We start from the raw sequence: 144179 nt of genomic DNA on the forward strand, positions 1-144179 counted from the left end.
TCTAATCAGTTATTTTCAACATAAGCATTTACAAACAAAATAATAAGAATAAAAACAATTAATTAAATCCCGCAGTCTGGTCTGGTCAGTATAACACAAAATGGAAAGTTGGTTTGCAATTGCCCTTACATCCGACTGGCAGCGTGTGGAGCAGTCTTGTATAGGGTGTACCTGAGACCTCCGGTCCATGGGCAGTGCCGCTGTCTAATCCTCCCTATGGCAGAAGGGACAAAATGTCCATATCGAGAGAGATGAAGATCAAAGTATTTCTCTCTTCCCCTTTGCTTTGCATAGCACTCATCCACGTGGTAATCAATTCAACACTTACTGAGCGCCTACTGTATGCTTGACATACAATAGTGGTCCTTGTCTTCAAAAGATTTGAAGTCTAGGGGCAGAAATTTGTCAAAACTGAGGAGGGTAGAGCTTTGCAAGTCTGGGCCCGCCCACAGAAGGGGTTCCACTCAGAGTCCCTCATCTTTCTTTCACTGAGAGTACTTGCATCGTACTCTCATCCCTGGAGGTTCCACCCGCGTCCTGCCGGTGGCCTGCAGCCTGGGTGGCCTCAAGCCCCTCGACCCCTCCCGGGGCAACTCATCGTGTGCTTCGCAGCAGCCGTACCCGCGCCTGGAGCCCACTCACCCTTAGCCAAAGGCGGCGCGGCGCCTTCGAATTCTGCGGCCCCTCGGGGGCAGATGGTGGGAGGGGCAGACGCAAGGCCCTGAGAAACCTGGGAGCTGGAAGTCTCTGTCAGACTCTGAGGCGCCCCAGTCTACAGAAGCGGTTTGTCTCTCACCTAATTCAATAGATCTGGGTTTTCCCTGAGGGCACAATCTCGTGGGCCGATCACAGCCCTTCCCAGCCTCACCATGCTTTCTTTCCCTGGCTTCAGTCCAACTGGTTCCCCACCTCCGACCGGTGGCTATCCTCAATCACCTTGTCGTCGTGGGCTTCCCTCTTCGGCCCCACGAGGGGCCGCGGGAATCTACAGCACCTCTGACACATCTCGCCATCCAACCTTTGACCGGGCGCCGCGCCACCCGGCACGCACCAGGACCCTGCCATTCTGCCCGCCGCACAGACGAGCAGTAACGCCCCAACATCTGCTGAAAAAATCCTTTCCCACGGCGGAGGAGTTCCCCAGTCCCACGCGCCCGGAGCCGCCCCGACTCCACAGTCCCCCGCCTGGCGCCGTCGCCGCGCCCCCCAGCCGCAACCCCGCGCGCGCCTCCGGGTCGTCGGGTCTGTCTCCGGCGATCAAATAAAGTCGGCTGAACCCCCACGTGTGACCAGCCAGCTCTCGTTACTCCCGGGGGCGGCCTCGGCCCACGCGCTCTAGGGCAGTCAACAGCTGCCTTAATTCTCCAGCGGGGGCGTTCTCTTCTTCTTCCCAAGCGGGCGGTGGTTGGTCGTCCCCAGCAGCGACTACTACGGCCTCTTCCTCTCCACTGTGGTCCCCTACCCGGCCGCACGCTACAGTGACAGCTTCCAGCTGCCTGCCTTTTAGTCTCTCTGCTTTATGAAGAGAATTGTGGAGGAGCAACTCTTCCTTCGTGGGGTCTGCCCAGCCCCACTTCGGTCGCCCACTCCTGGTGGCCCGCACCCCTTGCAAGCCGGTTCCTCCGGGTGGGGCATGCTTGCCCGGGGCTAACTTTCCGCGAGATGCTGTCCCCGCGGACCTGTCTTGCCCGAGTCCCTTCCCCCTCTCCAAAGGCACTCTAGCTGCCCGCTTCGCGAAGCGCGTGGCGCGACCCTGGGCTGGGACCTCCGCGCCCAGGCTTTTACTCGGACTCCAGCACGTGGTGGAACGGGGGGTAGCGGCCAGTGCGCAGGCTGGGGGCGTCTCGGTGGCACCGGAGAGGGTCCTTTGGGGCCGACCGCAACATTCGGGGAGGGCGAGCCCTGCGGCCTGAGCTTGTGGACCCCGGCTGAAGGCCCGCCCACCAGCCTCCCTCCCACCGCCTCAGCCCTGGCGCGCAGGCTCACACCCCTTCCTGGGGAAGCAAATGGTCCCTTCCAGGCGGGTGGCCATGTTGCTCTAATAAAGCGGGAGGGGCGGCGGCGTGGGGGGAGCAGATGCTGCTGGCTGCGAGCGGGAGTCGGGCGCGAGCAGAGCGCAGCCGGGAGCGAGCCGCGGGGGAGGCGAGCCGGAGCCGGAGCAGCAGCTAGTGTTGGCGGAGAGCGCCCGGGCGCAGCCGGAGCCGCAGCCGCAGCCGCGATGGCCGTGGCCGTGGGGAGACCATCTGTGAGTGCTGGGGCCTCGCGTCCCTCGCCGGCTGCTCCTCCAGCGCTGGGTGGTCCCCGCTTTCGGGCGGGTGCTGGCGAGGAATACGGGGGACCCGGGCGGGGGCTCCGGACGGTGGCCGCTGCGGCTTGGCTGTGGGTGTGTGCATGAATTTGGGCGCGCGTCGGGGGCCATGGGGAGGGCGAGGAGCCCAGAGGCTCCGCTACTACGTGATGCAACAGTGTATCGCCTCATCGCCCCGATTCCAGGGATGTGGGAGAAAAAGGACCCCTCTCTTATTTTCCCGTTAAAAGGATTCTTTTAGTCACGGTGTTTCTCGGCTGCCTCCCTCTCCCGGCGCACACCTTTTCCCTCGTGACAGCCGAGAAAGGCGCCGAGTGCGGGGGTTTCCTGCCGGCTCCCCCACGCCGGGGGGCGACCAGGGCGTGGGAATTGTTAGCCGAAGAGCTGTGTGTCACACGGCTGTAGAAGCGGGTCAGAAGTAAAGGGGTGGGATTTCCGTGGTGGCTTCCCCAGTGCATTGTGAGATCCCGGACACCCTCAGGCACCACCCGGGTGACCGGGCCCTGCCCAGGATGTGGACAAAAAGCGTAGATACACACACAAACTTTTCAAAAGGCTCCCTCGTCGTGGTGGGTGGAAGTATTAAAATGCGCTGCGGCTGGAAGGCCGGGGGCGGCGGGCCGAGTAGGCGGGGACGCGAGGAAGAGGAAGGGAGGGCGTGTGCGTGGAGAATCGGGTGTCCCACCGCCCCGAGCCGGGGAGGGAGGGAGCGAGGGGGATGCTCCGGCCCCGAGCTTGCGGGCGGGGCAGGGGCCGCGCCTCCTGGGCTGCAAGACTCAGTTCGCGACTCGGCCGGGCCGAGGGGAGCCGGACTTGGAGGGTGCGGTTTCAGTCGGTGCCTGCATCCCCGGGTGAAAGGCGGAGGGAAGGGGCGGCGGCGGCCTTTCCTTTTTATTGAAAGGAGCAGAGCGGCCTGGGAAAGGCGGAGTCGGCTTTCTTGCTCTTTCCCCATTTCTTTGTCGATGTTCCAAGTCCACTTTCGCTCCACCGGCTTTGGGGGCGCCTCGAGCGAGGTTCTTCCCGCTCTCCTGCCTCCTTTTCCTTTTCTCTTCCTCCCCTTCCCATAACTGTGTAGCTGCAGGTGGTGGCTTGAGAGATTTTGTAGTTGTAGACGAAAGTCTCACGGGGATACGAGCAGCTCTGAAACCCCAGAAATGCAAGGCTGTGCTCTCGGACTCTTGGCTCTTCCTCCTGGCTCCTCCCCAGATGCACACGCCTTTTGGCCCCCAGGCCCCACCCGCCTGGGAAGTTCGCTGGATCCCTCTGCGTGTTCCAACTCGGTTTGGTGGTTCGGCTGTGGCGCTGTTTTCAAAGACGTTTTCCACAGTCAGGAAATGTGCAGTGGTCACATTGAAGTGTAACTGTGGGTCTTTTAGGATTTTAGACTCTAATATTTAATGACGTACTTTTAAGAATTCAGTTCTTTTGTATACAAAGTGTGCTCTCGATAATCAGTGGTCATAGATTGTTGTTATTGAGGGAGTTTGCATAGTCTCTCGATTAATCTCTATTTTTCTGGTGAGGAAATTGAGGTCCAGAGAGGTCAAGTTTATCTGGTTAAATCCCCCCCCCCCAATTATACTTATTTCCAGGGCACAGATTCAGATAACTTAAATAACAATATCTGTTTCAGATAATTGGAGAGCTTCTAGGAATGCAAATGTTGAGGAGGGGTGTCTTTTTCAGTAACTCCTATTGCTGGTGCATTCTTGAAGCATGGGGGAGGTGGAAGAAATAATTTGCTGCACATTTTCTATAAATTAGTTGGTTCATATATGTCAGTTAAATAGGAACAGTATGTGCATTTAAGATTTCGTTGTGTGGCCGTAATCATATCCAACACCAGGTCTGCCAAACAGATGTGAGCTTAATCCCACAGAATTCTTGTGTAAGACCTCTCTCATTCAAATAATAGAGGAGATTTTAAAAAGTGTATGTGTACTGAGGAGGTAACTGCTTCCTCTGCACATTCCCTGTTGTCACTGGAATTAAGATTAATTTACAGTTTAAAAGCAGAAAACTTTTTTTTGGACTGAGTTGTGGGTGATGAGGAGTTGACTAGAAAGTTAAAGAGTCTTTTCATACATTTTCGAGGAGTTGAACTATTTCACTTTGTTCATTCAGTTACTGTCTTAAGTGTGGTGTCTGCAATTATGTCTTCAAAACAGCCCCAGTGAATGCAGAAGATTCTCCAAACCCAGCTCCAAGGGATCGACACTGCATCCTTCACATTAGAATTCTTTGCCCCTCCTGTTCTCTTATCTATTCTATGATTTGAACAAAAGAAAGGAAGGGTGTGTTGAGGGAAAAGAATCACTCCAAAGTTAATTTGTGTGTGAATGGAGTTTCTCTAGTTACTCCTTTAGAATTAGATTTTTTTAAGTTCTTTAGGAAAACATGAGTTTATCTCCTTTCCCTACAAACTGCCTGTCCCATCCAGATTGAAGGAAGGTTCAGTCAGAATAATTTGCCCTCAATTTTAGACATTGTTGAATTTGAACATCCGCAGTGTGATATCCCAGGTAAATACAACTATTTTACTGGGCAAAAATCCTTATATGTCAAATGCAGACTATCTTATGAAGTGGTTATGTTCAGTTATAACTGTTTAAACCTCAAGGCTAAATTCAGATGTTTCTTAAGTGGATTTGTTGTTGGCTGGAAAACCAAAGCTTCAGTTTAGTGTGATAATGTTTATTTCCATTTTAATCTTGACCCCTACCTTCCCCATTTTCCCAGGGATGGTTTTGGGGCTTGGCTCTGAGAAGACCCTGAAGCACATCTGCTCTTTCCAGAGTGTAACTGATGATTAGCAAGAGCATTTCTCCCCTAGGGATGTGTCCATATTTTGGATGAGTTAGTATTTTTGCATCCAAGTCCCAGGGCAGCTATTATCTTTATTTTAAACAGAGCATGGTAATTTACTCTACCTGGGAATCAGGCTTTATGTGGCTGATCCATTCTCTCTTAAGGTGTGCTGTTCAAGTTAGAGAGTCTAGGAGCTGAAAGGAACTTTAGAGGCCATTTGGTTCAGCCTCCTCCCCAAAGCAGAAATGTTTCCTACTTGATCCCTAACAGAAGGTATGTGTTTAAACTTTTCTGGTGGTGGAGAATCTCCTATGATATCCTTCAAAAAACACATTTAATTGTTCTTTTATCTGTTTAGCCAAGAGATATGGAAAGCCAAGTTTATTTATTCGCTCGTTTAACACTATTTGAGTACCTCCTATGTGCCAGGTACTGTTCTAGGTGGTGGAGATACAGCCATAGACATGAGAGAAGGGAATTTCTGAGCCTTTATTTTCTGAGAGATTTAGTGTCCATATGTATTAAAGTGACAGACTTCAGTGGAGTTATGTAAGCCATTTAGGGACAAAGGGAATTATGTGCCTATTGCTGAGTCGACAGTTCTGATGCAGGTGAAGGATCTTATCTGATGATCATTGTAGACAGTTCCTGAAGATATGGTCTGTCTGCAGCAGGAGGAGGGTGGGGACTGCCAACAAAATGTCATTTCCCCTTGCTATAAAATTGCCGTTTCCATGACTTGAGGATGTGGTCCCTACATGAAGGGCTCTGGTTGTTATACCTGGAGAAATATTAATGGAGCTGAAAAAGGTCCAGGAGTTGGCCATCTAAATGATCAAGGGCCTGTTATCTAGGGGAGGTTTTTAAAAATTAAAACTCTTGAGGGGGCCGGCCCGGTGGTGCAAGCGCTTAAGTGCACGCGCTCCGCTGCAGCAGCCCGGGCTTCACCAGTTCGGACCCTGGGCGCACACCGACGCACCGCTTGTCAAGCCATGCTGTGGCGGAGTCCCATATAAAGTAGAGGAAGATGGGCACGGATGTTAGCCCAGGGCCAGTCTTCCTCGGCAAAAAAGAGGAGGATCGGCATGGATGTTAGCTCAGGGCTCCTCACAAAATAAATAAATAAATAAAAATTTAAACTCTTTAGTCAGTGATATAAAATATACACGTTGAGGCTCTATAAGCCATTATTAAGGAATGCAGGAAGTGTTTGAGGTGCAGTAATCCCTCCTTTTTAAATCTTTTGAAAGCTATAGATAATTATCTTTTAAAATATCTTCTTTAAAAATGATGTATGTCCATGTCACAATGAAAAATAGACCCAAGGAATTGATTAAAAGAACAAAACTACCCGTATCCCGCCATCCTGATGTAACAGCTCTTAGACTGTTGGTGTATTTTCAGCCTCTCTTTAAGGTTTACACCAGCAAGCATAACCCATCTCACATAAACTGCTGCTTAGAAACCCAGCTGTGTGCCTGGATGGACCCTGTCTGACTATTTGGACATTCATATAATGGAGGAAACAGATGCTTAGTGCTTTTACAAGGGCCACCCTCTGTCTGTGTCCAGACAAAGGAATGAATGATTTGGGTGGCCTACTTTGATTGATTGCCAGAAGACCCAGTGTTTAGACCCATGATGATGCCACAGCTAATAATGATCTTTGGGTTTTGACTCCCTGTGGAGCGGGCTACAATCAGGGTTTTCTGTGCCTGTGTTTTTTTTTATAGGATCTTAAACTTGGTTGGGGGCATAGGGGTTGCTCTTGGATTTTATTGTTTATTGAGAAGTTTCATAGCCTTAGCTAGACTTGTCTCAACTGAGGTCAGCGAAGCTGAATCATTATTTAAACAAAGACCCAGCAGATCTAAAGCTTCTATCCTTTTTCCCTAGGAGACCTACTTACAATATAATAGATACCTCCTTCGTTTTGTTGTTTTATTTATTTTTTTAAATCCAGATTGACAGAAACTCCCTTCCAACTAAACAATACGTCTCCTGACCCACTCAGGCCTGCTGGCAGCCCATCAATGCAGCTGCTGTAGCACCTAAAGAGAATACTTGGGCTAAAGTGATACCGACAGACTTCTAAAAAGAATTTGCTGGGTGATCTAAAGTCAAATTTGCATCATCTCAGGCTTGGCCTGCGGTAGAAATCACGAGTCTGTTCCTTGATGTGACCAGAGCCATGGCATTAGAGCTACTTTTCTTGGGATCCGTGCCAGTGAGTGTGAGCACCTTGGTCAAGTCAAAGGGCGCAGGAAGTCCAGTTGTGTGGACGCATTCTGTCCACCTGCTGAACTGTGACCATGTGGGACGGAGTGTGATGTGTTGATGGTGGAGGCCAGCTGAGGTGCAGAGGTAGGAAGGGCTTCATGCTCCAAAGAGAACTTGTTTGGTACCCGACAAGTGGGAACTTAGTTCCTGCCCCTTTTTTTGGCATTTTAAAAATTGTGGTAAAAATATCTATAACATAAAATGTACTTGATTGTTTTTGATAATTAAGTAACATTCCTTTGGGAAGAATTTATGATTTTCTTATTTTTTTCTTATAGAAGTGAATCACAATAATGTACATAGGTTAGAAATGGAAAAACAAAACAACCCTCAGCATCCTAACACATCCACAGGTCATTCTTGGCTTCCTAATCCATCTGTTTTATCAGATATTTCTTGTGCACTTTCTATGTGCAGGTGCTGAGGTTATGATGTTGACTACTTGAGATGTTGTCCCTGCTGCTGTCATCAAATTGCTCTGAAGGATGAGTCAGCATAGGGCTTAGCAAGGAAAGTGTGGTGGAAAAGTGTTCCAAGTCAAGGGAACAGCATGAGCACAGCTCTGGAAGTGAGGGAGAGAACCTCTTTAAAAAATCCAGTGGAGGTGGGACATCAGCATTCAGGATGGGGTAGAGTGGACAGACAGGAGGCTGGGAAGGTGGGAAGAGACCAGATCGTGCATTGCATTCTTCAAGACATATGCATATTTATTACAAAACTCTAAGTATTTTATATCCTGTCCCCCAACTTAGGATGTCTTAGATTCTTGGAATTGGTTAATAGAAGACACTGAAAATCCACAGAGTACTAACGCTTCAGGTTTCGGTAGAGTAGAGGGGAGATGAGAAAGGATCAAGGGAGTTGATTCCTTTCGTGGCCAAATTGGGTCCTCAAAGAACAGAGGAAGCAAAGACTGAGGAAGGACACAAAGAGAAGGAGGAAGGGTCCAGTGACAACACCTCCAGCAAGGTGTTCCTCTGTCTAGTCTTCTGTATGGAGCCCTTTCTCAAGATGTAGAACTAGAAATTCTGATTTTCTTAGATACTGAAGCAGCCGAGTCCTGGGGGGAGAATGGTAGGACACCTGCCACCTTGGACTGCAAGTGCCAATCGGTGTTGTCCATGAAGAAAATTAAAAACCTGTTGGATCCTATGAAAGTAGGAGAAAAGTCTGTTAAAAGCCAGGATTCTCTTAAGACTTAATGCCTTTTTCATTCATCTCATCCCTTTGTGTACTGTTTTCATGCCAATATAAATATCATGAATCTCCTTAAGGGTGCCCATTAAATTTACTCAGACCTGCTGTTGGAAGGAAAAAGGCTTGACCAAAACCTATGTGCATGGAAAGCCTGTTCAGCATCTTGATTTTTAAATTTTTTCTATTTAAATTACTGTCAAGACAGTTATCTCACTTTATCCTCACAAAATTCCTGAGAAATGATATAGACAAGGAAACTGTGCACAAAGAAGTTGTCACTTACCTAATCTGGTACAGCCAGTGAGTGAGAGAGCTAGGCTTTAGAACCAAGGGCTCTTAGACCAGCATGCATACAGACCTACCATCTTGACTGGTCAGTTAGGCTAAATTGTGCTGAGGTAACAAATTGATCCCAACTTTTGGTGGCTTACACAGCAAAGGTTTATTTCTCACTTAGGGTCCTTGTCTGTTCCATCCTCTGAGATCTCAGTATTGATCCCAGGACCCAGGCTGAGGGAGCGTCCTCTATCTGGACATTGCCTGTCTGGTGGCAAAGGAAAAAGAGACGTGCTGAACCCTGAGCTGACTTTTCCAGCTCTTAGATGGGTCACTTCAACAAGAACTTCATTGGCCAAAGTAAATGGTCACTCCTAAATTCAGCAGGATGGAGATAGATAATCTTTCTGCAAAGAGTGGCTCTGCCAGTCACTTGGCCAACCTTGAGGGCCATGGGATGGGGAAATAAATCCTCCACTAGGGAGGGGCAGGGAATATTTTGAATAATAAGAGTTCACTGTACCTTCCTCGTCAGAGCATCTACTATAGAGCCAAGGGTCTTTATTATTTTTTGAAAATCGTTTCCCTGTCTATACTGATTTTTCTCACTCTAGTTGTCCTACTCTGATTCCAGCTGGACGTGGTAGAATGACGAGAGACAGAGAAAGAGTGTGTGTGTTAAGCACCCAGAATGAACTGAAGGCAGGGTGTTGCTCTTCCTATTGTTCACTCACCATGAGCTTCCAGTAGCATCGTCACCAAGTAAGTGATGTGTGGTGACCTTCTGAAAGACCTTCTGTACTGCTCTTTGGTGGCCCCAGCTCTGGGACTGTACTCTCTGGGAAATGGTTTTGAGGCCATTAGGACTTCCAGCTGCTTGACAGAATTATTTCCCTTGGGATGCTTCCAAATCAGTCCTTTCCCAGCCCGTCTGTTCCTAAATGCAGATGCTCAGATGGCACCTTTCTTTTCCTCGCTTGGTTTTCTCTCACTGACAGGCAGTAGTATATCACATTTTAGTCAAGAATGTGGGCTCTGGAGCCAGGCTTCTGGGGTACTAGGGCATCACCTCTGCCATTTAACCACCTTTGTGACTTTAGGCAAGTGACTTACCTGTCTGCCTCACATTCCTCATCTGTTAAATAATAACAGTACCTTCCTCAAAGATTGACAGGATTGAATGAGTTAGTACACACAAAGTGCTTGAAACGTTGGTCCTCAATAAAAGGGAAAAGAATACTGAAATAATACTGGCTTTGTACTGCAGACTGGGCTCAAGCCAAAACTGCCCACCCATCCATCCCAGTAGGAAGTGAGCATTTGCCCCTTCTCCTCTCGCATCCCTGGAATGCACAGTCTTCCCTTTCTTTAGTCAGAGCACAGATCCAGTATACCGTCTTCTTGAAGCCCCCAATCACTAATCCAGGTTTGGGTGATTTTTCTGTCTTTGAGCTTCTGCAGCAGTGATCGCCTGCAGTACTTATGTGTCACCCACACAGTGTTCTGGAGCCCCCACCTTTCTTTAAGTTCCATTTTTTAAATAAAAAGGAATGATGAAATATAGTTTTGAATGTTAAAAAAAAACAAAACACCTCATTACTATAAGCAGTATATTCTGCTAGCCTTGATCATATCCATGCATTCTTAGCCTATACTGCCGGACTTAAGGGAAGGGACTGTGTTGAGCACCCCCCACTAATAAACCTTTGACTGAAAGAGTGAAAATCGATTCTTTGGATCAATTGGATAAGACTTGTGCAGGCCCACATCCTCTCAGTCCACCATTTTATTCCAGCTGGTGCAGGTGCAGGTCCTCAGGCAGGTGTAGACCTCGTATCTACAGCTTTCTGCCCAGGCTTCTCTGCTGTAGCCACATGGGTTCTGCTTAGCTATTCTGACCTGTGTGCATATCTGGATGTCCAAGGGAGTTACCATCTTATGGGACAACCTTGACTGATGAGGGATGGAAGCTGGTGGATAAATACTTCTCTCTTTTGTCCATTAAGTTGGATGATTCTGAGCACAATCTATATGGCTCTTTAGAGGGTCCCACGTGGGCCCAGCCCCAGCCCACAAGGGTGATTACCTCCGTCTGTATCCCCTCAGGATGGCTGTCCCTCCTTCCCTGTTTCACTGATCCCAATCCCCACTCCTCTTCCTCTGGATCACTTCCCCAAATAGCTGCATGTGTGCAGACCCTTGTCTTAGGCCCTTGCATTTTGGGGAAACCTAGGTGAAAACACCTTGTTTCCTGGTTTGAGGTTCTTTTATCTTATGCAAATGAAGGAGCATGAATGTTACTTTTGTAACATACCAAGTTACTCTGGACATTTAAAAAAATATTATCACAACAAACTAATCTTGTATCAAGTTTTTACTATTTATTAGAGGGCAGACTTCACACTGTTGTTAAAATTAGACTCGGAAAAGAAGAAAACAGGATATATCACTTAAACTTTTCTATAATTTTCATTTCTGGGTCCTTGGACTGGAACTCGCACATTCTCTCAGGGTAGAAGTGCCTGTTTCTGAGTGTGTAGTGCCTTGTTTGTTCTGTAACTTGTTTAACGCACCCATTTCAAGTGAATTACACATTTTATATTCTAGAAACTAGATACAGAGTTTACGGGGGGGAAATATGTTATTGGTATGTGAGCTGTGAACGTGGGCCAAAGCTTAAAACTGTTTTGAAAAAAATCAGAAAAATTATTGGGCTTACACTGTCTGCATATTGGAAAAATGAAGTAATAATTCTTGAAACAAGTTTTGATTAACTAATATTGAACAATTTCAAGAGCCCAGATTAACTTAAGTATCTGCCTGAGAGTTCTTAGGATAATTATTCAAATCATCCCTTCACTTTGTATGAGCCTAGCCAAGGGGCAGTCTCTCATAATGTAGTAAGATCCTTAGAAACTACATAAACCAAACTGATTCATTCTCCAATTTTCCCCACATTTGTCACCTTTGCTCCCACTCTTTGAGGTTTGGTCTGACTTTTTGTGTGGGTGGGCAATCGAAGACTGTTCCCCCAGCTGATAGAATGATTTCATTGTTTATCTATTACATACCTCTTTGTTTTCAAAGCCTTTTCCAATCCTTAGTCAACCTCTTTAATCACTTCTTCACTGGGAAATGCTGGGTGATCCGAAGTTGAAGCACAGTTTTACGTCTGAGGTCTCTAAAGAAGTCTTTTAGTTTTTGGTAATCAAATTTGCCTCATTCAGAAACCAAAATTCCAAGGTATTTTATGAACTTAAGGCAGAAAAATTAATTAAGATAAAATTTCAGCCATTGAAATGACTAATTAATTTGTTGCCACTAGCTGCTTTTAAGCTGTATGGAAGAGAACCTGAGTCTAAATTGGGTTTTATAACCGAATCAAAGCTCAGGGTGGTGAGAACTCTTAGGGACTTGACGTAATGGACATTTATATGGGTATGTTGGGGAGTTAGGGCTACTGCTAAATATTGTTAAATCTTCTTTCTTGAGGAACTTGTATTCTTATTGCTCAAAGGCTTTTCCTATTTCTCATTTATTAAGTCGCTTATCAAACATTGAGCTCCAGCCAGCACCATGCATGAGTGAAGATGTCAAAACCATATTTCTTCTCATTCCCCCACCAAACCAAGTTAGAACCAAAATCTATTTTTGGCAAAAGGATCTCCCTGTCACTAAGATATTCAAAATCTTGGAATGAGGCTTGGATTCAGGGATGAGTTACCAACACTTGTCACTCCTACCTCATGTCTCAAGCGCTAGCAGCCTCATTCATGGTGTATCATCAGCCAATCAGATATTTTAGAATCTTCTTTATTTCTAACCCTGTGCTCCATGTTGTTGGAAATACGTAAGATATAGCCCATGCTCTCAAGAAGCCTGCACTTTAGTTGAGGAGAAAAGGCTGATACTCAGATAATGCTCAACTTCCATGGTTGGGAGGATCTTGTCAGGCTCTTCTAACCACTGTTCAGCCCTCGCCTTTTTCTTAGACAGTAAACACTGGGAACTTTGTTTAGCCTTCAAAGAGAGTAGGGCCCATTTTATTTCCCTTTTCTTCCCTTTTTATAGTGTAATTTGAGGACAGCTGGAAAGATAACCCAACTTTCTTTCCTCCTGGGTTACCATTAGAAATTTTTTCTTTTGGTTTAAAATAAGGATAAAAAGGGCCCATCAAAGGAAATTGGAAAATTGTTATCAGAATCTGGAGGGAATATTTTCAAAATCTCTGCCAGATTAATATGTGCACTCCATTCCCTTCTCAAAGCACACTGCCCACAGCGTGGCAGATGCTTTTGACTAGTAGACTAGTATCCTATTCTAGGACACACAGGCATTTCTGTACCCACCATGCTTACTGTGTCTGTTGTTTCCAAACCTGCTTGTGCCAGTTGTAGTAATCATTATAATTGCATTATATAAATTTATGAAATATAAGTGCAAAAATAGAGTTGCTTCTAAATTAGATGCTTTGGAAAGATTTAGTAAAGGCGAAAATTTAGTAAAGGTGAAAAGTGAAAATAAAACTGTCATGAATGTAATATGGTTAAGATAATCATAAAAAGTTGGAGGAAAAAATTCAGAGTGTGATGAAATGCTTTTAAATTCTGGCTCCGCTCGAAAGAAACAAACTAGAAATCATAGGTGATGCTAGAAAAACACCTCTAATTGAAATTCCTCTGACCCATTATGATGAAAAAAACCTTGACCCTTTATCAAAATTGGTGAATGAATGTATGCTTATGTGTTTTAAGGTAAAATAAAATGTTTAGGCTGTAATTGTTGTTTTTAAAATCTCAGTCTTTAAGTGCCTTTTAAGATAAATTGTCCAACCACTGCTCCTAACAGCCTTGGATAAAGGGACTTGTAGGTGACAGAACAACCATTCCTCCCAACTTCTGCTCCCCCCTCCCCATCTTCTGACACATATGTCCTCTGGTTGAGAAGCATTGTGTATAACTATCCCCACATGGGCAGTTGGGGAAAAAAGGTTGAGAATTACTGGTTTGTCCTGGGTTGAGATACAGATGTCTCTGAGAGAGTTAACTCACTTGACATTATTTAACTTCTTTTACACCTGATGTAAATGTTGATCAGCTTTTTTTTTTTTTTTTCTGATTTCAAAGAGCTGAAAGGACACTAGAAACATTACCTGTTTCATCAGTTTCTCTTAGGTTACTCAGGAATAAAGGAAAATACGATTTTGGAAGCAAAATAATCTCATTTTGGAAAGGCAAGGTTACTTTAGTGATCTTTTACATTCTCTGAGATACGTGACGCGCACACATACATGCACACATGAGATATGGGTTACTCAAAGATGTACTCAATCTGTTTGGGAAGGAGAAACTATTGCATTAGATGTAGATGAAAATGTGGACCACAGTCGTCGTAATCAGCCTTCCTGGACTTTTGCATTCATTCAAATGCCTTGACTTTTTGATCCAAGTGGTTCATTCCAGCTGTCCTTGGATAATCTTCCATCAGCAATTTGATTTAATTTTAAATCCCAACCGTGAGAAAATTGTGTTAAAAAAACAAGTAGAAAGTTGTTTTTCATTCCAAAATAAAAGGAATGGGAGGAGAAAACTTAACAAATTGGAAGCTGAAATGTATGATATCTCCATTTCTCGAACTAAAACTGGAATCATTTTTCACGGGTTTTTTTTGTCTTTAAGTATACATTTGGAATGTTATTGCTAATTTGCTCATTGGTTTTGCCACTAAACTCATTGCACACACTGCAGTGATGTCCTAATGGAAGTTGTGCAATTCCATACATTTTTCCTGTGATTAGATTTCAATGGGTAAAAGTTGATCTTCACAATAACTTGGTGAGGTGTTTGATTAGATACTGTTCTCGACCCAATCCCTTCAGCCCCTGGTGGATGGATCAGGACTCATACTTGCCCAAGATAAACAGTGATGATCTTAAGGCCAAGTCTTCTGACTGTTAGTTATACCTTCTTCTTACCAAATGGAGATACCACCCTAGGCTGCAGAACAGGCCGGCCGATAGAACTTTCTGTGATGATGGAATAGTCTACTGCTGGATTGTCCAATATGGTAGCCACTAGCTACATGTGGCTATTGAACACTTGAAATGTGGCTGGTGCAACTATAGAATTAAATTTATCTTGTTTAATTTTAATTAATTTGCATTTTAATTTAAATAGCCATATGTGGCTAGTGGCTACCACATTGGATAGTGAAGCTTGAGGAGTCTAAAGTATTTACAATCTAATCTCTCATTTTGTTAAGAAAAACTTTTTTATTAAGGAAAATTTTAAACATAGACAAGAATAGAGATAAAAGTATAATGATTGCTTCCATCCCATCACCCAGGCCAATCTTGGGTTATCTATTTCCCTTTCTCTCTAACCTCTCTCCCCAACCCCTAGCCCCCAAATTATTTTGAAGTAAATCCCAGGCACAGTCTGATCTCATTTTGTTTTAAGAGTTAAGCTGGTGACCTGGGGGAAGAAGGGGAATGACATCAGGAGGTACTCAGGGATCTTCAAATGTATTTGTGATTAAAAAAAAAAAAACTTGAAGTATATGGATGGTAAAAGTTATAACTGACAAAGATAGTAATGAGTATATAGATGAGTGATATTCTGTATGCTTGAAATATTTCGTCACCATCATCATCATAATAAAAAGCCAAGCTTGAGCCCAGAGATGGAACGGTCACGGTGCCAGGCCTCGCTCACTTGTGCTTATATTGAACTTTGGTTTTATGGATAATTTAAACATTTAAACATTGTTCATGTGCAATATTTATCATTGAGTTTCATTGAGCACCAGCAGTGCTGTAGAGTCATAGGACCTTTAAAAGGTGGAAAGCAGCTGAGGATCATTTTTAGCCCGATCTCCTTGGAGCACTTAGTTCCAGGGAGTAGTAGCTTGCCTTGAGCTCACATTGCACGGCCCAGTGCTTTCTATCATACTGCACTTGCCACATCGACTGATTCATTGAGTTAAAACTTGCAGCACTAAGTCACTCCTACTAGTTTCTAAAAGGACAGATTCTTACGACCTCTTTTAGGGCAGAGATGTTATTTCTAAATCTACCTGAGGTATTGTAGATACTCTTGTTGGAGAGAAGTGTTTTTGTAATTAACAGTATAAAGAAGTCATTTATGAAATTTTATCTTTTAGGCTGAGAATTTGTGTCTATTACTGGTGGAGATTATTATAGGAAATGCCTGTTTGTTTTCTGTATTTCTGTTTATAAAAGAAACCCTTGTAGCAAGCACATTTTGGTCATGTGGACACATTGAAGGAAATACTGCTTGCATCAATGATATTTAAAAGTGCATTTTTCCTTCACAACATAAAGCAAGAATTGTTGCTGTGCTATTATAGTCGAATTTAGGAGCTAATAATGATTTTCTTCCTTATGGTAGAGTGCAGAATATGTATATTCTAAATTTGGAACCCTATACTTAGGATTTCAGGATTTAAGGGGAATGAATTTGTGATGGTAAAAGGATCTTATATCATCAGATATGCTCCCAGGCCTTGGCTCAGCTGTCCTATTGATGGAAAAAGAAAATATGCTTTAGAAGAGGAGCTGTTAAACATTTCAGCAACATTCTGAACAACTGCAAGCCTGCAGTTGCAGCAGGATGCCCTTCCTCTTCCATGGTCAAGTCTCCAGTAGAGTCTGCCCTTTGTGTTCCTTTGGTGTTTTGTTACCTACATTCCTGGGTGAGAGGGAAGAGCTATGTGTAATCTCATCACCTACGTTGCAGTTTAGTCCAATTTGCTTTTATTCCATGGTTAGTGGAGATAGTGAATAGTTGGTTAATACCCTACATGTTAATGTTTTCACGACTCAAGATTTATGCCATTTTTGCTAATAATACTCCTGTGAAATGAGCCTTCTTATCTCCACTTGACAAGAGATATTTGAATCCATGGTAGGGCTAAGCACAAGATGTAGAAAGCTGTTTTGTCAAATCAGTTGCTCTGTCCTTTTCATGCAGGATAGAGACAAGAAACTGTTAAGGCTTTTGAAGTGACTATGACCTGATTAGGCAAATATAGCAACTATTTTCAGCAAAGAGGGTAAAGATAAGTATGAGTAGCAGTTTTTTTAATGTATTAAGCTTATAGATTTCAAAAAGCTTTTATAATAGACCAAATTTAAATCTAGCAATAACACATCTTGAAAAAGAAAATAAAAAATTCATGTAACCTAGATCTCATTAATGCTTACACTTTATTACAGTTAGAAAATATAGCCATAACATTAATGAGAAATAGAAGTTTATCTTATGTATTCTCTTTAAAATAGTTCGTGATCAATGGTTTATCACACAGCTTTGGTAGACCTCAGTTTGGTTCTGGATTGAATTATTTATGGCATGGTAAGATAGTAAGGGAGAGAAATACATAAACCATCTTTGACCAGGGTGAGCTTCATTATTTGGCTCATTTATTTGATGGAGAAAAAGTACCAAAAGGGACAACTCTCCGATTTTCAAACTGCTGTAAATGGGCGAGCACATGCCACCTCTTGGCTCTGGCTGGTGAAAGGAGGGCCTTAGTGGTCCCATAGCTATCAATTTTTCAAGAGAAGCTGGACATTTAGAGTTTGAGGTGAAATTTCCACATCTGAAAATGTTGGCAACTAAATCAAATATTTTTAAAATACTGTGTGGGCCATATAAACATGTTTGTGGGCTGAGACTGCCAATTTGCAATCTGATTTCCTTTGTAAGTAATTCTAATTTATTTTTCTTGTATTTGGATAAAGAAACTATTAAAGTTTTGTTTTTTGGGTTGTTTTGGGGATGACTTTTAGAGTGCTTTAACATTTGAACAATTAAAGCACTTTTTGTGGAAAATGTGCTTGTTTTTAGAATATAAGTGAAGCAATTACTTGAACCCTGATTTGAAAGTATATAGCTTGTTTGAGGGCAGCATCAAAACTTTTAAATTGTTTCCTTAACAGGATATCTCCAAACAGGTTTGAGCCATCGGAGATCGAACTGGGAGAAGTAGAAACCAGGTTAACATTGTGTGGTGTGTCTGGGACCCACAGTAGAGAGCAGGACGGATTCTTGAGTGTGTGGTATCCTGTGCAAATGTCCCTCTGCAAAAACATGTGCTATATATAGTCAATGGGGTTGAATTTTTTCTTTTTGGTTGAGGTCCAATGACAGTTAATGGCTGTTCCTTACAGGCTGTGAAATTATTTATGAGCTTAGCAGTAGGATGATATAAAATGCAAGTGGATATAGGTAGAATAAGGTCTGTTACCAAATTCCAATAAACTGTTAGTGCTAGAGCCAGGGAGGACTTCAGAGGTCACCTAATCCACAGCCTTCCTTTGAGAGGAGGAAACTGAGGCCTGGGAAGTTCGGCAGAGGCTTAAATTTCTCATCAATCCTTCCCTGTCCAGCAAGAACTCAACAGTCTCCCTTCTTTTCCTCTCGTCATCTTCCTGCCTATAGAAAAATGTATCTTCCAGAAACAATTTGTGATAACTAGAGAGTCTTGGAAAAAGAAAGAAAGCAAATGTTTAGTAAACAGAATGTTTAGAAAACATCTTCCTGGAAGGTTGATTTAGCTTGTCTTTCTAAGTATTAGAAAATTTTTATTGATAAAATTTCTCTTGTTTTTGTGTGAATTTTGATAACCTTTTTTCCAAAAGCCTACTCTTCCATAATGTTTTTAAGAAGCAAAAAACGAGTTAGATCATCAACAGAAAAATGTGTGGCAAAATTACCTTTAATTCTGCAGAATTTCCTACTAGTCAGTTGAATCACATGAAGTAGTTGATTTTAGCTGTTTCTGAACTATAAAAATGGTAGTTTCATATGACTCAAGATAATAGCTTATGCCACAGGGTAACAAAGAGTATTGGGGTATCTTCCTATTCTTCTAAAGACATTCTTGGCATTTTACGTGGTCATTGACCATTGAGCCCTTCTCAGTTTATCCTGCTCAAACACTGTTGTGCTGGAGCATTTTTACTGAGAAAAGTGGAATGGAAAGCTCCCTGTGCACACGTGGACCAGTCTTCCTTTCACATGTTATGTTTGGCTTGAAAAGCCTCCCTTGCCTTGAAGAAAAGACTACCAGCTAAAGTCAGATGCTGGATTTGTTTCTAATTTTTCAGGCCAACAGAAGCAAGTTGGAATGGAAGTCTTGGTCAACAGCACAATAGTTTGATATGCTGTTATATTAATATTATACCTCGTATTGAGGATCTGAGACTCTTGAAAAAATTGCCCTGTTATTGTAATCAAATTCTAATTCTGATTTGGCAGTGGGAGTGGGAGTGGGGGACCAACGCGCCCATAGAAAGCAATGTCATAAACTTCAGACCGTTTCTTCTGCTAGTTTTCTAAATTGAATCCACTGAATATTGGCTTTGTCAACCAACTTTTGTAGAAGAGACATTTGAGCTTAACTCTGATGGGGAAAAATCTGAGAGATGATGTGACCTCTAAATCGTATTTCAGACCCCTTACCAAATAAAATAAATCCTTTGACTTTAGGCATCAAGGGAATTTATAATAAATGTATGCATGCTCATTTTTCTTAAGAAATTAGAAAAAAGAAACCCACCCCAAATCCAATCAATAGGAGAAAGCCAAACTCTACCAACTTCGTGGTTCATAAAGATCATAGTGCACCACAGCTGAATAAATACAGCTAAGGAGCCATCACAAACAGCAACTTGGAAATAGTATTTTTCTGTGCTACTTTGAACCAGAGGGTTAGTTAGAAATTCACTTCTGACATTTCAGGCCCCTTTGGACTATTAATTTAAAATTCAGGTGCTGACTCTAGTTCTTAAAAAGGATTTCATAATACTTGTGTACAAACCATAGAGCTAAAGGGCCTTTTAATTTTTATTGGGATAAAAGGTTTTTCAAAGGAAAAAGGTATTGGAAAAGCTGAATCTGTTTTCCCTCCCTCTTAATTTATTTCTGCAAAAATGCCCTCCCATACCCTACTCCCTTCAGGATAAAGGCTCACCTCCCAGATGGCATGCAGGCCCTTCCATGACTCGACACCTTTCTTTCTAGCATCCTCATTGTGTTACTTGCAGGGCCCTGTGCATAGCCTCTTCTTTCACATGTCTCTCTCTGCAAGTCACGTAAATGCCTTTCTCCTGGCCTCTCCTTCCCACCCTGTACAGCTATTCATGCTTCAAGACTCTCCAGGCCTCTTAGCTTTCCCCTCGCCCAGGCAGAGTTAGGAGACCTAGTTTTCTGAATTCCCATTTATCTTAGGCTTCTGCAATAAGCAGATATCTTGTTGTACCATATTAGTTTTCATGCTTGATTCATTTTTGTATCTTAAATACAGCATAGAGTAGTGCCCAGCACAAATTCCTCAATAAATGCTTCAAAATTAACTCTGCAGCAACAGACCCAGGTTTCTGCCTACCTAGGACTTAATTGGTAAAAATAACGGTGGCATGATATCCTGGAAGGAGATTACAGAGCAAACAATTTAATAATCTGCTCAATTTTCCCCAGGAATTCTGTTATCATTGTTTCATGGTTGAGCATGTGACAGGGGAGCTCTGGAGGGCTGAGAAGTGAACAGAAATGCAGTAAGCTGAAGATTTTAGTTTGCACTTCATGTGTTTCTTGTCTCAGCTCAGTCTTTCTCAGCACCGGGCTGCTTGGACCATTGGGGAGTTGACAGAGCGTAGTATAATTCACTCCTGTCCGTCAGAAATTATTGCGGAGTGACTGGGTGAGGCAGCCTCAGTAAAGGGTATAGTAGTGCTTTGATGCTGTAATTATTGAAATTATATGTATAGCAATGACCTGTGAAGCTATTCGGTGTGGAAATTAGTGAGCTGCTTTCAGTATTTTCATTTTCATTACTTATTACCTTTTAGAGAGCTGTCAACATGCTTGGTGAAAATTCTAGAAATAATAGTGTGAGAAGTGTTATTCATAGATATCTTTGTCCTCTGGAAGTGAGGATACAGGATTCATGGGAAGAGTATTTACATTTTAAAAAGTTTACATATGCTATCTACATATTTATCTTATATAAATTTACTTAAATGGCTAGCAGAATTGACATTGAATTGATAGAGAAAAATATTTTAAATATTGCCTGTTATGAAATTGCTTAACGTGGGCAAGACTATAGCATGGGCTTTCTGTTATCTCAGTTGAAGCTGTAACAAACCTATACTGTAGATATTATTCCCACCTTCCAATTAAAGAAAAAGAGACTTAGAAGTAACGTGCCCCAAAGCCATGCAGCTCAACAGTGGCAGGGCTGGAATTTTCACTCCTGCATGACTTGCAGCCAGTGCGTATAATACTATTTCATGCTGCGTTATTTTTTGTATTAATTATAGAGAGATTTTTTTTTCAAGCCTATCACGTAAGATATTGCTATTTAAATATTAAATTTAAAAATGGCACCACAGACATCATGCAGACCTATCTGAGAGGTATGTTGGTGAAAGATAACACTAATTATTTAAAAAATTTAAGTCGTTATATGCATTGTTCAGGAACAGAATATTGAAGTGGTTGTTTTAGCCAAATGCTTCTTAATTATGATCTTTGAATCTTGTCTGAGTGTAGCACAACATTTATGAATATGCCAAGACTTTTTTTTTTTTGTGAGGAAGGTCAGCCCTGAGCTAACATCCATGCTAATCCTCCTCTTTTTTTTTTTGCTGAGGAAGACCGGCTCTGAGCTAACATCTATTGCCAATCCTCCTCCTCTTTTTCTTCCCCAAAGCCCCAGTAGATAGTTGTATGTCATAGTTGCACATCATTCTAGTTGCTCTATGTGGGACGCGGCCTCAGCGTGGCCGGAGAAGTGGTGCGTCGGTGCACACCCGGGATCCGAACCCCGGGCCGCCAGTAGTGGAGTGCGGGCACTTAACCGTTGAGCCACCGGGCCGGCCCAGAATATGCCAAGACTTTTATGAGCTTCTTAGAAGGGTAGTATTTGCTTGGGAAAGTGGGGAAAAGAAAATCACCTTAAAATGGGTACAACTTTGGGACTATTCAGTGATACCGTGCTCATCTTAAAAGATCAGAAGGAGCCAGGGAGAAGCTGGATGTGAAATGCCAAGAGGTTGTCACAGGGCCCCTCGTCTGTCCAGCTCCACGTGGGCCTTTAAAAAATGGGCCTTTTAAAATATGGGGACATAAATTACTTTTCTAAAGTAATTCTGAAGTAGAGATAGCCAGTGGCTCCACAAGATACAACTCCTCTAGGTGGTTATGATAGCCAACTTAGCATGATTACAGTGAGGTCGGACATCTTTTCTTATGGTTCTTGGCCATTTAAATTTATTTCTCTGTGAATAACCTATTCACATCCTTGCCTTCCCCCTCCTCCACTCCCCAGATGGACTATTTCTCTCTATCTTGCTGACATTCATCCTTTTTATATGTGCAAATAATCTTCTCCCAGTCTGCTATGTATCTTTTCTTTTTGATGTCTTGTTATACAGAAGCCTTAAATGTGCCATCTTTTTGGTTTCTGTTTTGGGGACTTGCTTTAGAAAACTAGTTCGCTCTTCACTACAGTTCATTTAATTATGCTTAACAACTGTTTTGTCTTTTGCTCAGTGGTTTAGAGGGGACAAGAATGTAGCAACTGTTGAGAAACAGAGTCCATTCATCCAGTGGGAGATGTCCTGAACTAATAAATTAGAAACAAGTCAAAGAGGAGAGAGAAAGGGAAGAACTTGGAACCCAGGACATGGAAAGGAACAGAGCTCAAAAAAAGCCCATTTAGGGGCACAGGCATTTAATGCTCTGTGATTTGAAGAAACTTTTATGAGATAATTAACACCTAACTTGTAATTAGCAGTTGAGTATACTCTATGCTAGATGGAAGACAAGCCGAGGAGCCCTGAGTTAGTGATAGGGTCTTTAACTGAATTAGAAACTTGTTTTGGGGGAGAGATCCCATTTTAACACTCCTTTCAATTGGGTTATTTCCAGGTTTATAGATCAAAGTAAGTTTCTTATTGATAATGGTATGTAATAACATTGAACACTTACTCTATGGCAGTCACTGCGCTTAAGCACTTTATATGCATTATTTAGTCAATATGCAAACTTATGAGTAGGTGCCATTATTATGCCATTTTTACAGGGGAGAACACAGGCTCAAGAAGGTTAAATAACTTACCCAAAGTCACACAGCTGGTAAGCAAATCGTACCAGGATTTGAATTCAATTCTTTCGGACCTCAGAGCCATCCAAATGTGATTGTTACACATTTTTAATTCCCCCCCCCCCAAAGCCACAGTACATAGTTGTACGTCATAGTTGCACATCCTTCTAGTTGCTGTATGTGGGACGCGGCCTCAGCATGGCCGGAGAAGTGGTGCGTCGGTGCACGCCTGGGATCCAAACCCCGGCCGCCAGTAGCGGAGCACGCGCACTTAACCGCTAAGCCACGGGGTCGGCCCTGTTACACATTTTTAAGAGTAAAAAGTATTTGTGAGGATACCGAGTGATGAGTCCTTGACGTGGATGATTGTGCCTGTTCTGTTTAAAATCAGGCTCTATTGAGCATCCGTGGGCATGCCCTAAGTTAGTTGCTTTTAATGGAAGTGAGAAGTTTTTGCAGGACTTTCCCACTTGAACCCCTTAAAAAAAAATCAGAGCCGCTTCCCTCCTGGGGTCCCTGCTTTTCTGCACTGGCTTTGCTACCTTCTGCCAGGGTGACGAATGGGTGGGTCCCTCCTGCCAAGCCCTGGCCTTGCTCTCCAGCAGCGCTTCCCTCAGTCAGCTCACAGGTAGACCTATGTGTTGCTGTGGGAGGGGAGTGGATGGACCTCGAGCGCAGGTATATATGAGACCCACACGTGTGTGAGGCAGCCACACAGAGCATGCATGAGGGAAGCAGCCTGCCTGCTGATGCTCAGAGCATGACCCTCTGCCCAAGGCTCCAGCAACAGTTCAGTTCCCCAGCTCAGCAGGTATTTCATCAGACTATCCCATACATAACCTTCCACTTTAGCAAAAATGTGCCACATATCAAGCAAACAGGAGAGAAACTAAAATTTGTTTATATGGAAGAAATGCTGGGGTGAATCGCTGACATAATTTCATAGTTGTTAAAGTGGGTTAAAAATCCAGGCTTTGTTACTTACTTCCTGTGAGACCTTGGGCAAGTTTCTTTGTGTCTCTGTGACTTAATTTCCACATCTGTAAAATGAGGATAATAATATCTATCTTACAGGGTTGTGAGGATTAAACTTGACTGCATATGAAGCACTTAGAATAGTGCCTGGCATACAAATAGTACCGTATGAATGTTAGCTAGTTTTATAGATTGAAAGCAATAAGCCATGTTTCCAGAGTGGTGGTCCTGGCACTATTTCAGTGCACTTCCTGGACATCTTTATGTTCTTATCTCTGACAGTTTTGGTGACTTGATATCAGCTTTACCTCCCCTTGTAGATGAAGGCATTTTTTGTGGTCTCTAGAAAGTAAGGTTTATTTGGGCCCCAGGAATACTGCTTCTGGCTTAGGGTTTGTTCTTTTTCACCATGGCCACGTTCTTTTGATCACTCAGATGTACTCCCCTCATTTAAGCCTAAAGAGTTGGGGTCTCTTCCTTCCGGTGTTGGTGGTGTTCATAAGTTCTACTCCTAGCAGCTGAAATCTGGATTAAAACATCCTGGATGTCTTGTGTTGACTCTCCCTACTTCCTCTTCCTGTTGCCCTCTTGCTCCTTAAAATTACCCCTTGGCTATGGTACTTGTCGACTGTACAGCTCAGTAACCCATGTTGAGCACTGACACTCTGCCAAGCCCTGTGGCAGGTGCTGTGGAGGCGAAGTGAAGACCACTTCAGGTTTTTGTTGGCTGGGTTTTCATAGAGTGTTCAAGCGGGAAGGACTCTTAAAGGAATCATCTCAGCCAGCTCTTTCATTTTACAGAGAAGGAAGCCAAGACCCAGGAGAGTAAGTGACCCGCTTAAGGCACCGAGACTCAGAGCTGGAGCCAAATCCTCTGACTTTTGCTTATGCCACAAATCCAAGGACAGTAGAACTGAGGCGTTCTAGATGGGCAGTTGGTAGACAGATTCTTTGGTGGTTTCCCATTGTCCAGTGGAGAAAAGCCCAACCCCCCCTTCCAGTGACTGATCTCATGTTTAGCACCCTGGTCACTGATTAATGGTGAAAAATATCTCAATAGTTTTGGAGCTGGGCTGTAGATGGAATGAATCAAGTTTAACTTAGGTCCTCAATGCAGTTGGATATTTATGGTGAGCCATCCTTTGTAAAAAATGTGAGCCCTTGTAAAAGGCTTAGGTAACCACAACTGTGGTTACTGTTGGTGCCGCTTGTGTGTGCACCTCCAGCCTGTGGACTAAAAGAATCACTAATGTCTTACAGAACGCTATTCGAGAGCTCTCTCTACCATCCCATAGTGCTTACTGTGACAGTGTCAGTTTGGGACATTTTTGGTTAGTTGGCATACTTTATACCAAAACAAAGTACTTCCATAGCCATCCCGTGGGTTTTTGTTGCAACTTCAATCCACTTCTATTATTAATTTTTTAAGTTTTAATAACATTTACTTATTAACTTTAATTAATTACTTTAATAAGTAAATGTTTTAAAAAATAATTTTAAATAACAATAATCTTATTATGTGTTAACATAAATAACAGTTTTATGAAATATAACTACATCTTTCAAAGCAAAAGATTAGTGAGATGAGATGCATTGTTTTACATTTTTGCGAATCTTTTTAACGTCTGACTTAATAGAAGACAGCTGTGTCTTCAGCTCTACTTCTTGTTCACTCTGATCCAATATATTGTTTTGGTTGAAGTACGTGAAGAAGATCCAGCCTCACAGATATGTGGAAAAGGAGGAACTTGTACACTACTAAAAGTTTCCTGGGGAGGCCCCAGGGAACCTCTGACCACACTTTGCAAACTACTCCTTTAAAGGAACTTCTAGCCTCTGTGTCCCTATTCATTCCCCTCTAGGGAGGAGCACTCAATTTCCTGATGGAGGGTATGGAGAAGAAAGTAGGTATCTCTGTTATTTTGAAGTCAGGACTCAGTGACTGTGTGCTGAGGGTGGTGTGTAAGGTAACACTATAAAGACAGACAAGAAAATGATTTAATGCAAATTCAGGATAGTGTTTGCCTCCGTTCTTGGGCATGAGAGAGACATGCCATCATGCAGGGTCCTGGGGCTTCAAAGCTTTTGTTAATGTTCTGGTTCTTGGTCTGGGTGCTGGGTATATGAGTGTTTGATCTATTTTCTTTACATGGTAAGGATATGTTATAGACACGCATTTTTAAAGAGAGCTCTGGTTTCTAGTACTTGGGGGAAACAATGATTCTGTTCCTCATTCAATCTTTTCTGCTTTATTGGCATGGATCTCTTGAATCTTTCTAGTTCTACGGAAATATAAGTTATGACTATATCCATCACAGTCATTTTTCACTTCCTGTACTTGTGTTAACATAAGATCTAAGGCTTGTGATTCCCTTGTTGTTGTACAAATAAAGAAAATTGGAGACTCTCAAACTCAAATACGGGGCTTTAAACACGAGATTACTCAGTGTGGGAATGGTCTGGTGACAGTCGCCTCCCACTGCTCTGATCCTTCTCTGTCACGTTGATCCAGGCCCACAAAGGCTGGTTGGTTGTTTTGCTCCCTGCTAGATAATAGGCTGGTTTTCTGGTCTCAAAACGATACTAAAGTTGTGCTTCTTGGACAGGGTAACCCACTATTTGACTTGCATTTGGATCCATCCCTCTCTGCTGTGTCGTCGTCTTTGGCTTCGGTATTTTATGCTTCTATCCTGATGACTGAATACTTCTAGTAAGGTTTTATTTGAAGCCTGATAGCCACTCTCACGTGGGCTCTGGCAACTTTTCTTTTCTTACCCCTTTGTGAATGACAGAATCCTATAATTTCAGAACCAGTGATTGTTGTTATACCCCTCCTCAACAACCAACCCCTCTCCCCTCCTCTGTGTTATAGATGAGGAAACTGAAGCCCAGAGAAATGGTGGTGCCTGACATTTAAAGCAGACCCCAGCTGGAATAGGGATGGAAGGCCTGGAGGACTTGTAGCAATGGAATGTAATGGCTAAAGAAGCTCTGTATGTGTGTATCCTTATTTGTTTTGTGGTAGATAAGTCCAACTACACAATATAATATGAAATGAGGTGGAGAGAGGAAGATAGTATTCTAAAGAAAGTCTATTTGGTGGCAGAGAAATTTAGACCACATGATAAGGCTCAAGAGGAAGCAACTACCAATTTTTATTGGAAGGGGAGAAAATGGTATTAAATAATGTGACTTTAAATTTATGAAAGTTTGATTTTAGAATGCTTTGCCATTTGTTGCACTTGCAGAAATATTATTGCCTAAATCGATGACATCTGAATATGGCTTCCATAGGTCTGAGTAAACTATTTGCAAATACCTTATGGATTATTAGGAAATCAAAAAAAAAAACAGGTATTTTGTGTTGATGCCACAGAGGCTGGTGGTTTGAACATTTGTTCCAAATTGCAAGCTGCAGACAAGTCCATGTAAAGGAATGTGAGTGCAATTAAAATGCCTTCAGAGATGGGAGTCTTAGTAAATATTACATTAAGTGAAACAACATAAGTGAAATTGCCAGCTAATGCTTCGCTCAGGGTGGGCTTTCGACATAGAAATGCTAGTGTCCCTGAAGGTAAAAATATTACTAGTTTTAAAAGGTTTATTTTTTAATTTAAACTCAAGTGGATAATGGTGTTCCATCGGTAAATCAATGGACATTTGTTTTCTCCTGAGTCTATTCTCAAATACCCGGGTGATAAGCCTCTTCCCCTCTAGACAAGATGAGGAATGAATCTGGAGATGTCCTCTCATCCCAAAAGGTGCATCTTTTTTAGGATAATTAAGATGATAAAATGGCTTGCAGTTCCTTGCACATAGTAGGTAGGGGTGCAGAAAATATTTCTTTTCTTTTCTCTTCTTTTCGTTTTGTTTCGTTTCTTTAATACACATCCATCAGAGTTTATTGACATATCTAGGACAATCTTCAAAAATGCAAAGCAAATCTCTTAACCAATATGATAATGCAGCAGAATTTTTACATTAGATTTTATATCTAATTGAAATTCATAAAAAAAATTTTATTCTCTAGCCCCTACTACCAAGTCTTTTGGCAATACAATCATATGTGTGGTTGCTCCTCAGTGGTTGTGAGAAGCTAAGGAGGAAGCGATAGGAATTTCGGATGTGTTAGTCATGTGGTTTTAATCAGTCAGGACTGCTAACTGCATCCTACCTTTCTTCTCTATCTCTGATGCATTTTCTTTGCATCTGCTGTGTGAGCTTTGGTTGATTTTTCTCCTCAACTGTTTTTTATAGGGTCGCCAGAGGAAAATAAGAAAGGAGGCTTGATAATCTTTGCTTTTGGGATGACTGAGAGTAGGAGTGATTGCTGCAGGCTGCTCAACTCTAATCTATAATCTTCAGGTTAGACTTGTTCCTTCTGTGTGAGAAGTACAAATATCCACTCCAGCAGTTGGTGGTGGAAGTGCATCTCCTCTCAGATTCCCCCTCCTCTTGCTTCCTGCTTTCCCCACCGCTCTTAGGTTCCACTGTCCTTATGTGCTCCCACGTGGTGGCTTAGGGCCTGTGTGCTGTGACGGAGCTACCTCTCCTACTATTTCTGACCTCGGAAGATGGCGCCTTCTGTAGTGAAATGCACGTGTGAGACTGGAAATCCCCTGATGGCCAGCACACACATATCACTGTGTGGTTTATAAAATGTTGACCAGAAGTAGCTTTTCTAGGCTTTCTTGCCTTACTAATGTAGTGGCAGGGGCTTTGGAGGCAGCCTGCTGGCTTTGAACCACAGCTTACTTGCCGCATGACCCTGAGCGGCTCAGTCCTTGAGCTTCAGTTGTCTCAACCATAAAATGGGGATAATGATAGTGCGTAGCTCAGAGGGGATTGGGAGAGAGAAGTGAGATCAATGTAAATTACTCAGCCTGGCATAGATAGATAGATAGACAGACAGATGGGCAGACAGACAGACAGACAGATTTATAAGTTTTAACTTTAACTTCAGCAGAATAATTATTTTCCAAGAGCAAATGGCCTCCCCCTCTGGTGTTAGACCTCTAACCGGGCACAGTTGGTCGCCGCTGAGTGTTGGGAAGGGACCATACCGAAGCATGTGGCTAGAGCAGTAACGTTTCTGTCTTCTCCATTTTCCGAAGGCCCTCCGAACCTCACCTCCTGTATCAAACACACCTTGGGCATTTTAGCCCATAGTGAATGCTCCCTCCTGTATGGCAGTTTTTTGTTGGGGGAGGTGGGGGAAGGCTGTGAACTCGGTGAGAACTGAGTCTCTGTATTCATTCATCCTAAACATACAGCAATGGCTACATGTGACATTGTGGTAAGTAAAGTGTAAAGTAAGATGAATAAGACAGGGTTCCTGTCGTCAAAAAATTTACATTCTTCTCGGGGCCTGACCAGTGGAAAGCTAAGTGTACTGCTAGGTGCAGGATGTGACGCGTGGCCCAAATACAGTGAACGTTTGTAAGATAGAGAACAATGGTGTCTAAATCTAGGAACCAGGGAAGGCTTAATGACGAAGGTGGCATTTTGCCTGGAATTCGAAGGATGAGTAGCATGTGACAGGTGGAGTGGAGGCTGAAGGCATTCTCTGTGCAGAGGAGGGTGTGCTTTGAAAAGAGTCAGTTGTCCAGCTTAAGGTATGGGTGGCGGTAGACTTGGAATCTCGCAAAACTGGTTTGAATGCTGGCTGTGCCATTTAATGGAGCTTTGGTTTCCTCATCTATAAAATGGAGCCAATAATATCTACTTCACAGGGTTATGAGGATTAAATGGGAAGACTTTTTAAAGGTCCAGGTATGGTGCTTGGCACGAAAGTGCCCAGTAAAGTATTATTTATGAGACGGTTGTGGTGGAAGGAGGAAAGTATTAAGAACCTTGAAGGGTAGACCAAGCATGGCAGCCTTGGTGTATCTTGTTCGTTTTTGCTAAACCGCACTTAGCGTTGTGGTCTTTACGTAAATGTTCAGTGATTGCCTTCTGGTTGATTGATTAAGGGAAATGTTAGAGCCCTTCTTTTAGTTGTCTAGCTAAAAAAGTGATCGAGCCTCTTCCCTCTTTTCCCTACTCTGAATATTTTAACTTTCATTATTCAGGTACTCCAGGCAGCTTTGAATTGATACTTTCAAAGAATATCAATCTGCTTTTCTGTCTTGATCTCAGAATATGAGCTGAAATACGAGGTACATTTATTAATGCTCTACTCGCCATGAGGACGGAAGCTTCACTAATTTCTCTGTCCAAATATACCTGGTTTTATAGCAATTGTTCCTTGAGTGTTTGTGCATGCGAGCAGCCAGATGGCTTGTGGCTGTCACACTGTCTTCTGGATTATTAATATCTGGGCTAAAGAGTGGGTAGGAAGTTGCGCTGAGCAGGAATCCTGGGGGACAGCTGCCAAGCCCATTTCCTTACATTGGCGGTTGCAGCTGCTACAGTGCACAAAACCCACGCCCGGTAATCACCAACCAAAGTCTGTCCAGTTGGTGCAGTTGTGGCAAAAGGGGTTTAACTCTGTGTAGCCATGATTACAGTAAGAGAGAGGGTCCGACCCTCTTTATGTGGGAGGGATTTGAGGCTTGGATTTTTCTCAAATCCAAATGGCCAAAGTTGCTCTTCTTGTTTTTGCCAGTGTAAGTATCACTTATTTCCTCTTCCCTGCCTTTCATTTTCACTACGTGAATAATCATTATTCTAATGAACCATTAGGCTTTGGAAGAGTTTAATGGCAGCTACTTGGATCAGTGCCTAAGACTTTTGCTAATTCTGTTCTTTCTTTCACCTTGGGTCTCATTAAACTTTCTCAGTTTCTCCTTCCTGCAGAATGTATGAATTACAGCAAGGATCTCATGCCAAGCTATGATCTTTCAAGTTTCGATTTCAGCTTAATGCTTCCCTGTAATCATGCTATCAAAGACTGTCAGGAACATATCCTCATTTCACATATCCCATGACTCTTAATCTGTTAATCTAGGAGCATTGCGGTGGAACTGGACCCCGTCTTAGTGAGAAGTCTGGGCGGCTAACCCAACCCTTTTGTGCTTTATGAGAGCAGCATGCATGAAAATGTAACTTCTGCTGTTTGCACGTATTCTAGCATCTATTTTTGAGAGCTGATGGGATTTTATAACAGATCGTTGTATGTAGTAGAGGTTTCCCAGTGTCCTACTTGGGTGCTACTTGGTTATTCAGAAATACCATGCTAATAATGATAATGAAAATTCCTCTTTAAGAGACAATGGAGGGGACTGTGGGAACATTCTTCTGTGGCAGCATGTGAAAAGAAGGTTTGTTTTGCATTAGCTGATGGAGACAAGAAAGCCAGCATCTAAAATCATCCATCAATAGGAAACATTTGTGAGTAGAGGAAAATTGTAATATAGCCTCTTGGCTCTGCTTTCCTAAACACACCAATACGTATGAGAAAACCCGTACACCAACTTTTTCTTACAACTAGATGGATGCTTCTATGATGCGCAGTTAGCTTCTGTAAGGCAGATAGTTGTTCTGCTAGTGGGAATATTTATTTATTTTTAGGGGTTACTAATTGGTTACGTTTTTGAGAAGGAGAACAGAGTAAGGAAGAAATAAGAAAGCTTTAGCTTGATTAGAATGGCAGAAATTATAGCCATAACTAATGGAGTCAATTTATTAGGTTCTCTGCAAGATGTGCATTTTTTTTTTAAATGCTCTGAAGGAAGTTTGCATCAAATACCTTACCATTTGGATGGTTGCCCAGGCTGGTAATCTGGGTTCAAACCTTGGCTAGAAGGCAATTCTATATCCAAGATCTCCTGGTCTGCTGCTCTGGTGGGAAGATACATTCCTAAGTGCACTGGGTAGTAGGAAACAGAAAAATCTTTCATGGTGTGACTGCTCAATGATTGTTCCCACTTAACACTTGAATACCCAGTGACAGAGCCTGGGAATGTAAGTGTTCAGTTAGATCTTGCTTATATGTGTTTTCATAATGCTTCACTTTAAGGAATGTTTCTAGTAAACTGAAGTGTGAACCAGTTTTAAAGTCTTGTATCCTCTACTCTTAATTATTCTTCAGTTTTTCCAGTTCATTGACTTCCATGCCCCTAGGACCTCTTTCTTTTCCTGCTGCCTCCCTTGACAGACTCTACTTCCTTCTCTCCTCCCATCTCCATTCCTCCTCTGCAACTGTCCACATCTTATTTCACCTTATCATGACTTAGATCAGATCTGACCCCCCTACGAAAGTCTTAGTTTTTTGCTATGGCCTATGTCAGTCTCCATTGTCTGACCTTGATAACCTTTGTGCTGTGTTTCATCCTCAAACATTTTGCAGTTGTCTTCTGTTTTATCTCAGTGACTTTTCTCCCTAATAAAGCTTGAGTCCCTTAAGAACCTTTTGCATTTCTTAGAATTCTTGGTACATAGTAGGTACCTAAATATTTGCAAAATTTACTTTCTTATTGGAAGACTTCCTCCAATGGCAAAATGACTCTAGCTAGTTAGTGGTTAGCTGCCTTATCAAATTTGGTGTAAAAGAGGGTGGAAATATCTTGGTAAACTGAGAGAGATCTAGTTTACTATGCTTTTACTAATTTCTGTCTTTTTTTCACCTGCTGACGTAGTTGTGATTTAAGTTAGAGAAATGCTAATATTTACTATCATATCCAGTCCTAAAGTTACGCAGGAGAATACAGGAATATTATAATGCACACTGTAGTGGGCAGAATCCTAAGAGGGCCCCAAGATCCTAGCCGCCTGGTGTCCAGGCCCAGTATCACCCCCAGAACCTGTGAGTATGATGGGATAGTCACCCCTACGGTTAGGTTATGTTAGGGCACAGTTGACTTTAAGATATGCAGATTATCTTGGGTGGACCTGACCCAATCAGTCCTTTAAAAGGGACAGAACTCTTCCCGAAGAAGGAGATTTGAGATGTGAGAGGGACATGAGGGAATCTCTGTTGCTGGCTTTGAAGATGAGGTGGCTATATGGCTAGTAATTGTGGGTGACATTTTGGAGCTGAGCGCAGCCCCTGGCCGGTAGCCAGCCAGGAGAGGAGGACCTCAGTCCTACAGCAGCAAGGCTTTGAATTCTGTCAACAACCTAAATGAGTTTGAAAGTGGAATTTTCCCCCAGAGCTTCCAGATGAGAACTTAGCCTGGCCAGCACCTTGATTTCAGCCTTGTGATATCCTGAGTGGAGAACCCAGGCATGCCGTACCCAGACTTCTGACCTGTAGAACCAAGAGCTGATAAATAGGTGTTGTTTCAAGCCACCAAGTTTGTGGTAATTTCTTACATGGCAATAGAAAACTAAGACATGCCCCAAACTTATGTAAACGACCTCTATTCCACCCTTATAGTGTTTCATCCAGGGCTGAGATTAGGATGTAGTGGAACTCTTAGGAAGGCTTGAGAGTTTTGGCTAGGATTGTTTAGTAATATTTTCAGAGTGATGTCAAATTTTAATTTGTATGTTTATTTCCTGAGAATGTGTTTACCATGGCTTTGGTCATTTTTCATATAGTCTCTGAATTTTCAGGTGCTAGAAATGTATGGCTGCACTCAACATAGTTCTGGATCAGCCTGGCTTAGGAACTGAATATGCCTTGGGAGGAAAAAGTAGCCAAGTTGTGACTGAAACATCTGTGTTGCTTTTGTTTATGACTGCCTTCGAGCTGGTTTGGATTTTTTCTTCTTTCTCAGAGACTACCATTATGTGGTCATTACCATAACTGAAAGCCCCATCCATTTTCAGAAAGGGACAGAAATAAATGATATCTTTCAAAAAGGAAGTGGCTAATTTATGTCCGGTGATAGAAATGGTGGCACAGGGAAGGAAGTGTCCCCTCCATATTTCATTATTTGCTGATTAATGCATTCAGTGAATAGAAATACATGAACTGAGCCACAATATTTCTCAGGTAGGAAGCACTGAGGAGTTGATGTGTGAATATGAGGTGTAGAACTGTACATAAAAAGTTGAGGAAAAAAACTTTCAACTGATATGGGCCCTTAATTATCTTTGACCTCCTATTCATCACTGTTTTGAAAAGCTTGTCTGAAAGATATACCACACCGTAAAGACAGGGCAGAAGGAACAAAAATGACCCAAATGAGCAACTGTGAGACCTTTGGGTGGTTTTTCTCCTCTGCAAGATAGGTGATATGTTTGAAATGGAGTCGGATTATTTGGGATCTCACTGGAAAGCCAGAGGGTTTTGAAATGATTCGTGACCCTCCTCCATGGTTTTCTCATTACCTTTCCTAGGTGGCTAGCCCTGGGAAGGGCTTCTCATCTCTGTGATGTCGAGTGGTGTGAGAGAGCAGCTGGAGCATCTGTTTTTAATAGGATTGTGCCTTTATAAATACTTCTTGCCTATTTGTCACATTGCTTCCCTCCCACCCCTGGCTTCCTCTGAGTACTGCAAAATTTGTAAGAGTCCCTGGAATGCACATGTGGGCCTTGTCATTCCCAAACATGAGACTTTCTGCTGATCAGCACTTTGTAACGTTAGGCTGTTACAGGCTTTAGTCACTTTGACTCAAATAGAAAGACTGGTCTTTGGAAACTTAAGAAAATGTCTGTTTTGTTGTTGTTAGTTCTTGGCATCCAGTTAGATTTAACCTCTTAGAGTTTACACAGACTTTGAGGAAAGCATTCTGTCTGTAAGAAAAAAGTGCTCCCGCTTTTTACAGTTTTTAGATTGTCTCACTTTGTGGTTATTTGCTGAAAGGCTGTTTTACTAATAACCCAACACCACCCCCACCCCCCACCCTGCCTCCCCAGGATCCTGGGTTGTGAGCAGCAGCTGGGGCTCTGTTCATTTCAGATACCCATTTCTGGGGACTGCTTTTAAACAGTATTTTTCCTAATTGTTATATGAGAAATCTAATATCTGATGGGACAAAGGTGGGATTCTACTCACAGACAAACCGTCCAGACTTGGAGGAAGTGTGGACAGTTACTGTGTTATGTGCAGGTAGGATGTAGAGAAGACAGAATGGAGCTGGAGGCTTGGGTAGAAGAAATGAAGCAGCGCTGTGTTTTCAGGCTTTTGGCTAATATTAGGCTTCACTCACCCATCAATATGAATTTTTATCCTTGAAGCCGGCCCAAGTGTAACCGAGAGAAGGGGGGACCAGGCACCAGGGCATTGGGTGTCCACTGTGGCTCTGTCTCTTTCTGCCTTCACTGTGCATAGGGAAAGCCAGGCAGCCACTGTACCCATCTCCTTATCTAAGAGTGAGGAGATTGGAAAATATGATTTCTGTGAAACATCACACTGGAGACAAATTTTGGTGAAGTCTAACGGGGGTAGTGTTAGCAAAAGAGGAATATTCAAGTCGTGGGTTTCCAGGCTCAGGAAAAGAAATCCACTGGTAGACTGGATGCACTTATGTCAGTTAAGAGGGCTCATGGGAAAGGTTCAGCCAAAAAAGGTGTGGTGGGTGGTTATTACATCTGGACGCAGAGGAGAAAAGCTAACCTGGTATGGGTGGCTTCAAGAAGTCTTCACTGTTCAATTCAGAGGATAGTGGGTGGTTTAAGATGATTAAACAGTGGAGTTTTTCTTCTGCAAGAGGGTGGAACCCTATAAGTTTATGCAGACTTAACCCTTTATCAGGGTTAGCAATATGCATGCTAATTCATATTATTCTAGGGGCCTCTCTGATACCTTGAAGTAGATGTTGTTGCCATTTGGCATAACAGAAGGGGAGGAAGAACAGATTTGAATGGAGAATGGGGGGTAGGATGAGTTCCACTTAGGAGATGTTGGCTAAGAAATGCCTGTGCCATGGATGCCCAGGAGGAGGAGGGGCTGTGGGTTGTGACTAGGGAGTTGTTAGCCTATGGTTGGTCACTAAAGTCATGGGCAAGGATGAGCTCATCCAAGAAAAGTGTGTCAAATGAGCAGAGGATAGAGAATTATGTTAATTAATTCCTGCAACGGTCCTGTGAGATAGTGTATTTTAAAGCTGACAAAACAGGCTGAGAAGTTAAATGACTTCCCCTAGTTCACACAGCTAAACAATAGCAGACTAGCCCTGAGTCCTCTGGTTTCCAGCACGTTCCACTGCACTCTTCTGCTTTTTTGCTAACTCTCATCGCTTTCTATGTGACTTGGTTCTGTTATTAGAAAAAATAAGTACTCATATATTTTATCCTATCATCCACCTATTAGCTGCAATCAAAATGGCAGGTTTACCTCCTTTAAAAAGATTTTTATTATTTATTTATTATTTATTGTTACTGTTATTAGCCTTCCCTGATTTTTAAAATCTTTTATTTATTTTCTATTATAGAAGTGTGAAGGTGTTTTTGTTGGTAATAATTCAAATATTACAGAAACTTAACAATTAGAAAGTAAAATTTCCCTATAATCCTACCATCACCAAAGAAAACCCTTACACCACATTATTTTTGCAAGGATCTGGAAAAGCAAAATTTGTTCCTCTGCCTGGAGTCTTTTGGAGAGTTACTTAGAGATGGCACTTGAAATTGGGGCAGTTACTTAGTATTAATCAAGATCTTTTCTGGTCGTTTTGTGTTGTTTTCAAGGGTGGTTCCCTGGGTTTGGCAGTCAGAGCTGATGTCTCTGGCTTTGTGACTTGGGGGCTCACCCCTGGATGCTCCTTCTCCGTCCCAGCTTTTTTCACTGGGCTGCACTCAAGTTCTTTCCTCATATGGTTTTCCTCTTAACTGTTCACCTCTTCTTCCTGGCTCTTTCTATTCTGCTGCTTGTGTGAGACAATTTCCTTGGGGGTTTTCTTGGCTCCAACCTTGGGATTTCATGGTATAGATGACAAGCAGAGTAGCAAATGTTGTTCAAGTCATTCTTAAAGAATGCAATCCTCATTGGTAATGCGATGCCTCAGACATTTTATATTATGAAAATTACCCCAGCAATGCCTAGCCTTGAAAACATCCCAATGCAGGCTTCAGAGTTGTGGTTTGGGTCGATACTTTGCATTCCAGTGTTTTCCCTTTTGCATGGGAACTAAGGGCGTTTCCCATCTTCCCACAAACTTTCCTTTTTTTAAAAGAGAGTATGAAACCAGTTCAATACTCTCTAGAATATAGTTAGATAAGAGTATGTATTTACAAAAATAATCACTCTGGCACTTAGGTAAAACTTACTTCTTGGACAGTTTGTGAGGCCAGAATTTCTCCAAATACTGGGAAGTGGCCAGTGGTCAGTGAAGGATTTCATGTGAGAAAGAACATGTTCTTCTCTTTGTCTTCAGCATCTGTACTACTGAAACAGGACCTCAAAAAAGGACACGACCTAAGATGAAGAGGGCATACATACCCATTCTCTTCTCCACGGGGGCATCTTCTTTATGAGGAAATGACAGAGAGCAGAGTGTGCCCTATAGTTTCATCTCAGCTCCGTTTAAAATTGGACATTCCTTTTCTTACGAGTTTAGTCTTAATTATTTCTACCTCCTCCCATCAGGCATGGTGGTCAGAAAGACTCTTTGTTTTCATCTGAATGTATAAAACCTGCATATCACCTGTACATAGGAGCTACCTACTAAATTAATATCCAACAACGCTGCAGACTAATACATGTTTTACCTACTGTGGGCTGGTGGATTCACTACAAGAGCGACTAGTTAATCACAGGAGTTATAAGGTTGCGTAGCATCTTGTACTTTGGATAGCTTATAATTATACATTTGTGACTGTTTGATTAATACCTGTGTGGCCCACTGGACTGTATGCTCCATGAATTAGGGATGCTTTGTTTTCTCATCATCATCTCCTTAGCATTTGGCACTGTATCCAGCACATGTTGGTACTCAATAAATATTTATTGAATGAGTGAAAGCATGAATAAAGATTTATTTTTCTTCTTGAAGACAGATGATTAACTTGCACAGAAGAGTTATTTCCTACATTTTGTTTGAGGCTATAAATCCACTTTTCAAAAATCGTGTGGAAGTCTGCAGATAGAGCTAAAGGAAAAAACTTGTTTTTAAGCAGGGCAGTTGTAGAGGGTAGGTTCAAAACTTTGTTTTTTTAACTAAGTCATAATTATTATTGTTAAACAAGCAAAAAAGAAAAGTTCAGATGGAAAACACAGAGGTATGCACACAGATTTTTGTTAGGTTTGGATTTTCCCAGAATAACTGATAGAAACTCTCTGTCAAAGGTCATTTAAAAATTGAGCCATCTTGATCTGGCAAGAGAAAACATACTACCAGGAATTTTTTTGCCCTGTTTTGGCTTTTCTCAAGCAAAATGACAAATTTGGATGTACGCATCTCTGATTTCCAGATTCAAGAAACCTTAGAATTAACATTAGAACCAAAGACTTTGCCTAGAGGTCCTTTGGTTAAATTTTTACAGATGAGGAAACATCAGTCTAGGGATTAAGTACTTGGATCCATATAATTTATTATCCATAAAACGAGGACTTGAGAAGAATGTAATCACCACTTCTTGTCAATGAAAATCTCCAGCTCTCTAAATGAATGCATATAAGAAGTTATCTCCTAAATTAAAAAAGTAGTTTAAATTTTAAAGGGGTAAAATTTTTCTAAACTTAAATTATAATATCTATTTTTAAGGGTAAAAGTTAAGTCTAATTGTTTTCAAAATACATTAAAACATACATCACCTTGGTAACATTCTCACTTGCTTCTGCTGGCTGATAAGAATCAGCAGCTACAGATTACCTAACCACATCTACCGAAGCCTTCAGTTTTAAGGGTAATGAAAGGGGATATCACTTCACTTTGAGTATGGTGACTAGAATCCATCTGGGCACATCCCGTTTGTTAATTTCAAGAGGCTCTGGGCTGGATTAAAATAGAAGGAAAAGTGAAAATGGGGAATCCAGAATGGTTTCCAGCTCTGGAGGATGTTGATGCCTGCAATCAGGAATGTGACTCTCCAGCTTTCCCCCCCAGATTTGTAAATGTGTTTCCTGTTTAGGGTGGATTTTCTTCATTCTATTATCCTCATTCTCCCTTCCACTTTCTTTTTGTTCGCTCTGTTGTTTCCTTTGTGATTTTTCTTTCTTGGTTAGTTTGAGAACTTTGCTGATCAGCAGCTTCTCCTGGCATGGCTGTTTGCAATAGGAGAGCTCCTGATTTATTTCAGATTTTAAAATTACAGTTTTCTCTTCCTCTCACCTAATTTAGAGAAAGGAAACCCAGGTTTTCTGAGGACCTATTAAATGCTAGGCACTCTCATACATACCATTTCCTTAACTCCTCCCAACCATCCTGCCAACTGCTCCATGTTTATTGATGGACAAAGAGAGACTAAAGCCAGTAGGAAGCAAAGCTGGAGTTCAAACCCATGGCTGTGTGACTCCAAGACTTTCGCCATCCTGCTTCTGGTTAAGAAAGATTTGGAATTGTGGAACATATTTTAAAGCAGTGCTCAGAATGTAGGTGTTGGCACACATTCTCATATAATTTGTTTTATAATTATTTCAATAATGAAGTGAGCTATGCAGCTTCTAAAAAACTTGTTAATTATAAACTTCAGAGTAGTATACCTTCATAATAAAGTGTCTGTTTGGGCATAAATGGCATTTATCTAGAAGGCTTCTAGAAGCTGAACTTTTGTTTGCCTGGTAGATTTGGGGAGCTCCAGCCTTTCTGAAAGGTGTCCCCGTGAATTTCCCTAGTCAGAAGCTACTTTTCCTGCCTCTGTCATCCCGTAGTTAAAGTCATGGTATATATCACTTTTATCCTTCGTAGTATTAGGTTTAATTATGTCCTGTCTCTACTGCTACACCACAAACCTCTTAAGGGCAAGAAGAGTGTTTATCAATGAGTAACAAAAATAATGTACTTTTGCTCTCTTGGTGCTTTGAGCAGTGAGTATTTTTGAATGACCAAATAAATAATTGTATCCATGTGGAGATGTTCTGAAGAGAGAAAATGAGATTATCATGTTAAAGACTGGTTATTTTATTTTATGCCATGGAATTTAGTCATAAGCCATTTCAAGATGGAGTGGGCATAGAAATCATCCAAGTATAAACCCTCCCTGATAGATTAGGAAATGGAGGACTGAATCATTAAGGTCTTATAGTTACTTACTTAGTGGCTCCATGTTGGCACTTTCATCTCAAAAATGGTCAAAACTAAGGGGCTGGCCTGGTGGCATAGTGGTTAAGTGCGCATGCTCTGCTCCAGCAGCCTGTGGGTTCACAGATTCAGATCCCGGGCGCACACCGATGCACCAAGCTATGCTGTGGCGGCATCCCACATAAAGTAGAGGAAGATGGGCACCGATGTTAGCCCAGGGCCAGTCTTCCTCAGCAAAAAGAGGAGGATTGGCAACAGATGTTAGCTCAGGGCTGATCTTCCTCACAAAATAAATAAATAAGTAAAATAAAATAAAAAATGGTCAAAACTAAGCCTGATGTCATTAGCTTCATGTGCCGTCACTGCAAAAATCACAGTCTGGTGTTGGCATTGCCAGGACCAGTGAAAATATACTCAGAGCTACTTTTCCGATTCTAATTGTTGACTTCCACTTCTTATGGTTGCCAAAGAATTATGAGTTTAGAGAATATATTTTTTTCTATTTTACTATATTGGATTTTTATAGCAGCTAAAAAATCATTGTATTGTCTGGGGCCACCTGGGAACTTACGTCATCATGAGATGGCAGTGACTAAGTGTGAGGACTCTGGACTCTGGAACCTGACTTCCTGTGTTAACATTTCAGCTCCTCGACTTACTAGCTGTGTGTGACCTTGGGCAAGTTACTAAACTTCTGTGCCTCTGCTTTCTTATCTGTAAGCTGAGATTGAGTAATAATACTGCATAGAATTGTTAAGATAAACTAGTTCATTCATGTTTAGGGCTTTTCTGGAACATTGGAAATGGTCAATAAATGTTAGCTGTTATGATGATGATCATGGAATACCAAATAGCTTGACCTACCTTGATCCAATCATTATTTTCCTTTTATGCTTGAGGAGAACATTTATAGAAATTCTCCCTGAGATTTCATAATCAAGACGATGAAGGAGATAAAATTTCATTGGGATCTGGAAGGTGTGGATATGTAAACATTGGCTACAGTCCAGATAGAGGAAATAGTATGAGTAAACTCTGTTGGGGAGAAACCTGGGGTTATCCCAGGAACAGTGAGGAATTCAGTTTAACTGCAGCATAAGGTACTCCCTGGGAAGAAGTGGGAGATTCGAGGAGAATAGAGATTTGGGTTTAGCCCCTGGAGGCAGTGAGATGGCAGGCCAAGGAGTCTGGATTGAGGGCCTGTGAGTACCGAAATCCGTTTGACAGCAAAGTGGAGAGAGGAAGGATTAGAGAGTGGGATTGAGGTAAGGAGACCAGTTGGAAGGCTATTGAATTAGTAGGAATAAAGAAGAGGAGGATGTGACATTGATAACCCTTTGAAATTGATGCAGAGGGTAGGTGGGTCTCAAGCATAGTTAAGTGCCCTTAATAGAAATAGGAAACTCTGGGGCTGGCATAGTGGTTTAAGTTGAGCGTGCTCCACTTCGGTGGCCTAGGTTCAGTTCCCTGGCCACAGACCTGCACCACTCATCAGCCATGGTGTGGTGGCAACCCACATACAAAATAGAGAAAGATTGGCACAGATGTTAGCTCAGGGCCAATCTTCCTCAGTGTAAAGGAAAAAAAGAAAAAGAAATAGGGAACTCTGGAGTAGGGGTGGGTTTGGGATAGAGGAATATGATTTCAGTTTTGTGAACCTCGGTTTGAGGTACAGATGGGACAACCCAAGAGAACTGCCTCTTGGATAGAAATTCAGAACTGGAATGTAGGCAAAGTGTTCAGTATTACAGATAAAATTCTGAGAGTCATTTCCAGATATGTGATAGTGGTAAAGACTTGAGAATATATGAGATTCCCTCAGACCAGGCCTTGTAGACTCAAAAGAAACCCCACTTTCTTTGGATAGAGATAGCTAAGGCATGAAGTGGTAAACATGGTACCATAAAATGCTGGAGGGTAGGAATTCAGTTAAGCTGCTATGTGTGAGTCAGAGCTCTCATCTCATTTCCTTCAGTGCTGTCCAGTTTCTAAGCCTTTTCATGAACCAAAGGAAGAACTTCTTATTTCCCTTTTCCCCATCACATAGTGATGGGCAATAACTCGCAAGATCCCTTTAATACTAGGGAGAGAATTAGGCTCAAATTATTGAATTTAAAAATGGCATTAAAAATTTACATATTTTATATTACAAAGTTAGAAGAGACTCTGAAGACATAAATTTAAATTTAAAAAATTTCAAGACCACACTGTTTTTATAACCCTTCATTTTGTATGTGGTTTTCGGTGGGTATAAAAATACTCAGTGGGTGTGTGGGTGGTTTCTCGTGTTTTGGAAATGGTGAGAATATGAGATGCTGAGCACTGGGTTCTGGGATGAGAGCTATAATTACTAACTCTGCTTCTTTCCCAGGATTGGCTCATGGGTGGCTATCTGAATCTAAAAATCCAACAATCCAGAGTCCAGAGCAATAAACCACTCTTCCCTCCCCACCGGAAATTAAAAGAATTATTGTGGCAGAGAGGAGAGGGAATGTAGGATGATGGTTCTTCCTTGCTTTGTCTCCTTTCATGCCTTTCACTGACTGTTGAAGTCAGGGATGCGGCTGAAATGCCGGCTGCTGTGATGGCTTCTCCTAGCCTGATACACAACAGCCACCGCACAGCTGTGATAGAAAGAGTTCTAAATATAACCCAAACTCATTTCAGATTCTCTTCCCCCAAGTCTTGACGGATGTGGTAAAATACCCTAAAAGTACCTGTTGTCTGAAGCTTTGAGGTATCTGAAGAGGAAGGGGCAGGTAGTAGAATTAGGGCTGTGTGTTGGTGTTGGGAGGCCTGGCCAGCTACCAGGACTGCTGCCCACTGGGGTCCGCCCCCGAGGCTGTTTGATGAGCTGTCGACCATGCCATTCTGTTCAAGGATAAGTGCCTACTCTTGAGTCTCAAATTCACTATTGGCAGGTTTCAAGGAAGTTATTCATAGACGAGGCATCTGTTCTCTGTCCCATTGACCTCAAACCTGCAGCTGCCACCATAGTATTCAAGCAGTGTGGTGGTTTTTAGTTTTATTTCACAGAATCAGAATTTTAGAGCTGGCAAGGACCTCAGACATTATATTGTTCATAAAGCATTCCATTAAAATCTCTACATTTAGGGAGTCACATTTCTCTGCCTATATAGTGACCATAGCATAGCAATTTGGAAATGGAGTCTCAGTCCTTGATTATTAAAAGAAAAAACTCTCATCATGATGTAACCCAAATAGGAGGATAATGAAAACCAGTCTTTTTAAAAAATATTGACTAAGTGATCCTGTGCAAAGCTTTTTCTTTTTTATTAAAAAATGGAAATTTTTTTCACCAAACTTGAGTATTTTGAATATAAATTTCATTGTCAACACAGCCAGAATACCAGGAGTCTTGTTTTCAAAAAGGCTTTCAGTATCTCGTTTCTGGAATCCCAAACGATAGCTGTGGTATTGTCATTAAAAGACTATATAGCTAACCTCTGTTTTCCTGGGAAAGAAAGGTTTCACAGATTACCTCCAACACTCATGGGATGTGTTCAAAGTCGTGCAGCACCATCTTATAAAACAGCATAAATCACCCAACTTTTTAAAGATGTGATAATCACTTTACCTCAGTCTCCTTCAGTAAACTCGGAGAAGGCCCAGTGAGTGCAGAGCCTGTGCTAGGAGCTGTGTAGGGGAGAGCAGAGAAGCCCCAAGAAGCAGTACAGCTAATGGAGGAGATGGGAGCAATTCATGTGCTGAATAGTTTTAAATATGTTGCATTTATGGTGGTTACAGAATTTCCATAATTGTATCAAATATGTATCTTCCACTGTGAGCTTCTCAAAACTTTTTCATGTATCTGGAAGAGTGTTACTTATTTTTTACTCTGGGTTGAAAGTTTTTCTTGAGTGCTGGAAGCTATCAAAATTGTTGGAGTTTTTTATGTCGCTTAATGCATGTCTGAAATCACCACCTCTGGAAGCTCAATTTTCCCTGGATCAGTACACTTGTACCGGGGAATGAGATACCTTGGGAGATGGTCTTGAGAAGTCAAGGTGATTTTGTGGAAAGACCATGGCTTTGGAGTTGTTGAGTACTTTCAGTTGTGTAGAAGCCAAGGGAGGCCATGGGTACAGAGGGAATCTCCTTTTTCTGTGCATATCAGGAAGAGAGGAAGGAGAGGGCAATGTCTGTAACGTGTGGTACCCAGGTGACATAGTTCCTGGATTCTCAAACATTTCCCCTCTGAAATTCCAGAACGAAGAGCTTCGAAACTTGTCCCTTTCTGGCCATGTTGGATTTGACAGTCTCCCTGACCAGCTGGTCAACAAGTCTACTTCTCAAGGATTCTGTTTCAACATCCTGTGTGTTGGTAAGTGACTTATCACTTGCTGCCGAGCAAGGAGTCTGACCCTGAGGTGTTGGCAGGTGACTGTCAGAGGGGCACATTTCAGGGAAATAAGGGGAATGATATTTTTACTCTTTTTTTCGTGAGTAAAGCAGGGCAATAATACCCACTCTATACTGTCACACAGTTACAAAGATTGAGACTTGTATTTGGGTAAATGTTTTGTAAGCTTTGTGATGTTACTCAAACTGTTATTTTTAATTGTGTCACATAGTCAAGCAAGTGGTCAGTTTAATACTGTTATTAAAACACTTATTTTAATTTTTGGTGAGAGGAGGGACATAGACCCTAACTAGACTACAGGAAGTTGAAAGAAGGAACTGAGATGTACACACATTAGTAAGATCATTCAAACGCATTTTAAGAATTTGTTTCCAGAGCCTCTGACTACAGTGCGTTGGTAACCTCCATTAAAGTCTTTTTCAAGATATGCTACCTAAAATTACCTGAAATTACTCTACTTTAATAAACTTATAATGTTTAAAATTTTTGCTTTTAGAGCAAAATGCAATTTAAAATTCTGTTTTATATTTGAAATAAATTTTCTGCCTGAATTATCAAATTAAACCTTTGTCCTTAAATTGGAATCTAAAATTGACCTCAGTGTATTCCTGGTAGATAAATGGAAAAGGCCAAAGAGATCTGATTTATCTGCATCCTCGGTATGTTTTATTTGTATCCTTTCGATGTTATACGTTAGCCTAGGCCTCTGACCTTGATATTTTTCTGCTTCTCTCTAGCCGTATCCTTTTTAAATTAAGGGGAGGAAAGCAGAAAAGGAGGTGGGAAAAAAAGAGGAAAATAGAAATATAAATCTTCTGTTGGTTTGAAGCAGAAATGTCCCTGGAACGTTATGGATAATGGCCTTTCCTTCACCCTCCCTGTCACTCCTGATGAGTGACCTGGCTATGCAGCAGTGAAGTGGTTGGGCTGCATTGTTTTGTTGCCATTATCCTCCGGGCATATACTTCTGAGACAGACCAAAAGGAATTCTATACATACCCAAGTGGACTATCCTTCCCCTAAGCTTGGCAGAATGTACCAGACTTAATTCTCTTTTCCAAGTAAAATAAAGTGAATTTAGAAAAGGTGTGTGTTTAATGTAAGAACCACTATTTTTTTTTTTTTTTTTTGGTGAGGAAGATTAGCCCTGAGCTAACATCTGTCGCCAATCCTCCTCTTTTTGCTGAGGAAGACTGGCCCTGGGCTAACATCCGTGCCCATCTTCCTCTACTTTATATGGGACGCTGCCACAGCATGGCTTGACAAGCAGTACATCGGTGCGCGCCGGGGATCCAAACCCCGGGCCGCTGCAGCAGAGTGTGTGCACTTAACCACTATGCCACTGAGCTGGCCCCAAGAAGCACTATTTTTTAATTTGTTAGTTATTGGGTGGAGAGGCAGATATTTTCCTTTTCCTTTTCCTTTTTTTTTTTTTTTTGTTGAGGAAGATTGGCCCTGGGCTAAGTCCCTTGCCAATCTTCCTCTTTTGCTTGAGGGAGACTGTCCCTGAGCTAATATCCAAGGCAGTCTTCCTCTATTTTGTATGTGGGACGCTGCCACAGCATGACTTGATGAGCAGTGTGTAGGTCCCTGCCCAGGATCTGAACCTGTGAACCCCGGGCTGCCGAAGCAGAGTGTGCAAATTTAACCACTACACCACTGGGCCAGCCCCTGGATATTTTCCTTTTTGAAAAACTTTTTGAGGAACATATTGAATGTAGCCTCTGCACTGGGCGTTCATTAGTAGAGAGCCACAGCTGACTCCACACTAGACCAGCTTGCTCTCTGGCATTATGTCTTAAGCACTGGGTAAGAAAATGACTGGAGAGAAACTTGCCCTAAGCAGCCAGCTCTCATGCTTTTCCCTTTTCCCTACATGAAGCCATTTAAAATTCAGCAGGGGACCTCCTGAATGGCAGCTAGTTCTACCAAGTGGCATAAATGAGTTGTCTTTTCTCTTACATAAATGCTCATTACAGAGCAGGGCAATTCTTCATTAGCATAGCAATTTGTTGGCAATTTGTTGATTTTCTATTGCTAAATTGTAGGCCAATTACTATTCTGGTTTCTCTTCCCTGCTTCCCCCAGCCCTGTCTCTGAAATTAGCTTCAAGAATACGCGTGAGAGTTATGATGTGCCAGCCTCTGCAAGTCGGGTAGAGCCTTCCGAGAGATTGGGCTTGCTGGAAGGACCTGGTTTGACAGGGTGTGTGGTGTGCAGTGCGATGTGTTGGCTCATGGGCTGACCCCTTGTGTTAAATAACATAATTATGATGCTAGTTGGAATTCCTTGCAAGCCACATTCATGCTGCCCTGTTGGATTTGTAAAGCAGCTGCTATTCTGACTCTCCTGGATGGGTGATAATACCTATGATTCTGGTTCCATTCTTAAACATGTTTAAAATTAGTTTTTCAAACTAATTAAAATAATACATTTGTTAAAAAAAAATTATAACCCCCCCACCCCTTTTCTTTTCCCACATAATTTCCATGGAATCCTTCCAGAAACTTTCTACATCTTTCTGTACTTGGAAGTTATTTTTGGTGGCTTGAAACAGTGCCAATTTATTATCTTACAGTTCTGTAGAAGTCCCACATGTGTCTCACCAGGCTAAAGTCAAGGCATCCGCAGGGCTGTATTCCTTCATGGAACCTCTAGGGGAGAATCCATTTCCTTGCCTTTTCCAGCATCTAGAGGCTGTCTGCATTTCTTAGCTCTTGGACCCTTTTCTCCATCTTCAAAGCCAGCAATGTTGCATCTCTCTCTGACTGTTTTTATATTAGGAAAATTTCCACAGAGTAATTGCAGAAATCCGGTTTAAACTCAGTTAAGACTCTTCCTCAACCCCAAAACACACTAAAAAGGTAATATAGTGAATCATGTAATTAAGAACAACTGGCTCTAGGGATTCAAAGAATATTTTCACGGCTCTGTCTCTGGTTCGTGATCCTGCTTGCTCCTGCTTGGCTTCATGTTCGGGCTTTTTCTTCACAGAGGTAGTATGGCCTCCAGCAGTGTTGCCAGCTTAGCACCTCCCAGAGGAAAGAACAAGCCATTCCTGACAAGTCTCACTGAATGGTCACAGGATGTCTCTGACTGACCAGGCCTGAGTCGTATACCCGCTCAGGGTAGGAGATGGGGTTAGTCCACCCCAAAACATGAGAGGTTCCCTATAGGAAAGACAACATGATCAGAAAGGAGGTTGGGCGTAGGAGAGACACACGCTGGACAGATAGAAACTCCCTCACAGTTACATAAGTACTTTTTTTGTTTTGGTTTTACGCAAATGAGATCATGCTGTACATATTCTTCTACATTTTTTTTTTTAACTCCACAGTAAGTCCTGGCTATCCTTCCATGCCAGTATATCTAGCTGTCCAGGGTCTTCTCTATAACCCCTTGGAGCTGTTTGGTTGGAGCCAGCATTAGCTCTTTGGGAGACAGGGATGTCAGCATTAAGTATTCAGCATACTTATCCTCAGAGGGTAGAGCACATCAAATCCGTTTACCACAAATATTTTACAGCAAAATATCTGTATTAGAAAACAACTCTCCCTGTCACTTAATGGTCCATCTATTTTTAAAGCAAGAGTCTATGAAAAAGCATTCTAGTTGATCAAAATATTTTGACAGCCACTTAGAGGAGTAGGTGTCATATTTAACTTGAGTATCCATGATATTTTCTTTTCTCCTTGACATCCTACTGTCCGTTTGTATTTATTTTTACGCAGTATGCATGTGTGTAGTGTTTAGAGCATCATTACTTTATTTTCATGTGATAAATATGGAAAGGAATAGAGGATTTGAAAAAAAGAGTCATGATCCTAGTAAGGAAACTGATGATGTTTATCAAAAAGGTCTTAGAATCATAATTTTGTTTTGTGGCAAGAGCCTGTAGGTTGCAAACAGAGGAAACAAACCAGGGCAGAAACCAATCCTGGCATGAGCTTAGTCTAGTTTTAGAGGCACTGAATTAAATGTCTGGTATTAGAACTCATCTCTGTTGAGTCCTGGAAAGAAAGGTAATAAAAGAGAGGGAGATTAGTGTTCACTTAACTGGGAAGAGAATTCTTTTTTTTTTTGTGAGGAAGATCAGCCCTGAGCTATCATCTGCCAATCCTCTTCTTTTTGCTGAGGAAGACTGGCCCTGGGCTAACATCCGTGCCCATCTTCCTCCACTTTATATGGGACGCTGCCACAGCATGGCTTGACAAGCGGTGCGTCGGTGTGCGCCTGGGATCCAAACCCCGGCCCGCTGCAACGGAGCGCGCACACTTAACCGCTACGCCACTGGGCCGGCCCCAAGGAAGAGAATTCTTGATGCTAAATTGGGAACCAGAACACCCAGGAGTTAGTCCCTCATTCTCCATCTTGCTTATGACACACTAAATCACCCCCAAAGCTGCACTGTAGTTTAAATAAAGACTTCTTTTTCTTACCCATGCTCTATTTTTCCAGAGAATCTAAATTAGTATTCAGCCTTTCTTCACAATTTTAAATTTATATATCTTTCTCATTCGTTTTCCAAAATGACACTAGCTCTATGAGAAACTTCAGCATTGATCCAGCAGTATGTCAATTTTGTGCATATACAAAGATGGATAAAATACTGCAACATCCCTGCTTTTGAAGAGGAATCAATTCAATAGGGTCAAAGTAAATTAATAATACATTTGGAAAGTAGAAATTTTTTAAAATAATTTAACCATAAGTGTTTTGAGGGGATGACAGAAGAGGAAGAGAAAACAGATAAGTTTAAGATCATTTTAGCCAAGGCTATAGTGTCAACATAAACTTTTGAAAGTTTACAATCAAATCTTAAACATTTTTATTCCATCCATCTTGCTTTTCCAGGGAAAGATATGAAGTGGTTTACAGAGTGAAATCAATGAGTAAATGAATAAAGGTAAAATTAACCACAGAAAATAAAATGAAACCAGGGATTGAGTCAGAACTCAAGCCATCAGGCCAGCCTGTAGCAATTAATTCCATCAGGAATACATTTGTCTCTCAGCCGTGGTGAGAGCATGGGGGAAATCCATTCATTCAAGAGATATTTACTGAGCACATATTATGTGCCAAACACAAGGTAAAATTCTAACAATGACAGATTTATAGTATCTATAAAGCAAAAACAAAATAGTTGCTGCAAATGAAACATGGTTTCATCTGGAAAATTTTCAGAAAAGAGATGGTGGATGTCATTGAATCTCAGTCTAGATTCCTGAGCATCCCCTGATCAGTGCAGTCGATCCATGAATGCCAAGTGTCACATGCTGCTCTTTCAAGTCCCTCATGCAGGCTGGTGGTATCAGCCAAAGCATGTTTTGTTAAAGGCAATTCTATGAGGAGTTAAAACAACAGAGCCTAGGGACATAGTTTTCTGATTATCTGGCTCCATCCAAGAATAAAATCTAGAATATTTAGGGGAGGCAGACAGACCTTCTTGCACAGTTACTTGGATAATTATTCAAGTAGCCAGTCTTGGCAATCAGAGTAAAAGATGCTGAATCATAGATCAACTATTTGCTCAGTCTACACCTAACCTTCTAATTAATAATACAGTCATTCTGGGTTTTTGTTGTTGTTGTTTTTAATGTCCAACATAAAGCTTGTGGATTACAGAAGCCTGAGAATAGAATGGAAGAGGTAGGACTGCTTCCCACTGTGATGTGGGTGTCATGTTCACTGGCATTGGCAGGAGCAGGAACAACAGAAGCCACAGATAGTGCTTCAAGAGTAAATCTCTAATTACTCTAACACCTGAGTCTTCAGGCAGATGAGTTTGTAACGGAATAAAGAACAAACTCTGAAAAATCTACCAAAGTGGCACATCTCAGTATAAATTATCACCATGATCATTTTTCTTTTCAATTAACTTTTAATAAATGCCTACTCTGTGCCAGATACTCTGCTGGGGAGTTCTGAAGTGCTTCAAAGTTGGTGTTATTCATTAATTTTCTCAAAATATTGTTATGGTTGTTTGGTTGGAATTGGAACCTATGCTTAGTAGGCTTCCATTTACTCAATTAGAAAGAAGCCTTTTTGCTCTTGTGGGTCCTCAAAAGTTAGAAAATGCCCTGCTGTCTGAGGCTAGAGAGAGGCCTCAAAAACTAATGCATTGGAAAGCTCCCCTAGTTCTCTAATTCCTTTTATTCCAAAAGCTGTCATTTCTTAGTGAACTGCTTTGGTGAATCACACTGCTGCTAGAGTAGCGTGTCCAATTACAGCTCTTAAAAGCACAGAGCATAGAAATGGAAAGCAGAGCACTCCAAAATTTAGAGGAACAGTGGTTTTCCCAACCCATTGATTAACCCTCTGCTGTAAGTAGGGCCTAGAATGCTAATTGTTCGTAATTTCCACCTTAATGTAAATGATAATTAAAATTACCTTACCTTAAAAAAAAAGCATAGTGTTCCTGATTCATATGTGCTTAACTAAATCTCAACCTTGTAAAATGGGATGGTCATTTCGGCCCTGTCCAGGTAACCTAGAATTCTTGCCCTGTAACTGGAAGTCTTTGTTGCTGTTCTTAGGGAAAGAGATGAAAGTTAAATGGGTCACTTTCTATTGAGAGACCCTTTAACCCTATGAAGAGATCTATATAAGGTGGTTCTGCTGTGGTCCCTTTGTCCATGTTCTGAAAAATAGGTAAATCCTGAAAAGAAGTTTGCTGCTCTTGAGAAAGTTACACATGTAGCAGGTACTTACAATGACCCCAGAACCTTCAGTATTGAATTGCCTACCAGATTCTAAGTATCTTAAGAGTGAGAACTCGGTTTTGTTTCTGTATCCATTAAATAGTAACTTTGTTTTGCTCAAAGTTATTTTGTTGAGCCATGAATCATGGATATGAGCTTATTGAGCTCCATCACGTTAGGGAGCAGAGACTAGTGTAGATTGATGGATCTTTTTTGTAAGAATATTCAGGAAACAGTCTCAGCCACTACTCGGCCAGACTTCATGGAGATCTGGGATGACATTCGGGATATTATGGAATTCAAGCCATGCCAGTTGTCTGTATTCACCATTTTATCCCCAGCACCTATGCTTGTTACATAGTAAATCCTGAAGTATAATTAATGAATAAATTTCTGATACTAAACTCTACTGTATCTGTCTGCTCTCTTTCTTCTATATTCCCAGCTAATGATCTGTCAACAACATGTCTTCTGTTTACTTACAGCCTCTGCTGCCTCATGACTTCTGCTTATTCACTTCTCTCCATCTTTTCTTTTTCATGCCATTGCCTTGTGTGCGGATTGTATATCTCTCACTTATATTCCCAAAGAGAAAAGCTCTGATTGTGTAGACAGGGCGCTGTCCAGTATGGAGCACTCTCTCAGAGCATAATGATCAGGCTTAAATGGGTGCCTTTGGTCAGGGGGCTAGCCCTGGTCCAGTTACCGGGGTCACTAGCAAGGTCACAGGGAATAAAGTATGGTCTTGCTCATAAGAGAAATGTAATTATGGCAGACACTTAGAATATCGTTCCCATAATCATAAATTAGACTCTGGTTGGTGTTCAGTCATGTTCCAGGTCAGATTCTAAGCTATAGGAGAACACCATTTCAGGCTAGTTCATTGTTGAATTCCCAGAACTTGGCACAGAGCTTGGTATACAATAGGCACTGGAAAAATACTGGCTGAACGAAGCTGATGAAGGAGGACATTCTTTGACCTTAGCTGTATCAGAGGCCCCATGGGAAAGGTTAAAGAGTAGGGCAAAGATCCTTGAACAGCTTTTGTCCTGTAAGTGAATCATTGTAGTCCGTGGCAAACCACATAAGGCTTCTAATTAGAGAAAGCTCAGATCCAGAAAGACTCCAACCTGCTCTACTTTTGCATGATGTTGGAGAGCAGTGAGCAACACAGAACTTCTAATTAGGAGGTGGGTTTTGTCATTACACTGGGAGAGTTGCCCTAAGGCAACAAATCCTAGAACTCTTCTTTTTCCCATGGAATTGTTACCATCCTAAAAGTCATTATAGCAATCCTGTAGAAACGGAACTGTTCCTGGGAACATCATGGGATTGGGATTTGTTGAAAGGGCTGCAGCACGTTGGTGTATTTAAATTGAGCTAGAAGTCTAATTGGGAAATTTTCCAGATTTAAAAAAAAGGCATTCCTTTAGATAATATTTGTTGATTTCTACCTCCCTCTTTCCACCATCACACACTCAACCACCACTTCTACCACCACCACTGGTGACAAGGGTCTTTCTCATTGCCAACTATTTTTGACTCAACAAAGAATTAGTGTTAAGAGAAAAATGTTGTTGGTCTTATTTCAAAGGTCAAGCCAACGTTCTCCATGGCTCCACATTTGGGTCTTACCATTTGATGGGTGTAGTGGTGCCAGTACCTGCCACTCTGCTTTGCATATCTTAGGGCCCCAATAAATACTTCCTGACTTGAATTATTGATGTGAATTAATAAGGCCGTTGTTGTGGGTCATTTAATATCATTCAGTTTCATTGTCGCAGACGTCACCCTGAAACTGGGAAAACTAACAAGTGTTTGCCATCTTGACTCCAGCTGAGTAGGAAAATAAAAATGGAGATAATATAGAGAATTCTCACAGACTCATAGCCATAACTGGAAAATATTAGGTGGTTGGTTTTCTCTGTAATAGTGAAGTCAGGATGCTGTGTTGGTTGAGTGTAGGTGTTAGAACCCTGGCTTTGCCACTTAACAATGTGACTTAAGGCAAGTTACTTAAACCTTCTCTAAGCCTTAGTGCCCTATCTGTAAGAGGGAGGAAACAATAGTACCTGTTTTACAGGGGCTAGTAATAGGGTTTAAATGAGATGAGGCATTGGAAGCTCTTGCCACAGGTGTGGCGCAAAGTAAGCACTCTTTATTATTTATTACTTTATTACTTTATTATTTATTATTATTTAGTAAGCACTATTTATTACTTTAGCTGCATTTATTATTATTGCTGTTATTGTCAAGTGTTGTTTTGAAAAATGTAATTCTTTTCGACAGCATTAGATGGTATCAGATAATTCGATATAAATGGAATCAGTTTCTTTCTCCCCTAGTAACAGAAACTCAGCAATTTTTTTTTTTTGCTTGAGGAAGATTGGCCCTGAGCTAACATCTGTGCCAGTCTTCCTCTACTTTATATGTGGGATGCTGCCACAGCACAGCTGGTGAATGGTTGTAGGTCTGCACCCAGGATTTGAACTCATGAACCCTGGCCACGGAAGTGGAGTGTGCCAAACTTAACCACTATGCCACCAGGCCGGTCCCTATAGTATTTTTGTTAAAGTAATATAGTTTTACACACCAACCTTTAGGAGAGGAAGAGATACAGTTTCTGTCTTTGTAATGTACAAACTGACCACAGGCAACCTTACAGGTTCTGTTTCTCTCTCCAGAGGTAAAGAAGAGCATCTTGGTGTGTAAGTTCAAGATCTTTTCTGCTACATGGTTTCTGAAATTCATTCGGGCATTTCTAGGGAGGTGTTCCATAGATCATACATGGAAGGAAGAACTGTCTTTTTGTAGTGGGATTTCTGGTGATACTGACTTTTTAAAAAATTTTATGAATGTGATTAGGAAAAACTCCTGATGAAGTGAACTAATATCTGAGAGACATTGACACATTCTCTGATGTCTCCCTTGTGGTTGTGTAGGTGAGACAGGCATTGGCAAATCCACGTTAATGGACACTTTATTCAACACCAAATTTGAAAGTGACCCAGCTACTCACAATGAACCAGGTGTCCGGTTAAAAGCCAGAAGTTATGAGCTTCAGGAAAGCAATGTACGGCTGAAGTTAACCATCGTTGACACCGTGGGATTTGGAGACCAGATAAATAAAGATGACAGGTACGTCTTGGGATTTGTGGGGATATAAATGGATGAGGAGATAGCAGGACCCACCCCGGGGAAATACCAAGGCTAACTATTCACTAGTTCTGGGACTTGGGCTTCTATCACCTGAAAGATATGGCATTCTTGTCCTCTGAGAAATTTTCTTGGAATGTTCTTCCTTGAGGTCAGAATCAGCTCTTGTAATTGATTCATATAAGTATAAGCAGAAAATAGAGTTGTTAGAAGGAAGAGGCTAGCTTGTGGCATTTTTCCAGGAGCGTCATAGAACCAGGTTCGGGGGCTTTCCCACCAGGAAAAGCAATCTAGAGAAACACCCACCAGCCTACAGGACAGTTAGCAGAAACCCCTGCACCAGCCACCTTATACAGCTTGGCAGCTGTGATGCTAGGGAGAGGTCTCTAGAACCTCCACCAGATCTGTCCCAGGTGACCACATGCTTCTACCATCTCTTGCAAGAAGAGCCCTTTCCCTGTGTGGCCTCTGCCTGTGTTGCTCACTCCCGGCCCCCAGGTCTCGTATGGCCGCATCTGCTTGGCAGAAAATAGACCACGTTCAGAACGCTACCTGCAAGAGAGTCTGGGAATGTGGTTTCTGGTACTTTCAGCTCTGCAAAATAAGAAGGCATTAAAAAGTAAAAGCAGTTTGGCTTGAGCATCTGCCACATGCTGCTAGTCTCTGAGGCAGATTGGGACATCCGACCTAATGCTCAAATTCTTAGAAAATTTGAATGAAAACGAGAGTCAACATGTTTTGCACAAGAAGCCACAGCCCAGGATTTAGGATTCTCCGGTTGTAATCTGGATTCTGCCAGTGACAAGCTATGGGACCTTGTCAGTTTGTCTAACTTTAAGGGAATTACACTAGGTGTCCTCTGAAGGCTCTTCCCGTGCGATACTGCATAGTCCTATTTTTAGGTGGAGGTCTGAGGAAGGGCACTGTGGAAGGCTAAGCCTGGAAGAAGAGTGTGGTAATAACAGCAATTATCCTGTATTTTGATGGCTGTGGCAAAGTAATATTAGCTTCTGAAACCCCGAAGTGAAGAAAGCATTTTTATGGAAGATCAGTTGGAAAAAATCTTAATTTCCAGCCAGTACAGGATCTTAATATTGATGTTAGTGCTGTGGCATAAGGCACTGTGAGTCCTTTTGTGAATGGTCTGGGTCTTCCTGTCAGCTGCTCAGAGTTGGGGGGCATGCTGGGTACAGAATGGCCAAATTGAGTCTGAATAATGGTTGTGGTTTCAGTCAAGCCTAGTGAGGAATTCAGGTCGATTAGATTCAAGTTTCCCTCTCTATCGAGTGACGGTTTGTTACGTTAATTAGATAATATAGACAACAAACTTCTGTGTATATGTGGAAGAAAGACATGTTTAACCTGCTTAAGAAATAAAATATTTTTTCAGAATTTTGGTCCAATGGTTTGTATGTAGGTAGAAACTGCTAGCTGTAAGTCAATCTTATATATTCATTCTAAACTGGTTTACGTAATCTTGACCTAATTATAAAATAATATAGTCAGGTTTTATTTTTATTTTTATAAATCACAAATACTCAATTTATAAAGCCAAGTAAGTCTGGCTCTTTCCTCTGAGTTGCTGTATGCCCTTATTTGAGGGAAGTTGTTAATCCTTAAAACTTCCTGGTGTCCACCCGTATGTTAATCCCAGGCCTGAAATGTTGTTCACACTCCTCAAGATCACCCACCCTGTTCATCAATCTCAACTTCAAATGCCTTATGACTATTTAAATACTACATTCATTCTCAAAAGAAGTTTGAGAAAGTTAAAATAAAACTGTCCCAGGCCCAAAGATGATTCCAGAAGGGGACATGTTTGTGTAGTGACAGCTTTATGGGAATAAAACACCAGATGAGTAAGTTATGATATATTTGCTTAGGGCTCAGAAACTTCATTAATGCCAGGGTTTTTGTTTCTTGTTTTTTTCCATTTTCCTCAAAACTGTTTGTTATATGCATGTGTTTTGTAAAGAGGAACTTGAACCATTTTATCTAGAAATGTGTATTGCCTAGATATATTTTAACTGTTCCTGATATATTTGAGCACGACGGTAATGACAGAGAAATATTTAATTTATTCTCTAGCTGAGCACTGAGCTCTATTTTATCTATAGAGCAATAAATGCTCATCAGTAAACATTGTCCTGTAATAACAGGAGCAATTGTTAGATAGAGTGAGAAAGATTTTATTTTGCATCTGGTCAAAATGGACTGTCTGTACATTGTGTTGGAGTGGGGGACAGCCAAGCTGTCCTGCAGCTGAGCAGTTGCTCTTAGTTTATGGCCTCAATGCCAAGGAACGATGGAGAGATTACTGCCTGAAGGCTGTTTGTAATGCTTTGTGAAATAGATGAGGAGAAAACCCTGGCGACAAGAAAAAGAGCACAGGTGCATTGTGGGAGCCAGGGAAAGAGCCAGGGGCTCCTGGTGGTTGCGCAATCCCAGTGCACACTGAGAGCAACAAGTATGTCCACCTCTGACCCGCACAAGTTTCTCTCTGGGGTTAGAGAATGTCGTGCTTGTGCACTCCTGGATTGGAAGTCAGCAACTGGACCTTTTCAGGATCCCTTCCTGCAGGAATGAGAGCTGTCCTCCAGCCTCTTGCTGCTAAGATTCCACGTGCTGTTCCAGCTCAGAGTCATTGCCTCAGCACTGCCACTAAATTTTTGCTTTTCTCCTAAATGGCTTTCTTTCAGGCTGGTGGCTTTTCACTCGCCAGTACTGAATAGCAAGTGGCCAATACAATGCTGATCCTCATATTTGCAGCTGGAGGCCTCTTTAAGAAATTATCTGACTCATTTGGGTCAAATAATAGTTTCCAAGGAGATTCAGAAGAGAGGAAGTGTGATATTAACCTAACCTAGATACCAAATATTTTTTTTCTGAAATTTCTTGACAGCTGTTGCATAACCTCTTTAAATGGCATTTAGAACTCTGTGCCCCAGAAGGCATTGTTGACACTTGACTATAAACCCAAAGGACTGTTGTTTAAAATAGTTATTTGGAGAGCCCTTGTTTCCATCCAAAAATTGGAAGTGGGATATGCATTTTTGCATTGATATGTAACCATATGGGAAGGGATGTGCTGTTTCTCTAGACCCATGATTATTTTTACTACTTTGGGGATTAAGCAAGCTTTTCTGCCACCGATGCAAGACTTCAAGAATGTCCCAGTTTGTTTATGTGGACTTCAGACATGTCAGCATTCCTGCATCATTATCTGCCTGGGACCAGGCTAGCTAGAAGGAGGCAGGAAGAGACTCGGGTAAGGTTTCCTGTTATGTTTAACAGCATGATTAACTCCTCATGGTTTAAGGGCTTCTTTGTTTTGCTGTCTGTCCTCTTCAGTGAAGAAGGAAAGGGGTCTGGAGAAGAAGGGAAACCAAGTTTTGCTGTAGAAATGGAAATAGAATGATTTGTTTGCCCCACATTTGGGAGATGGGAGATAGCATGTCAATGGCGTATCGCTGACTATAATGATACTCAGCCCTGACAAGTGTGGATAATTGAAATCCACTGAGAGAGAATCCTCAAACTCACTAGATCTTTATCAGAGTTATAAAATGGTAGTGAAGTGGACTTTTTTGTCTTTAATTTCTGTTTTTATCACACTTTCTGGTGGGGTAGTTGAGAGATAAGGAAAACTAGCTTTCACTAACAGATAGCAAGATAGAGAAAATATATGGTAGATATTGGGTCATATATAAAATGGAGAGTCAGTCCCTGAATGATGGCATTAGCTATTTTGCAAGAATGATCAGTGGGTAGCTTGGGTGGATAGAAAATATTGTATAAATTTTTTTTTCCATCAGTTTTAGGGTCAACCTCTGTCATTTTATAGTGTTTTTTATGGCTGGAGGTATATGAAAAAAATGAGTGATGGGTAAAAAGGAATATCTCCATGCCTTAAAAGGAAATTATGTGAAAAATTAAGGGCTAGATTTGATCTGCCCTCCCCCTCCTTTCCTCTGCTGGATATGGCTACAATCCAGAGAAGTTTGAATTGGTCCAACAGTATAAATGGGTGTCCTTTCTATAAGAATGGAAACTAACAAAAGGCAAAATTGGGATTAAGCCTCCTTCTCTTTATGACTGTGACAGTAGATAAGAAGTGGAGAGGCGTAGGAGAGAGGGGCAGAGAATTGGTTTAAAGGATTTTGAAGGTGAGTACAAAACTGCTTGGCAGACTTGTTATTCAGCAAGAAACTGTGCCATCAAAGTAATTAAATCTTGAACACAGGGAATAGTGATTTTGGTAAATAGCTCTCCTGGAATACATTTCTTTTATTTGTTTATAATGTTATAGAGGGTGAAATTGTTAGGATTTCATGCTTGATTGTGTGATGGGAGGTTGGAGAGGTAGTCTCTGGGTTGAATCCCAGAGTTCTGGCTTGGCCAGTGGTGTGGATAGAGGTGCCATTCACCATGCTAAGGAACACAGGGGAGTGTGGGTTTGGGGGCAAGATGGAGTTTGATTTTGAATGCTTTTAGTTAGAAGAGCAAATGGAAATATCTGGTAAGTAGTTGGATGGATGAGTCTGAAACTTGGGTGAAAGATCTGGGCTGGAAGTAGAGATTTGTGAATCATCATCAGATAGATGGTATGTGAAACACGAGAATAAATGGTTTTCCAGGGAGACCACAAAGAGGGAAAAGAAGATTGAAAGATTGGCCAGAACTCTCTAACAAGGAAAGGCAGAGGAAGCCCAAGATGTAAGAGGAGAACAAAAGATTTCTTTGGATATATTGACTCCAGGGCAGAAAGAATTCCTCACTGGAAAAGGAGAGATGTTATACCTCCCATAATCTTCAAAGATCAGAATCAAAACCAGAGGCAAGGGGCTGGCCTGGTGGTGTGGTTAAGTTCGCGTGCTCCGCTTTGGGGGCCCGGGGTTCGCAGGTTCAGATCCCGGGCGCGGATCTACTCACTGCTCATCAAGCCGTGCTGTGGCGGTGTCCCACATATAAAGTAGAGGAAAATGGGCACGGATGTTAGCCCAGGGCCAATCTTCCTCAGCAAAAAAGAGGAAGATTAGCAACAGATGTTAGCTTAGGGCTAATCTTCCTCAAAAAAAAAAAAAAAAGCAGAGGCAAAAAGGGAAATTAATAGAAAGCAAAAACATACTGGGACCACTGTTGGGGAGTGGGTGCTGAGAAGCTAGAAATCAGGAAGTGGGGAGGCAGGAAGGAAGAGATGCTTGTGAGCTGCTTTTCCTCTCCTTGGGGCTAAGACAGTGCTGGGAAAGGACCATGATTCCCCAAATGCACGCCTCCGTGCCGGGAGACAGAAGGATTAGGCCTAACCAGGCATGAGTGGACCTCACTGGAGTGGCCTGCTCCGCTTCCTGGCAGGGCATGAGCTCAGTAGCAGAATGGTTACCAGGGAACCGGGTAATTGTAAAGTTCCTTTTTTTTTTTTTCCCCTGTCTTTAAAAAGTCAGGTTTGCTTTTCTCTTATTTGTTGTTTATTATATTATTTTTTTGTTTATTATATTACTGTGGAATAGTTATATCTTACTTTTATGTGCTAGTCCTTTACATGTATTAGCTCACTTACTTGTCATGATAGCTCTCTGATACACTGTTTTTGTCCTTGATTTACTTATGAGGGAATTGAGACACAGATAGGTTTAGTAACTTTCCCAAAGTCACACAGCTAGTAAGTTGTGGAGTTGGAGTTTGATTTTAGGAGGTTTGGCTTGAATCCATGCTTCTAATCACCATTTTATATAACTATCCTATAATAATAATGATCATTACTATTGTTATGTAATACCTGCCAATATTTTAAAATTGGACAACATAGAAGAATCTTATCACTTGCTCATCTTTTCTTTTGGAATTTATTGGGATTTCTGTTGTCATATTTAGGACTTTATTATTGCTGAGGCACATTCTACTTTTTCTTTAAACCTGAGAGAATTTGTCTGCTCAAATTGAATCAATGGATTGTGATAAATCACCAAGGAAAAATATCATCAAAAAACTTTTTTCTGATTGCTTTTGGTTTTGGTCATAAATTTGATTTTTTGTTTTGTTTTATTTTTATTTTGTTTTTGTTTGTTTTTTTTCTTTGGGCATTTGTTGTCATCCTCATTATAAAAGATTTATAGTTCCCTCTTAAGAATTTCAGTTTAATTTATGGGTCAGGGAGTTGAGTGTGGAAAGGTTTTTATTTTTGTTAAAGCTTAAATCATTCCTCAGCAAGGTAGTAAGTTTGGGGAGAATTAATTCATTGTATCCCTAGTAGACCAGTCTCATTGCTGGTCTGCTGACACTGACAGCTGAGCAGTCCCCTTGGAGACCTGAAAGGGTTCATGGCTTTTCCACAGTGACCTAATGTACTACTCATTCCCTGGAGAACATTTGGTTTATTGAATATGTATTCCTAATGTGCTACTAATGATTGTGTTTATGGTCAGTTGATACAATCATACCTAATTATCCAAAACAGATTTGAATTATGATTTGGTGAGAAGAGAGGGTTACAGAGTTTGCCTTTAAATCATAAAATTTTAGAGTTGGAAGGAATTTTTAAGATCAAAATAGTGCAGTCACTTCAGTTTGTAGATGAAGTTATAGAATGTGCACAGGGCTTTATGAGAGCACAGACTCCTCATGTCTCTGGAGGAACGAGGCAAAGGACCAGGGAAGAGCTCCCAGCAGGAGGTGAGGCTGTGTCCTGAAATTGCAGACCAGTTTCATTTTGTGCACCAATGCCCAGCAGTTGGTAGAGCCTGTCATAATCACTTTATTGGGACAAATTTTGAGGCTCAACTTTGGCCTAGCAGGGAAGAATGCCACAGTCTCTTAGCAATATCTTCATAGGTGCCATGGGGGAAGTGGCAGCATGCTCCACGTGTTTATAATCTCTGTTTCAACGGATGAATGTTAAGCCAGGAGAATAATAGGAAGAAGACTGTTCCAGGTAGGGGGGTAGATGAGAACTTGATGGGTGGGAGCTGCTACACGGGGTTGTGCATTGCTGGGACAGGAAGGGTGAGGCAGGGAGTGGGAGAGATGAGCCTGGACAGATGCCAGAAGGCCTGGGATGCTGAGGGAAGGAACTTGGGCTTTAGCTCTTAGGGAAGAGGGAACCACTGAAGACTTTCCTGGAGCACTGTGCCACACTGAACTGCGAAAGAGGTTTGAGACTAGAAACGTGTTGATTTGAAAATGTGTTTTTAAAAACGTTCTTCTGCATTCCAGCTATAAGCCGATAGTGGAATATATTGATGCCCAATTTGAGGCCTACTTGCAAGAGGAATTGAAGATCAAACGTTCTCTCTTCAACTACCACGACACTAGGGTCCACGCATGCCTCTACTTCATTGCCCCTACTGGACATTCTCTGAAGTCCCTGGACCTGGTCACCATGAAAAAGCTGGACAGTAAGGTACTCACTGCTACTCTGGGTACCATCCACCCTCCTTTCAGATCACCTTTGTCCGAAGGCCCCAGTTTATTCTCTGCTCTCAGTGTACTTTGGTTTTTTGTTTTGTTTTATTCTAAAGACTATTTTTTTAGAGCAGTTCTAGGTTCACAGCAAAATTAAGAGGGAGATACAGAGATTTCCCATATACTCCCTGCCCCCATGCATACACAGCCTCCCCCATTATCAACATCCCCCATCAGAGTGGTACGTTTGTCCCAACTGATGAACCTACTTTGATACATCATAATCACCCAGAGTCCATAGTTTACATGAGGGTTCACTCTTGGTGTTGTGCATTCTATGGATTTAGACAAATTTATAATGACATGTATCCATCATTACAGTATCATCTAGAGTAGTTGCACTGCCCTGAAAATCCTCTGTGCTCCACCTACTCATCCCTCCCCTGCTCCCCAACCCCATAACTTGTTTTTTCTCGTTTAAGAATCATAAGGTTTAGCAATTTGAGAAAAATGCTTCAAAACCTCTTTGGATGATAGGACAAAACAAAACAAATAAACAAAACCATGTAGCTTGTTACAAAGTATTTTTAGCTCTTAAATTAGTGCCAGTGTATGCTCTGCTGAGGGTTGGGGATTATGTAGTAGACACACCTAAATGGTCATAGGAAGGGTTAAGTTTAGGGGGATTGAACTATAATTCATGATTTATTTATTTTCTGAAAAACTTTCTTTAAATCTCTCTTTGCAAGGTTTTTAGAAGTTTGGCTTTAATTTGAAGTTTAGAATGAAAAAAAAAAGTGTTAATTTTTTCTTCTGTGTAATAAGGATAGTCCAGCTTCTTAGATTTTAAAGCTGAACTGCACACGTGTTCAAAAGAAGTGAAGTCTTAGTTTCAGTGTGACCTGAGCTTTCCACATTTATAACCTCTATTTCACAACATTTGAAGGAAGGGACTGATAAATTTGATAACATTTGGTGATCTACTTCACAATTAATTTGATTTTCCATTTTGAAATATATGAAAGACAATACATTCTGAAATAAAGAAGTGGTAAATGGCAACAAGAACAAGCACAAAATTAAGCTATGGTATTTTCTCTTCGATTCTAACCTCCTTTTGAGTTCAGTAAATAGTCTTATCATCTTGAGAGGGCTTTGCTGGTGTTATTTTCTATCCAAACAACACTGTTTAAAAGCTGCTTTCTCTCCAGAGGGACATAATAGTGAGAGAACGCTGAGAAGATCAGCCTGTCCCCAAGGCCTCTGTCTGAACGGCCCACAAAGGGCCTCCAGTGGCTGAAGCAGAGCCAGGCTCCTCGGGCTTCCAGCATGTGCAGATGCATTGGTTTACAGAAAATATTCTAACAGCCTGAAAGGATTCTTACAGCTGGAGTACTCCTGGGAGAGTAAACAGAAACCCTTCTTCATCTCCTTGGACTCAGCTGCAGTTAGCCATGGATGGTGGAGGGGTCCGGGCAGTGAGGCCAGCTCCCTGTGCCATCATGTCCAGCTCCCTGTGCTGTCATGTCCTTGAAAGCAGGGCTAGGAAGGGTGGAGGGGGGTGACCTCCTAACTGAATTGGTAGACCAAGCCAGGCTAATATCCAACAATAGGATTATGGGTAATAGGGTTGATTTAAACAGGAAAAGGAAATAGGCAAAACAAACACAGCTAATAAAAATCATCAGAAAACAGGTTAAACTGCTTTCCAAGAACTGATCTTGTTGTAGGGCTGGAGTGAGTGGTAGATAGCCTCTGAAAACATTACTGTCAAAGGTTTGTTTCTACAAGTGAAGAGTTAAGGCAAATATATGATAATTTCAGAAAGGACTTTCAAGCACCTGCCACCTAGGAAAAAGATTTTAAATCTAAATTGCTTGTTTAATCTATCTACTCTGATCAAATTGGCCAAGAGACTGTGAACCTCTGCCATTTGTCTGTCACTATTAACCAAATACTAAATGTGTACAGAAGATAGCCAATAAGAACAACAGAGATTTTTTTTTGTTCCTGAGGTCCTGCCCCAAACATTCCCTCACTGTCAGGGATGTTTTTCTGAGTCTGCAGCTTATGGAGGAAGCCCAGGCATGATGAGATTAGGAGTGAGGTTGAGGAATAGGAAGAATAGGTTTTTCTATCAGTGCGTCTTCTCATCTGGTTTATCAGGGATTTTTGATTTGGCTCTTGGGATAAAAGGAGAAGCAAAGAAATGCAGACCTGACCTGGAAAACCTCCCTGGAGCCTTGTTCTCCTCTGGCTAGGACTGCTCTCTTACTGAGTCCACTTCCTTGTCACCTGAGCTGGGTGGAGAGCATAGTTCCAGGTGTTGGATGTCAGTAGCAGCTTATCGAAACCTCTGTACCTACCAGGGAGTGGAAGAAAGTTAATCTTAAAAAATGAATTTTAAAAAATACATCCTGTGGACAGTGCTGGGGGACGTTGGGAGAAGAATGTTCCACCTTGGGATTTGGGGCTTGCGCTCAAGGCTCTTGTTCTGGGCTTTCTGCCGTTGTTGTCACATGCTGAGGTCTCCCTGGTCGCTGTGACCAATGCTCTGAAAATGAGCCTGGCCTTTGGCACTAGGTCTCCTTCTGGCATGAAGGAGTGATGTGATAGACACTGATTTTCAAAAGAATTAGTTGGTGTGATTTTGAAAAATTTAGAAGTAGGTGAAACCATTTTTGTGTTGGTTACTACTTAGGTTCTCCTCTCCTAGCAGTTTTCAGGTCATCAGAAGAAAGAGGGGATATTACCCTGCGTACAGCTGAATGTTCCACTATTCTAAGTAACAAAAACTTTGTTATTATACTGTTAGGAACATGCAAACATCAAGCTCCTAAAGGAGCGAAGAGAAGTCTAAAAGGAGTGGTTGGTTATTCAAAGCATTGGGTTCTTTGTTATCGCTATTTGTCATAGAGGAACACTTCCTTTTACTCAGTAACGAAGAATGAGGTAGCACAGAGGAGGAAATTACAAGTGTGCTTTCCGTGCCGAATGGGAGGAAGTAAAAGTGTTTGCAGATGGAACTAAAAGATTATCCCATATCTTCTTAATTTTGCATTTAGGTAGAAAGTTCAATTTCCAATGTTATCTGTATTTCTTAAGTGAAGTTTTATAATTTTCATTTGTTTGCTATGTTTTATTCATCTAATTATTTTTCTTATGTTGGACTTGTGTAAAAATGGATGTATTTGTTTTGTAGGTGAACATCATTCCAATAATTGCAAAAGCTGACACCATTGCCAAGAATGAATTGCACAAATTCAAGAGTAAGATCATGAGTGAACTAGTCAGCAATGGAGTCCAGATATATCAGTTCCCCACAGATGAAGAAACGGTGGCAGAGATTAATGCAACAATGAGTGTAAGTCCTCAAGTAAGAAAGGACCAACCAGTGACTTTCCTGAAAGCTTTTCTCAGTGGGAGCTTGTAGAGTGGCTGGGACTGGACTAGGACTCTGATAGCTTCAGTTGTCGTCCAGCTCTGCCACTACTGCAAGTCGTTTAGCCACCCTGCTCCTCAGCCTCTCCATCTATCAAATGAGAGGGTTAGACGAGATGATGTCAGACTTCCTTCCCGCTCTAACAGTTACGATTTCTATAGCAAATCTTGTGGGAAGGGAAGGCCAGCCCAGCACCATTTCACACAAAGCAGCCTAAAACTTGCTTCTGCCAACGTTGGCAGAAATATGTCCACCTGCCTCACTTTGGCTTCTGCGATTGGTTCTTGCCTTTCCCTCCTTTCTATTTCTTCGCTGTTTCCTGATTCATTAGATAAACTGGCAGTTGAGGGTATAATTTCCACATCACAGGGAGGAACTGGTCAGGGGATAAATGATTAAAGCTCCAGCAAATCTAGGTGCGTCTGTGATATAATCTGTCCGGGTGTGCCTCCATCCTGCCAGGTGATACCCGAATCTTTCCTTCTGCTCCTCTGTGAATCTCTTAGCCATGGCTCATCTCTGGGCCACAATGACTATATGTATCTTTTTTCATTTGGGAATATATAACTTCTGTAAAAGAGCATTCTCTGCACATAGTTGATGCCCAATGATGGTTTTTGGAATTCTTAAAATTGTAGGTTAGCGTCAGTGAAATGTAATTAGAAGCTATTAAATTTTGACCTTCCCTGAATACATGGCTAAAAATTGATTCCAAAGTGTGCTGGTGGCAGTGGAAGTCAGTCTAGATTTTTAAATTTGTGGTGAATTGAGGTATGTTCTACTCTTCTTAGAAGATCTGATCAGGAGAAGTTGGGTCTAATCAAGTCACTATTAAATGCACTAATGACACTTTTAAAAAATTAAAAGCTTTATTGAGATATAATTGATATACCTTATAATTCATTGGTTTTTAGTATATTCACAGAGTTGTGCAGCCTTTGCCAGAACCAATTTTAGAACATTTTCATCACCCCAAGAAGAAACCGTGTACCTTTTAGCTGTCAACTCTCTAACCATCCCAGCCGTAGGCAACAGCTAATCTACTTTCTTATCTCTATAGATTTGCCTATTCTGGACATTTAATAGAAAAGGAGTCATACTGAGGCTCATCCAGAGAATTAAATGACTTGGTCAAAGCCATCCAGTTAAAAGCAGCACTGAACTTTCAATGAGCCCACCTGGTCCCAGTCCTGTGTTTTTTGCCATCATAATTCAGGAGATCAGACTTATTCCACAAAACCACTTCTTGTTTCTTCAGTTTGGCATATGGATTTTTCTACATAGGGCTGTTATCATTTAGGGAGGAATGTCTTCCTTGAATTATGCCCATTATGACTAGGACTTTGGCAGAAAATGTAACTTTCCCCATTTCTGGGGCTATTATTGTATGTATTTAAAATTTAGGGATCTCATTAATGCAGAAACAGTCCAGCTCCACTCTGCCCTAGTTTGGTCACACTCTGAGCTTTGTGACCCATTCCAGCCTCAGGCTTCTATGGCCAGGGTAGTAAAGGCTCTGGAGTCTCTGGAAGAAACTGGAGACCGTGAGGGGGCGTGAAACGAAGGTTGTCATAAGGGAGAGTGACTAGACTTATTCAGATGACAGAACCAAAACTAATGGGCAAAAGAGCAGAGAGGGGTTTGGGGCCAGTATGAAAAGAATGTTTACCAGTTTGCACCATCGCAGTGCAACAAGCACGTTACTGATGTAGTGAGTTCCCATCATAAGTGGTTGGTGGACAACAGATTCTGTTTCAACCCACTTAGAAGAGAAGATACCGTGGAGGGAATTCCTATATGGGATCAAACTGGATAATATGTAAGATCTCTTCCGCCTCTAAATTCTCTGGTTGTAGGTATTGAGAGCTTCATAATAATAGCAGCACCTGACATTGTTGACATTGATGGGGCATTTACTATGCACCAGGCACTGTTCGAGGCTTTACATTTAATCCTCATAACAATCCCATGGGTGGGTGCTGTTACTCCTATCTCACATGTGAGGAACCTGCAGTCTAGCACTTAAGATTGCACAGCTCTCAGTAATGGAGGTGGATTTGAACCCAGGCAGTTGGGCTGTAGAGCCTTTATGCAGACTGCCCCCGGGTAGAGGAGTGTGCTTGATTGCAGCAGTGTCAAAAGCTTGGGCTGAGATGGCACTCGTTTATTCTGCTGTAGAACTGCAATTTGGGGTGTCAGGGTGGGATTCAGGAAGTCCTATGAATGGATATCATCTAATTTTCTCTTTATCTCCTTCCCCATCCTTTTAAGTCATTTTGCACGGTCATGAAACGAAATTTGTGTTCAACTTGGAAAGAAAATTCCCATGAACTTGCTCTCTTTCTCTTTGTCAGAGTAATTGAACCAAAGATCTTTGACAATCCCAAATTAATCTTGCTCTTTATCCAGAAATGTTCTTTTAAGCTCTTCATTGCAAACAATTCCTGGTGATGAAATCTCATGATATGTGGAAATCTGAGGAAAACAGACTTCATTGGCAGTTGCTCTGTCACTCAGTTTGAGTGGAGAAAGCAGTTTCCTTGGTTGTTACCCCAAAATCTTGGCCAGAAGGGTCCTATTGCTCCTCATCTTCAGGGAACACATTTCAGTTTCAGACTTAGAGTTTGCAAAAGAGAATGTGCTTTCTTTCCTTCCTACAGGGTGTGAGATGAACTGGAAAATTTAAGTACCTCGAGCATCAGACAAAATACCAGTTGGACAGCCTGGGCTGAGGGTTATGCCAAGCTCTCTGTGGGAGAGGATTTGTTTAAAACATTCCTGTCTTTCTCAACTTATCTGTAGTAGAAGAAAATTGGATCAAGGAACCCTAAACAATAATTCTCAGAGCAGCCATTCCACATCTTCTTATTCTTATATGCTAATGGAAAAAAGATGGAATTACTATTTTCCCCCCAGAATGTAGCCATAGCTGCCAAATAAACCAACATGGAATAGTCAGTTGTCTTGAACACCATCTCTGCTTGAGATAAGTCTGAGTGCAATGCTTGAGCCCATAATTTGGGCTACGGTGTATTTCCAACCTGAATTTTGTACAATGATCAACTGAATAAAGCAGTGCTAGTCAATAGAAATATAATGAGTCACAGAAGTAATTTAAAATTTTCTAGTGGCCACATTAAAAAAAGTGAAAAGAAACATGAAATTCATTTCAAGAACTTATTTAACTCGATATATCCAAAATATTATCATTTCAATGTGTAATCAATATAAAAATTATTGAGATATTTTCATAGTAAGTCTTTGAAATCCAATGTATGTTTTACAATTACAGCACATCTCAATTTGGATGCATACCCAAGTCACTCCTGTCATAGTCGAACGTTTTTCAACATGAAATAAGTACCAAAAAGATGATTTTCCTTTAATATTTGCATCCACATTGACAAAACTGGTTCTTCTTGTTTTAGAAGATTTGAGTTTGAAGCAGAGTGAAATGCAGTCCTACCAAAACAATAAAGTTATATTTACCGGAAAAATATTTTACACTGCTTCCATTTTTTAATTTAAATGTAAATTAATTAAAAGTAAATAAAATTAAAAATTCAGTTTCTTTATCCCACAAGTCCCATTTCAACTGTTCAGTAGCCACATATATTAGTGGCTACTGTGTTGGACAGCTGCCTCTAAAGCTTACTGTAGAGTTGCAAAGATTCATGCAGTTTCCCGTGAATTGAGCTCATATCAAATATTCAGTATTTGGTTTAGGCCAGGTAGGATACATGAAGCCACTCCCACTGAACTGCAGAGTCTCCTGCCTCTTCCACCCTCCCTGTTTTCTCTTGCCACTAAGTAGAGGCCTGCAGAGTGAGGAGAGTATAGAGGCGGGTGGAGAACCAGTCTTGGCTAGAGCTGGGCAAGGTAACTGCTCTCTGTCCTTGTGTTGCTTGGCAGGTCCATCTCCCGTTTGCAGTGGTCGGCAGCACCGAAGAGGTGAAGATCGGCAACAAGATGGCAAAGGCCAGGCAGTACCCGTGGGGTGTGGTGCAGGGTATGTGCGTATCCTGGGGACGGGATTCTCCACATTTAACCCCTGTGGGGACCGTCCACATTGCTTCCTCTTCCACCGCGTTTGGGGAGGTCCTCAACTGTGGGCAGGCAGTGGGAGCGAGTTGTATACCTGGCAGTCATGGGAGTGAGGAGGAAAGAAACCGTGGCCAGGTAGGTAGACAAGTGTCTGCAAATCCCTCGTGCCCGTGAGGCAGCCCCTCAAGGATGTTGGCTTGTGTGGGAAATTCAGTATAAAGTCCTGATAGAAAAGAATTGTTCCCTAGGAGTTTGAACCACTTTCAAACCAGTTTGCTCAGCAAAGTGTAAGAAAACTACAAAACGATTCTTGCAAACAAGAGGTTACCTGTTTCTCCATTATCTCTGGAAAAATTGTCTTCCAATTAAATGTTATCTTAGAAAATATCCGAGAATTATGAGACTATCTGACCTATATTTGGCACTGTGGGACATAACCACACTCTCTAACCTGAAGACACTTCCCGTATGTCACTTTGATGGGCAGGTACTCTCTTACCTTGTGTGTTCTGTAGGAGAATGTCCAGTGCCACAGATGAAGTAGGATGGCTACAGAAGGTTCCTTCATTGTTTAAGATACATCAGCCCTCCCTTTTCTTTGTTCTGAATAAAGGCAATAAGTCTGTGAGAAGTGAGAGGAAACTTTGAGACTCCTAGGAAAATTATAATTTTTATGAATCTTACCTATTTTTCTACAGTAAGAAAACTTTCTTCATAGTGTTATTGATAAAATTAAATGAATTGGTATATAAAAACTGCCTGGTAGAGTTGCAGACAGCATGCAGTAGTAGAAATAGGCCTGGCTATGGAGCCAGATGTCCTGGTGTTTGAATATAGACTCTGCCACCTCTATCTGGAAGATCAGCTTGCTTATCAAAGCCGTGTGTCTGCATCTGCAAAGCAAGAGTCACAGTGTCTACTGGGCAGAACTGTTATGAAGAGCACAGGCAATGTTTGTAAAGCTCCTCCACAGTGCCCGGCACTGAGCAGGCACTCGGCATCGCTCTCGTCGTCAGCGTTATGGTCAACGTTGTCAGACATCTTGTCTTCATTAGGAATGTAAGGTGCGTCCAGTAAAGGATCTTCTGATGGCTTTGACACCTCAGAGATTTCAGGAGCAATGGTAACAGCATCTTTAGATTTTCAGTGACGTCGTTGCTGATAGCCCTCCTCCCCCCTTTTTTTCCTCATCTCTTGCAGTTGAGAATGAAAACCATTGTGATTTTGTGAAACTTCGGGAGATGCTGATCCGCGTGAACATGGAAGATTTGCGAGAACAGACTCACACCCGCCATTATGAATTGTATCGGCGCTGTAAGCTCGAGGAGATGGGGTTCAAGGACACTGACCCTGACAGCAAGCCCTTCAGGTATGAGGGCACCTGGCCGTCAGGTGTTTCCCAGACAGTGGTGAGAGGGTGTGTTGCTGCATCACAGAAATGCTTGTTGGATTGAGATATCAGGTTGGAGGGACCTGCTGGGGGCAGATGAATAGTGTATATTGCCAGGCATTGCACTTTATTTGCATTATCTCAAGTAACCGATGTAGTTGATGTCATTATCATCATCCTCATTTTACAGATGAGGACACTAAGGCACTGAAAGTATAAACCTGCCCAGGGTTCTACAAGTAGGAAGTGATGGGGCTGAGTCTGAACCCCTGCTTTTAACCATTATACTCACAGAGGCACAGAACCTGGTCCAGGCATTTACAAAACGTGTCACTGCTTATTACAGTTTGTCTCGTTCATTTTTGCCAAATAGGTTTAACTTCCCCAGGCTCTTACTTTTGGAAGTGCTCTTACTAGCTTACAGTGGTTCAGTACAATTCAAACAACAAAGGAGTAGGAAAGGGGATAACTTGTAGAAAACTTATTATGTATTTTCCCACATCATTGATGGATGGAGATGAAGAGGCAAAATGTGAAGGGGAGAATATGTAGAATTAATGTAGAATTAGCGGCCTGGCGAAGGCGCAGGCCCTGTCAGAGCCCACGGGTGGGCGGGGCTTGGTGAGTGATGGAGGGAAGGTGGGGCTGCTGGGCCAGGGTCGCCACCTCTTGGTGCAGGAGAAGATTGCCTTGTCCAGACTGAGCCCACACAGTTTCTTAATGGAGATTTGAGTGGCAGTAACATGAGGTGTGTCTGGGCTCAGTGTTTTCCTCCTGTTTTGTGGCTAACCCTGTAACTCCCACTCTGGTGTCTAGGAGCCGGCGGGCCGTGGCGCCTGAGGCAGCCTGTGTACAGTGCAGGCGGATTCCTTCCCCCTGGGTAGGAGTTGCCGCTGGGGAGGGAGGCAACTTATTTTCTTTAGAGAGTTTAGTCTGGACTGGTCTCCTGGTATATTGCTACTGTGGAGTTCAGGGAGCGTGTGTGTATAAGGTGAAAACAAATGGAGACCCCAGACGAAGGGCTTCTGACCAAGAATCAACGTCTAGCCAAGTGTGCATCATTTACTCCTGCCTGGGGTGGGGAGGGGGTGCATCTTCAACCATATTAAACGTGGCTTTCTTGAGGCAAGGTATAGGACGCCTTTCTGTGTACGCAAGGTTAGCTAATTGAACCTTGAAAAGCATTGACCAAAAAATAGTCCCCACAAAATCAAGCCTCCTCCATGATTATTAAACCTGTGAAAATGGGTTTTGTGTGGGAGAGGCTATCTTTATTTTATCATAGGTTTTTTTTTTTTTTTTTTTTTTGATGCCTGGAGATGGAACAAAAGCAACTTCGGTGAAATTGAGCTCGTTCGCCCCTCTCCCTCAGTCAGATGCAGGCAGTGTTGAAGAGCACTGGGCAAAGAGTCAGGAGTCTGGGTCCAAGTCTTGACTCTGCTACTACTCAACTCCTTACCCTCTGTGGGTCTCAGTTTCTTCATCTGTAAGATGAGCAGCTGGCCCAGATCAGGGGACAGATCTAGTAAAAGAATTTTTTCTATAATGGGCCAGTGAGTAAATATTTTAGGCTCTGCGGGCCATGTGGTCTCCGTCACAACTACTTGATTCTGCCCTTGTAGTGTGAAAGCAGTCAGAGACCATAAGATAAATTAATGGGTGTGGCTGCGTTCCAATAAAACTGGTTACAAAAACAGGTGGGGGCCAGATTTAGCCCTCAGGCTGTAATTTGCTGCCCCTGGACTAGATTATAACTTGGAGCCTGAGAACTGCCTGCAAAAGTTAGGATGCCTATGGCTGTTGCTTAAGTTTGTTAGAGGTAATTTACCTCCCCAAATGTGAAGAGCCATTCAGTACAGCTCCGTTCTTTTTAGCCATGGAATCTGGAGTCTGTCCTGCATCCTCTTAGCCACCTTCCACATCTCGACCAGGGCTCCTCGGGTTCCCTGGGAACCCGGGGATGGTGAGGATTTCCTGTAGCTGCGGACATGCAGCCTCCTCTGCTGTCTCTGTTTTTGGCATTTTAATTAAAATACTTTCTGCAAGCCCAAGGCAACTGCCCACCAGGAGGAGACAGTGTTGTGTAGGTCCAGCATGGCTTCTGCAAGGCCTGGCAGAGCTGGGTCCAGCCCATTCTCTGGCCTTCCTATCTTCAGGGGGCTTCAGGGTGGTGGCAGATGTTGTTGAGGCCTCCTGACTTGTCGACAACATGCTTTATGCACGAGTCTCCTCCTCTCCATTTGCATTTGATTCCATTTCTACTGGACTGAGGTTTCCTTTTCAATGATGAAAAGGGGGGAAATATATATTATAAAACCAAGGCCTTTACTCTTTTCTCTATATAAGAAAATAAGTAGAGAAAAGTAAACCTTCTAAAAATAAAATACCTTCTATCATCTCAGTTACTGAGAACACTGGAAATAGTTTCTCCTCATAGAAATCTACTCATTCAACCGCAGGTGTCCCTCTTGGAGCAAGCAGGGTCATTTGGAACATAAAAGTTGGCTTTGAATCATATGTCTTGCCAAATAGGAAGGTGAAATGAACTTGGTATTCTTTTTCTTGGAAACCACTACTTTACAAAGGGCTCAGCCTTTCCTTTGAGGAGTTCCCCGCATCCCCAGTGCTTCTGTGAGCCTGAGCCCATGCTGGGGGAGTAGTTCTGTGAGGGGACCCTGCCTGAAGGATGGCACAACTAAGGAAAAGCAAAAGCCACGGCTGATTTGAGTGATTTCTCAGAATTTTGTCTTTAAAGTCATCATTCCTGGTTGTTCTTAGAAGATTTTTTTTTCCATATGAATTTAGGGTGAGCTTGGAGGAATAGAAATGAAGGACTTAAGGTTTTTTATATTCTCAAAGTAGAGGATCCCTGTGTGGGTGAACAGTGCAGTCCAACCTTCCCTCTGAACACCCCGTGTCCACCATTTGCCCTCGAGGCCCCACTTGTGTTTATACCAGGTGTTTATAAAGCACAGAGTGACCTCTAATGCCAGGGCTAGTAAGTTGCAGCCATCACCTGAATATTTTACACAGCATGAAACAAAACCAGGAGCTGGGCGAGCACAGTAGCAGGCTGTGTTTAAGCCTTGGAAGTACACTGTAGACAGTAAAGCTGTCTGACCCTAGTGTCCTTAAACCTGCCTAAATTCAGAGTTGTGTCTTTCTCGTCTTGTGGCAGAATATAGATATAGGTATATCTATATCTATCTACATAGATATAGATAGATCTATAGATATATCTATAGATATACCTATCCATCCATCCATCCATCTCTCTGTCTACATAGATGTCTCCAGGTGTCGACCTGCTTTTCCTCATGCCCATCTTTCCCACCTGCTGCCCTGCAGTCTTGGAGCTCATGCTTCAGCCCAACCAGAGCACCATGCCTTCCCTGGACCAGGTCCCCTCCCCACAGACCTCAGCCCCTTTCTGGCTGGCGTTTGGGGTAGAAGAGGGGAGGGGATGTAGGACACGAGTAGGGACTGATCTTATTTCCGCTTCTTTCTCCTGAGACACCACTGTCCTTTTCCCAACAGTCCCTGTCTGAACTGCTCCTTCCTCATCTCAGAATACCCCCCTCTCCTTGACTCTACCTGTCAGGTCACACAAAGTGCTCAGTTACCACTATTCTCTCAAGAGATCACAAAGTTTTCAGGCACGTGAGATCCTTTCATTCTGAGGAGCATGTAGGCCTCAGTTCACCAGCCATGTGGTGCAGTGGGTAGAGCTCCCATCTGAGCTAAGCGGCCTGGGTGCAAATCCCAGCTCTGTCACTTCTTTGTTGTGTCACCTGGACAGATCACTAAACACCTCTGTGCCAAGTTTCTCCATCTATAAAATGGGAGGTGATAATAATACCTACCTCACTGGGTTGTTGTAAGGATTAATGCATTCACCTGTGTAAATCGCTGCATACACACCAGTGATGGGTTGTACTCTGGCATGCCCTTCACTAGGCGGTTCCAGGAGACTGTAACATGGAGAGAATTGTGCTGTGTCAATTACCAGAATGAAGGATGAACTGAAATCTCTGTCTCCATTCTCCCTTCCCTTGACCTCCATGAGCAAAACCTACCTCTACCGAGGGCTAAGAGAAAATGAGAAGATAAAATCCTCATTTTCAAACCAACCTAAAACCTCATGAAAGAATTACACATTTCTCACTTAGAAAAGGGTGTTAATAACTACAATTAAAAATTAAGTTGGAAGAGCTAAAAATTGCAAAAGATGTCACCACTTGAGGTATCCGTGAGTGGATGATACAGAACCAGTTCCTTCTCGAGTGGTTCTTACTGACTGGGAGCACGAGGGAGAGTTTCCGGTGTCTCATCTACAGCTCAGTCGGCAGAGGTGCCTGGGGAATAGGATTCTGTGAAAGCTGCGGTTGTTCTAAGTTATTTCTGAGTAACTTACTGTAGTTGTGACTCCTTGGAGTAAGGTCTTACGATTTCTTTCTTATATGTTGTTATCATTTCCAACGTCAGAGTTCAAAAGCTGGTTCATATCCTAGGATACAGTGATCTAATAGTAGTATTTGTTGAGCCCATTTTCCTGTTCTGGCACAGGCTGTCAAAACTGCCACCAGACTCCTAGCTAAGGCCATCTGGCCAGGGGCAACCTTGCTCCTTAGTCTTTCTCTAGGACACGGCCTTTCCAACTTTGGGCTGCAACCTTCACTATAAAATATGTCTCGGTATGATCCAGTGTACACATTTCATGAAGTAATACCTGCTAATACCTGCTCTTATGGTTTGCATTGCACTCTGGTATTTTCTCTCCTATTAAACTTTTTCTTTTAACATATGGTTAAGACTCTCAATTGGGTCCTGACCTGTAGTTTGAAAATATATCTCCAGAAACTGGAGCATAAGCTAGGTTGTGGCTGGGACTGGATCAGGCAGAGTCATCTTGAGAGTTCTCAGTATTCTGGGTAGCATTATCCAAAGTACATTCTCTCTGTGGGTGACTTGCCATGAGTAAACCACTGCTGTCTTAAATGCTCTAAGTTAATCAACTTAAACAGGTTCTTTTACTAAGGACTTCTTAGAGCATTTAAGACAGCAGTGGTTGGCAAACTAATTACATCAAATCACCTGGGAAGCATTTAAAAAAATACAGATTATTTTGCCTCAGGCTGACATCCTACATTAGCATCTCCAGGAGTGGAGTTAGGAAACTGTTAGAAAAGTCCAATAAAACATGCCCAGGCGGTCCTGGGGTGCTGCCGGGGTTGGGACCGCTGTGCACTGAGACTCTCCTAAAGGGACGTCGCGCCCAGTGCTCCCATTTACTCCTTCAACTTGGGAACCCTCTTTTGAAGGTCTCTTGAAACCACTGATCTCTGGAACACGTAGTGTTTCTATAAAAGGTGCTCCACTGCATGTTAGAAAGAAGAGGGAGATGTATTCGTTATCCTAAAATCAACAAAAACTGAGTTTCCCCCAAAATTTCATAGCAAGGACAAGTCATCTTCTGCCTTTGGCAATTCTGACCCAGATAATGGTGACTCAGAGTTTATTAGAAGCTAACAAGCAAAATCAAATTCATGAATTATTTTATAGTTCTGTTATCAATGCCTTTCTATATCTCCATGGTATATATCTTGAATTTCAAGTTCAGATATTGCTATTAACATTAGCTAACATTAACATTGGCCAAAATTGTTTTTGTTTCATAAGATAATGTGAAAGCTAAATATACCCCTGGAAATTCAAAATACACAATTGTTCATTAACAGGTAGGTGTTGACACTCTTGAGGGCAGGAGAACTTATTTTTAATCAACCAATAAAAGTGTTGATATAGAAGTATAAACAATCCTAATTAATACATTTTCTAATTGTTTAGTCTTCTGTATGTCTACACGCACGTGTGCTCTCACCACCTGAATGTCCTTTTTCTCCTTCTAAAAGGACAAGTGTGGGGCCAGCCCCAGTGGCCTAGTACTTAAGTTCGGCACTCTCCACTTTGGTGGCCCGGGTTTGGTTCCCTGAGTGCGGACCTACACCACTCATTTATCAGTGGCCATGCTGTGGTGGCGGCTCACACACAAATATAGAGGAGGATTGGCAACAGATGTTAGCTCAGGGCGAATCTTCCTCAGCAAAAATAAATAAATAAAAATAAAAGGACAAGGGTAAATGCCAGCAGGTATCTCTGCCTGGTGCCTGGGGTCATCCTCAGGTGCTATCCAGTTTGGAGTCAGTGCTTTGGGTGAATTTGGTCCATGGGTAAAGGTGGATAATCCTGCAGACTTGTGTTACGGTAACAACTCTTGTTCTAGGAAAACTACTGAGAGGAAATAGACATAGCACCTTATAAAACATCAGCAAATATTTCTGTTTGTATGTGTGTGGGTGTGCTTTTTCTTAAGTTATGTTACCAAAGGCGATTTTTCGGTAAATACATTTGTTATGACTTAGAGATAAAGCCGAGTCTGGCATTTGATTTAAAATATTGGGCTCTAAGTTCTGTAGACAGTTAGGAGGAGGATGGGGTTTAAAATAAAAATAAAACTCCTCCCTGCTGTATAACTTGAAAAGTAGCAATTTTCTATAATATCTTTAGATATACTATTGTCTCTTTAGATGGTTCACTGAGTCTGTTTTCTAAACTGGGAACTGGAGGGAGATGAGTGGGGGGATGTCATATTTGTTGCGTCCTGACGGTATGTTGAATGCTCTACTCACGTTGCCCCCATTTAATTTCCATAATGATATCCCTAGAAGGTAAGTGCTGCTGTATCCATGTGTTAAACAGAGAGCACTGAGGCTTAGAGGCTGTGCCCTTCCCAAGATCAGTCAGTCAGTTGCTGTGGCCAGAATCCAAACCCTGATTTGCCTGACTCTAATGCCTATTGCGTTTCTCCCCCTACACCATCCTACCTCCATCTTCTAAAACTCTAAACCATATCTTATTTGCTGATCTGGAAGATACCGGCCAGCCCAGTCCAGGCTTTCCCTGTATGAGTATATGTAGGATAAAGCTTGGCCAGTAAGAGACATACCTTTAGTGTTGCCTTGCCTCACTGACTCATCTCTGGTTCTTGATGCACTTGTCTTTGTAATTGCCGCATAATGAAAAAGAAGATGGTGCCATTTTATGTGTCTTTTAATATGGTAAGTGGCAGCCTTATCTCTTTTTTGGAAGTGGATAGGTAGAAATTATATGAAGTGAAATTTCTTATTATTTATTGCAACTTCACGATACTGTCCTTGGTTTGTGGCTTTTGAATAGTCTTCAGGAGACATACGAAGCAAAAAGGAATGAATTTCTGGGAGAACTTCAGAAGAAAGAAGAAGAGATGAGACAAATGTTTGTTATGAGAGTGAAAGAGAAAGAAGCTGAACTTAAAGAGGCAGAGAAGGAGGTAAGCCATCTGTCCTCCTTCAAGGGGGAGAGACAGTGAGGTGTTTTATTAATACTTGACATTGTATAGGACTCCATGCTGTTCTAAGTACTTTCTGCATATATTTTGTCATGTGAGTGGCATACTAACCTGGTAGGGAAAGTAGGTCAGATATTCCTCTCCCCATTTTACGGATGATAAAACTGAGGGTCATACAGGTTAAGCGATTTATGCAGTCACATACCCAAGTTAATAGCAAAGCTGAAACTAAAACTAGGTCTTAGGTCTCCAGACCTGATCTCATGTTTTTTGTGGCTCTGTATTTCCTCAGTTTACAAGTCATGAAACATAATTCTGTGACTTTTATTATTATCTTGGTCTATCAGCCAACTCGCAGCTAAACAGTGGTGGGGCCTCTAGCACTATCTGATGTATGATGGTGTCCACACCCATGTCTGTGCTGTTGCTGGCCCCTCTGTGGGCATGCTCTCCCTGTCCCAGGGTCCCTCTGACTCCCTCTCACTCCCCATGCCCAGGCCAAATGAACTGCTTCCTAGAAGTTCACATGGATTTCTGCTATGGCACTCATCCCAATGAGAGAGAGAGTGTGTGTGTGAGTAATGTTTGCCTCTGATAGTAGGATGATGAGTATCTTAAGTGCCTGACCTATAGCTCAGTACATTTCCAAATGAAATTGTGTAAATAATCTCATCATCCCCATTTAATTTATCTTCATAAAGACTACTGAAATTTAGAGGTTACTTAAATAGCTAAGCATTCAACATAGTTTTGCTGCAGAGAAGGGAAAGTTGAGCCTTATTTGCTGTTGGCTTTAAGGACCAAGTGGGTGCTGGGTAAAAATCTAGAATTATCCAGTAAGAATTGTTGCCTTCCTCCCTCCCTCCCTTCCAGTTTTTGTTTCTGCATTGTGATAATTTTTTAAATTTAATTTGTCAAAGGCCAGAAATTTCAGAACATATTCTTATTGTTTGAATAGTGTAGTCACTGCATATGTCTCTAAGTAAATGTACGTTATACATTTCAAAAAAGGACCAGAAGTAAAGACCTACTCTTACCATTAGGGTGCATTTCTTATTAGGAGCATGGATAATTTTTATTTTCTTCTTTATGCTTTTTACAATGAATATGTATTTTATTATCAGAAAAACTGTACAAGGATTCTCTTTAGTCCCAAGGGGTCTAAGTTTCAAAGGAGTGTACAGCTCCAAGGGATGCTCTTTGCCATCTCAGCCTGCCTCCTCCAGGAGCACCAGGCGGTACTTCACTGATGTAATTTAAGTGCGTGTGGCAATATGAGACGTTTTGCTTTTGAACAGATCCCAATAACCTTTCACCAGTAAACTTTTCATTCCCTTCTCCAAGCCTGTCCTCCTCTTTTTCTCTCCAGCTCCACGAGAAGTTTGACCTCCTAAAGCGGACACACCAAGAAGAGAAGAAGAAAGTGGAAGACAAGAAGAAGGAGCTGGAGGAGGAAGTGAACAATTTCCAGAAGAAGAAAGCAGCAGCTCAGTTACTACAGTCTCAAGCCCAGCAGTCTGGGGCCCAGCAAACCAAGAAAGACAAGGATAAGAAAAAGTAAGCAGGTGTCACCCCCTGTACCGGGGCCCTCTAACAATTTATTCCTCTTGCATGTCTCTACTTCTCCCATTTACAGACTGGAAACTGGTCTATTACCAGAAATATAAAAGCAAGTATTTTCTTTACAGTGCAGGGAAGATGATAAAGGTTTTTAAAGTATTTCTAAAGGGTACACAAACATTAATTTATAAAACTTGACCACACGATCAAGCAATCAGGACTGGAGTAACGTGTTCTCCGGTAGCATCTCTGCACCAACACTAGGACTCTCGAGAAGACAGTTTATTTCTCTTCACTTCTCTCTGGAGACAATCCTCATGACTCTGATAAAGAGCATCCTAACATTATGATTGTTAAAATTATTTTTCTATTCTGTGTTGTAAGGCTTGATAAGCCAGTCATTGAAAGTCTTGTTCCCCAAATGAAAGATTTAGAAGAACTGCTAGTGGCCACTAGTTTTCCTCTAAATTCAACAAGATGATGAATGGTTTTATTGTGAAAATGGGATCAGAATGCCCTTGCAGTTAAGACATCCCCACCAACCCTCAGGACACACCTATACCCACACAAAAAACATTTTTAAATATGGCCTTGATTTAATGTGCCAAAGGGTCAGGTTCTGCTTTTGAGTTGTTCACTTCCTATGATCCTCCAGTAGCAGCCGCCTGAATCCAGTGGGAGATTTGGGCCTTCCTTAAAATTCTCCTGTGATTTGAAGCTCATGTCAAATCACATTAAAGATTGGAGAGTGTAGTTTTAAGACAGTTGCTCTTGGTTGACAGTAAGCACAGTGGTCAGGAAGATCCCTTTGAGGAAAACCTGTGTGGTGGCTGGATGGCGAACCCACCAATGCTGCCCTCCTTTGTCCATTGAACACGTGCTGCTCTTAAGGCAGCAATAAGGCAACTCAGCATGTGTTTCAGGACTCCTGCTCTTCATCCTTAGATGCTAAGGTTCTAGGGAAAAAACTGACAACTAAGTAAACAATAAAAATGTTGGTACTTGGGTAGGCAAAGAATTACATTCTTAAAAAATCCAGCAGATAGGATTGAGTCTGCACAGTAATTGAGACCCGTCATAGGGGAGTGAGACGATGGTGGCGTTCACTTAGTCTTGGTGAACATGCAGACTCGCCCCTGAGGAACCTTGTTATGTTGCCTGTGGTAGAAATCAAAATGCACTGCTACAGTGACATACACAGAGAGTTTTAAACTATACTTTACAAGCTTTGACTTTCCAAGCTCTGAGGCAGCAGAAAATGTGTCAAGAGAGCAAGGGAGCAAGCACATTTTCTAAGCAATAGAAAGTAGTTGGTGTAGGTGAGGTGTGATTTTAATGGGATTGATACAAACCTAAGTGATCAAAGGACACTATTTATACTGGATTGATTCTGAGTAACAACTGCCTAGATTATAATCCAGTTTAAGAAAGCCCTTTGTAGCTACATGTCTTGGGAGAGCATCGGTCACTAATGGTGACGTTCTCCATGCAGAGATTTGGTGATTACAGTGACTCTTTCAGTGAAGACAAAATGAAAGCCATTTGACATCATACCCTTGTTGATCCAGACTAACCCAAGATAAAAACAGGGTGTGTGTGTGTGTGTGTCTATATCTACAGGCATGAATGAAACAGAAAAAGCTGCTGATTCACAGCTTAGGAAACCCAAAGTCAAGTTTTTCTTACCCTGAAGTGCTAAAGTGCATAAAGGTACATGTTTTAGAACTAAAATTATTTATAGAAGACCAGCAGTGTTTCAAGGATATTCATGTATACTGCTTGTGCCTTTAAGCAATAAAAATTCCAAGAGCTGATCAATGCTGTGCCTACATTAAAAAAAGTCTTTCTAGTAACAGACTTCCCAGTGTAGGGAGGTTTTTCCTTGCCCTTTTGAACATTTTAGGTTATTTTCTTCCCAGCCTTGGGCCTTAGCAATGTATAATGCTTTTCACGTTTATGTGAAGTATGTGTGAATTCTATTTTAGCCTTATTTATACATTCTCATTTATTATGAATGAAATTAGACTTAATTTGGTGCACAGTAGTTACCAGGTTTTGTGCCTGACCGTGGCACGTAATTTTTTGGTAACTTCTTCTGGGTTCTTACCCTTTGCCACACTTTCCCATTTGAACAGTGAAAGCAACTGCCAGTGCTGTATAGTGAAGTGTAAAAGTAAAAAAAAAAATCACTCCCCTTCCTGCCAGTGGAGAGTTTTGGTTAGAGAGGACCACAGAAAGACAGTAACCAGGGTAACCAGAGCAGCACTTTGAAAATATGTGGAGATTCTTTGCGCCTCGTGGAGCTGGAGGAGATGCTGGAGTCGCCATACGTGCCACTTAGGAGCTGGCTTTGTTGTGGGAAGATGCTTATTTATGCACATGCTGTGCTTCCACCTCAGAGCTTAATTTAGTTTTTCTAATAGTTTTAAATTCTGTTTTTTCTATTCTAATGACACGCTCCCTTTTTAACGTAGGTAAGGCTTTATACTTCTCCTTGACCTGTAGTGGCATGAGAGCATATAACATTTGCTAAGTTTACAAAGTAGAACTAACCCTGGCACTGCCATTAGCTGGACCCTACCTCCTGCCATCTTTGGCCACCAAGTCACTTTCCTTGTTTGCGGCTACACCACAAACACCACAGTGGTGGGACTGCCGAGGGTAAGTTGTTCAGTGGACAGTGTTCATCTTTTCTGAAAACTTTGCACCATTGCCAGCAGGATGCATCCATCCCAAAAGCAAGTTTGAAAATCCATCATTTTAAAACTGTACTGGCATCTGATAACTACAGTTGACACAATCATCCACTCATCTTTTTTTTTTTTTTTTTTTTAAATTTGATTCTTGCTAAGGAATGAAGTTGCATGTTTTCGACTTGCCTAAAATTAGGACATGTCGACCTTGGGTTTGGCATTGCTTTGTACCTAAAAGAGGGGGAAGGCTCCTGGCATTGCTGTAGCTGTAACCATATAATGATTGTCTTTTTTTCCTTCCCAAGTAGATTAATAGCATGTCCACCATCCACTATATTCTAATTTCCAAGTTAATTGTTCAAAGACATTTATTGTATATTTATTCTCTGACTCCAGCAGCTCAGAAATGGAAGATGCAGCTCCCATTCAGTACTGATGTGATGCCCAAATCTAATAGAGAATGGTTTTGTGTTAATTGAGAAAATGAAAATTGAACAGTAAATCCTTCCACTAGAACATGTAGTGGTTTCAAGAAGTCACTCGTGAATTCTAAATTACATGCAAATGGAAACTAACCACGTGTTCTTTAATTCAGTATTAAAATTTTGCTTTTGCTTGTCACGTAGAATAGCTTACTCAAATTTTTGGTTTTAATTTCTGTCAATTCCATAATCATTGCATGAGCATTCACCATCACCGAATGCTGGTGCTGGCGCTCCTAATTTTCCTTTCTTTTTTATTTATTATTATTTCTAACTTTTTTGTTTTGTTTTTTAACTTGCAGTGCAAGCTTCACATAAAGCCTGGCAAGCCAAGGATGGTCCGCATTCACCTGCTTTTGCAGTAGTATTGTATCTCTGCCATTTGTGTCCTTTTATTTTTATTTTTTTACCCTTCCCCAGACACCAATAACTATTAACTCATTTTGCTGAATGTTGTTGGGTAGTGGAAAATCATAGAACAAGGGAATAACAGCAAATCTATGTGCAGCTGGACTTTGTTTCTGGAAAGTAAATGATTTGCCTTTTATGCCTGTTCAGAGCGGCAGCAGGAAGCATGCCTGTGACTTGTGTGTTGCTTTGGACTGAGGGAAAGAGGGTAAATTGCTACATGTACGCCTGACAGGAAAAGTCCTCACTGCCTCAGCGGCTGAACTATAAACCTGAATAGCCTGACAACAACTTGCTTTTCTTTATTATGCATCTCCATGATGGCGAAAGCCCTGAACTCACGCTGTCTCTTCTCCACACCTGCTCCCAACCAAGGTAGCTTTGTCCGTAGGCAGAATGGGGGGTAAGCTTTATATGACTTTTACACTTGCATGGATTTTTCATTATTATGATAACATTATTTGGCCTGGGTTGCGGGTCTGTTCAGACTGACCGTCTCCTCTCTTATGACTTTAAAAATGTATCTGAACCTCTGTCTCTCAAATCCTGGCCAAGTTGGGCTGTAATAGGAAAACTATGATTATGTTCACTTTTATCCGGGCAACCTTGATCCTCTCAGATAGCCATCTCAAAGGTTGGATCATACAACATTGCTTAGTAGAAGAATCTTCTACTAAGGATGATGGGCTTTCCACAACCTACTTACTACTTAGAATAAGCAGTCTTTCATAAGCACACCTATGCTCTCCATGGGCTGAGCGTGAGGGCCTAATGACTGATTCTAGGATATCAGTACTTCTAATAATGTTTTTCAATAATCATGAGGAGAAAATTTTAAGAAATACTTAACTAGAAATTTTGTTATAAACTCTGTATCACCTGTAGCACAAATTTGAGGGGACTTTGTCAATTTAAGGTAGAAACGGGAAGGAACATAACACAAACCCATGAGTCAAGAAAGTAGAAATTCAGCTTCACATCCAGTGTCCTTGCATAATCTCCTTTCGATATTTGGCAGTAAAGGGAGGAAGAAATAGAACAGTTTGTCTTTCAAATTTAGGTGTCTTGAAGGAATTTCCTCACATTTCCCTCACCATGACTTGCTCCCACCTGCTCTTCATGTCTAAGGCCTATCACCCCCTCAACGAGGACTAGGACTAACCCATACGCCAGGACACAGATTACACGCCAATTTGTATAGAAAAGGGCATATTTAATCTCTTTTCTGTACTATTTCTTTGTTAGCTTATCCTTTCATCTTCTTGAATTTTTCCCTCTACTAACGAGATCCCCCCGCTTTCTCTCTAACTCTGTGGTCTCCTGTTTCTTACTTAAAAGAATAACATTTCTCATGAACGCAGTACTTCGCCTCTGCATTTTCCTTCTGACCTTCACTAGTCAGACATTAATAGGGTAGGAGGCACTGTACCTCCCCTGACACACACACACACCTTTTTTTTTTTTTAATTTTTATTAATAAGTCTCTAGTTATTCCAGTAAAGATTTATTTTTTTCCTTCTTTTCTTCCTCAACCATACTCTTAGGGGAAAGGAGGAGTGAGTGGTCTTCCATGAACTGATTTAAGCTTACTTAGACAAAGTAAGAAATCAATTTCATTGAAGCCCATTCTAAGCTGGGATAGAAACTGCAAACTAGAAGCAGCAGTAGTGGTATAAAGACAGGTTTAGGAGCTACTGGACCAATGTTTTTGTTTTTTCAATATTAGTCTGAAGCTAGCTATGGAGCAGCCGAATATTAGATGGCATGCTGATGCTAACCGTGGGCTGAATTTGCTCATACACTGTGCACCAGACAAAAGCTTGAATACTTGTGTTGTCTGCTTGTTCCAACCACTGCTTGTGTGAGCATTTTTGTGCCTTGTAATAGAAAATACACTTTTAAATTCTAAAACTGCATTGCTTTAAAATGATCATTTTTAATGCATCACTAAAGCCTTTTTAAAGTGAGCCTAGCTGTGAAAGGCATTCAGCTGACTTTTTGATTCCAAGATCATTGATTGATTGGATTGATTTTTTTTTTTTCTTCCCATTAAATTTTTCACAGCAAAAGAAATCATATGGAGTCAGGGAATAAAAAGTCAAAAGAAACATATAGAAGCCTTTTTTTTTTTCAATGTGTTGCTTCTGAACTTTTTTCTACCCCTGCCCCCAGCACTGTTTGGTTTGTTATTGCTGCCCTTCTCTTCTTTCTGTATCTGTGCCTTTTTTCACAGTAGTCCTTGGCTCTGCACGGAATAAATGATACCCTCAAATCTAATTGGATGTGCTTTCGCCTTTGCATGTAAGTATGGTAGTAAGAAACCTTTGAGATCTTTCTGACTTTTTAAAATTAGAGAAGCAAATGGGATAAATGGATTTTTTTTTTTTTTTTTCTTTTTGGAGGGGCGTAGGGAGGTAATGGTTTGAGTAGCCTTTGTTTTAAAAAAAAAAGCTAAATATATTTTAAATGGCCACCTTTATATCTTTTTCACAAGAAACACATAAATTCAACTTTTCCTTGATATTGATATGGAAGTCAGAAATTACTAATCCCAGTCTGTGTTCTACACAGCATCGTGGGTATTACAGAGGGTCCTTGGTTCTGACTATGTAAATAAAGCTAGAATGAGAAACTATTACCTTCCACTGGAGAAAATCAAGAGGAAAATATTTTTTGTGCTAGGCTGCCTTTATGACTGCTTAATTTTTGGGTGATCTTGGTTTAATGGTGTCTCCCTCGTGCTAACTGCTAGCAGCAAATCACCTTTTTTTTTTGCCAGAGAGCTCTAGCTGGCCTTTCCCCACATCTTTTGTTCAACCATAATCACCAACTTTTTGCTTCTTCTCAACTTTGTAGATACCCATAACAGTTGTATATGTGGTAGGATGTGATGGAAAAACATTTATGAGAATTTATTGGCAATTCAGAGACTGTGTTTTCCCAGCTTAGGCTCTTTATTAATTGGTCAAGGTTTTGTCCAGAAAGAGCATCTCAACCAGGGGAACATTTAACATGACACTGGGCACAAGTTACTTATTATCTTCCTTCTCTGCTTTGTAATCTCACCAGCAATAACACTTACTCTTTATATCTTGTACACCTCAAACGAATAGACTTGGTTTCCTCACTTCCTTGGCATATCCATAAGTGTTTCACATACAAACTTGAATTAGGTTTTTCAGCTATTACCAACCCATGTCATACTGTCTCTGTGTGGTCCTACCAAAACTGTCCATTCAGATCCCTTTGCTTTGCCATTTGCAAGTGTCTGAAATTGTCAAGTCTCAGCTTCCAGAAGTCTTGGTTCCATTGATAGGATACGTATGTGATGACTCTTTAGTGGAAATTATGACCTACGATGTCTAGATTGTATGTAGGTATGAAGGGAATTTTTTAAATAAATTGAAAATGAAGCTGTGAACAGCATTAGAACTTTGTCTATTTCTTAATTTTAAAATATGCTGATATGCCTTAAACTGTAGTTGTAGATCGTTGTCATTTTGCTGTTTGAAAATAACCAGCGTGTTTCTAAAACTGTTATGTAATCTACTTTCAGTGTTAATGCAGAATTGTCATATATGTAAGCTGCATGTTAGACACTTGTCTTTTTTTAAAAACTAAAATAATTGTACTGATGTGAAGCATATCATTTTTTCAAGTATGAAAGTAATCACTTAGCAAAAAACCTGCTTGGTAATTTGGTGTCTGTTAAGGTAGGAGAGTGGTGGACAGGTAATCTATGCATATATCACTAGTGCCAAGACATAAAGTGGGGGAAAATATATTTTTACCCAAACATTGTGTGCCCTTTTGTGAGTTCTTTTTAGTCACTGTTTGCTATGCATATGTACACATGCTTATTATTACTGGATAGATGAAATACGCGTCCCATTTTCCTACCTTGTCTGGTGGACTTCAGATGCTACCATCTGGGTAGCACCAACTTCTCCAAGATACTTGCCGTGTGGTATCATGTACTTCACATACATACCATCTCTGCCACCATTTCTTCCCCATTCCTATCCCCTTCTGCCCTGATTAGTGTCCCCTGGCGCCCCTCTGTCCCTTGGCCCAGCTGAGGCATCCTCCTTTTCCCCAGCCTCTGGTGCCAACACTGCTGCTGCTGCATTGCCACCCCCCGCCCCCACCACTGTGCTCAAGGAGTCATCCCTTTAACTGACACATTGCTGTTCTCTCAGTTTGTTGTAGAGAAGCTCCTATTTTTTTTTCTTTTTTAAGCCTTTAAGAATCAAATTTGAATCTGAACCTTTCTTTTTTCTCTTCTGTAGCTTCTTCTTTATGTAACCATCCTGTTGACAAGCCCTACTCTCTCCTAATGGACATAGAGCATTAGAAGAGCAGGAGCTGTCTGTTCACACGTGTTGGGGAAGAGTTACCTCACTTCCACCATCGCCTCCTATTCTTTTAAAGTCTGGGTCAAATATTGCACTGCTGTTTGTACTTGTTGATGTCTGTTTACAAACCACTGCCCATAGTGGTTACTAAAGTGACTTATCACTACCAAAAACAGTAACACTTAATACTACTACTTAAAAGGAAATTGAGTGCAACAGAGAACTTGGGCCAAGACCCAAGGTAGCCATATGTTGGGATTCTCTTGCTTAGCTGTCATGTTCTTGAAGCTGCTGATCCAAGAACTCACGGACTGAAGAGAGTATATACCCTAATCTGAGGTGGCCACCACCTCCAGGGTCCACAAATTTGATCTCATGTTAACTCCAGACCTCTCTGTCCCATGAGCGACATTCTGAACAACCCCATCTGGACCCTCAACCATCAATCAGGTCATAAGATCTGGGCCACATTTTCCTTCCTTTTGTTACTTTTATGGGTTGCTTTTGAGTTTGGGATTTTTTTTTAACATTTGATATTGCATGAACAGAGATGGCTGCTTTTTTATTTGGAGTGTTCTACTGATACAATGTTTTTATTTTTCAGCTGACCATCTGCCTCTTGAGAGAGAGAAGTGGGCATCCTTCCTTTAAATTCAGGAACCATTGTTTTATTTGACTATTTTTCTGTTACCTGCATCCCTGAAATAAGTTGTTTTGGGTTTGGGATTCTATTTTGGAAAAAAAAATTGCCAGTTAGCTAGTTCTGTAGTACGTATTGGTTATTCAAACTTAGTTTGGTATCAAAATTATGCCAGTTTTAAGCTCAAAGGGAAATTTAAGTGAAGTTTAAGTCACAGAATTCTGTTTAAGATGCTCTCCTCATCTCCGATACAACAAAAAAAATCCCTTTGCTGTCAACTGGGGTTTTAACCTAAAAGTCTTTATGGTGTTTAAAATGTGCCAGTGGTTGGGTAGATGACCTTTCTGCCTCTGGGACTCAATATTTAAAGGTACCTTAAAATAATTTTCTGGCCCATCCCTGCCTTTTTATTTCTTGTGAAACTCTGCTTTACCTTATGTCCAGAGTTTTTATATCCTGGACCATGGGAAACAAACCCCAAACAAGTACATATCCTGTCCCAGACAACAGCATCATTGACAATGGTTCTGATTCACATTGTCTTCTCAGTTACCCAGGTGGCTTTCTCCACTATGTCTGCAAAAAAATCTGCTGGAAATAACTTAAAATACACCCACATACACACACACTTCTGCTAGCCGAGTCTGTGATTTCTAATGCTGACTTGTTTGTGATGGTCTAGATTAATTTATTAGCAGTCACCTCTTAGGGGCAGTTTTCATAGTCAAGGGACAATTTGCAAACTCATTTCTATTTTAGAGCATGAACATGCATTTTAAGTTACCTTTTAAATTTCATTACTTGTCTATAGTCTGCTTTTGCCATCATTTTCCAGCCCGATAGTGGGTAAGATCATAAAAACACTATTGGTGACATGAGTTGCATTTGGTGAAGATCCTTAGGAGTGATCCCCTCTATTTAAGAATGGTAACATATGCTTCTGTTGAAAGGTGAAATGATGAAGCAACAGTCCTTGCCTCTTGAATCATTTGATTCTAGGAAAGAGGTTAGAGCAATTGGATGAGCATGCTGACAAGAGGCTTTCTTTACTTAGAAAGACACTATTATTAAATGCAATCAAGTCAGATTCATCTGAGCCACTAAATGATCAAAATATAAGAGTTAAGGGGCCGGCCCCGTGGCTTAGCAGTTAAGTGCGCACGCTCTGCTACTGGCGGCCCGGGTTTGCATCCCAGGCGCGCACCCATGCACCACTTCTCCGGCCATGCTAAGGCCGCATCCCACATACAGCAACTAGAAGGATGTGCAACTATGACATACAACTATCTACTGGGGCTTTGGGGAAAAAAAAAAAAAGGAGGAAGACTGGCAATAGATGTTAGCTCAGAGCTGGTCTTCCTCAGCAAAGAGAGGAGGGTTAGCATGGATGTTAGCTCAGGGCTGATCTTCCTAACAAAAAAAAAAAAAATTATAAGAGTTAAGAGCCATCCCTTCCATACTACACTATAACCTGTAAGACTAAAGATCTGCTAGTGACGTGACCAGTGTTTGGGGGGGTTGATGGGTGGGTACCAACTCCTTAACTGATGCCAGAGCATGACATATCATGAGTTTTGTAAGTTCAACACAAGCATCCTATTGTGTGCAACCATGGTAATCACTAAGGACACTAACAGGATTTATTTTTAAATTATTTTTAATATTTTAACATCAACTTCGACTACCCTATCAGTCATTTTAAAAACAAATTTTGCATCAAGTTGTCAAGACATCTTTTATGCAATATTTAAACATCAAATTAGGCAGTACTATTTTAAGTAGGGAAATGTGTAGTGTACTATTGCTATTTCCTTTTTTTTGGTCCCTTTTTAGTCCTTAGGTTATAGGAAGTGTAAGAGCAATCATCTTAATGGGAAGGGGTGGAGGAACAGGCTATTGTAAGTAGGTTGGCTTCTGTTCAGTTACCCAGGGAAAGCTGATCATGGACACCACTGGTCAAGTGCACTGCCATCTATCTCTCCATTGACTTGGCATTTTACTTCAGGTGGTTCCTTTTTCTTAAACGGTGATAAAACTAGTAGGTTCTCAAGTTCTCCTGGCTGACCAACTAAGAAAGATATGAAACCATCCCAGTGCTAATTATCATCAATAAGAACAATTATTTGCTTATCCCTAGCTAGATTATGGAAAAGCAAGAATTGAGCCATCTGAACCTATTTCCATTGGTAACAGGGTTTTTCATTCGATCTATAAAAAATATTACTTGAGGGCCGGCTCCGTGGCTTAGCGGTTAAGTGCGCGCGCTCTGATGCTGGCGGCCCGGGTTCGGATCCCGGGAGCGCCCCGAGGCACCACTTCTCCGTCCAACGTGAGGCCGGGTCCCACGTACAGCAACTAGAAGGATGTGAACCTATGACATACAACTATCTACTGGGGCTTTGGGGGGAAAAAACTGAATAAATAAAATCTTTAAAAAAAAAAAATATTACTTGATTTCAGATGCAGACTGCCTTATTGCTACAAGTGTAGTCTAAGCCTAGATGGTCTACTTGAGATTGGCACAGCATGTATATAAAGGAGAGATCCCATCTTAATCAGTATGCACTGAGCTGGGGCAGATAAAATTAGGTCCTCTTCCCAATATGCTTAGCCAAACTTATTTTTCCCATCAACTGTACCTATCAAATGAAACTTCCTTCTTAGTTGTGTTAGTTATGTTTTTTGCCTATCATTGGCCCAGCTTATGGGTAAACAAACAGTGCTGGGTATTTGAAAAACTAAGTACATAATTTTCACTGTATTTATGTTTCTACACAAAACCTTTTGCTTTGCAGATGACTGTCATCTTTCTACCCCAGAACACCAGGGATGCCCTCTCCCTGGATGATTGTGAGAACATCTGGCACAGTATCTTCTCTTCTCAGTTGAAAATGTACAAACTACCTTAAGATGAAGTAACAAGTTCCCCACCATGTTGGCTGAGCATCAATGGCTGAATCACACTTTAAGTGAAAGGCCACTGTGCTGCTCTGGGCAGTAATGCTCAAGCACAACTTACTTTCTTGTTTCAGGAACTCCAGAATGAGTTAATTAGAAAGCTTGAAAATCCAAGTATGTAAAGAGTACAGAGGACACACACAGGTGTTGGTTCTAACAGAGGAGAAAAGGAATAATACCTCTTGGGGGGCAGACACTAATGTCTTAATTCCCTCAAAACTGGGAATTACTAGGCTCAGATTCTCATCAGCTTGGGTGAGTGAAGAGCTACGTTCCAGTTTCCTTCAGAACCAAAGGCACAGTGTCAGGAACATTTCTGACAAATTGGTTATATCTGATTTTTGGGAGGACTCCCCCCTCCTAGCCTTCCCTTCCCCCTCCACACTAATATAAGACATCTTTCAGAGAAAAAACATTCAGTTCTCCAGATTGCAACTTCATACCAATCTTGCCGAGTGAAGTAAACATTTAGCTTCTCCCAGTCTGATCTTCAAGAGCTAGAGCATGTACTTGCACTTTTTCTGTTGAATGCAGGATTAGAGAATAACTAATTTATGCCCATGAAGTTTACTTCCTTGCCTCTGCGGAGGCTTCATGGAACCATAGGTTTTCCGACCACCAGGAGGCACCACAGAATTATGATCCATGAAGCTCAAGTTTCCAAATCTTAGAAGAGAATAGTTTGTGATGTGATGCCAAGATTTAAGACAAGTAACTTAGGAGAAGCTAATGCGAACAGTTTCAGGTAAAACAAGATCTAATTTAACAGCAGGAACATTCTTAATGAAAAATTCCAACTGTTCAAGAATATCGTGCTTTTTCTGTCTCAATCCAGGAGTTCAGTCCCCTCAGAGCCAAAGTTCTCCAAGAGCCCATCGTAGCTCAGGTCTCTGGACAGTGGCAGACACACAGCATGCTCAGGAGGGTCTGGTCTCCAAAGTACTATCATTTAATTGAACTATGGGTTAAATAATAGTTTTGAGGCCTGAGAGCTAGCAGCCCAACCATGCCAATTCAGTTTTCCATGAAAATACTATGTTCCAAACTGATTTACCATCAATTTTTGCTAAGACTAGAAAACCTCAAGATAAGTAACTAAAATCTTCTTGTCCTGTAACTTCTGTTCAAGCTGTAGCTACTGTACTACAAATGAAATATTCTGACCCTAGACTCAATTTTATCACTTGCTTTCTATATAACAAAAATGTTCCTTATCTGTTAAGTAGAGGTGGGGCGACTGAGTGCCATTTATTTTACAGAAATGATGAACATGTAGTTGTAGCCTTCTTGGAGCTTCCCACAATTCAGGAGAATTAAGAAACAGAACTAGGGCCGGCTGGGTGGCTCAGTGGTTAAGTGCACGCACTCCACTGCTGGCAGGCCAGGTTCGGATCCCGGGCACGCACCGACGCACCGCTTCTCTGGCCATGCTGAGGCCGCATCCCACATACAGCAACTAGAAGGATGTGCAACTATGACATACAACTATCTACTGGGGCTTGGGGGGGGAGGGGGGAGGAGGATTGGCAATAGATGTTAGCTCAGAGCTGGTCTTCCTCAGCAAAAAGAGGAGGGTTAGCACGATGTTAGCTCAGGGCTGATCTTCCTCACAAAAAAAAAAAAACCAGAACTAGATGACAATTAGGATAAGTGGGATTTTTTTATGTGTATCTGCAAAGCCAGTGTCTTACTATCTTTATCCAAAAATAGTTCATTTTTTTAATCTTCCCTCCCACTCCCTGCACTTACATGTAAGTAAAAGTTTCTCATGATTAGTTTATAAGATCATAAGTAGGCAGGTAGCCAACCCTACCACAAGAATTTCAAAAAAGTCAGATGTTGACCTGAGAATACTCTTGATCTGCTAAACAGAACAAAATCAGTGGGTTAAAAATGACACATTATCTAGATATGGGTCTGTGCCTGCCCTCACAGACAGTTCCATTAAGATGAGAATTTACTATTTGGAAGGTCCATAGTCCTCCAGTGAGAAAATAACATAAAGGAAAAATTCTTATGTAAAAAACCTATATCCCTCAGTCACATTTAAATCCCCTTTACTTTTGTTCTATTTTCCATAAGCATAGTCTTAGGATTTTTACTGTTTTCTATAGTTGAAATAGCAGTGCCTAAGCAATCAGGAATTTGCACCTCTTCACAAGCAGAAAAAAGTTGAGATACAAAGGTTAAGGACAACTTTTATTGCTACCAGAGGCTTTTATCATCAGTACATGGTTCTGACCTGCAATACCTTCTTCAAACTGCACAGGGAGCTCAGGATCCAGAAGTCATTAAGAGAAATACAGGTAGGCTGGGAGGCAGGGGGAATAACTTTTACCGAGAAAATCCTAATAGCTTAACATAAAACTAGGGTACTGAATTCAATTACATGTTACAGACTCCAATCATAGAGCTGCTCCAACATCTACACAGTCTCTCCTACTGATTATATATGAGTGAAAACTGATCAGTTACAAAAAAAAAATGTAATTTTAGTCGTTACATGTTTCTTTGGTGAGCACTTGGATATATTAACTTTATCACAAATTCTTTTATACAACTGTCAAAAATGCTTTCAACAAATCTGTCAGTGTCCTAATTACATGCCACTTTTAAGCTTCACTTTAAGATAAACAAAAATGAAAACAATTTTGTTTCCAAACTCTAAAACTTGAAATGAGACTAACACAACAATCAACGTGGTAATGTGAGTCCTTTTTCTATTAATACCTCTGATTCATATGGGGCAATTTTCAAGTACCGTTTTCAGATTAATTAGGATTTGAATTATAGATTAAACATGGCTGTCACAATGAAATAATCTGTTCACTAAATTGCTAAAAAATAATTTTGAGGGTTTCCTAATCAGTGGAAATCAGGCTATAGATCAACATGCATAAAATTCATTAAGTATTCAATGAAGAAGCAAGCAAAAGCAAGAGGCAAGTTAAATCAGGACGTTGGGGACAGGGTTTGCTAGCTATGAACTTTGAAACTTTTAAAAATATCAAATGTGAATTTTTGACACGGGGGCAATCTACATTTTAGCAGAGAAAAAAGTGGAACTGACCAACACTACAAAGAAAGTATGTCAAAAAAAAATTGGGGATCTTTTGAATTTCACACTTTTTTTGGTCTTTAAGTGCTTAAATAATGCTGAATTATAATTAGCCACACAAGGAAACGGGTTATTTTTTGTTTTTATGGCTCACTTCAAATCAGCCTGAAAAGGTATACACATTTATATAGCCTTTCCTAGTTTTCCACATTCCCATTCCCATAGTCGACCTTAATTTGCACTTGAAGTTCAACACCTGAAGCTACATGACAGAAACAGGCTGCAAAGGTGGACAAGGGGAAGCATGTCCCTCTTGCCTTGATAAATCAGTGCCACACACAGGACCCACATTTTCAGAAGCATTATCTTCGTTATAGAGCCGTTTGATTCCATCATAGAAGTCATCCACTTCCATTTCCTCTACTTTGCGTTTAGCAGAGGTATGCTTGCACCCACTGGCCGCTGGGAGATGATGGCAGAAGGCTGCTGTACCTCTGACTGGCACTTCTGGTTTGCTGTTGTCCTTGGAGAAATCTGGGCCTGGGACAGAGGAGGGATGTAATCTGAACACTCCTTTGTCACAGGTCACCAGGGTGTGCTTGAGGGGCCGGTAGACATAAACGGAATTTAGAGGCAGGGAAGACTGTAGAGTAGAAAGGTGATGTGCCACAAGCTCCCGACAGTGGATCAACTGGGAGCTATCCATCTGGGCCGGAGGAAAGAAAACCACAAAGGTGATAATTGAATTAACGTAGGCTGCTCTGTCATCTTTGCTGGCCACTTTTCTGCCCTGTGCCCTCTGTCCTCCCAGCATTCTTTTCTCTCCTCACATTTTCCTCCTCACATTGTCCAACTCATCTACTCCTCCAGTCTACCCATCATTTTCTTAGGAATTATGTCCAAATCTGTATTTCTAATATAAATCTCTTTGGAACTTTGAATGTGTATTTGCAGCTGTATGCTGGAAATCTTCATGAAAGCAGAAACTATTCTCTTGTACACTGCTATACATCCAACATCTGCTTTTGTTCAGTCTATTCCCTCTGTCTAGAAGGCCCTTTACACCACCCTCTTTGCCTTTTCTAATCTCTTCAGTGAAGACCGAAGTACAGATACACACGAAATTCATTAAGCATTTAAGGAAGAAGGCAGAGACAAAAAAAAATTAAATAAGGGATGAGGAAGGCTATCTGGCTAAGAATTTAGAACAATTTAAGTATTTTGTTTTTAAAACAGTAAATGAGAACTTCTGAGAAGTTGTATCTTTATAGAAAAATAGCAGGCTTGACAACACTAGGAAGAAATGTTTTTGTTTAATTTGGGGGTTTCAATAATTCCTTCTTATCCTTCAGATAGTTCAGGTATCAATTCTTTCTGAAGCCACCACTGACTCCCCTCCAGCCCCCTACACACTCAAATTTCAGTGTCATCTGTTTCCATATCAACCTGTCATCATATTTACCACATTACATTAAAATAATCTAACCATTTAAGCTTTTCCATTATAGACCACAAGATCCAAGAGGTAAGCTTTGTGTCATACTTATTTTTTTCCCTAAGTTTCTAGCACAATGACTGTACATGGAAGGCCTTCAAAATTTTACCTGTGGTAAAGAGTAATTAGTCTCTCTGCCCTCCTTTCCCTGGAATTATTGCTCTAGTCAAAATAATCTTCCTCTAGCAACATACATTTCTCCCCTATTCCAATTTTTTTAGCAGCACCCCAATGCCTACCAGAAATAAGCTAATCTCTTTAGCTTGGTATTAATAAGGCTGTCCACAATCTGACCCCAACCTTCTTTTCCAGCCTTTTTCCCTAGCATATCTCAATTTGTGCTCTACATTCCTGCCACACAGGCCTGCTCTCTATTCCGCACAAGTCTTGCCCTTTCTTACTTTACCCTTGCTCATCCTATTTCTACCTGGGAAACTGTATTACCTATTCCGTCCAGGTCTGGCTAACTGCCACCACCTCCAGGAAGCCTACCTTGACTATTTAACTATCAGGGATCACTTTTCAGTCTTGTGTATTTCATAAGTATTTTTTGACATTTCTTAACCAAGTCTTATTCATACCTATATAACCTAGAGCACACAGCATGACTGTTCGCAATACCACAGAGAAAATAAAGGAAAATAGCATGTTCTGCAGGAACATATTTGGTCACGAAATTAATTTTATCTCTAAATATATTCATTACTTGTTACCCAGGAAAGTATCAGTGGAAAAATGGATGAAAGACTGGTGTTAGTCATCATGTAGTACAAATGTAAAAATCCCTGAAATTGTCAGAAACAATACATGAAAATTACTGTTTTTAATTTTTATCATTTTACCAACTACCAATTTGGTTCACTAATTTTCTCCCTAGTTTGAAAGGCACTAGATAACACTCTATGGGTAAGATACTATTAACTAGTATTAGAATTTCTTTTCCTCCCTTAAAAGAATTACCTAATACTTAAGATAGAGCCCAATTATCAAGCTTACAACTTTAGGCTAGGGCTCATCATGTCCCAGGGATGCAGAACAAACTGAGCCATGCTAAGAACAGTGGAACAAAGCACGTGGAAGAGATGGGGCTTAAAAGTTCTTTAAGGCAATTGGTATCCTAGCCAACACTTCAAGAAGCCTACAAAAGAGACGTAATAAAAATGAAAGACAGAAATTGGGATGTGAAAAGAAGGCTATAGTGTAAAATTATTTCTAAAAAGTACCTAGCTTAATGACTGTTCTTTAGCAAATGAATGATATTGAGTGGCCTAGAAAACTAAAAGTACCACAAATATTCTAATGCCTTGGTCATTGAGCATTAATACCACAGCAGAATCTTGAAAAAAGACATGTATTTCAAGTAAAAGGAAGACCGTTAATGTCACTATAATCTTTCTCTGTAAAAAAAGTAAGTAAATAAGGAATTATATTTTAGAGGTGAGGACTGGCAGAAAATGACAGAGCTAGAAAGACACTGGAGAGTATTAAAACCAATACCATCTATGTGAACTCTACTTCTACCCAAATAAGTCCTCTGTCCAAAATAACATATCAAAATAAATTCCTTCTAATCTACTACAACCTGAATTTGTTCTAAGAAAACAAAATAATATGACCCCTTGTTGAGATCCAGTGGAGGAAACAAAACAAGCACATACATTGGAATTACTACATCTTTAGACATCAGACAAGTCCTCTAATGAAACTGTTATAAAAAGTTTAAAATGAGCTTTTTCTAATTGCAGGGTGTGAAGGGAATATTTATTGTCATTTTTCATGACTATCTCCCCAAATTCAAATATGGTAACCATTTGTAAGTACCCCTTGCTAGAAAAACAAACACAACTATAGCTCACCAAGGAAGGTGGGGCACACACCATTGAAAGGTCACAGAGCAAATACGCAAGTAGGTTACTGATGGGAAGGGAAAGTAGAATAGCATAACATATACATGATAGGTTCAAATGGACCCAGGATTGGTGGATAGCACAAAGCACTGAAAATACCTACTGCAGTAGTCTAGTCTTAGGCACCTCTGAGAAGAACTGGGAGACCCTGGTGGCTCCGATGGTCTGCTTCATTAACTCTCTAATTTTAAACTACACCATAGCAGGCAACATCCGCTTTGACTACTGCCTGGCTAGGGACTAGGGAGATCACCACACTAATCTGGGTAGAGTTAAAATCCTGCAATTATCAAGGTGGACCACATCAGTCAAAAAGAGGAGAACAGGAGTATACCCACAGAAGTAGAGGCATGAGAGGAGTAAGAAACAAGTTTAGCCACCCAGAATGATGACCAACAGATAGCACAAGAGCTAAGAGAGGCAGAGGGGGGAACTAGGAGGGACAAGAGGAAGCCTGTCTTTCAAACAGGGAACACTCACTGTACTTTGTCTGAAGTCCAGAAGGAACTTAGGCAGAGCTAGTGATGGTGGCCCCCTCACAGCATGAGATGTCTGTGATGGACCATTGGCAGTCCTCTCAAACCAGGACACTGGGAAACATGTCAGAAGTAATTCTGGCATGATCTCACCGAACTGAAGCAAGAATTTTTTAGAACTAGAACTAGAAATCCAGGAGGAATATCTGGTATTCTATGGCCTCATCTCAGGTCTAATACAGAGATATTAGACCTGGTGTTCCTACCTGAACACAAGTAAATTTAGTAAAGACAACTGAGTCTTGAAGAATCAGGAGCCACCCAGGTTTGGGCCACAACGGCTGGCCACCAGTCCAAGTTGGTTTTAGAGAACTGCTAAGACCAAGTCCCTAAGTCTCTCAAGTTTTATGACCTGTTTTTAACTATCTTCCCCATTATAATTTGAATACTACATGGGACAGAGACTTTTTTATTTTTAGAATCACTGTATCCTCAGTGCCTAGATCATAAATTTCTCAATCAATATTTGTGGAATGTAACTATTTATATACGTATATAATGAAACAGTGGTTTTCAAACTATGTCCAAACAGCTTGTGGAAGGGAAGAGGCCATGTTAAGTAGGACTGCATACCCAATAGGTCTCTGCCCAAACACATATTACAAAGTAATACTTTTCTACTTTGTATTCTGGGATTATATGTATACAAGAGAAGGGTTCCAGTCCTAAAGGAAACTCTGAAAACCACTGGACTGGAATCTTTAAGGTTTGTGTGGTATGGAAAAAGCACTGGTTCTTTTTAGTCTTCTGTACTACTAAGTAGTCCTAAGTCTCTGAGAAAGTCCCAAGTTCACTGCACTGCAGCTATAAAATAAAGGAGTTGAACAAAATGATCTCCAAGAAGATTCTTTCAAATTCCAAGTTTATAATGCTCCAGTAAAGAGAGGAAAACAAGTTTCAGTGAACACTTTCTTCTTCTAGCACCTGAAGACTTATGAAAGAGAATAAGCAGATTCTCCAGTATTTTTCAAGAGATAACAACCCCTCAAAGCTAGGGAATACACATGCTATTTACAACATTCTTATTATTTATGCTTCACAGTCTGTCCTTTCTCTGTGACAGTAACACTTCATAAAGCAAATTTTCTCTGTACTAGCTTGGGAATAGGCACACAGACCAAGTCAGGAGGCATTTAGAGATATGTCATTTGTTCCAATAAAAAAATAAAAAATATAATGTAGAAGATTTTCTATTAATGTCCCTTCCCCCACTTCCACAGTCCAATGTAAATGATTAATAGTTTGACTTGACTTTCTAACACTCTCTTTGGGCAAAGTTGGGTGGTTTATGATAGTTTCTAAAAGTTCTCATTAAATAGCAACCATCTCCTAGGATTTATTTTCATTATAACATTTACTTCAATGGAAACAAAACACTTCTCAATTATTTCATCATCTAAGATATGCTATTAAAAGAACATATCTCCCTTGTAAAGGAGAAACAGCCTGTGTTACACTAACATCCTATGTCCCGGGGATATAGAACAAGCTGAGCCATGCTAAAAACAGTGGAACAAAGCACACAGAAGAGGGATGGGGCTCTAGCTGATATATTGCTCTGATCTTCATCTTTTAAATAAAAGACTCTCAGCCCTTCTCCACTCACAAACCAGGGTCTCAAATTCTCAGAGCTGAGAGGTAGCACCGAGGTACTTCTTGTATGTCTGATAACTTTTACAGCTCACATCTATAAGATCATCAATTATAACGATCTTATAAAATTCCAAGTATCTTACCAAATTCAAGTATTATTCTCTTGATTATTCTTTTATAAGTTTTATTAGTTCAATAACTGCAGCTCTACTAAAATTATTTCTTTTTAGTTTGTTTAAAAACAAAATGTTTTTAACCTTAGAATTTAAAGGTGTTTTCTCTAAATAAAATCCAATAAAATAAATCAGAATACTGTCAAATGAGAGTAAACGGACATATAAAGAGAAAGTAGGTTCATAAGTCTTTTACGGACTCAGTTGGCAGAGGAGTACAGTTTGCAGCAGATCTAAACTTGTATGTTCTATCTGGTGACATGAATAGTTGCTAACATCTAGCACCATTACTAACTTTCCATTTTAATGAGAATTTTCTCCACTAAACCCTTACATTTTATATAGATGGTTAATAAAAATTTAACTGACCTATAATGTTTATACCAATTTCCAGATACAAGTTATGGACTAATCTTAGGCAATAATACAAACTACCAGGACAAAACCATTCAGAAAGATAGTTTCTACTTGCCCAAGTCTGGTACAAATACTTCACTTTCTAGCTGACAATAAATTATTTGCTTGTCTAAAAAGCAACTTCTTGCAATTTATGTTTTTGACTTATTTTTTATAAAGAGTGAAGTATAGAAGTACTATAATGAAACCTATAAATGTAGCTAGGAAGGTTCTTCATACAAAACTAAAGGAGACTATATTAAAGAACATCTTACTAATTTTCCAAGATTCTTAAAGATTTTAAGTAGTCTACAAGAAGGGTTGAAAAGAATCAAGAAAATACTACCTAAGCTTTACAACAGAAAAAAAACCCATCTAGCCCATAAATTTAAATTGTATATTACTTTACACTCTTGTCTACTCTTAAAAACAGTTTCCCGAGCCAGTCCTGATGGCCTAATGGTTAAAGTCCAGCGCACTCTGCTTCAGCAGCCCAGGGTTCGGTTCCCGGGCGCAGAACCACACCACTCATCTGTCAGTAGCCATACTGTGGCAGCAGTTCACGCAGAAGAACTAGAAGGATTTACAACCAGAATATACAACTATGTATTGAGGCTTTGAGGAGTGAAAAAAAAAAAAAGAGGAAGATTGGCAACAGAGGTTAGCTCAGGGCAAATCTTTCCCAGCAAAAAAAAACAAACAAAAAAACCAGTTTGCCATTACAAGATTAGAAACGTCTCTTCATTTTATAACCATCGGGTAACCCTATACATCCCAGTAAGAAATAAACTTAAAATGAACACTATTAAATTAGACTGACACCTACCTGTGCTTTCTGAAGCAGTTCAATTGTAAGAGGAAGCCAATCAGGAATGAGTTTCTCCATTTCCAAACTAACCATGGCCAGAGCAAGCATGGATCCTTTGAATTGCAGAAGTTGGTTGCAGGCCATACAGTGAAGTAGTTGCTTGGTAAGGACTGACAAATGTTGAGACGGGCTCAGTTTGGGCAAATTGAAAAGTAACTGAGGTCTAGTTGACACTGCAATGGCATGAAACTGAAGGGGAAAAAAAAAAAAAAAAAAAATCACAAGAACATCATTCTAGTTTTACTTAAATGTCTAGGTAAATTACGTACAGAAATTGTTTTAGCCTCCTCAGGTATTATTCAATTTCTAACTTTGCAATTTCAGCTTCAGTGATTTGACATATATCCTAACTTCTAATTTTTCCTTGGCTAAATGCAATAATTTCCCTTTTCCTAAAAATCAGAACAAAATAAATGGGCTATCTACTTTTCAAGTTACTGAAATAGGACTACATATTCAAATAAGAAACTAGAAGACTTCAGGTATATTTACAATGTGAAGAAAATCCAATGGTGTGGCTGTATGAAGATCCCAATTCAACTTATCCAGAATAATTCTCTCCATCCTCAGAATTTCAGATGAAGAACATCCACAGAAACTGTCTCTTGCCAACACTTTCAGTACTGGAATTCTCTATATAAAGCAAAGGGGAATGGGGAATGGGGAAGGGAAGAAAGGACAGAAAAAAATAAACTGATTTTCAACTTTTGGTAAACAGAAATAAAATTAATAAATGGAGAGAATTTCAAGAAAAAGACATGATTAATCATTAAAGGAAAATATTTACCTCATCCTCCTCAACAGTCTTGGCAGCTAGGAAAAAACAGCTGATTGCAATACAACTCAAGTATTTTGGGTGGGCCTAAAATTTTGAAGAGGGAAAAAGCAACTTCAGTGATTCTTCAAAAAGTTAAGCTTTTATTTTAAAAAAGCTAGATATGCAGTTGAGACAAGTATGTACACAATTCTGTGGAATTCAATTAATCTGATTCCCACCCACTGCTTTCTAAGATTAGAGCTAACTTTTATTCTATGGAAATACTAAGATCATTCCATTGATGAAGTTCAACCAATGCTAGTTAGCCAAAGTTAATTTCTATCCAGAAAAGAGGTTTATTTTAGAAAAAAATTTTAATTTAATAAATTCCCAAAATTAAAAATATATTTGAGTGAGTGTATTTTTTAAGCTAGTTTTATTCTCTTTATCTGTCATATCAGTAGGATTAACGTACTAGGTGTTAGGGAATTAAAAGAGAAAGAAGAGAATATTAAAAGAAGGCTATTAATATATTTCAAATGCTTTAAAAAATTATAGGATGCTAGATGAGAAATTTTCTAATTAAGTGTCCACCAAAAACATCATATACTCAAGTTCCATGATAAAAGAAGGAAAGGCATCTAAATACATACAGAATCAATTAGTGGGGAAAAAACCCTTCTTGGGTTTGACACCCATAAGAGGACTTGAATTTGCCTGTTTTCCTCATCTATAATAAGGTAGGCCCACTTTCTACCCTAATGGTAGAATAAGGGTTTGCCAACCCAGCATCAGAATCATTTTAAATCATCAAAACAATTTAGTCCAATTATGCTGAATGACACAGAGGTAAGTTATATAACACAAAGAAAACTTGTTTCAACGTTTGTTTATTTTTGCTGAGTAAGATTCACACTGAGCTAACATCCGCTGCCAATCTTCCTCTTTTTTTTTTTTTTTTTTTTGTGAGGAAGATCAGCCCTGAGCTAACATCTGTGCCCATCTTCCTCCACTTTATGTGGGACGCCGCCACAGCATGGCCTGACAAGTGGTGCCTTGGTGCGTACCCGGGATCCGAACCTGGGCCGCCAGCAGCGGAGCGCGTGCACTTAACCGCCACACCATGGGGCTGCCCCGCCCCCCTTTTTGTATGTGAGCCACTACCACAGCATGGCCACTGACAGAAGAGTGGTGTAGGTCTGGTACAGGACCTGAACCCAGGGCACCAAAGTGGAACATGCCGAACTTAACCACTAAGCCACCAAGGCTGGCTCTCAACATTTATTTTATACTTAAATACTGTACTCCCATAAAATTAGGGAGGCTTTCTGATGACCAGGGTACAGCTTTGATTAATTAACTTTTTAAATAAATATGCTAATGACCACTGCCTCTGTATAAGTGGCACACTGTCTAGGAATCTTCCAATCCTCTGCCTGTATGAGAAATTAAAGCTGGTTCAATACTAGCAATATTTTTAAATAATCATAACGTTAATCAGAACATTATAGTTTAGAAAGCACTTCCATAAATACTATGTTTGTTATGCTGTCTTCTTACATATAAGAAAACAGTCTCCAAGGTTAAGGGATACCACACAAGTGATCTAGGAAGTGAAGTCAGATCTTCTTGCTAAGACAGTTTCTAGGTTCCCTTATTTCCCCATGTATACAACATATCAAACCTACATCCCTGAGGTAATCAGAGTTCATTACAAAGAAAAGAGCCCAATAATTAACAATTTCAGGTAGGCAATGCAACCTCTAAATCAAGGGCACCAACAATAAATTTAGTAATAAAAAGACTCCCAACAGCAAATGTGTAATTTAAAAAACAAACAAACAGCAGTCCTCAGTCCTGTATGTACATCAGAATCATCTGTGCAAGTTGTTTTTGCTTCTTTAAATAAAGACATACACATATCATCTACTAGAGATTCAGAGTCAGTATGTCTGGGACAGGGCTCAAGGTTCGTACTTTTAAAGAGCTTCATAGCAGTTTCTTATGCACGGCTAGGCTTGAAGCTCCATTCGTTGTGTAGCCCTTTTATGGTCTGCTTTAAGTGCCTTTATTTATACTATGAATACATTTTAAAGATTTTATTTATTTTATTTTTCCCCCCAAAGCCCCAGTGGATAGCTGTATGCCGTAGCTGCACATCCTTCTAGTTGCTGCATGCGGGACTCGGCCTCAGGATGAACGGAGAAGTGGTGCCTCGATGCGCACCCGGGATCCGAACCCGGGCCACCAGCATCGCAGCGCGCGCACTTAACCACCAAGCCACAGGGCCGGCCCTACTATGAATACATTTTAGATTAATTGTTTCAACATAGATTAACCATCTCTAAGTAAAGGGTATCTGATGCTAATAACATGACAGAGCCCATTAAATAAGAAATATGAAAAAATGAGATTATACTTGGCAAAATTCTCTAATTGTTCCAGAAACTTCCCCAAATTTGTTTAAAATGTTTAATAAGATTAGTAAGACTCTTTTCTATGACAGAAGCTACAATAAGTTTATTAATTTTTGAAGAATATACAACCCAAGAAAGGACACTAACTTTAACATAGCTTTCTCTGTGATAGGGAGATTGGCTGTAGTAGGGGGACAGAAAGGAGGGAGGGGAGACTTCATGCTGAGATAAAAGTAGGCATTTCAGATAACCCAGATTTCAGGCAATTACTTTCATTATAATTAAGAGTAGAAGTTTGAAACCTAAGAAGGTAACTCAGTGGCCATCCAAATCCTTCCACTCCATAATTTTTTGGCTTCTATTTTTTATACCTAATAACAAAGAATATAGTACCCTTAGCACTGAATTCATAGTTCCCCCAGTTTACATATTCCCAGGCATACAAATGACAACAAGTGAATTGCTTTTCTACTTTTTCATGCCTTACCATTAAAAAAATGCTGACTTTCTGCTTTAAATCTGTTGAGGGCCTACTGTAACTGAGTTCACATAATATAATCAATGATATATTACACCAATAGGGACAACACAAAACTTATTCGTGTATTTGTATGCTGCCATTCAACAAAAACACAAAATTATTTTATGACAGTTCGGGTCATCTTGTACTCCAAATGAATGCCTCTAGAAAATATTTATATATTGTTCAGAAAACCACACAATATGGACATTCAATAAATAAGTAGTGATGGAGAAAAATATGCAATAGGCTTATACTTTTCTAGTCTGATTCACTGTCCACATCTAGTACACCAATGTGTTAAAAGATGACAACATTCTGCCAATGCTATATGGTTTGTATTAAAATCAAGAGAACAAAAATTTCATAGGTTAAATATAAGTTACGAATACTTGTAGGAAAATAAAATTACAGAATTAGAAACATTTCTGAAAATTTAAAGCAATAGCAGAAGACATCATGTCTTCTTATAGGTACATATATCACCTCCAGGAAGATTTTCCACTCCTCTCCACTTTACAGAATGTTTACTAATAGCCCCTGGTTTAGCATATAAACCCTCAAATAAGAGATTAGGTGTATCCTAAAATATTTACCTTTACAGTAGCTAAAAACCTGTCCAAAAGACTGCTGGCCAGAGCAAATGTTTCTGGGTAAAGGTTGAATTGGTACTTGAGTTTGGCCAGCCACTGAATCACTTCATCTCTCTGGGATGGAGAAACATTCTATAAGGGAACAGTTAAAAAATAGAATAAAAACAAAAGAGAACAAGTAAAGTTTCAAGTTATCAGCAAGAATATGTTTAGAATTCTCTCTTACAAAAGGTTAGCAAATGCTATGGAATTATGCTAAAAAGTGTTTTTAAGTTTATTCAAAATCTATGAAACGAGATAAACGAAGATAAAACGTTATGTACTGGTTATAGCATTTAATATCAATATCCAATATTCTCTTATTATTTATTCAATAAAATCTTCACTGTCATCTCACCATGTATCTATACTTTAATTAAATTGAGGTGTACAGGCAACCTAACATTTTAAAGTTTACATAACATAACTGATAGTAATTTTAGAATTAAGTTTTCCCAATTCTTGAGAATAAGAAAATACAGTGAAGTTTTTTCTAAGGCAGCAAATAGCCATTAAACCATTTTAGGAAATATAAATGACTATGATAACAGAATGATAGCCCATTAAAAACAAAACTAAAATCAACAGGAATAAAGGAAAGATACAAGGGGCAACAGACAAATTACACATTTAAAGATGATGAAAGAATATCGAAGGAGAAATTAACCTGAACTAACTTACCACTGAAGAGATTATTATACAAACACAAAAACATCATTGTTGTTTTAATCTTCCTAAACATTATTTTTATTTTATTTTATTTTTTTGCTGAGGAAGATATGCCCTGAGCTAACATCCATGCCAATCTTTCTGTTTTTTCAGTACATGGGCCACCAGCACAGCATGGCTGCTAACAGAGTGGTGTAGGTCTGTTCCCAGGAACCAAATCTGGGCCGCTGAAGCAGAGCATGCCGAACTTAACCACTAGGCCACTGGGGCTGGCCCCCTACATATTATTTTTTTAACAGCTGAATATAGGCTTAAGTTTTAGAAGGTACACACTTAAAGCAATAATGATTTAGATACCTTTACTCTTGTGCAGTTTTGCAAGCACCGTAAAAAAAAAACCTAGTCTTACTTAATCTACTACTAATAAATGAAACAGATCCTTGAACAGTCGGCTCTTCCTATCAGCGGGTTCCGCAACTGGAGAATATGGAGGGTCGACTAAGGGACTTGAGCATGTGTGGGTCCTGGAAACAATCTCCCTCAGATACCAAGGGACAACCGTACTACTTCTGCCAGGTAAACACAACAAAGTACAGAAATGACTCTGTGATTAGCAGAAAAGAGTATTTTCAATAAGTTCCAGACAAGTAAGCACTGCAGTCTTTATCATCATAACCATTTTTGATGGAAATCTCTTAAAAAATATATTACTTGTCTCATTCCTTACAAAGTACAGAGACCATAGCTTAAACATTTTTCCTGATCACTTGGGGTCAACTTCATGAATTAATTCCTATATCACAGAGGGATGCATTGAGCTATTAAAGCACAAAGGGCTGTATATCTTGACAATGTATCTCCTCAAACAGGTTATTTCAGTTGGAATTTCTTTTCTCTTTCCTCTTGGCTTTCTTTAGTGTTGCGAGGAATACATGACTTGGTGCTCACTATCATCTCTGCCATTGCACTGGCTAATTTCTCTCATTTTATTCCAACTCCTCTGTCACTTTTCAGCTTTGGCACAACTAAGTACAGTGTTTGTGTTGGCCGAATCAACTCATCACATGTATAAATTTTTACATACATCTAGCTCTAAACTCAGCTGTAACTGGTATTTTAGAAGGTTAACTGCCATACATCTACCTTCTGGTCAATTCCTTTTGTCAATACTGACTGGCCCTTGAATACTGCACAAGAAATACTGACAAGAAAATGAGATAAAGATGGTTTAACCTCTTATATCAACATCTCAACACCAAGCTGGTGTTAAGACTATGAACGATAACGTGAAAACATCTGACAATCAAGACATTTAATTCAGTTCATATTAGTAAACATTAAGTGTCTATCATGTGATAGGTCACAGGAATACAACGATGAATGAAAAAACTCCCTATTTAAATTTCAAAACTTAAAGTCTCATGGTGAGGCAAACAATTAGAAAATGTCAATTAACTATGGTAAGCATTAAAACAGGTATGCACAGGGTGCTAGGGGAGCACACTAGAAGGGCGCCATGCCCAGTGTGGGAGTAGAGTGAAAGCTTCTTAGAGGAGACAGCAAAAAACTTATATCTGAAAAGTTAAAAAGTGAAGGGAGGGGTGACCATTTGCCAGGCAAGGACAAGAGCCACGTTTTTTTAAGCTTGTGAACTTATTCTGAAGGATAGGAATGTCAACCTAGAGGCAAGAACCTATTGTTAAGCTCCTCAGACTTGCAAATAAAATCAAGGGGGGTAGAAAAGACAACTAGAAACCATACTCAGAGAATCAGTGATACAATTCCATGAATCAAAAAGGATAAGGCAGTTCATGGGACTGAAGTCGTGGCCTTGACAGGTTCTGCGTGCATAGAGTAGCAGGCGAATTTCTGTCCTGTAGAGATTTTTTGTCCAACATGACAGAGGAAACTAGAGTTAGGCTATTAAAGCCAGGAGGTGGATTCCCCCCTCACAAAAAGAGTTTGAAAAAGGCAGCAAAACACTACTGTCTGGAGCTATGGCTTCTTTAGGAAGCTGCAAGGAAGCAGACACAGCCCTACAGCTAGCCTGGGTCAAGCAGCTCTGAGCATGGTCATTGGTTCTACAACATCCCATTTTCCATAGAGCCCTGAGGTGCTACTTTAAGATCTAGTTCTGGACTAGCGGGCCCCTTAAGGTTCTTGGGAACCAAGTGAAAGCAGTCACAAAACTTCTAGATGGAAAGAGTTAAGCATTCAAGGGAAACTAAATTTCTACCACGATGATCTTTTATCTAAAATGCCAAAACAAATAAGAAAAGTAATGTTAAGTAAGGCATCCAAACAAATCAATGACAAGGAAATAAACTGACACAAGGAGAGGTAGAAGGTGATATAATCTGATGAAACTGGTGAGGCTTTTATGAGGAACAATGAGGAAGAAGAATACCATTAATTCTACCTTCAGGTCAGAGATACAATGGGAGTATAGGAGAAAAAACATTCCTAAATGACAGATTACATTACATAATGTGACTATTTGGTGTTTGACATTAAACAAATAACACAAGCATGTAATTACAAGAAGTGCCAAAAAAGATGGACATAATGTGCTTTAAGCGTATAAATATACAAGAGAACACAGTTATATAGAGATTTCCATATCATAACTAAACGATATAACTTATTGTAAAGCACAAACATATAATGCAAAAGGCACTTAAATATTAGTTTTGTCCTTTCCCACCTCTACAAGTATCTGATGCTATAAGGATGCCAGAAGAAACAAATTTACAAATTACATATAAATAATTCTTTAAAACCAATTATAATTAGTTATCAAAGAGATCATGATAATATCTTTGGACTTTAATATACCTTATATTAAAATTTGAGAATAGGGCCAAGAAAGCATTCTTGCATGGCTAGTATTATCATCACTAGCCAAAACTAACAATAACCAAAAAAAAAAAACCCACAAAAGATAATAGTTTGAGAAGGCTTACTCTTAGTGAAGTGATACTGATTCTATGAACATCTTTTCAAATTAATTCAAACATGTACTACACAGTAATATTATCAGGACAGCTTTACAAAAATTGAGTTCTGTGCCTAAGTAATCCCATTCAGGAGAGAGGAAGGAAGGAAGCAGGCCTGCCCAGCCAAGATAGTATTTCCTGATTAAATGATCTGTTTTCTCTTACACGAATGGCTCAAATAGGGTTAAAAAGGTTCAGGAAATTGGTTGAACTAATCCCAAAGAGAATGTATAACGGATTGATTCAACATGGTAAAACACAGGGCTTTATTTTCCACTGCTATTCTGATCATTAAAACACAAATCCTCCCCAGCTTTCAACTCTAAAAGGTTCACCATTACCTAAAAGATTACAATCTCCCAGGCATAGCATACAAGTCCCTCTTTGACTTACCTCTCCAGCCTCACTCACCTTCCATCACTTTCTGCCTTAAAATTCATACTGTAGAATAGTACTTATATTTATGATTCTTCCTTGCTCCTGCCATGCTATTTCACATCACTGCTCCTTTGCTTATACTCTTTCCTCTGGTTGGAACACACTCCCCTCTCTCTTTTACCTGCCTTATTATCCTTCAAGAGCTCTTTTTTTTTTTTTAAAGATTTTTATTTATTTTTTTTTTCCCCCCAAAGCCCCAGTAGATAGTTGTATGTCATAGCTGCACATCCTTCTAGTTGCTGTATGTGGGACGCGGCCTCAGCATGGCCGGAGAAGCAGTGCGTCAGTGCGCGCACGGGATCCGAACCCAGGCCGCCAGCAGCAGAGCGCACACACTTAACCGCTAAGCCACGGGGCCGGCCCCCTTCAAGAGCTATTTCAATGGTCACTCTTCACCAGACACTTTTCCTGATAACTCAAGTTGGGCTAAGTATCTTCCTGTGCTCCGACAGCATCTCTTGTCACACCCATGAAGTTCAACATATTGTTTTAATTACCTTTCTGCTTTTGGCTGTGATGGAGTAGGTAGCAGCAAACCTACATTACAGCTGAGAACAACTACAAAGGCTATTAACAACAACAAAAAGCTGTTTTAAAGGCAACAGAACTGCTAGGACAACCAGGCCTTGCTTTAGGAGCCAAGATTCTGGAGAAGAGATAACAAGAAGAGATGAGTCAACATTCTGCAGCTTTTCCTTCAGGGCATTTGCCCATCCTGTGAGTTATGGCAAGAGGCTGCGAGTATGGGCAAAGAAACCAACCACGCTTTGAGGAGTCTTACAAGGCTAGAGACAAAATTTGGACACTGGAAGAGCCAAGAACCTAGTGGGGAGGGGGAGGGTCAGAGATCTAAATGTGACACTCAGCCGATTTTCCTCTTAATACATTTTCTGAATGAAATTCTAAAGGTGGGAAGGACAGAGATCTAAGAAGCTAAGCAGAAAGCCTCCGAAAAGTGAGAATGAAATCAAGGCAGAGTTCAGCACCCTTCAGGAATAAGGAGCCCTGGTGAACACTCCAAGCTCTCAGCTGGAATCCTTGGCTACACTCTAGGAATTGGGGCAAACAAGAGGTAGATGAGGCCATATCTAACCATAAACCAGCCTCCAATCAGCACAGTCCCTCACTGGATTACAGTGATTAATCTCTTACTCAGTTTGCCCACCAGAGGGAAGACTGAGACTGAACTCTCCTGCAGAAAGATAACATCTAGAGCCTGTACAATTTTTCATAATGCTCAGCATCCCATAAAAACTTACCCAGGCATGACAAAAGAACCAAGTGACCAAAACCCAAGAGGAAAAGAGGGGGAGGGAGGGCAACACAAACATCTAGATCTTCAAGTTATCAGAAAAGGACTTAATATACAAGAAAATAGAGGAAAAGAAGGAAAATAGATGAAAAGATGAAGAATTTCACTAAAGAAATTTAAAAAATTCAAAAGGAAACTCTAGAACTGCAAAATATAACAACCAAAATTAAGAACCCAATATGTGATCTCATAACAAATTAGACATGGTTGGACAGCTATGCTTTAAAGAAAAACATACAATACGGAAAATCAACAGAACTAAAAGACTAAATGACAGACCTCTAGAAAGACTGATCAAGAAAGAAAAAGCACAAATCACCAACTAAGAAATGAAAAAGGGAACATCACTAAGGACCCTTTAGATGTTAAAAAGATAAGAGGATATTATGAATAACTTTACACAAATAATCTGACAAATTTAGATGAAATAAATTAATTCCTTGAAAAACAGAATTTACCAAAACTCAAAAAAGATTTAAATGAAGACTTGATTAGTCTCATATTTACCAAAGAAATTGGATTACCTACTTTCTCACAAATAAATCTCTAGGCTCCAGTGGATTCCCCAGTGAAACCTTCCAACATTTAAGAACTAATATCAATCTAAACAAACTGAGAGCATTAAAAAAAAAAAAAGCAGGAACACTTCCCAACTCATTTTACAAAGCCAGCATACTCTATCATGAAAACCTGACAAAAGCATTACAAAACCAATCTCACCTATGAACACAGATGCAAAAATCCTAAGCAAACTATTAACAAAATCCAATGATGTATAAAAATTCAATACCTATTTATGAAAAATCTCTTAGCAAACTAAGGCAGAGAAAGAAATTTCTTAATCTGATGAAGACTAAGAAATACATAGCAAAGGTTATATTTAATGGTGAAATACTGAAATCTTTCCTCTCAAATTGAGACTTCAGCAGTGTTCTGGAGGTCCTAGCTACTTCTAGAAAACAAGAAAAATAAAAAGTATAAGGACTAAAAAGGAAGAAATAAAACCACGATTATTCATAGTTGACATGACTGTACGATATACGGAAAATCTAAAAGACTCTGCAAACCATTAGTAAGCTAATTTAGTTTGGTCAATATATAAAAATCTATTTTATTTCTATATACCAACACATAGAAACAAGTATATAAAAAAATGAAAAATTTTAAGTGATACTATCTGTAATAGCCTCAACATGACTCAAATACCCAGGAATAAACCTAAATTACCAAACATTACTAAAAGAAACTGAAAAGCACCTTTAAAGAAACTGGAGAAATAGTCTATGTTCATGGATTGGAAGACTCATATTATAAACACATCAATTCTCCTCCAAATAGACATAGATATTCAATACAACCAGAACTCCCACAATTTCTTAGTTTTTTGAAAATTGACAAGTATATTTTAAAATATATATGGAACAGCTAAGAAGAACCAAGACGATCTTGGAAAAAATAAAGTTTATGCCACCAAACAAAGACTATTATAATGCTCTTATAATTAAAGGCAGTGCAGTATTAAAGAGAAGCAAACAGACCAATGATGAGAAAAGAGGCAAGAAACAGACCCACAAATATATCTATCTATACATATACAGTAGTCACTTGATTTATAACAAAAGTACATTGCAAGGCAGTGGGGGAAAAAATGTTTTTTTTTTTTTTTTGTGAGGAGGACTAGCCCTGAGCTAACATCCAATGCCAATCCTCCCCTTTTTTTTGAGGAAGATTGGCCCTGGGCTAACATCCGTGCTCATCCTCCACTTTATATGGGATGCCGCCACAGCACGGCTTAGCAAGCGGTGCATCGGTGCGCACCCGGGATCCAAACCTGCGAACCCCGGGCCACCGCAGTGGAGTGCGCACACTTAACCGCTGCGCCACCAGGCCAGCCCCGAAAAAATGTCTTTTTAATAAATGATACTGATCATCTACACGGAGAAAAACTATTCTTGACTCCTACTTCATACCATACCAAAAAAAAAAATTTCATCTGGAATGTAGATCTAAATGTGAAAGATGATTAAAAAAACGCAGGAGAATATCTTCATTACCTTGGATTAGGCAAACACTTCTTTAAAAAAACAAAAAAAAAAAAGAATTTGGTTATTAAAAATTAAGAACTTCAATTTGTCAAAAGTTAACCCAAGTAGAGTTGAAGATATCAGTAACAAATAGAGAGCCTGCAAAACAAAGAACTCCTATAAAACAATTAACAAAAAAAGACAACTCAGTAGAAACCCAGGTAAGATTTGACCAGATATTTCACCAAAAAAGGCTATCTAAGGGCCAATAAGCACATGAAAAGCTACTGAACTTCATTAGTGATCAAGGAAATGCAAATTAAAACCCAATGGGATACTATAACACACTCACCAGAATAACTAAAATGAAAAAGACAGACAATACCAAGGGTTGGCAAGGATATAGAGCAACTTGAGACTTTCACACTATGCTGGAAGGGGTAAAAAAGAAACATGGTACCAAACGACTTTGGACATACACCTGGTGGTATCTACTAAACCCGAGTGTGCGCATGTATTCTAGGTTCTAGCAATTCCACCTCTACAGAAATGCACACATGTTCACCAAGAGACATGCAGAAGAAAATGACTCTAATGACCATCAACAGTAGAACGAATAAATTTATATGATGGAATAATACATGGCAATGAGAATAAATTAATTACGACTACATGAAGGAACATGGATGAATCTTACATTAAAAAATGCTGAGCAAAATAGACCAGTATATATTCTATGATCCCATACACACACACACACACACACATGAAATTCACAACCAGGAAAAACTAATCTGTGCTATTAGGATAATGGTTTCTTGGTGGGGTGGAGACAGATGGTAGTAATTACAAGAGGGGCTTCTGAGGTGCTGGTAATGTGATGGTTATACAAGTGTTACTTTGCGAAAATTTAGAGTTGTACACTTATGATCTGTATACTTTTCTGTATATTATACTTCAAGAAACTGTTTAAGGAAAAGAAAAGAAGAAAGCAACCTCGGGGGAAATCAGATTTATTTATTTACCAAATCCACAGATGGTACAAATACAACAGTCAATATTTTAGATAACTTTATTTTAAAGCTAGAAAAATGGGCCAGAATTAACAATTTTAAATTTAATAAGGCTAAATATGAAACACTGCACCTAAGTTAAAAACTAAAAAAGTACACCCAGTATAAAGGAAACTTCACTTAAAAGTAGAGAGACAAAAACAATAAGGTTTTAAAAACAAGTTTGATATAAGCCAACAATATGACATTGCTGCCAAAAAAACAAAAAAAATTTAGGGCTAGATTAATGACCACAACTGAAATGTCACAATTCAAGAAACACAGTAAAGGAGTGTCTAGAGAAAGAAAAATGGGGATATTAAAAGGGAAATCCTGTCAAATGGAAAATGGTTAAAGAACAAGCAATGTTCAAACAGGAAAAGAGATAACTGTGGGCTTAACACCTGTCTTTAAGTAAATAAAGGGCTATCATTTAAAATAAGAAATGTATTTATTCTCTACTGCTCCAGTGGACAGAACGAGAACCAGTAAATGGCCACTAGAAAGAAGCAGTTTTCAGGTTCAATTTAGGAAACTACTTTCAATAATTAATAGAGCTTTTCCACAGTAGAACGGACAAAGTATTCAAAACAGAGGATAACTTATCAGAGATGTTAGAAGGAGAACTTTTTCTGTGTGTCTGCGCTTAGACTATAGTGTTTCCCAAACTTAACACACATTAATAAAATTATGAAGCTTTTTAAGATACACATTTCCACAGTTGCCACCACAAGCCCAGTAGGTCTGGGTGGACCCAGAATCTCTGGAAGAAGCCTCCTGGGTGATTCTGATACGCCTAGTAGCCCAGTGGTTCGAGATCCTGTATTTGGAAACCACATAATTAGACAGACTTTAGCGTCCCTTAGAGTTCCAAAATTCTAATGAAAACCATTTTTATATAAACAGCTTGATGCAGGGTTTTATCTTTATATATCAAAAGCACTTTAGCAAAATAAATTGAGAGTATCTGAAAGTGCATGTCACTCTGACCAGTCTTCAATTTTTTCCCCCAAATTCATATAACAAAATTATTGTGTACTTGAAAGTACCATTATTATATTAAAAAACTTCTCTAACATGGATGAATTATAAACAAATGATAATCAGTGTTCATTTAACGAATGTTTACTGTGAGTGTATTACACACCAGTAAACAACAATGACAGAACTCTACCCCGAGGGAACTCACAGTCAAATCATCAGGAAATTACAATGTTGTGTGCTATCGTAAGGGAAGTACAGAGTGCTGTGGGGGCACACAGAAGGGGAGCAATAGGTGTATAACATCCTTGAATGACTACTCTGTCCTAAACTGGAGGATAGGGGATGCAAATCAGAAGAGAATTATGAGACGACAAGTTCAAAGTAGAGTTTAGGTGGAGGAAAAAGGAAGGAAGAAGGAGGAGGAAACTGCACAAAAGGAAGCTTAAAAATATTTTATTTTTCCATTTTTACCAGCACTTAAAAAAATTAGAAAAGTTAAAAAAGATACCTGTATGGTTTAGAGACAAGACTGTTTTTCTTTTCTGCAAGGAGTCAAGGAGGGAAATCATGGTTAGAAGCAATAGTGGAAGGGGAAGTAGAAAAGCCAGTTCCTGAGAGTGGCAGAAGAAAATAAAGAAATTAGAACTAGAATAGAGAAGCGTCCTTGGAGGTTACTCTGGCAAGTGGCTCAAGCCCCTATAGCTTTTTATTCCCATTCCTATCTTAACTCCTATCCTCACCAGACCAAGCTCACCCACATTTTACAAGAATTAAATATGGCTTCTACTTGGCATTACTAAAGGTAAATCCTTAAGTAGATCCCTCTTAGAAGTTCTGATACTGTTCTGTTCTCTGGTATTACCTCAGTAATATTTGTTAAATCACCTATAGAATTAGGCCAGATTAAGTGATAATACAGCAATATGCTACAATCTTGGTAGAATATCACCTTCAAAAAGCATATTGTAAAAGTATATTATTGTTGGTTACATGCTGACTCAAGGAGACAGCAGAAGGAAGAAAAGAATGGTTCTAAAGGCAGCTGTAATAAAGCTTTGAGGCTTACTAGAATGTTGGAACATAATGGCAGGAATTTCGATTTTTCTCACTGCTATATCCCCAATGCCTAGAATCATGCTTGGAATGTAGGAGATACTTAATAAACATTTACTGAATGACTGAATCCCCAAGTAGTAATCTAAAAATCACACAAGCACACCAAAATAAAAAACGAAAAACAAAGTATAATGGGAAGAAAATTGCCTCAGGTTCAAATTATAACTCTACTACTTACTAGCTAAAATCTTGTGCAAACTGGAACTACTGCCTATTTCTAAAGATTAAATGAGATATTAAATGTGGTAGCACATGTGAATGCTTCCAGCATAAAAGGTATTCATTCAGGTTAATCTTCAATTTGCTAAATGACAGAAAAGTAAGAGTAAATGCAAAATATATTTCTTCAGCTTGTGGGAAAGAATCACAGAAGTAGGTTTGAATTAGAAATCGCATATAGATTTCAATAACCCATGAGCAAAGGTTAACATAAAAACAATACAGCAAGAACTTAAGATATTTTCATTCACCTACACAAATTAAAAATTTCTTTGCCACTATTCTTTATCCCAAGCACAGTACTAGGCAGGTGGGATAAAAAGAAGTGTAAGACATCTTATAGAGTAAGTGGATAAACTTCATATTTATAAAAAATAACTGACATAGGGGGCTAGCCCGGTGGCATAGTGGTTAAGTTCCGCACGTTCTGCTTTGGTGGCTCGGGTTTGCGGGTTCGGATTCCCAGCGCAGACCTACACCACTCGTCTGCAGTCATGCTGTGGCAGTGACCCACATACAAAACAGAGAAAGACTGGCATAGATGTTAGTCTGGGCTAAGCTTCCTCAAGCAAAAAAAGAGGGAGATTGGCAACAGATGTTAGCTCAAGGCTAATCTTCCTCAGCAAAGAAAAAAAACTTGATACAATTATATAATAGAAGTAGAAAAATTTCTAAAAGAAAAGGCACATAGCCAATAGTTACCAAGAGATCAGCTGGCTATCTCCCCTAGAAGCTTCCAACATCGGCATTACCTTAGTAGTTTACTTGAACTCCTTATAAATATCCAAGAAAAGATAGAGAAATTTTTTCCTCACTAAAGACAATGACAGAACATATCCTTTAATGGAATATATCTTTCCAATGCAGTGTCAAGATACTGTTATATATGAAGTAGTACACTTATTTCTAATAAAAGTCATCTATCTAGCATGAAGAGAGAGAAATCATTACCTGATTTGTAGGCATTTTCGGCACATTCACCTTCCACATCTGGGCTTCCCTAGAGATTGCCTTTTCCAACAGGAAAGACAATCTCTGGTTTTCCAAAGGCCCTGGAAACTTCATGATATCCTTTGGATCTGCCTGCCACCCAGCTTGATGTAGCTACCTATAAAATCAAATATAAAACAATGCTTTTATTTAATTACAGAATAACTGTAGCACTGTATAAATATGTTGGTACTTATTAAGCAATTCATAAAACAAAATAAGAATGTTATGAAGCAGTGTAGGATTTTACAGCTCTTTAAAATATCATATATTAAAATAATCAGTTATCTAAAACATCCTCACTTTTAATTTGAAACTCAGTTAACATGGCCATATAATTGATAGAACCTTTGGACTCTGATCAAAACATTACTGTATCAACAATTTTTAAGTCATGGGCTTTTTATTTTTTTTGTGAGGAAGATCAGCCCTGAGCTAACATCCAATGCCAATCCTCCTCTTTTTTGCTGGGGAAGATTGGCCCTGGGCTAACATCCGTGCCCATCTTCCTCTACTTTATATGGGACGGCGCCACAGCATGGCTTGACAAGCAGTGCGTCGGTGCACGCCCAGGATCCAAACCTGCCGACCCCGGGCCGCTGAAGTGGAGCGTGCACACCACTGTGCGACCTGGCAGGCCCCAGTCTCGGGCTTTTTATACAAGGAATTCTTAGAAGTAGTTGTCCCAAATATTCCTCCTAAAAATCTAATGAGATAAAAGCTAATCTTTTTCTTCATTAAAAAAAAAGTTACATTAATTACATTAAATCCCACTCATTCCCATTTAATTAGTATGAAACCATCCCCTTAATTATGAAACCGTCTTGAATTGCACTTCCAATACAGTGTCCACTAGCTATTCCTCAATCACACTAGCCCCATTTCAAGTGCTCAACTGCCATATGTGGCTAGTGAATAGTGCACTGGACAGTACAGAAAAGGAACATTTCTATCAATGTAGAAAGTTCTTTTGGACAATGTTGATATAGAAAGCTCAACAGTAAGGTGACTGGCACTCTAAAATGAGCAGCAAATCTAAAGAGCAACAGTCTAGACCAGTGCAGGGCAACTGAGAGTCCAAGAGAGATGTCCCTAGGTTTAAAAAATAAAAAGGAAACTATAGATTGGAGAGGTTTGTGTGCAGAAAATTGGATTGAGAAGCTGCTGAAGAATGTGAAAAGACCGAACTAGTTTGATGAAAGCTAAAAGCAACTGAAAAGGCAATGAACTTCAGACAAAAAGATTATGCAAGAAGGTAAATGTAATAATATACCACAATATTTACACAGCAATAATAATGAAAATACCGAATACAGATTTCAACATTGTGATAAAACTACAATGGGATAATGAGGGGTGTCGGGAGAAGGTAGAATGAGAAAGTCTTTACATTTCATAGTAGGAAAACCATAAATAATATCTAAAACTGAAATATCAAAAAACAGCAGTAGGACAAGTTATTTGAAAATATGATCTTAAATAACAAGAGAAACAGGTAAGAGCTGACAGTAGCGAACCTCTGGAGAGTGAGAAAAGGGTGAGGAAGCCCTCCCTGCAGCAGGGGAATGCTGTTTTTCATTATAAACCTCATATAACTATTTCACTTTTTCAACTATGTACCTTTATTACATATGTGCTTCACATTCACGGGATTTAAAAAAAAATTTTATGCCTAGAATTAACATATGAATAGTTCCAGATTTTTGATAAAAGTGTAAAATTAGCTTGAAAAAACAAAGAAGAAACCTCTTCCTCAATTTCCCCCCTAATTCCAGCTACTATCCTCTTTCTTATTAATCACTTCACATACTTCACCTACTTGCTACTGAACCTACTGGTTAAGCGGATTGTGGGGTTTTTTCCTTTTTGCTTCTTTAAACCTCTGAGTTTTTGCAAATTTTCTATGACAAGCATGAAGTACTTTCATACTAAGGAGAAAAAAAGTAAATAACTTAGGGAAAAGAAATAATACCTATCCTGAAAGGCCCACTTCAAAGGTAATTTCTTCCAAGAACTTTTAATTCTCTAATCTAGTGTGATTTCTCTCCTTTCCAAAAGCAGCTTCCTACTATCTCCCCTACTAAATAATAAATTCCTTTGCAGTCACATCTACCAATATCATCTTTTTCTCATTCACTGTACCCAGAGCACAGTATCCTAATGAAACAGGCACTCAACCAAAGGTTCATTTCAACTCTTGCGGCCAAAAACAAAAACAATCAACCAAAAACAAAACAAACAAACCCAAGTCTAATCTCTCTTTCCCAAGCCAATCTTTCAAATGTTTGAAACTACTATCATGCTCACCAATTCATCTTTTTCATAGCTGAAAAACCATTCAAGGGTTCCTAATATAACATGATTTTTGCTCTCCTAAATCAGCACCAGATTAACTATTAATGCAGTCTAAGATCATTACCTATTTTTTTGGAGGCCATACCACACCATCGATTCAGGTAGAATTTATGGTCGACTAAAACTCTTTTAAGACTTGCTAAGGTACACTCAGGCAAACTACCCCTCCACCCGCCCCACTCCATTTTGTGTGGGTTTTTGGTGGCTTCTTTTGTTGTTGTTCAGGACCTTAAATGGATTCTTTCTTCAAAAAAAAAAAAAAAAAAGTCATCTTGTTAAATTCCATCTACTGTTATATTCCCCTGAGATGTTCTGAGATTCCAATTTTGCTGCCTTGGTACTCTTCTCAGATTCTCCACAATTAGATGAACAGACTCACTATAATTTCATCTAAAGCAGATATAAATATTAACCTACTAATGTAAACTAGATGACCATCTGTCAAGAGATATTTAGAAGAAACACCTATATTGGATAGAGACTGAACTTCATAGGTTCTAAGGTTTCTTCTAAACCTAATTTTAGTCTGTAATCTATTAACTCTTGTCAAAACTTCAAACTTACTTAACTAATTATTCCATTAGCTACACTCAACAGGGTGGCTCACAAGGATCCACCAGCCTTGTCAATACACCCCAATGGCTGGCTGCCCCTAGTGATTACTCTTCCCTTACAATGCTTCCTTTGAAGATTATTTTTAGGGGAGGATGGATGGGGGACAGAGAGGGACATAAAGGACAGACTCATGTACAGAGTAATAAGATCGGGTTCAAGGGATTCCTGTTCTCCAACCTCCTACAATTAAGGCCGTTAGTGAAACTTTCAAATATTTAGATGCTGTAACAACATTTTTAACACAAAGTAATCTGAGTCAAAGAAGAAATCACAAGGGAAAATAGAAAATACTTTGAGATGAATGAAAAAGACCTAACATACCAAAACATATGGGATGCAATAAAAGCAGTGCTTGGAGGGAAATTAATACCAGTAAAAGCCTATATTAAAAAAGATTTCCATCAATACCCTAACCTTCCACCTTAAGACACTGGAAAAAGTAGAGCAAACTATACCTACAGCAAGCCAGAAGAAAGAAAATAATAAATATTGGAGTGGACATTAATGAAGTAGAGACTAGAAAAATAGAAATCAATGAAAACAAAAGTTGATTCTTTGAAAAGATCAACAAAATTGGCTACACTGATGAAGAAAAAAAGAGAATAAAGCACTAAAATCAGGAATAAAGAGGGGACATTACTACCTACATTACAGAAATAAAAAGGATTATAAAGGAATTTTATGAACAACTGTATGCAAATAAATTCTACATTTTAGATGAAATAGACAAATACCTAGAAGTACAAACTATCAAAACCGACTTAAGAAACAGAAAAGCTGAAGAGCCATATAACAAAGTAAAGAGATTGAACAGTAAACAAACTACTGTCGAAGAAAAGCCCATACCCAAATGGCTTCACTGGTGAATTCTACCAAACATTTACAGAAAAATTAATACAAATTCTTCACAAACTCTCAAAAAGTAAAGAGGAAGAGCACTTCTCAACTCATTTTATGAGGCCAGTTATTACCCTGCTACCAAAACCAAAGACAACAGCACTAGAAAACTATAGACCACTCTCTTCTAAATACAGATGCAGAATTCCTCAACAAAATACTAGTAAGCAATCTGGCAACATAAAAAAAGGATTATACACCATAACCAAGCGGAATTTAGCCCAGGAATGCAAAATTGGTTTAAGATTCAGAAATCAATCAATGTAACACACCTTATCAAAGAAAACAAAGGAATCATTCTTTGCTCACACTGAGGAAATGTAACAAAGGAAAAATGGTTACAATTTCCTTAAACTTTTAAAAATGGGATATAAATAATGCAAGTGCAAGACAAAAAGGATGGAGGACACCGGTGGGGATGTTCCAGATTAAGTGAGGCTACAGAAAAATGAAAGCGCAATATCTGACGCTAGACTGAATCCTGCACTGGACAGAGATGAATACTATAAAGGTAATTATCAGGTCAATTTATATAATGGGAACATGGACAGACTAAAGTAAATGTATCAGTGTTAAATTTACTCAGGTTGGTAACTTCACTGTAATTCTGTAAGAGAACATCCCTATTCTTAGGAAATACACACTAAAAAATTTAGGCGTAAAAGGCCATAATGTATACAATTTAGAGAGGGAGGGAGGGAAGCCAAATGATAAAACAAATGGAGTAATGTTAATAATAGGGAATCCAGGTAAAGGGTTTCTTTTTGAAATTATTTACAAGTAAAGTAAAGAATGTAGAAAAAGCAAAAAAAAAGACAATTTATGGAAGTGCTTGTATTACCACAGTATTTTTTTACATTCCTTTTTTAAGACAGAGAATATGCTACAGTGGAGAAAGCACTGGCTTGAGCTTTACCTCTTTTCCTGGTAGTGCACAAGCCTTTTCTAATGTGTGTAACAGATTGAGATAGATGAATAATGAATCCTGCTAAGGAATAAAATACACTTAAAATATAATTTCACTGTTTTAAATAATAGAACTTTATAGTTGTCTCTTGTTATTTTATGCCGATTGTTGGTTACATCCAGAATTTTGAATACTTGGATAGAAAAGTCTCTAGGAACTAAAAAACAAAAAGACTGTATTTCAGTTGGCACAGTCCACACACTTCTAACTTTATGACAGTTTCACATTTCTCCTCCCATTATTTCAATTGCTACTTCTGTTTCTTTTCCCAGGTTTATCAAATAGTTTAATGTCTGAGTTAATAGTTTATAAAATGCTTATTGTACAGCATAAACTATACTACAAATCTACACACAGAGCCTCCTGCTCTTCTGAGGAAAAGTACTACACAGTCTGGGGCATACAACAGAAACAATTTCATTAATATGGAATTATTACATTTATTATCATCATAACACCAACTCAGTACTGGTGCTGCCTTCTAGATCTTAGTTTCTCTTCTATAAAGAGAGATTTACTACTGTGACCATACAAGAACCTCATGTTCTACTATTACCTCTTTGACTTCATGCCCATAACCTAATAAACTACAGGTACTTGTAATTCCAAAACAGCCTGCTCTTTCCCAATCTCCATACCTTTCCACACACTGTTTTTTCAACTTGAAGTGTCCTTCTCTAGCTTGCACTCCCCATCCTACAAAATTGTCATTTGCACCAGTCTGTGAATACCACCCTGCCTTTCTATATCTGTACAAAATTCTCCCTTTTCATTTAATTGCTCCGTAAGAACCAATTATTTGTAGACCTGACGCTACTAACCAAGAGTTTCTCAATGGTAAACACTCACCAGTTTAGCACTATGCCTAATAAATAATAACTTACACTTGTTAAGTGCTTAACAACTAAAAGCAATGATTTTTAGTTGCAAGCTTACTACTTTCCCAGGTATTGTTCAAAGTACTATTTCATATTAACTCATTTAATTCTCACACAACCTTATGAAGTTGGTATTATTATTAACCCCATTTTAGAGATGAAGAAACATGCATAGAAAAGTGAATACTTTTCAAAGTATTAAACCATCATAATAAAACATGTACAGACACTCTCTGCTTCCAATCTTGACCAAGAAACATTTTAGAGTTCCATTCTAACCTACTAGGACGTCACACTGCCACAAAAATTCAAATCTGTAACTGCAAATCATCTCTACTGCAGCTTTCTAACACACGCTGATTCTCTCTACCAGTCTGCTCTTCATCAGTATTAAGAAACTTCTAGTCCAGAAGCTCAGAATCTCATGAGTCTGGTCCCAAATTAGCGAATCTAAACCCTGTCCATTCTTTCTTAACCTGTTTATCCACTCCCTTCTATTTCGTCTGCCACGAATGACCTGGAAAAGCTAGAAGCAGATAACACTGCTGTTAATCTTTTCAACAAATTCACTTTCGGGACAGAGACTGTATAGCATACTCAGACTACTCGGGTTTGAATTCTGGCCACTGAGTTCTAGCTGTGTCACCAAACGGGAAAATGACTTAATCTTATGGAGCCTTCATCTTCCTCATCCGTAAAAGGAGGCTCCTGAACTACCTGCCTCAAGGAGCCCTTGTGAGGCTTCAATGAGTTGCAAACCACTTAGAACAATGCCTGTTGGATAATAAGCCTCAACAAGTGTTATCACTAACCTCCTAACGCCACACTGCTGCTGCTCAACCGCTGAGCGGCTCCCCACCGACAGAATAAAAGCTCAATACTTTAACTCGACATTCAAAGATCTTCAGACTGATTACCGAGACACGTTCCACTATTTTGTTACCGAATTCTCAACTCCTGCCAAAATCATCTGAAATGGAACCCCCAGCTCAGCAGAGGACCTTCTGCCTCTTCACAAAATCCCAGTATTTTAATCTCTCCTTCAGGGTGCAACTCAAATCTCACCTCTTCTCCAATTCCCCCCCCCCACCCAAACCCTGGGGCACGTCCCCCTCCCCCGAGTTCCCGCAGCACCAGCGGTTCGCTCCATTCATTTGGCATTCACTCCGCTTTGCAATATAAATGGTCTTCCTTTGGCCCCTGCCGGAGCGCTGAAGCCTAAGGGTGGGGGTGTGTCCCCTTCTTTGTGCATTACACAGGCTCGCTCTACAGAGGAGGCAATTTGCTGTTGCTACAAAAAAGTTACTCGCTGACACAAAAATTAGCCCGGAAGGGAACACAGCACAGCCGTTTTCAAACTGGGCAGGTGCCGAGTTGTTCTAGCTTGGAGAGGACGAGGGGGCGGCTTCCCGAGGGTTTCCTTTGGCGCGGAGGGGGGGTGGAGGTGGAGGGGGGCCGGGGGCGGGCCTCGCGGCTCCGGCGCTTCCAATGGGGCGGAAGGGCGGCGCGCGGGCGCGGGTCGCGGAGACGCGTCGGGCCCCCCGCCCCCTCACCTTCTCCTCCTCTTCTTCCTCCTCCTCTTCCTCCTCCCCGGCAGAGCTGTAGGCCTCACAGTGGTGACGCGGGGTCATCCGGGGGCTCGTTACCACCTCATCTCCCTCAGCGCGCGGCGGCGGGGCGCGCGGGACGAGGACTGGGCCGACCGAGGAGGGAGAAGAGGGGGAACCGGGCTGCGGGGCGCGGGCGCTAGAGCGGGACGCACGGCTGCGGCCGATGGGTCGGTCAGCGAATTAGTTCCATGACGCCGCCGGACCTGAGGCCGCCGCCGCCACCGCCGGTCCCTCTCCTCCAACCGCCGCCGCTTGTGCCCGGGTGGGGAGGGGGTTCCCTCTCGCCATAAGGCGGCGGGGGCCGGGGAGAGGCGGGGGGGGAGACCGGCTCTGCCCCTGCCCGGGGGAAGCGCCTCAGAGGGGAAATGGTGAAATGGGGGAAAGGGGGAAAAGGAAAAAAAAAAGGAAGGGGAAAGGGGGGAAAATAAGAAAAAGCGAGACAGAGGCGCTGCCGCGTCCGCTCGCGGGGAAGGCGAGGGAGGGAGGGAGAGGAGGGGAGGGAGGAAGAAGTGCCGGCTTCTTCGGCTCCGCCCTCGCGGACCGATTCCTTAGACTCGCTCACGCCATGTAAACAACGGTGAGGTGGTCTCTCGCGCTTGCCATTCTTCTTTTTCGCTGGTTTCCTCGTGCAACGAATGTACAGAGAAGTCCGGCAAAAAGTTGGGATGTTGGAAACGCGTTGGGGAAGTCGTTGCGACTGGAGTGGAAGGAGGGAAGACACTTTTTATTGGCTAAGAAAAGCTAAAGATGGTGGACTCGTTTTCCTTGGAAGAGCGGAAGGTTTTCTCACCCACCGGACGGTGACGTAAGCGCCCCGTCGACTCGCTGGAAGAGGCGTGCGGTGGCCGGAGAGTGCGCTGAGCATGCGCCCGGAGAAGAAAGAAGAAGCTGAGCGCTCTGCGGGGGTGGGGTTATGTTGGGATGCTCTTACGGCCGAACCTAGAGCCATTTGGTTTTATGCAACGTAACTTGTCTCTGGCCCTTGTTAAAGGATTTATTAGAAAGGGGCTAGTGATCTGTTGTGTAAAGATCTTGCATTCTTTGTTGACCTCGCAAAAAATTGTGTTCTCTTTTTACCATTGACGTGTAAATAGAATTGCGACTTTTTCCGCTGCCATGCCATGGGTGGAGGGAGAGTCCAAAGCGCTTTAGAAATCGGGAAATTTGGGGAAGTATATCCTTAAGCACCTTCTATTTTATTTTATTTTATTTTATTTTATTTTATTTTATTGTGAGGAAGATCAGCCCTGAGCTAACATCTGATGCCAATCCTCCTCATTTTTGCTGAGGAAGGTTGGCCCTGGGCTAACATCAGTGCCTAGCGCCTTCTCTTTTAAAAGGGTAAACTATACTGCTGGGGGCCGGAAAGTGCTTGGTAATGCACCAAGAGAATTCTATCCACTTAACCAACCCATCTGAGTATTTCAGAGTAGGTTTTATTATCAGGTCTTTAATGAGTGTGTGGTGACATATAAATGTGTTTTATTTGGGGTTCCTTTACTCACCTATGGTAATTTTTTGCTGATCTTTTAATTGTTTTAGTTGCAAAAAAGAATATGTAGAATTACAGAAAGTTTTGAAAGAAAAAAGGCAAAAAGCCTCAAACTCAACCATTTACACAAGTAGTCACATTTGTTTTCCATTTCTGTCTTTTATATGCCTATTATAACAGTAGTTTAAAAATTTTGTATTGAGCTTATTCAGTGGGCTAGACTCAATGCTAAACTCTAGCAAACTGGAAGTAACCGAAGACAGAAATAGCTTCTGTCTTTATGGAGTTTAACCACTGAGCTAATTATCACTGTGTAAAGTCACCCAGTACATTGATTTGTTTACTTATGTATACATTGCATTCCCTCCCTAGAATATAAGGTCTAGGGTGGCAGGGATCTTGCATGTTTTGTTTCACCGTGTATCCCTGCATGTATTGTAAAAGGCTCTCAATATTTGATTACTGACTGAATAAACAATTACCAGTATCAAAAGTATTAAGATGGAAAATTGCAGGCTGCTGTGGAAACACAGCCCTAGCCTAGTTAGGGATATCAGAGAAGGTTTGTCTGAGGAAGTGACATTTAAGATGAGACTTGAAACCACTGGGCAAAGAAGTGGGGAGAGAGTGATACAGGCAAAGGAAACAATGTGTGCAAAGCCTCTGGAGCTGAGACATTCTAAAACTCTCTGGAAGTTGGTGTGGCTAGCCCTCTGACAAGGTGGAGAGAGCTGAGGCCAGGGCAGGGGCACATCCATAGGACAGAGCAGGGAATGGAAAGCCCAGGAAGGATTTTAAGTGGGTTGTATCCTGCTTTTTTCACTTCATGTAGCCTTTTTTCATATTATAATGTAGTTTTTCTACATAGCCAATATTTTTATGCATAATACTTTTGAGAGCGTGGCATAATTCCATTGTTGGACCATGAAATTGCTTTAGTTTTCACAATATAAGAATAAAACAAATTCCACTGCTACATATGTAGTCAAAAGAAATGAAAACATGTCCACCAAAAACTTGTACATGAATGTTCATAACAGCCTTATTCATAATAGCCAAAAAAGTGAAACAACACAAATGTCCACCAACTGATGAATGCATAAATCAAATATATGTCTTTACAATGGGATATTATTTGGCCATAAAAAGGAGGTACTGATATATGGTATAACATGGATGACCCTTGAAAAACATAATATGCAGTCTTTTGTGGCTAGCTTCTTTCCCTTAGCGTAATGATTCCATTTATATGAAATGTCCAGAATAGACAAATCTATAGACAGAAAGTAGTAGAGTAGTGGTTACTTAGGACTAGGGGTGGAGATGGGATTGGGGGATGATAGCTAAATGTTGTTGGGTTTCTTTTTTGTGTGTGTGTGTGAGGAAGATCAGCCCTGAGCTAACATCCGATGCCAGTCCTCCTCTTTTTGCTGAGGAAGATTGGCCCTGGGCTAATATCTATGCCCATCTTCCTCTACTTTATATGGGATGCCGCCACAGAATGGCTTGACAAGAGGTGCATCAGTGTGTGCCCAGGATCTGAACCTGCGAACCCCGGGCCTCCCACCGAAGTGGAGTGCACGCACTTAACAGCTATGCCACTGGGCCAGCCCCTGTTGGGTTTCTTTTTTGATGAAAATGTTTTAAAATTGATTGTGGTGATGGTTGCACAACTCTGAATATACCAAAAAAATATTGACTTGTACACGATAAACGGGTGAATTGTCTGAGATGCGAACTATATATCAATAAAGCTGTTACCAAAAAAAATGAAAAAAACAAAAAGAATACAATTAACATCTTCATGTGTAACCTTTTCTGGGTTATTCCTGGGTCCAACAGTATTTACATTTTTATGGCTTTTGATAAATACCAATTTGCCAAATTGCTTGGTAGAAGGGTTGAACCAATTAAAATATAATCAGGAGTATTTAAAAGCTCTCACTTCATTGTATACTTATCCTTTTTGAAGCTTAGGTTTATTAAAACTGTCTTACTGTCTGTGAGATTGCCAGTGACAATTTAATCTACAATACTATAAATATAATTACAAGCAATTAATAGGTGGATAAGGAACTAATTCCAGTTCTAATAAAAAATGTGGACATTGTTTTTGTTCACTATTCACTCATAAGACCTTTTAATCAACATTTCTTTTTATGAATAACTAATATTGTTTTTACAATAACTTGTAGTTGTAAAAAATGGAAAGTCTGAAATTCCCTGAGAAAATAAATAAGGCATATAAAAAAACATTAATATCTATGTATTGGTAAGGAATTCATATTTTTTCATTTTTAAAATATTTTTTAGGCATGTTTCCCTTTTGTCCTAAATAGTAAAAATAAACTACTTTTCTACATGGCATTTGAGAATAACAATAACTAAAATATACTGATTACTATCTATGTCCCAGGCATTGCACTAAGCACTTTTATTGCATTCTCTTGTTTTCATCCCCACAGCACTCCTTTACAGTAGGTATTTTTGTTGTCCCCATTTTACAGAAGATAAAGAGGTAAAGTAAATCCGCAAGATGGGTCACACAGCTTGAAGAGGCACAGCTAGGGTTCAAACCCAGCTTGTCTGACTCCAGAGCCTGGTGTGCTTTCAATCACCACCCTTTACTGCCTCACCCTATGGGTATTTCTGGCTTGCGTTAAATCTTCCAACAAAAATACTCACCCTATGGTTATTTTTGGCTTGTGTTTAATCTTAGAACAAATATTCCAAAAAAAAAGGTTTTAGTGAGCCATTTATATTTGTGTTCGTAGAGAGTTTTTTGCTTAAAAAGGAGTTATTAAAATTTTCTTAGACTTGTTTTATTTCATGCCTGGACTGTTGAATCTTGAAATATAAATGGTCCTTGCTGCAAATGCAGAGTGGTGGGGTAAGGGAGCACCTGAGAAACGTGTGCTGTCATAATAAAGGCTCTGTTATGATAGGCAAAGTGGTGTAAGGTGAGACCTCAGCAGAAGTCGAGGAGAACTGAAGAGAAGCAAGTTGAGGAGCACAAAGTGGTTTGCTATCTTTAATCTTTCAAGAAAAATAATTAGAAATGCACTGCCTACATTTTTATGAGTATACAAGACAAGCCTATTTAATCTTTAATGACAGAAATTTCTAGTCTCCTTTGTCTTAAATGAAATTTTTAGGGTAATGTTTCCAGCAGACAATTTATGAAGGTACTATCTTGTAGGAGAAATACTAAGGCCTACAGGAACAGAAGAAGTGATTTATTCTCATTATAATCACTTATCTTTAGCATCTGCCTACACTTAAGGATCCTTTTTACAGCTTCCAAAATAATTTGTTTTCATTAATCTTTACAGAGGTAGAATGTAAGAGGAGTAAACTTCCCAAATAGACATCAAGAGAAAAGGAGTCCCCATTCACCGAATAATACAAAGACCTCCTACTTACTATTAAGTGGGGAGAAAGTGCTCAGAGAAAACAAGTCAAAAATTCTAAAATAGGAAGCCACAAGCTGGCTTCCAGACTTTGACCAACTCCAAATGTAAACTGGCTTTAGGTTTCTCATATTTAGGTATTTATTTAGAAAGACCTCACCCAGAGGGATCATTGGTTGCACGCTTTATTAGGAGGAGCCCCAGAAGTCAAAGAGCAGCCACCTGTTTTTAATTTGTAAATTAAAAAGACTTCAGTAGAAACATTTTATTCTTTTGTTGTTCTTGTTGGGAGGAAAACATGCCGTTAAAATAACACCATTTTACTCTCAGGAACTGTTTTGAATCCTGAACCACCAAATTTAGTAAATTCAGAAAAAAAATCTTTTTTTTATGTATCTTATGTAATCAAACTACCAACACACTTTATTTCTTGTCAAGCATTTATAAGGGAGGTGTGGAGAGAAAGGTAGACATCTTCCAAAGTGTATTTTTAGTCTCATCACAACATATGTTTACTGTAACCCTTATTTCTTCTCAGTAAAGGAAAAGAATTATGTTTTGGGAATCAATTTAAATTATCCCCAGAGTTTCCAAGACTTCTTTCTCACATAACTAAGCTGCTTTTATTACCAGACAGTGATTTAGTAAATATTTGAGTCCCAGTTGCATACTGGGCCAGGCACTGTAAGAGACTCTTAAGGTGAGTCATATGTGGTCCTATTTGTAAGAAACTTATTTATTCATTCATTCTTTAATTCAGCAACATTTACTAGCTGTGTGACTGTGAGCAAGTTAATCAGCTTCTCTATAACTTGACCTCAGTTTCATCATCTGTAAAAATGGGGGTAATAATAATATATCTCCTGGGTTTTTATGAGGATTAAATGAGATGATATGTGCAAAAGGCTTAGAACAACGTATGACACATAGGAAACACTAATTGTTAGCTTAACTATTGGAAGAATCCATTATGTGCCAGGCTTGAGTTCGATTTTTTTTTCCACTTAATACACTTCAAGATGGCCCACCCTCAAGCAGCTCTCAGCCTTGCAAGGGAGACAAACACATAAATAAACATCGTTAATATAACATGAAAAGTTTTATAATGGTTATATGCAGAGTGCTATGGAGAAACAGAAAGGAGAAATTCTGTGTTTTGGTCAGGGAAGGCTTTTATAGACAAATTGCCTCAAAACTTAGCTGTGTAAAACAAGTATTTAGTATCTCACCCAGTTACTGAGGCTCAAGAACCTTGAGTACCTTGCTGGGTGGTTCTGGTTCAGGGTCTCGCATGCGGTTACAATGAAGTTGTTGGCTGGAGCTGAAGGCATGAAGGGACTGGAGAGTCGGCTTCCAAGTTCAGTCATGTGGCTGTAGGCAGGAGCCTTCAGTTCCTTGCCACTGGGTCTACAGAGGGCTGCTCATGGCCAGGCAGCTGGCTCCCCTGTAACAAGTGATGAGAGAGAGAGAGAAACACCAAGATGGAAGCTGTAGTCATTGGATAACCTAATCTGGGAAATGACGTACTATCACTTCTGCCATATTCTATTCATTAGAAGCAACTCACTAAGTCCAGCCTACACTGAAGGGGAAGGGAATTAAACTTGAAGGAAAGAGTATCAAAGAATTTGTGAACATATTTTTAAAACCACTACAGGTATGGAAGGAAAAGTAAGGTTTAGCTAAGTAGACAGGAGTAAATTTATGACAGGCAGGGGAGAAGCAGAAACAAAGGAATAGAGATTTTTATATTATATGGCATGTAATCTAGCATGGCTAGAGAACTGAGGGAGTTATTGTTATTCCCATTTTAAAGATGAGGAAACTGAAGCTTAGAGAGGTCAAGTAACTTTCCCAACATACATTATACAGTTAGTAAATGGCAGAGTCAGGTAGAATCCATGATCTTATCACTACCTGTAATAGCAGATAGTGTAGCAGAGAACTCTGACCAGGCAGGGTTCTCCAGAGAAACAGAACCAACAGGATGCATCTTTATATCTATATCTATGTGGAGAGAAGAGACAGAGAGGGAGATTTATTTTAAGGAATTGACTCACATGATTGTGGAGGTTTGGTAAATCCAAAATCTGCAGAACAGGCTAGGCTGGCAGACTGCAGACTCAGGGAAGAGTTGCAGTTTGAGTCCAAAGGCAGTCTGCTGGCAGAATTCCTTCTTGCTCAGGGTAGGTCAGTCTTTGTTCTATTAAGGCCTTCAATTGATTGGATGAGGCCGAACGCATTGTGGGGGATAATCTGCTTGACTCAAAATCTGACCATTTAAATGATATATCTCATCCATAAAAACACATGCACAGAAACATGCAAAATAATTGTTGACCAAATATCTAGGCACCACGGCCCAGCCAAGAAGACACATAAAATTAACCATCATACTACCCTATACAAGAGTGACAATTTGGGGTTCAGATTGCAAAGAGCCCTGAATGCCATACTAAGCAGTTTGTTGGACTTATTAAAATTAACCAGTGGCTCTCTCTGGGAGATGTAACCTTGGACATCTGATATTTAGTGAACGTGTTCCCATAGAATATTGTAATTCCTTTAGGGAGTGTATTTTGGAATATTTGTGTATTGTGCTGGATCATCAATCCTGTTTTGACAAATGACAAATCTGGTTTTTATTAACATTAGATTTTTTTCCTTTCAATATTTTCCTTTTCAGTCCACATATTTTTAATAATTAGCCTTTCACATTTTTCAAAATGATGACTTCTATTTCAAAAATATTTTTCTCTATTATTTATTCTCCCCTATTTGGACCTTTTTCTTTTAACTTTTTCTTTCACTTTGATGCCTTATTGCAAGGCTTCCTTTAAGCCATGCCTCCTCCCGGAGTGAAATGTGAAATTAGGAAGGAAGACAAAAATGTCAGTGGGAACCAAAGAACCCAATTTGTAGACTGGCTGGACTTGGTGATTCCAAAGGTATAAATATTGTTCAAGCATCATTTCTTTGCAGAAGGTGCATAAAAGAAAAGCTGTTTCAACCTTGTTGCTGGAGATATTTTACTTTGTAGCTAAAATAGAGCAGGAAACTCATCACACTTGTCTTGGAGCCTCAGAATTTAAAGTTGCAAGGGTCTCAGTCTGTTCTTTTGGCAGCTCCTGTCTGGGTCCCCATTGATGACAAGATACAGATAAGGAGTGGGCTGGAGATTGTTGTGAGGCCACCCGAAAATGATCTGGGTTTTAAGTCTATGGATACACCACACCAGGAGAAAGCAGGAAGCAAAATTTAGAAAACCAGTAGAGCAAAGGTGCAACAAGCTGGAAAGGAAAATAGAATTGGATTTGCAGGATAAATGGGCACTGAGACCTGGTGGTAAAGCACAAAACAGGGTGGGAGAGTTTGGGAGCTTCTTCTATGGGTATAGCCCATTTTCAGCTTTCCCTCTTAAGAACAGCATGATATAATTTGTGAATTTCAAAGCACCCCGGGCGTGGTTACCACCACTAGGTGGTTTGGTGAGTTCTTGTGGGTGAGCGAAGAAAACATTAAGGCCATTCAAAGGAGATTCTAGTTCTCTAAAAAAGGAACATTTAATGCATCAGTGCTGCTCAGTGTTCCGAAATCTCTCTCCTCCCCCGTCCCCTGTTGCTATACTGATCATCCTACAAGCTCAACCAAGTGTGATTTCCATCTTTAGCATGATAGGAAAAGGGGTTCATTAATAATATGAAGGAACAAATAAAGATTTTACCAAAATCCCAGTTTCTTTTATTTTCTAACATATCAACAGAAATATTATGTCAGGGCCGGCCCCGTGGCTTAGTGGTTAAGTGTGCGCACTCCGCTGCCGGCGGCCCAGGTTCGGATCCCGGGTGCACACCAACGCACCGCTCCTCTGGCCATGCTGAGGCCACGTCCCACATACAGCAACTAGAAGGATGTGCAGCTATGACAGACAACTATCTACTGGGGCTTTGGGGGAAAAATAAATAAATAATAAAAAATCTTAAAAAAAAAAAAAAAGAAATATTATGTCAATGATATAGAGGAGATTTTGACAGTTTATTTGTCTTTCTGTCTTCAATAAAATTAAACCAAAATAATCTTGGAAAATAGTGTTCCTATTTTATCTTGAAAAATTGCCAGTGGAGGTATTCTATAAATTCTCTAAGTAATCCATTCCAAAGGAATAATCTCCTCCTTTTAATCGTGTTCCTTTGCATATTTCAGGAAGCTATTCTTTTTTGTGTGTGTGTGTGAGGAAGATGGGCCCTGAGCTAACATCTGCCAATCCTCCTCTTTTTGCTGAGGAAGACTGGCCCTGGGCTAACATCCATGCCCATCTTCCTCTACTTTATATGGGATGCCGCCACAGCACAGCCCAACAAGTGGGGCGTTGGTGCACGCCCGGGATCTGAACCAGTGAACCCCGGGCCACCACAGTGAAGCACGCACACTTAACCGCTTGCGCCACCTGGCCGGGCCCTCAGGAAGCTATTCTTAATATGTTACTCATTTGAACTGTGTGATAGCAGAAACTAAGATCCAAAGATCTAACCATACCAAATACTCTTTGAATCAACTCATGTAGAAAATGATCAGCTAATTTTGACTTAAATTTTATTTATACTTATAACCACTTGCATTTTAAAGCAAAAAAATACATACCTGAAATTCACTACCCTAAAGTATAAGATAATTTCTGTTCCTGAATCCAAAAATGCTTGAGGATAAGGTTTGGTAAGGAGGAAAAATCATGCTGGAGAAATATGGTGAGAGGAATCAACCTTTATGCTGAAAAAACTGCAGTATTCTAACGGACTTTCCCTTCCTCCCACGATATCAGATATTCTCCATCATGCCTCTCAGAGAGGGCCACTGATCAATTTTTATAGGTCTATTGAAACTTAGCCTCCTGACCACTAATAGGAATTTATAATATACATAGAAATAGGTAATGAATATTAAAAGAGTTATTTGAATGCCAAGTCAATTTTTTTTCACCCTGAGAATTGTTGAACAGAACAGACTTCTTTGATAGCTACTCCTACATACATTATAATGTATGCACCATATTCCTTACTGTAGAAAGTTACAATTCAGGTCATAGAAACTGATCTTGTCCATATGAAAAAGAGAAGGTTATCTAGGTTATTAATAGTATTGCTTTTATATTGATATGTATATAGTATCTTTTTTTTGTTTGTTTGTTTATTGTGGTAACATTGGTTTATAACATTGTATAAATTTCCGGTGTACATCATTATACTTCTATTTCTGCATGGATTACATCATGTTCTCATGTTCACCACCCAAATACTAATTACAATCCATCACCACTCTCGTGCCTAATTATCCCTTTCACCCTCCTCCCTCCCCCCTTTCCCTCTGGTAACCACCAATCCAATCTCTGTCTCTATGTGTTTGTTTGTTGTTGTTATTATCTACTAGTTAATGAGTGAGATCATACAGTATTTGACCTTCTCCCTCTAACGTATTTCACTTTGCATTTACCCTCAATGTCCATCCATGTTGTCACAAATGGCTGGATTTCATCATTTCTTATGGCTGAGTAGTATTCCATTGTGTATATATACCACAGCTTCTTTATCCATTCGTCCCTTGATGGGCACTTAGGTTGCTTCCAAGTCTTGGCTATTGTGAATAATGCTGCAATGAACACAGGGGTGCATGTATCTTTACACATTGGTGTTTTCACGTTCTTTGGATAGATACCCAGCAGTGGAATAGCTGGATCGAATGGTAGTTCTATCCTTAATTTTTTGAGGAATCTCCATACCGTTTTCCATAGTGGCTGTACCAGTTTGCACTCCTACCAGCAGCGTATGAGAGTTCCCTTCTCTCCACATCCTCTCCAACACTTGTTGTTTCCTGTCTTGTTAATTATAGCCATTCTGACCGGTGTGAAGTGATATCTCATTGTAGTTTTGAATTGCATTTCCCTGATAGTTAATGATGTTGAACATCTTTTCGTGTGCCTGTTGGCCATCTGTATATCTTCTTTGGAGAAATGTCTGTTCAGGTCTTTTGCGCATTTTTTAATCTGGTTGTTAGTTTTTTTGTTGTTGAGATGCATGAGTTCTTTATATATTTTGGAGATTAAGCCCTTATCAGAAGTATGGTTTGCAAATATCTTCTCCCAACTGTTAGGTTGTCTTTTCGTTTTGTTGATGGTTTCCTTTGCTGTGCAGAAGCTTTTTAGTTTGATGTAGTCCCATTTGTTTATTTTTTCTGTTATTTCTCTTGCCCGGTCAGACGTGGTGCTTGAAAATATGTTGCTAAGACCAGTGTCGAAGAGCGTACTGCCTATGTTTTCGTCTAGAAGTTTCATAGTTTCAGGTCTTACATTCAAGTATTTAATCCATTTTAAGTTAATTTTTGTGTATAGTGTAAGGTAATGGTCTACTTTCATTTTTTTGCATGTGGCTGTCCAGTTTTCCCAACACCATTTGTCGAAGGGGCTTTCCTTTCTCCATTGTATGCTCTTGGCTCCTTTGTTGAAGATTAGCTGTCTGTAGATGTTGTATATAGTATCTTGCTATTTGCCTTTGCCTTTAAAACATATTACTGTTTTAGTTTCTATAACTCTTCAAAAGCCACGTCGTTATTCACTAAGTTCTCATTAGTCACTGAATTCAAATTGAATTTGTAAAAATGATACTATCAAATAGTATATGTTGACTTTTATAAGTTTGATATACATTAAACAAAGGGACCAAGACAAAATGTTATTTCCTATGCTAACAAAGCCAGGATCCTTTTTCATAATACTAACATCATCCTTAGTGTTAGAAGTTAAATTAGAATAAAAGCCAACTTTAGGAAAGATTTTCAAAAGATTTTTTTGAGTAGAGGGTCTTGTTTGTGTTGAGTCAACCATTTTACATTAAATTCAGTCAAGTTGGCTGCAATCATTACGTATCCTCAACTTCTTCAGCGGCTTGAGGGGTAGAACCCAAGGTAAGTGTTATGACAGCAGGAGCTTCTGGCTCTGAGCCCCCTGTGTAAATGCTGGCCCCCCAATCCTCCCACCACTCACAATTCCTCCCTTCCCTTGGCAGGTCCTTGAAGAGTTAACTTGATCTCTTTGCTGGCCAGTAAAAGAATTCCATCTCTTTGATTTCTGCCTTGTTACTTTGGCACAGCTGTCCTGCTGGCAGTCTTTAGATGTATACTGACCTTGGTGTGACACTTGTGGGTCACTGCCTCACAGTTTGTACTTACCAATCATCACTGTCCCCATTACTAATGTTGGATTAGGTCCCTTGCAGTCAACATCTACCTTGTTCTAGGTAAAGCAGGGGTTGGAGTGAGTGAGGAACCCTCTCTCTGCTGGTGTTACAATCCTTTCAATGAATTTCTAAACAGGGTGGTCTTGCTTTCTAGTTTTATAGAGCTCACAGTGTTAAATTTTATGTTGACACATTTCCTTATGGTTCTTAGCTCTTAACACTCTTGTCAACTTCTTTGGTACTAGGACAGGTAACATTTAATGTGACACTGCTTAATCAACACCTAAAGTATCTGGACACTTTAACTCAGAACTATTCAGAATGAGTTCCCTGCCTGCTCTAGGTTGCCTCCAAGAAATTAGGGGGCAGCCTTTGTCCCTTCCCTGCTCCCTTCCTGTGGAGACTACTGTGAGTTCCAAAATATTTTCTCTTTCTCTCTCTGAAGGCCCATTAGAGGCTCTGGTGGCCCTACTTTCTAAAGTGTGTAAATAAAGAAAGCCCCCATGTTAAATGTAACTTTTACTTTTTAAGAGAAAAATTCACTTTCTGTCAACAAAGTAGAAGAAACCTAAAGTTCTATTTATAATAGACCTATAATTATTCTTTAATAGAATTATTAATATAAATAATAATATGACTCTTCATTTAAGATTATGGTTAGTTAAGAATGAGATAAGGAAAAAGCATTATACCTGAAGTTTATGTTTGAAATCAGTCTTTATTATTCAGTTTTCTAAGTTTTGTTTTTCTTATCAGAAACGTTTTTGCACTTAGATTGACCAACTCAGTTCTTCAGAGTTAACTGGGTTTTTATAAACTGTTTTTCCCTATCATTCAATAGCTTTTTTTGTCAAAACTCTCTTCTGAGTAGGACCCTCAGAGAAGCTGCTGGGAAGAATTATTTCCTAGGATGAAGTATCTTGGCCAGAGCAAAATCAGTCCATGTTGTACTTGCCAGTAAGTCGATGAAATTATGCCTTGTCAGTAGAATCTCTCGTTTCTTCTTCTTCCAAGAGTGGGCATTTTAAAAAGTGAATTTTAAGTAACTTTCAAATTCTTTAAGACTCAGAGTGCAATAAATTCTTGAAGGCACATTTAAACACAACATGGTACATTGTGTGGTATAGACTGATATTAATATCAGTTGATTTTGCAAGCCACATTTACTAGTAAAAGCTGGAGTTATGTAAGACTCTATCTGACTCAATAAACAAATGTCCAAATACTTATTGAGCATCCACAAATTGAGCCCAAGGCCTTGGGCTGAATTAAAATACCAAGCTGACCACAAAACCAGGATATAATGTTACAAACACAAGTATGCCTGTTGGGAAATATGCAGTGGTCATAATTTTAAGAGAAAGTTGGGAACGACTATGCAAATATTTTGTGTAACAAAATTAGAAATTTCTGTATATATCTGGAATGAAATTACCCATGATGTCATAAAGCTCTTAATTCAGAGGACATTTTTGATCTATTCCAGTGTCGGATTGGGCTTATGCTGAATATTCTCCAGGATTGGACTAGACTAGATGGAAAGGAAGAAAAAGCCCCCAAACTCATAGGCTAGTCTACTATTTTCCAGTGGTCTGGTATGAAATTTTTCTGACATAAACAGAGCAAATACTTCCTACTGCTTTTCTAATAGCTAGGATCTCGGCCTTTAGGCTTTACTAGGTTCTATGTTTTTGGAGACCCCCAAATTATCTCTTCCCCAAGGGAAAAATCAAAACACCATCATCCGTGAGAAATTGTCTCTTGTCAACTATTTTGTGTTTTATTCTCCTTATGTCCCCTCGTGTTGAACTTACAATTGTACCTCTCCTCACTCTTTCCTAAGTATTCCTAGGTAATACTTAAGAGTTCCCACTTTCCTAAATATTCTTAAACACTCTTCTTTATTCTAAGACCCTATTAAGATATTAGTGGATCTATCTCACCTCCCTGGCCTCTGTTTATTGCCCCTGATGTAGCTTCACTGTGCAGTGGTATATCTATGATCTCTCTAAACATATTCTGTGCTCTTCTAGATTCATGTCAGGTTCCAATATATATGGAGAGAATCAGCTGAAAGGTCTGCATAATGATGGCCTTATTTAGGATACTGGCTAGGTTGTTGAAACAACAGACTCAAAAAAAACAGATACCAAAGTGATGGCTCTATAATATAGAGAATCCAGCTGTGTCCGTCTTGTTGCTTTCCCATCCTTAGGGAGTTGGCTTCATTTTTGTGCCTGAAAATGGCTTACCACCACATCCTGATTCCAGTCCACTTGAAGGGAAAAGAGTGAAGGAAGCACCTGACCCAGAAGTTGCATATATCACTTCTGCTTACATTCTATTTACTATGCAGTTTTGAGCTATATTTGGATCCAGATTAAACTATGATTAGTATGGGAGATAAAGGATACTGAGAGGCCAATTAGCAAATTCAGCCCCACACTGTGATCTAGATCTCTTAAAAAATTGTTTTTAAAAAGCAACAACTAGCAGTTGTGCTTTGGCTGATGCATCACTTCCATCCTAGTTCCCTTGAGATTCTTACTAGTATTTGGAGTAAAGGGGTGGAGGTAGTAAGAAAAAAGTAAAAAAAAAAAAACCTTTTTGATCTGATCTCAGTCCACTGTGCAGTGGTATACATCTGCTGTTACTGCAAAAAGTGTAACCTCTGCACTGAGTGTCACAAAGAGCCAGATTATGACTCTTTGATCACCACTACTTGAATGTACATTAACACTATTACATATTAAAGATATAACTAATACAAGTAAGACTGAAGCTGAATGTACCCCTTTCCTATGTAGCTGAAATCTCAATACTTTTGAATGCCCTTCACTTTACTCTTTGTAGGTAGGGAGTCTTCCTGTTTGGGGTTCTCATCATCCTGGCTTCATGCCCTGATGACTGTCAACCTCCTGCTTCTTTGATGCCAACCAGGCTGAGCTTCATCACTCTGCTTGCATCCCACAGGAAACCCTGCAGTTTTAGCACATTCCACAGGATGTGTGCTTCCTTCCTTAACTACTCTGAAAACTGTGGCTGATAAGCACACCATTGTCTTGATTAGGGATCTCTGCTGATGGGAACAGAAATCCCCTCAATGCAGCTCTATGGGTGTAAATGGGAAGGGTATTTATGGAAGTGATTCAGGGGATAGCAGAGAATCTAATTTCAGAATATAGATTCGTATTTCATAGGAAGTAGAAAGTCATTCGACAGCTACTCTTTCTGAGATCAGATGATCTCTCATTTCTGTTTCTCTGAATTTGTTCCTTCTCCTCTATCCTATCCATTTCTGATCTTTCCAAGGCTTGAGGTTCACTCCCACACAATTCTCACCTGAGGCTTTGATTTGCCATGGTGCCATGTTTGCCCCAGGGCTACCATAGCTGAGAGCTCCTCTACACAATATGAATAGCCTCAATCTCTGCATTTTGGTTCAACTTCTGAAATGAAAACATTTAATGGGCTCAGCCTGAATCAGATGTCTACCCTTGGTTCAATCAGTTGTAGCCAGTAAAGTGGAATCACCTGAGATAAGCATCACCAAAGGGTAGAAGGCAGATTCTCTTAGAATGGGTTATGAGTGGGAAGATGATTCATATATCTAGTACAGATATAATCTTTTTATATTTTTAACCCCAGTCCAAATTTGGGCTGAGCATAGTTAGTCCTGGAATAGTGTGAGAGTTAAACATCTGCTTAGTTACAAAATACCATCTGACCAAATACCATAGCTGGTACCAGGGGTGATCCCCTAGAACGTACTATAGGTCAGCTGCTCCCATGGCAGGATAACTTGCTGCCTCTTGCCTTCATCCACTCATGCTCAAGAACTGGCAGCTGCAGACTCATCTACAGAGGTATGAGCTTCTGGAAATGTGGTGCATCTTAACCCCTAGATTCCTTCTTATTTTGGACATAGCTTCTTCACATCTCCTTTTGAAATCTATGCTTTCCATCATGTTGCTCTGAATTTCATGATCTGTTGGTGTCGTTTAGAAAAACAAAAATATACATTACAGATTTACTTATAGCAGGAGTAGATTGAGGTTTCTGTGGGGCTTGAAGCTTATACAGTTTTAGAGACATTTTTAAAGAAAAAAGAATATAAAATTATCAAGACAAAATTAGGTATGAAATTGATTCTCTATTTCAAATGAGAAAAAGAAACACAACAAATATCTTTTTAATAAAAGATTCTTAAATTTCATTGGGCATAAAAATAACATGACAATCTTATTAAAATACAGATTCCTAGACAAGGATGCCCGCTCTTACCACTTCTATTCAACATAGTACTAGAAGTCCTAGCCAGAGCAATTAGGCAAGAAAAAGAAATAAAAGGCATCCAAATCAGAAAGGAAGAAGTAAAATGGTCTCTGTTTGCAGATGACATGATATTATATATAGAAAACCCTAAAGATTCCACCAAGAAAACCCTGCTAGAACTAATAATTGAATTCAGTAAAGTTGCAGAATACAAAATCAACATACAAAAGTCAGTTGTTTTTGGAAATTAGAAATACAACTCTATTGAAAAGAGAAACAATCTCATTTTAATAGCATCAAAAGGAATAAAATACTTAGGAATAAATTTAACCAAGGAGTGAAAGATCTATACACTGAAAACTATGAACATTAATGAAAGAAATTGAAGAAGACACAAATAAATGAAAAGATACTCTGTGTTCATGGTTTGGAAGAATTAATATTGTTAAAATGTCCATACTACCCAAAGTGATCTACAAATTCAATGCAATTCCTATCAAAATTCCAATGGCATTTTTCACAGAAATAGAAAAATAATCCTCAAATTTGTATGGAACCACAAAAAGACCCTAATTAGCCAAAGGAGATTTGGGAAAGAAGAACAAAGCTGGAGGCATCACACTTCCTGATTTCAAGCTATATTACAAAGCTAAAGCAATCAAAACAGTATTGTATTGGCAAAGAAATAGACAACAGTTCAATGGAACAGAAATAAACCCATGCATATATGGTTAATTAATTTTTGACAAAGGTACCAAGAATATACAGTAGGAAAAGGAGAGTCTCTTCGATAAATGGTGCTGGAAAAACTGGATATCCATATGCAAAAGAAAGAAATTGGACCCTTATCTTACACTATACACAAAAACCAACTCAATGGATTAAAGACTCAAATCTAAGGCCTGAAACTGTAAAATTCCTAGAAGCAAACATAAGAGGAAAGCTCCTTGATGTTGGTCTTGGCAATGATTTTTTGGATTTGACACCAAAAGCAAAGGCAATAAAAGCAAAAATAAACAAGTGAGACTACATTGAACTAAAAATCTTCTGTACAGCAAAGGAAACTATCAACAAAATGAAAGGCAACCTATGAAATGGGAGAAAATATTCGCAAAACACATATACAATAAGGGGTCAATATCCAAAATATAAAAGGAATTCAGATCAACAGAAAAAAAAACCCAATTAAAAAATGGGCAAAAGACCCAAACAGACATTTTTCCAAAGAAGACATACAAATGGCCAACAAATACATGAAAATGTGCTCAACATCACTAATCAACAGGGAAATGCAAATCAAAACCACAATGAGATATCACTTCATACCTGTTAGGATATCTATTATCAAAAAGATGAGATAACAAATGTTGGTGAGATGTAGAGGAAGGGGAACCCTTATATATTGTTGGTGGAATGTAAATTGGTACAGCCACTATGGAAGACAGAATGGAGGTTACTCAAGAAATTAAAAATAGAACTGCCATGTGATTCAGCAATCCCACTTCTGGGTATTTATCCAAAGGAAATGAAATCATTATCTCAAAGAGATATATGTCAACTCCCACGTTCAATGCAGCATTATTCACAATAGCTAGGGTATGGAAACAACGTAAGTGTCCATCAACAGATGATAGATAAAGAAAATGTGGTATACATATATACAATGAAATATTATTCAGCCTTAAAAAAAGAAGGAAATCCTGCCATTTGCAACAACATGGATAAACCTGGAGCGCATTATGCTAAATGAAATAAGCCAAAGAGAGAAAGACAAATACTGCATGATATCACTTATGTGTAGAATCTAAAAAAAAAAAAGTCAAATCCATAGAAGCAGAGAGTAGAATGTTAGTTGCCAGCGGCTGGGGGTTGGGGGAGATGAGGAGAGGTTGGTAAAAGGGCACAAACTTTCAGTGATAGGATGAATAAGGTCTGAGGATCTAATGTATAACATGGTGACTATAGTTAATCACACTGTATTGTATAATTGAAATTTGCTGAGAATGGAACTTAAGTGTTCTCACCAAAAAAAAAAAAAGTACATATGTGAGGTGATGAATGTGTTAATTAACTTGAGTGTGAGAATCTTTTCACAATGTATATGTATATCAAATCACATTATGTACTTTAAATATATTACAATTTTGTTTGTCAATTATACCTCAATAAGGCTGAAAAAACTCCACACATGTAAAAAAGATGTTTGTAAGAGTGCTACTTGCTTGGTACATTGAGAAAAAAAAAAACAAAAGAGATTCCTGGGTCCACTCCCAACCTACTGAATCAGAATTTCTGAGGTGAGGTCCCTAATCTGCATTTTAGCACCTGCGTCCTCAGATAGTCTGAAGACCATAATTTTGAGACAAACTAAATGACCACTATAGTGAATTAATAAGATTTTAATGATATATTTTCCTTTTTTGTACACTTACTGGGGATTCTATTATCAATGTATGAAAGAAAGAATACAATATTGTATACAAGGTTTAACTGGAATTTGTCATAAATTTATATCTTTCTTTAGCTGTTTTATAAAAAGAAAGGAAAAACCAATGAAGAAAAGGCAAATCTGAAGCTTCAAATGATAATAATGAGTATCATAATATTTTGCAGGATATTTACATTATTTGTGGGAGAAAATGCCCCATGGATGTCATTTTTCCATGTCATAAAATAAGAAATAAACACATGAATACTAAATATAACTTTTTTAAAAATGAGGTTTTTAAAAAAATTACTCCAAATACCACAATGGTTATATTTTATAATCTATATTTGTTTCACAAAGCATTTATGATACATGTATAATGCATACATACACAGACATATATAAAGATTTAATAATAGAATAAACTTTGGTTAATCTTATAAATTAAGAATAATTTTTTGAGTGAATTAATGATCTTATCACATTAACTGATTGCTAATATCCACAAAGTTCAAAACATACACATCTGAAGAGATGACCTACATATTTGTGATAGAAAAAAAATCAGTTAATGGAGTTCACTGAATTAAAAGAACTAATTTGACAGCCTAAACTGTAGTACTTAAGCAAAATCTCTGTGGAATTCATTTACAATTAAAACATTCCTGAGCTAAGGAAAAAAAAAAAAAGCCTGACTTGACAGCTTCAGGGAAATACTGTGAAGTAAATTTAGGGGACTTCCAGAAGTAGCAAAATGAGGTGGGGAAAACCAGAGAATTATCACATTTTTTCTGCTAACTGGAGCTGAAATTCTCGGGACATAGCTGCATAATTTCTACCCTGAAGGCTGGTTCCTCCTGAGGGTCCAAGGCCTCCTGGACCT

The 144179-nt window shown here is 40.2% G+C and overlaps 2 protein-coding genes across 8 annotated transcripts; one reads left to right on the top strand and one right to left on the bottom strand.

Annotated features, from left to right (window-relative positions):
* The first annotated feature begins 2079 nt into the window (after window positions 1-2079).
* On the top strand, window positions 2080-88169 carry SEPTIN11 (septin 11). 3 transcript variants are annotated; one of them, XM_014787823.2, is made up of 10 exons: window positions 2080-2245; window positions 44221-44335; window positions 54018-54213; window positions 61444-61630; window positions 64835-64996; window positions 68987-69083; window positions 70319-70487; window positions 77745-77877; window positions 79265-79452; window positions 82933-86836. In XM_014787823.2, exons 1-10 carry the CDS (start codon window positions 2219-2221, stop codon window positions 82946-82948), a joined length of 1290 nt encoding a protein of 429 aa, XP_014643309.2. In that variant the 5' UTR covers window positions 2080-2218; the 3' UTR covers window positions 82949-86836. The 3 variants fall into 3 exon arrangements, with proteins under 3 accessions (XP_014643309.2, XP_014643312.1, XP_014643313.2); XM_014787826.2 differs by lacking the exons at window positions 2080-2245; window positions 82933-86836 and adding an exon at window positions 87998-88169; XM_014787827.2 differs by lacking the exons at window positions 2080-2245; window positions 82933-86836 and having other exon boundaries at window positions 79265-79456.
* A 5000-nt stretch (window positions 88170-93169) lies between these two features.
* Window positions 93170-124967, bottom strand: CCNI (cyclin I). 5 transcript variants are annotated; one of them, XM_004430862.3, is made up of 7 exons: window positions 124409-124966; window positions 117105-117261; window positions 105308-105436; window positions 101805-101879; window positions 101510-101650; window positions 100976-101206; window positions 93170-94755 (listed from the first exon to the last, which is right to left on the bottom strand). In XM_004430862.3, exons 2-7 carry the CDS (start codon window positions 117216-117218, stop codon window positions 94312-94314), a joined length of 1134 nt encoding a protein of 377 aa, XP_004430919.1. In that variant the 5' UTR covers window positions 117219-117261; window positions 124409-124966; the 3' UTR covers window positions 93170-94311. The 5 variants fall into 5 exon arrangements, with proteins under 5 accessions (XP_004430919.1, XP_087290591.1, XP_087290590.1 ...); XM_087434465.1 differs by lacking the exon at window positions 124409-124966 and adding an exon at window positions 123668-123847; XM_087434464.1 differs by lacking the exon at window positions 124409-124966 and adding an exon at window positions 121927-122306.
* Between the last annotated feature and the right edge of the window lie 19212 nt (window positions 124968-144179).

The sequence above is a fragment of the Ceratotherium simum genome, chromosome 8 (assembly GCF_057802395.1).
Source record: "Ceratotherium simum simum isolate JZ-2026a chromosome 8, ASM5780239v1, whole genome shotgun sequence".
Taxonomy (NCBI): domain Eukaryota; kingdom Metazoa; phylum Chordata; class Mammalia; order Perissodactyla; family Rhinocerotidae; genus Ceratotherium; species Ceratotherium simum.

Coding starts and splice junctions, on each gene's coding strand:
- SEPTIN11 (XM_014787823.2), top strand. CDS start 2,219: ATGGCCGTGGCCGTGGGGAGACCATCT. Junction 44,336..54,017: donor TTTCAACATCCTGTGTGTTG/GTAAGTGACTTA, acceptor GTGGTTGTGTAG/GTGAGACAGGCATTGGCAAA. Junction 54,214..61,443: donor CAGATAAATAAAGATGACAG/GTACGTCTTGGG, acceptor TCTGCATTCCAG/CTATAAGCCGATAGTGGAAT.
- CCNI (XM_004430862.3), bottom strand. CDS start 117,218: ATGAAGTTTCCAGGGCCTTTGGAAAACCAGAGATTGTCTTTCCTGTTG. Junction 101,651..101,804: donor AGACTGTTGAGGAGGATGAG/GTAAATATTTTC, acceptor TGCTTTATATAG/AGAATTCCAGTACTGAAAGT. Junction 101,207..101,509: donor CATTGGATTTTCTTCACATT/GTAAATATACCT, acceptor TTTCCCCTTCAG/TTTCATGCCATTGCAGTGTC.